The 144,179-nt window shown below is 39.2% G+C and overlaps 1 long non-coding RNA gene across 1 annotated transcript; it reads right to left on the bottom strand.

The window, feature by feature from the left end:
- Nucleotides 1-30,489: 30,489 nt before the first annotated feature.
- Nucleotides 30,490-104,459, bottom strand: LOC309635688. The gene is made up of 2 exons (XR_014248967.1): nucleotides 67,325-104,459; nucleotides 30,490-66,997 (listed from the first exon to the last, which is right to left on the bottom strand). It is a non-coding gene; the product is annotated as an uncharacterized lncRNA (long non-coding RNA).
- Nucleotides 104,460-144,179: the final 39,720 nt, after the last annotated feature.

Here is a 144,179-nt window from a genome sequence, read left to right as displayed (position 1 = left end):
TCCTGGGAAAAAAGTAGCTCCCTTGTTCCAATCCCTTTCCTGTTGGTGGTTGTTTCAGCATAAGACCATACAATAAAAATGAAAGAAAACACTCCTTTAACAACCCATATTCTTTATTTTAAGCAGACTCAGAGCAGGCCAAGGACCCTAAAGAGATCAAAGCACTGCCATGGCTGGGCTAGGGGGCACAAGGGTGGGTTAGTGTAGGGTGGGTAATCTGTAAACTAATTTTGCACTCAAAACGTTTGTTTAATTTCTTTACACAGCAGCTCCCCAGAGTCACATTACATTAGATATGAATGGAGGGGGCAGTGCCTTGTGCAGGTAGAACAGGCTGGCCCTAAAACATGATCCTGGCACTGAAGAATTGGCTCTTTGGGATTCAGATATCCCCCTGGATTTGGCGGATTTACAGTACTAAGCCACAGACTCCTCTGATGCAAACAGCAACCTGGGTTGCTGAGGAATTGAAGAGGGTCTTCAGAAAAAGGTCCACCACCAGGCAAGCAAGTTATGGATTTGGCTCACCAAGACAATCACAGAGACCAGTTTCATGGGCCTGGTGAAATACTGTTTTTTTCTTTCAGTCCAAATAAGTGGTGTTGATTTGTGTCTTTTTACCTCCTAGAGAGATTTATTGAAGAAAATTCTGAACATGACATGAGTTTAGTACACTTTCAGTGCTCCTATATGTTGCTCCTGTCTGGAATGCCCCTTTTCCCAAATCTGTTAAACAAACTCCTGTTCAAACAATCTTCCCTTCTCATGCCTTCTTCCCTGGGCCTCCCACGTTGAGTCCATTACTCTGTCCCCAAAGATCTGGCTTTTTATGGCCAAATGGACTGAGAGCTGTTTCAGAGATGCTCTTTAGGCTTCTTATATCCACAGGCTTAACACAATACCTGTTCACAGGCACTCAACAAAATTGACTCCCTCTCCATTCCTCTTAGGAATATTTTGAGGTTGCCACTTGAAAGGGTGATCTCACTAAGGAGATTTCACATAAAATCCATTCTGTCTTAGCTCTTAGGCCACAACTGGGAAGTTCTTTCCTTCACAGAAGTTCAAGTGTGGAATTTTCATCTTGGACTTTATCCTTCGAAAGCTACTTGGAGAAACAATAATTTCAAGTCATTCTTTAAAGAAAAGATAGGGGCTGGGCTGGATGATTTCTCAATGACCTCCCAACCCCTGCCTTCCCTCAGCACACTCAGCTCATGAAGAAAAACTGTGATGTATTATAAGTAAGAGGACACTTGAGTGGGATCCTGAGGCCTGAGTTCCTTTGCCCAGCTCTACCATTGACTAGCTGAGTTAATCTGGATAACTACTCCCTCCCTGGGACTCAGGTTCATCATCTATACATGAGAGGGTTGGGTTCAGTGATGTCCAAATACAACTTCTGACAATGGTCTTAAAATATTAATAGTCTGTGAAATACCAAAGTTGGCAAACCAATTAATGGCTATTCTTCTAATATTACTTTAGCAGATATGTTCCTCACCCTCCTGTTGTTCAGAAGTTCTTCATCATTAAAATAATTGAGTGGGATGTTATTTTTATTCTTTTGACCTCTCTGCTCTCCACTGCTTTAATGAAACTCTGCACTGCTATTTGGTGACAAGGCTCCTGGGGAGTTCTCTTTTGTGCTGTTGCAACTTAGACATGGAGTGGAAAGGGCCCTGGACTAGAAGTCAGATATTCTGAGGTCTAGCCTGGCTCTGCAACTAACTAGCTCTGTGGCCTTGGGCTTGTCAGGTCCCTTCTTGGGGTCTCCATTTCCTTACCTGTTAATTGAGGGGTGTGAGCTAGATGATCTTTATAGTTCTTTAACTCTTGCATTCTATGAATTCTAAGCAATGATAACTCCCTAGAGAGTGAGGGCTGAAAGGAAACTTCATGTCACACTACTCCAGATGTCAAACAATTAATTACGGAATTCCAGCAATCAACCCCCTCTCCCTGCTCCCTACCCCCTGCCTGTCTGCCTTAAGGGCAATTTCAGAGCCTTCTGTTTAGAACAACATCTCAGTCCCAGACTAATTGGCATCTTTCCATCAATATCAAAGGGAGTTAAAGGGGTCTCTTTACTTAGAACTATCCTATTTTCCTTTGTGGGGTGGGGATAGGATGTACCTTCAACTTCTACGCTCCTCTAGTATCTGAAAGCCTATCCTGGCTGTATTGTCCTTGGTTCCCGTCTCTTTAGGATGTGTGTTCATTTGAGCAATCCCACCAAACAGAATAGTTGTCTATGTCATTTGATATTCATGGAATTTACCAGGCAAACTTGTAAGCATATGCTAAAAAAGATTGAAGTTCACGAAGGAAAACAAGGACGGTACCCTTTTCTGTTAGTTCTAGTACCATGTAGGGTTAAAGGACTTGGACTCTGAGGACAACTGCCTTGGTCTGAATCTTTATTTGCCTGTGAGTCAACCATGTGGCAGAGGGAAATCTACTTTCTGTGCCTGTTTTCTTATTCGTAAAATGGGCTAGTAAATAAAAGTACCAGCCTCACAAGATTAATGAAATAATATATGTTAATTAGTATAGAGTTTAACACAGGATAGCTTTGAATATTCAAATGATGATGTTTACATTATTTTTGGCTAATCAACACTTGCAGCATGCCTATTCTGCTGGTGAAACTAGCTGTCTTTCTTAGTGTGGCAGCAGCTCCTCTCTACCCACTCCCTTGAGTCCTTGTCCCTCTGGGCTCTTTATCATGACTCCTATGAGATCTCACTGTTCTTGGATGATTATTCAGTAAAGTGCTTTTCTATTGGAGGAAGCCTCCTTCCAGCACTTCCCACCCACCCAGGGAAGCTCTAACTCCTGACCTGTGCCACTGGGCAGCTTATAACTACCCTTTGTAGGAGAGAAGATGCTTAACCACAGAGGGGTTTTAATCATTATTTTTGGTGTGCACTCAACAAGCATGAGGTCCGTAATCCACACACATTTAAAGCATCTTGTGCTGCTCAAAGAGGGGAGAAACGGCCCTCATTTATAGAACTTGCTGAATAGAGGTCTAGTCGGTGTTAATTTTTCAGTAACAGATTCCATTATTTTCTCTCCCTATTTCCCTTCCTTCAATACCAACACCTGGGACTACGCAGTGTGCAGCAAAAGGAATCAAGACTTTCTCATGGGGGTGGGGGAAGTAGGAGCAATTCATTTAATGTGTTTTATCGATAGTACAGCACATTTACTCCATGGGCTCAAGGCACCACGTGTCCGTTCTCTCAAAGGCAAGTCCAGATCACTTACAGCATCTTTACGGAAATTCAAAAGTAAATGGAAATATGACTATGAAGCCATCAGCTAAAAGGCATTGGCTCCTCATGGGGGATTTTGCTTTTTTTTCTCTCTTTCTCTCTCCCTCTTATTTGTATCATCTTTCATAGCAGTAACCTTGAAGAAATATCCCTTGGGCCTTCCCTACAGATCTTGGAAGGCCAGCTTTGGTAAGAGGCAGTAAAAATATCCAGACCATAGAACTAAACTGAGCAAGATACCTGATTTGGATAATGCATCACCATGGGTAAGCAAGCAATCATTTAAAAACCAAACTAGTCTGTATATAAATTTGGTTATATTTATTAAAATCAAAATATGTATTTAACAACACACAAATTATGTAAACGTTATGTGTCTGGTTCCCATTAATGCATACTGGATGAGTATTGTGGTGATGACTTCTATGAGGACCAGCCTAAACAGTTCTGGTGGTTATCTATGTATGGCTAGGTAGGCCAAGTATCTGGAGGAAAAATGCAAATTATAATCAAGGTGAGAAGCAAGGTAACATCTAGCAGTTTGGAACTGGATGTCAGTTCTGAGAATTACACACATGATGTCAGAAATCAGAAGTATGGCAAACAGGATGGAATGCGGCTTCAGGAGAGTTGAAGCAAGTGGCTCTGACCTAAGATCATATATTGCAATAGGATGACAAAGGTCCACATTCAAATGATCCACTTATGAGACCTGAGAACAGCCCTGACACAGACTCTGTTCTCTCTTATTCCAGAAGAATTATCGTCTGTGTATTAATGGTGACTATAGATACTTTTAAGAATTAATTTGTTATGGGTCATGGATATATGGAGAGAAACTAGAGCAAAGAGGAAAAGGAGCAGCCAATGGAGGGGGCCGTGAAAGATTACAACCTCTTAAAAACTAATGCTCTTTCCTGCCTACTCCCAACTCTTCACTGAAAGACCAAAATTTGGGTCCATGCTGCTGCAGAATTCAGGTTTCTTCATAGAAGGAAGGAAACCAAAAACAATTCATCTAATGCATTTTACTGATTATACAACTCATATACTTCCTGGGTTCAAGATAGCACCTGTCCATTCTCCTAAGAGCAAGTCCAAATCATCCTTTGGTATCTGTATAGGATCTTTCTCTTCCACAGCAGAGAGTAAGAAAAGATGAGGAGTGTTTGTGTGTGTGTTTGTGTGTGTTTGTATGGGGGTTGGGGGGGTGGAGAGACAGAGAGAGAGAGAGAAAGATAGGAAGAAACCTAGAGGAAACATACTTAAGCACTAAAAGGAATTAGTATTTTAAGGAAAAGTCAAGATCTGGAGAAGGACAGTCTGCCGATGTAATGCAGACTTTACAGAAGAGGTTCTAGAGATGTCAGGGTCTGGAGTAAGGAAGAATAATCCTTTGGAAGGTTTTGGATGCATTGTTGCCTGGTACCAAAGAAGCAGCCCACAAAAGGTCTTATTTTCCATAAGAAAAATATCGTGAGAAAAACTCTGAGGAAAGAGAGTGCGGCAAGTTTATGGGTGACTGACAGCACTAAGGAAAGAGACTTTTCAGGATGAAGGGCAGCTGGGCTGGGAAGGAGCTAAGCTTTACATGCAGAGTGAACATGAAATCTGCTGAACTTAGCCTAGCTTGGGCTCCAGAATATTTGTGCTCCAAAGGAGAAACTCCTTTTACTATAAAAGAAAGATCGAGAGGGTGATTTTGCAGATTATTCCCTTCAGCAGCGCAGGGAACACTGAGGAGGATTAAAAGAAGAAGAGATGGGCTCCGTTGGGTGTTGGCAGGCTTGGTCTGCACAGAGGACAAGGAATGTATAAGGGGGGCCCTGGTCTTGGGAGCCTGAGTGTCCCTTAAAGCCAGTGTAGAGAGCTTCATTTTCTATTCTCCATACTTCAGCTGTTGGTAATTTACAGAGGCAGCAACTTAGATCCTGACTGCCCAGAATTCTCTGGGTACCTTAAACCAATTACAACTCTTCACTCTTGCTACAGATTTAAAAACGTATCTGGGATAATGTCAAACAGCATCAGGAAAAGAGTTTGGGCCTCAAATAAAGCGGCGGTGACCTCCTTAACCTCAATTTTCCCTGGATGTCAGGACACCTCTCCACGGGGTGAAGGAGTGTATAAATTTAATCTGGTTGCACATAGCAGGGTTGAATGGAGGGACCAATCAGTGTCACTCTGGGCAGTGACAAGCTCGAGGCCTGTCAGTAATGGGCAATGAAGCACAAACTGCTATTAGATACACCCACGCCACATGAGGAGGACGAAAAGGGGTGGAGAAATCCTCCCAGGATGCCTTTGAGAGGACGGTTTTTATAGACCTTGAGAGAGAATGAGCTCCCTAAATAGCAAATGAGAGAGGTCCACTCCTGGGCCAGTCAACCGATTCCTATTCAACTATCTTTTTAGGAGATGCTGGAAACCATTTCGCAGCTATGATTCTACTCTCTCTATCTCTTCAGATCTCATAACACATATTTGTCTACAAGGGACCTCCTGAGTACTCTTTTTATTGAAAACCTGGTCCACAAATTAGCAGCCTCAGCATCACCAGGGAGCTTATTAGAAATGCAGAATCTCTGACCCCACCCCAGGTCTCTTGAATCAGTATCTGAATTTCAACAAGATTTTCAGATGATTTGTATACCTATTAATCACTGTTGTATGGAATTCTCTAAATATCCAGTTTTACTGGAAACAGTCATGTAGATGTTGCAGCTACTTCTTGGACAAGGAGCAGTGACTTCCTTTTGTTTAATATGGAATACAGTAAGTCCCCTACAACCGAATGAGTTCTATTCCAAGAGAGCGTTCATAAGTCCAATTTGTTCATAAGTCCAACAAAGTTAGCCTAGGTACCCAACTAACACAACTGGCTATTTAGTACTGTACTGTAATAGGTATAATACTCTTCACACAAATAATACATAAAAAGCAAACAAACACAAAAAGCAAAGAAAACATGTTTAATCTTACAGTACGGTACCTTGAAAAGTACAGTAGTACAGTACGACAGCTGGCATACAAGGGCTGGCATAGAGTGAACAGGCAAGAAGAGTCACTGACTGGAGGAGGGAGAGGAGGTGGGAGATGGTAGAGCTGAAGGCTGGCCAGCAATAGGAGACGGAGGGCAAGCTGCAATTTCACTCATGCCTGACGTTGATGGCACAGGTTCTGGTTCCTTGCTGGATTCAATTCTACTTACCTTCTTGAAAAACGATCCAGTGATGTCTGGGTAGTAGCTCTTTTTTTCTCGTCATAGCTGACACTGGATTACATACTGAACGGCTGTTGCAACCTTCATGTACCGTTCTACATTTGGGTCCTGTGCCTCAAAAACTAACAGTGCCTCCTCAAATAAAGAAAATCCCCTTGTCATTTCCTGTGTCGTGAATCTCTTCGGTTCTTCAGTTACTTCTTCCTCCTCTTTGTCTCTCTTCGTCCTTTCTCTGGACCTCCAATTCCATCAGGTTTTCATTATTAGTAAGCTCCTCATGTTGCACAGCAAGGAGTTGAATGTTATAAGAATGAGCAACATCTACCATCTTTTCGCCTCGCTCCACTCTCTCAATTATTTTCACTTTTGTTTCCATCGTTACTTCTTGGCGCTTCTCAGCAGTACCAGCTACATCACCGCTGATTTTATGCTTGCTTCCAGACATCCTGGGTTTGAAATAAAGATACTGTACTACTGTAGTCTGTACAGTACTTCACAGTAAAGTACACAAAGCACAATCACTTGTAGAGGATGCACGCACATGACAATGTACACCAGACACATGAACTAAGTTACGTGATTGGACATGTGAACACATGTTCGCATGTTTGAAAGTTCGCAACTTGAAGGTTTGTATGTAGGGGACTTAGTGTATAAACTTTTTCAGCCAATTAAGCTGAACTGGATCAAGTAAGAAGAGAACATCAGTTCCCTCCAGCACCCAGTTGTAGCTTCCTGTGGAAGCCCAACCCAAATCCAAGAGAAAGGAAATGCTAGGAACTATTCAATTTCTTTTTGACTTGAAACTTGATTCTTTTCACACTCAGGGTCAGTGTTATTTTCATGGCCCCACTGAGTTGTTCATCTGTCTGAGCATATGAGTGTGTGTGTGTGTGTGTGTGTGTGTGTGCTTTGCCTGCATAAACCTAAGCACTCTCCTCAGCAATCAGGTAATTTCTAGATAAGGCAACATGTTTCATCTCTTTGCAGCATCTTTCATTTCTTGAAAGAAAATCATGGTGCATTTTGCCACAGGAACACGCTCTGTGAGAAGACAGAGCAAATAATGCATTAGGGGAAATAAGTGAAACTGCTAAAATTGCCTTAACCCCTCTGTGCTCATCACCACCAATCCCTGTCTGCTCTCACCAACCCTTGCTCAGTGCATCCCTGCCCAAATCCCTGTCAGATCGCCTACTCCAAGGGAGGACTTGCAAGTGTCCAGAGGTGAAGACAAGAACACTGCCCTATCCTCTTTCTTTATCCACAGGAATATGGTGAGAGGCTGGTCTGGGAGGGAAGACATTGAGAATGCAGGGACTCACAAGCCCTGGAAAAAGTACAGAACTGGGGAGTTCATGTGGAGTTAACCTTTGTACTTCTTGTCCTTTTTTTCCTGCCCCACTGATCCCCATTCTACTTAGTAATCAAGATTCCAAATGTGGAATAGTCTCCCCACTTCATCCTCTACTCACATTCTAGCCATTATCAAAGGCCTATCTGAGATTCATTGCATTTATTCATTAAGATACTAACTGAGCTTTAATGAGGTGCTTGTTACTATTCTAGTTGTTCTAAATACATGAATAAATGAGGCAGAATCCTGACCACTTGCATCTCAGTGCAGAGTAATGAAATGAGTGTGGGCTTTGGGGCCTAAATTGACTGCACTTTGAAAATATATAGTCAAGTTGCTTAAACTCTGCAAGCCTCATTGCTTGTGCAAGCCAGTCTTCTCTTAAAAATGAGACTGTAAATATCTTAAATGTAATGACATGACACAGACTTCTTTTATCCTATTAGGCATATATTAGCTATTTAATAAATGCTAAACTAAATCAAATTTTGAATGCAATTTAAAAATCAATATATAGGAAAACCTGCAGCCCAGCTCTGCTACTGAGTAGCTGAAAGTCTTGTTTAAATCATTTAACTTCAGGGTATTTTATATGTAAAAAGAAGAAATTGGAAAATTACAAAGATGCTTTCTAGAAGTTCTTATACATGATTCTTCTCTAGGATTCCAAACTGCTGTGAAATGTTACATCTACTCTTCTATTACTAATGTCATATTCATAATTCACTAAGATTTGCATATATATATATATAGTTTATGTGTATACATATACATATATAAAATATATCTTATATCGATAATGCATATATTTATTTTTAGTTACTTTCTGTACAAGGTTGAATGTTCATAAGATATTTCAAAAGATTAAAGATACAAGATACCTTAAGGAAGCCTTTGGACTTGTTTAATACAGAATTTTCCAAACTTATCTTAATCCCTCCCTTTTTTATATAATGCCAATTAACAACTTAGTTTTCCCTAGCATATTCAACTCAAAGTTGAAGTAGACCCTCAGCTTTCTACATTTTAAAATCTCAGATTGTATTATTGGCAAATGATCTTCAAGTTCCATTTCATGTAGTGATTTTTAATTTTGCTAAGAAGTCACCAATGTGTATTATATTATAGACTAGTGAGTGAGATGGAGTTAGTTACTACAGCTAATGACCAAGTCCAGTTGACTCTCCTGCCCATCACTCCTCTCACTGTTACTACCAGCCAATATTGGCATATTGGCTAGATTGTGGATTCACAACGACCTTCTACTAGAAACCTCAAGAACATCAGGAGTTAAATGTAAATATTTCTATCTTTGGATGCAGGCTCCTGTTTTAGGCCACTGGTACCGCAACTAAAGATGGATCACCATTCTTCTCCTCAAGGCATTGGTACTCTGTTAGAGAAATGTGGCAGACAATCAACAGGCCCTTTCAATCTCATTGGTAAAATTCCAACTTTCATGAAATGTGAGACATATACCGGTGAAATATGTAGTGACTTAAAAAAATCCTGACATTTGGTCAGCAAAGTCCAACATTTTTCCTTTTAGAAATGACCTAACCACATATTCCTCTTGCCAAAACCCATCCTGGCACTTCTGTTAAGGGCAGCTTTTTGCAGTACGATAGAATTGTTTCCCAAGTGCTCCTGGTCTCAGGACTGAATCATGTAAGAGAAAATTAAAGACATTTTTTGAAAGCAGAGCTTATTTCAGAGTCTGGGGTGAGACCATCAGTTCACATCTCCAAGTGATATCTTCTCAACTCTTCCCTGTTTCTTGTCTTGAATATCGGACCCTGGGGATGGATCCTATTGATGATTATGGAGAATCACAGAAAGAAGAAGCTGTTTTTCAATTCAAATGATATGGGCCTGGTTAGAGGCAAAACTGTTTATTGGCCTGCATTGTTCAACAACTAATGAAATTAATTTTTTAAGAAGAGTTACAAGTGAAATACTGCAGTCACTCTTCAGTGTCCTGGCTTACTAGGATATTAGATGAGCCAGACTTAGGTCTATGGACTTTCCCCAAAAGACTGTTCTTAGAGAAGCCAGAGTAGATGATGCAAAGATTAAGCACTTCTCAGCAGAATGCTACAATATCATGTCTTGAGTTGTTTTATTGTTTTTGTATTAGAGCCAAGAAACATGTGGCCAGCAGTCTGCAACAAGCCCTCTTATTTTCAACATAGCAAATGATAATTCTTGCACTTGAATGCCATGTGAAATTGGGATTGAAAGACAAAATTCATTGCAAGTCAATTATTGATCTTTAAATGAAGGAAGAAAGTCATGGCTATCAGGACTCTCTAAGTCCTGTGAGCCATCCTCTAGCCCTTGAAGCTTCTTTGGTTACCAGGAAAATGATAGAGGGCTGACTAATAGTGACTTCAGTTTGCAGAGATTGTTTCATCCATCATACTGGTGATTCTGGTTTCTCTTTATAATATTACTGATGATCAGTTGGGGATATTACTTATGACTGATGAAACTGAAAAGGGCTAGCAGAGCATTCTGTGAGCACAGGTAACACAGAAATTAGAAGCTAGGTAGGTAGAAGTGTTCCAAAATCATTAGGACGCAGTTTTGTAGGATGAATAAGTCTAGAGGTGCAATGTACAGCATGCTGACAACAGTTAATAAAATGGGATTGAAACTGGAAATTTGCTAAGAGGGTATAGATTTCAGGTACACTTATCACCAAAAAAAAAAAAAAGAAAAGGTAACTATATAAGGAGAAGTTATGTTAGTTAGCTTGACTGTAATAATCACTTCACTATGTATGTGCATTTCAAATCATCATGTTGTACACTTAAAATATACAGTTTTTATTTAAAAATTAATAAATCAAGACAAAATCATTATATTTCCATACTTTTCAGATGAAAATAGAACTGAGCTAGAACTAGTCAGAGCTGGACACAGACAAGGCTTTTTAAATTTTTTAAAAATAAATTTATTTATTTATTTATTTTTGTCTGCGTTGGGTCTTCATTGCTGCATGCGGGCTTTCTCTGGTTGCGGCGAGTGGGAGCTACTCTTTGTTGCAGTGCGCGGGCTTCTCATTGCAGTGGCTTCTCTTGTTGCAGAGCATGGACTCTAGGCACGCGGGCTTCAGTAGTTGTGGCACATGGGCTTAGTTGCTCTGTGGCATGTGGGATCTTCCCGGACCAGGGATCGAACCCGTGTCCCCTGCATTGGCAGGTGGATTCTTAACCACTGTGCCACCAGGGAAGTCCAAGGCTTTTTTCTTATGTTTATTTTCTTTAGTGGGAATGAGATCACACACAACAACAACAACACAAGGAAAATCTAAAAAAGAAGATATGAAACAATGACTCTGAGACAAATTATTGGATAAGTTGGGTATTGAATGAAGAAGAATTTATCCTTGTTGGATACCCTCATTTATAATTATGCTCATTTATAATTCCTTCAGGAACAAATTATTTGAAATGAATTTTGTAGCACTTTAGGTGCAGAACTTTATTTTAGGCCATAGGTAGAATCCAAAGCAATGGAAAAGCAGAGCTTTTGATTTGAGGGGCTGTGTTTCACTCCTTCAACATTCATTCACTCAACATCTATTTATTGAGAACCTATTATGTGCTAGGTTCTCTTTTTATCTGAATATTCAGCAGTTAACAAAAAGGACAAGATGTATTTTTAAAAAAATAAAAAGAGAGCCACATTGTGGTCGGAAGAGAGACAAAAATAAGAAAATGAGAAAAATATCAGGCAAGATCATTTAAGTTAGTCATAGGTTCCAAGAAAACAATAGTTCATAGAGAGTGATGGTAGAGTCATCTACCTTAAACTGAATGGTCAAGAAAACTACTTCTTCTGGTAGGATGGAGTACTTTGCAATAGATCAATGTTCCAGCTGAGAAAAACAAACAAACAAACAAAAACCTAGCCAGACAAAAGACAAAAATCATCTGTGTAATTGCATCATGGAAATACTAGAATCCTTCAGACCAGACAGGCTAAATTTCTAGAGAGAGGAAAACTGTAGAAAGTGAGCTGACGCTCTGCATCTGCTTGGCTAAATTTAGCATAGACTAGTAACTGATATTATCCCAGGCATAAAGCCACTGCTGGGCCCCAGAAAAACCAGCAGATACTTTGGTAGTTGTACAGAGATGGGAGTGACTAAATTGGAGATTTGAGAGGCCTCAGACATATAGCCAGCATCCTGCTCAGACATTTCTCAAATTTTGAAGCCAGGCAAGGCTTTATGCTAAAAAAGCTACACTGAAACCCCCTGACAAGCAGGGCAGAGGAGACAAAGATTAGAGTCCAGCGCCCTCCAGGAGAAGAAGTCCTGATAGCTCACTGAGAGTCATCTTTAAAGATCCCTGCCTCCCAATACTTACGTTCTTCCCACATACAAATCCACTCATCTACCTTTCTAATACCCTCAAAGGCATCAGGCTTGGGCTTGAGGTTCAGAATCTTACCCTCTAAATTAGGCCCAGGTGTTGATGAGGTTGCAGCTTCCTTCAGTAAATTTCTCTCAGTCTGATGACCTATAGACTAAAGAGACCAGTTACCTTCCCTCTACCTCCACCCCACATCCAATGGTGAGACAAGGATTAGATAACCACAAGAGACACTCCCTATCAAAAAGTGGGGAGAGGTGGGAAGCACTCTGTAGTTCCTGATCCACAACGGGACACACACGCTAGTTCCTTGATTAGAGTCCAGTCCTGCTCTATGGGAGTTGTTCCATGGCACTTGGCTCTGCATTCTACTGGCTACTGTGAAGCAAAGGGCCAGCCTTCATTCAGTGCGCAGGGGACTACACAGCGGCTTGGATATCAGGGGTGTGGTTCATTGGGGCATCTTTTGAGAAAAACTACCACAGTGACATAAAACATCTTTCATACCATACTCAGAGATTTGTCTATTGGTATTTTAAAAAGAATGAGAGGGGATGTAATGTACAGCCTGTTGACTATAGTTAATAATACTGTATTGTACATTTGACGGTTGCCAAAAAAGTAGACCTTAAAAGTTCTTATCACAAGTAAAAAATGTAACTCAGTGTGGTGCTAGATGTTAACTAGACTTATTGCAGTGATCACTTTGTAATATATACAAATGCTAAATCATTATGTTATATACTTGAAAATAATATAATGTTATATGTCAGTAAGGTCTCAATATTTTAAAAGGAAAAACAAAAGTGTGAGAGAGAAAAAAGTCTCTATTTTTCTATGTGGATTTGATGCTACACTGGCCTATAAACTTCAATCTGTTATTAAGGGTAGTTGCCCAATCTTGAAAAGTAATAAGAGCTGAGCTTGTCTTATAATTCTACTACTTTTAAAAGTGTGACCTTGGATAAGTCACTTAATCCCTGGAAGTGTTACTATCTCAACTAAAAAAAAAAACAATGATATAAACTATAGAGCTCATATGGTTATTGTGAGTATTAAATGAGATAATGTGTGTTAAATACTCTGTCCAATAATGCGCATTTTGTAGATGGTCTACAAATGACAGCTTAAAAGTATTGTTTACAGGACATATGCTGAGACAGAAGGATTTTAGGAATGACCTGAAGTTCTATGTTCACAAAATTCAACCTTGCATGGACAGTTGATATAAAATAGAAGGTAAATGACTTAGATTTTGAGAAATTCACTGTTTTGGGATCACTGTGTTCTTGAGCAAGCACACAGTGTTCTATCAATATTTCTGTGGATGATGATTGGAATTCTCCTAAAGATAAAGCAGGCTATCATCTTAGGACAAGGGCAATCCTATTAGCAGGCGAAGAAGGAAGATCTTTGCCAGGTGGATGCATTCAAGAACTTGGGCAACCTGTAAGGATAGCATGCATCCCTGGGCAAAGTTAGCAAAAATTTGGTTAAGTTATAACAGTTTGGTTAGTAACCGAAATGTAACCTAACTTTATACTCAAAAAATGATAAAGCTGGTACATACCACTTGCCCATGGCTGCAGTCATTATGGACATATATCAAAGGGGTAAAGTCAGGTTGAACATAGCACCAGAAAATACTGGGCAATGAAAAGGGTTAATTAAACAGGAATTAAACACTTTATGAAGAGTGGACCAGAGGTTCCATAGTATTTATGCACATGACTATGATTTCCAAGAGTCACTGTGTGTGTGTGTGTGTGACTGTGTGTGTGCATATGTACACTTATGGACAATTCTACCGAAATTCCTAGTTTTACTGAATAGAGTAGGCAGAAAGCAATTTAAACTTTTCTTGATGAGAGAGGGTCATAAACACACACACACCAGTTAATGTACTATATCTTAGTATAGGGATCTCTTAGAATTGTTTTAGTGATAGAGGGTGTAGTTTATCTTCTGCTTTAATTACCCCCACATTCACCTGTACGTCCAAACCTTGGTGATTCTTCCAGAGCCTCCCTTGTTCTTTTTTTTTTTTTTTAATAGATCTTTATTGGAGTATAATTGCTTCACAATACTGTGTTAGTTTCTGTTGTAAACCAAAGTGAATCAGCCACATGCATACATATGTCCTCATATCCCCTCCCTCTTGAACCTCCCTCCCATCCTCCCTATCCCACCCCTCTAGGTCATCACAAAGCACCGAACTGATCTCCCTGTGCTATGCGGCTGCTTCCCATTAGCTATCTATTTTACATTCGGTAGTGTATATATGTTGATGTTACTCTCACCTCACCCCAGCTTCCCTCTCCCACCCCATGTCTTCAAGTCCATTCTCTATGTCTATGTGTTTATTTCTGCCCTGCAACTAGGTTCATCAATACCACTTTTTAAAATTCCATATATATGCTTTAGCATACGGTATTTGATTTTCTCTTTCTGACTTACTTCACTCTGTATGACAGACTCTAGGTCCATCCACCTCACTACAAATAACTCAATTTCACTTCTTTTTATGGCTGAGTAATAGTCCATTGTATATATGTGTCACATCTTCTTTATCCATTCATCTGTTGATGGACATTTAGGTTGGTTCCATGTTCTGGCTATTGTATATAGTGCTGCAATGAACATTGTGGTACATGTCTCTTTTTGAATTATGTTTTCCTCTTGTGCTTTTCAGATGTCATTTCATAAAGTATTGGTTTCTAGGAGTTTTCTATTCTCCATACCTAACTACTTTACCTCTGTTGTAGACAATAACTTCAAAGGAATTAAATATTGTTGGAGGAAATTAAATTGTAAAAGCTTGTTACATTATTTTTAAGTTCATCCTCTGAAGGTGGCCCAATGTCTCTTCTGTAAAGTAAAGTGTATGGTCTTTATGAAAGTTTCCTGTGTGTTTTCTGTTATGTCCAGCTTAACAGCTATATTCTGGATAATTTTGATTCATAGAAGGCTGACCATTGGGTTAATAGGGCATTTTTGTACTTCATGAATAAGCTTTGATTGTAAAACAATGTATAGGGCATCAGAACAGTTAAGCAGAGTGTTAAGGACTGTCATACCAGGTTGTCTATTTCACACATTAATACAGTCAGTGGATTCCCAGAGCCACTTTGAGAGACATACTGAACTTTATTGTAAGCCAGTATTTCCTGAATCACAGGTATGAACCTACATGTTGAACTACCCTTGCTTCTGACCCCCTGCACATGACAGCAGAGAAACAGAAATGAGCCAGCACTACAATGAGGGAAACACACATCTTGACAAAACTTCTGCCAGTTTAACCTGACCCCCCCTTTTTGCACCTTTATTGGCACATGCTTGCAGGGATGTGTTAAAGCTTGTGTTACAAAAATCCCTAGAGCTGCATCCAAGTTTAGACTCTTCTGAAGAAGAAACATGATCAAAAAACATTTAGGGGGTGCTGGGTAGCCCTTGTGCCTTGATATGGCCTGGAGGCTAGTGAGTTAGGAGGGAGGTGGACTTTAGGAAGCTCTGGAACCAGGATTGGCTTTCCAGCCAAAATGCGAGAGATTTTCTTTGATTTGCTTCCATTTTTCACTTCATTTCTCTTATACTCATTCCAGGGTCCCTGGCCAACACACTTCTCCCCAGGGTTCCCAGAATATCATCCATTTCTTTTTTTTTTCTGCCCATTTCTTTAAGACTCTGTCCTCAGCATTTCAGGGACAGCACTGTGTGGCAGTACCTAACAACCCCTTAAGGTGGGGTGCTTCCCATTGGCAGTGCCATTTTTATAGGAGCCCCTTCAAGGTGGAAAACATTTCAGTATTTAAAGGGATGACTCTAACGGCCCATTTTCTGGTTAGAGAGCACACAGAAGCCCCCCTTCAACCCACTATTTATAATTACCTGCATCCTCACTCCCAGCTCCAAGTGCTGCTTCTTGTGTCCTGCTGAGTGAATAATGGAGTTGGCTTTCTAACCTCCAGCAACAACCAGAGTAAGGTGAATTATAGTTTGGGGAAAAGATAATAGGAGAGGGAGGTAAGAATTTGGATTTAATTGGAGTGGAGGTCACCAGCTTTGTAGATAACTGTCTTTTATTCTGAATCTATTCAATGATTACAGCCCATACTCATCCACAAAAAAATAGTGCACTTGAGTTCAGGAAGGGGAGTACTAGGAATATTTTTCAGCCCATTTGATCTAGATCCCCTCCTCACCCTTCTTGGCTTCTGCAGGCAGATGTTGAACATGCCTTGAGCAAAGGGCTAGGGGGATTCTGCCAAGCAGTTCCAGAGGCATCTACAAACCACAGTCATTGAAGACATTTCCCAGAAGGCTTTCGGAGTACAAATCTCTTTAATTAAAATGGGAAAAGCCAGAGCGAGGGAGATGAGAGGAGCTTGGCTGAGAGCGGAAGGAGGAGGGGGATGAAGAGAAAAAAGGAAGGGGGAAAGTAATAAATATTTTACAAGTGTTTTCAAACACTGCCCGTCTAACACCCAGTGGAAAATGCCACTTGATGGATTGTATTTTGGGTTGGAAAGTGAGGCTAATTCAATGTAATGAGGGGTGAATGGGACTTCAGGCCCTTATCCAACCACAAGAGACCCCTTACAAAAGAGTCTGCTCTTTCAGTCATTAATTTTTTATGAAGTTTAATAGGCCTGAGCCTAGAGACCTTCTGTGGGGTTGATTAGCTTCATATTTCTCTCATTAATGTAGAATCTGATTAGCTCTTATGAAAATCAATTCATCTCAGGCTCCAGCGTGGCAACCACATTGTTCTGATATTAGGAATTGCAAGTTTGATTCACCTGAGAAAAGAAACATCTGCAGGGACAAAGTCCCTGGCCTCATGCTGTCACAGAATGAGAGGACTGCGGAGACCGGCTGTCTCTTACATTTTACTGGCTGCAATAAAGAACCCACAATATTTGGACCAGGATACCCTTATTGGAGGCCAGCAGTGTTGGTCCACTGCAAAGGGAGCTGACTTGAAAGAATAGACAACAGCCAATGTATCAGTCAGGGTTTAAAAAAAAGAGCAAAACTGCCAAGTGATATAGAGGAAGGGGACTATTAATAGGAATGAGACTTTATGCTATCATAGGAGCCGGCAGAGAGGTCTGCTGCCCTGAATCTGCTGTTGGGCCTGAAGTGGCTATAGGTCAGCTAGACTAGGAGTCAGGAAGGAAAGCTTGACATGGATATGAGGAGGGACACACTGAAACCCACAAGGACAAGTTGGAACCCCCAAGGACAAACTGTACTCTTTCTCTATTTCTTACAAGTTCCAGCCTTGAAGTCCAAGCCGACCAAGTGGAGATGCCTGTGCTCTTCACCATGGAGATGTGTACACACTTGGCTCAAGACTTAGAGAAACTAATGAAGGAAATCCTTCAGTTCTGGAAAGGTTCTGGAGAAGCTGCAGGTCCAGGAGCAGCCCCATATCCAGAAGAGTGGCCAGCTGATCAGCAACAATATACAAGAGCTGCCGCAATGCCTGACACACTACATTTACCCTCGGAAAAACAATGATCACTCCTCCATTTCTACCTTCTAAGTCTCATGATTCTCTATGGCTAACACTAACCAAAACCCATACAGGGAAGAGAATTCTGGGAAATGTTGTTCCAGGATAGCTAATTTGACCCAGTACAAAGCCTCCACAGCCAGTCCTAACTAATACACATTAAATAGGATGACCCGATCCTGTGGTGAGCTCTAATGTGCTAAGAGGACCAGTAAGAGGTGGTACTCAATGAAGACCTGACTTTGAGAAACACAGAGAATTTAGGCTGAAGAAATCTTGCTGGAATATCCAAACCTCAATCCTTGGCTTCTCTTTTCTGTTGACACACTTCCTTTCATGATACCATCCAGTATGACGACTGTAAATAACATCTCTACACTGACAGTTCCCAAATTTACATATCTTCTTCTGCCTAGAACTTTAGACTAGAATATCCAAATGCCTACTTCCCATCTTCAATTGGGTATCTAACTGAATCTCAAGTTTAACAGATCCCAAACCAAAATCTGATTTTCCCCCTAAATCGGTTCCACTCATGGCTTTTGCTGCCTCTGTTAATATCTCCATGTTGCTCAAGACAAGTCTTGGAGTCACTGGCTTCTCTATTTTTCTCTTATTCCTCATTCAATCTCTAAGCAAATCTTATTGACACCACCTTCAGAAAGTATCCATAATCCGACTACTTCCTGCTTCTGTTCTGCTAACGCCTGGATCCAGATCACAGGCATGTCTCACCTCAATACTGCAGTACTCTTCATGGTGGGCTCTTCACTTTTGTTGCTTCTCTATAACCCCCACACAGGCCACTCTCAGGAGAGAGCCAGACTGTCTTTAACAATAAAAATACATGCATTTTATTTCTTTGCTCAGAACTTATCAATGTCTTCACATTTTGCCAGAGTAAAAGCCAAAGTTCTACAATGGTTTAAAAGGACCCACATGACCTGACTCTCCAGTTTGCTCTTGACTCTATGCCTTATGACAGCTCTTCCCCTCCCTCCTTTATCTTTGACTGTACAGGCCTCCTGGACAGTTTTTGAATAGGCCAGACACATTCCTATCTCAGGACTTTTGTTCCTGGTTGTTCCCTCTGCCAGAAATATTCCTCTTCTAGTTGTACACATGGTCCACTTCCTTACCTTCTTTCAAGCTTTTGACCAAATGTCATCATCTCAATGAGGCCTTTCCACACAACTGTATTTATTTGTACTTCCCAGTTCTCCCAAATTCTGCAACCCTCATCTATTGTTTCTATAGAATCCATCACTTTCTCTTTTTTTTTAAACATGTTTATTGGAGTATAATTGCTTTACAATAGTATGTTAGTTTCTACTTTACAACAAAGTGAATCAGCTATACATATATATATATTCCCATATCTCCTCCCTCTTGCGTTTCCCTCCCATTCTCCCTATCCCACCACTCTAGGTGGTCACAAAGCACCGAGCTGATCTCCCTGTGCCATGCAGCTGCTTCCCACTAGCTATCTATTTTACATTTGGTAGTGTGTATATGTCCATGTCACTCTCTCACTTCGTCCCAACTTATCCTTCCCCCTCCCTGTGTCCTCAAGTCCATTCTCTACGTTTGTGTCTTTTTCCTGTCTTGCCCCTAGGTTCTTCAGAAGCTTTTTTTTTTTTTTTTTTAGATTCCATATATATGTGTTTGCATACTGTATTTATTTTTCTCTTTGTGCCTTACTACATTCTGTACGACAGACTCTAGGTCCATCCACCTTACTACAAAGAACTCAATTTTGTTTCTTTTTAAGGCTGAGTAATATTCCATTGTATATATGTGCCACATCTTCTTTATCCATTCATCTGTCAATAGACACTTAGGTTGCTTCCATGTCCTGGCTATTGTAAATAAAGCTGCAATGAACATTCTGGTACATGACTCTTTTTGAATTATGGTTTTCTCAGGGTATATGCCCAGTAGTGGGATGACTGGGTCGTAAGGTAATTCTATTTTCAGTTTTTGAAGGAACCTCCATACTTTTCTCCATAGTGGCTGTATCAATTTACATTCCCAACAACACTGCAAGAGGGTTCCCTTTTCTCCACACCCTCTCCAGCATGTATTGTTTGTAGATTTTTTGATGATGGCCATTCTGACTGGTGTGAGGTGATACCTCATTGTAGTTTTGATTTGAATTTCTCTAATGATTAGTGATGTTGAGCATCCTTTCATGTGTCTGTTGGCAATCTGTATATCTTCTTTGGAGAAGTGTCTATTTAGGTCTTCTGCCCATTTTTGGATTCAGTTGTTTGTTTTTTGATATTGAGCTGCATGAGCTGTTTCTAAATTTTGGAGATTAATCCTTTGTCAGTTGCTTAATTTGCAAATATTTTCTCCCATTCTGAGGGTTGTCTTTTGGTCTTGTTTAAGGTTTCCTTTGTTGTGCAAAAGCTTTTAAGTTTCATTAGGTCCCATTTGTTTATTTATGTTTTTATTTCCATTTCTCTAGGAGGTGGGTCAAAAAGCATTTTGCTGTGATTTATGTCATAGAGTGTTCTGCCTATGTTTCCTCTAAGAGTTTGATAGTGTCTGGCCTTACACTTAGGTCTTTAATCCATTTTGAGTTTATTTTTGTGTATGGTGCTAGGGAGTGTTCTAATTTCATTCTTTTACATGTAGCTGTCCAGTTTTCCCGACACTACTTATTGAAGAGACTGTCTTTTCTCTATTGTATATTCCTGCCTCCTTTGTCAAAGATAAGGTGACCATATGTACGTGGGTTTATCTCTGGGCTTTCTATCCTGTTCCATTGATTGATATTTCTGTTTTTGTGCCAGTACCATACTTTCTTGATTACTGTAGCTTTGTAGTATAGTATGAAGTCAGGGAGCCTGATTCCTCCAGCTCCATTTTTCTTTCTAAAGTTTGCTTTGGCTATTTGGGGTCTTTTGTGTTTCCATACAAATCGTAAACTTTTTTGTTCTAGTTCTGTGAAAAATGCCATTGGTAGTTTGATAAGGATTGCGTTGAATCTGTAGATTGCTTTGGGTAGTAGAGTCATTTTCACAATGTTGATTCTTCCAATCCAAGCACATAGTATATCTCTCCATCTGTTTGTGTCATCTTTAATTTCTTTCATCAGTGTTTATAGTTTTCTGCATAAAGGCCTTTTGCCTCCTTACGTAGGTTTATTCTTAGGTATTCTATTCTTTTTATTGCAATGGTAAATGGGAGTGTTTCCTTAATTTCTCTTTCAGATATTTCATCATTAGTGTATAGGAATGCAAGAGATTTCTGTGCATTAATTTTGTATCCTGCTACTTTACCAAAATCATTGATTAGGTCTAGTAGTTTCCTGGTAGAGTCTTTAGGATTCTCTGTGTATAGTATCATGTCATCTGCAAACAGTGACAGCTTTACATCTTCTTTTCCGATTTGGATTCCTTTTATTTCTTTTTCTTCTCTGATTGATGTGGATAAAACTTCCAAAACTATGATGAATAATAGTGGTAAGGGTGGACAACCTTGTCTTGTTCCTGATCTTAGAGGAAATGGTTTCAGTTTTTCACCATTGAGGATGATGTTGGCTGTGGGTTTGTCATATATGGCCTTTATTATGTTCAGTTAGGTTCCCTCTATGCTTACTTTCTGGAGGGTTTTTATCATAAATGGGTGTTGAATTTTGTCAAAAGCTTTTTCTGCATCTATTGATATGATCATATGGTTTTTATCCTTCAATTTGTTAATATGGTTTATCACATTAATTGATTTGCCTGTATTGAAGAATCCTTGCATTCCTGGGATAAACCCCACTTGATCATGGTGTATAATGCTTTTAATGTGCTGTTGGATTCTGTTTGCTAGTATTTTGTTGAGGATTTTTGCATCTATATTCATCAGTGATATTGGCCTGTAGTTTTCTTTCTCTGTGACATCTTTGTCTGGTTTTGGTATCAGGGTGATGGTGGTCTCATAGAATGAGTTTGGGAGTGTTCTTCCCTCTGCTATATTTTGGAAGAGTTTGCGAAGGATAGGTGTAAGCTCTTCTCTAAATATTTGATAGAATTCGCCTATGAAGCCATCTGGTCCTGGGCTTTTGTTTGTTGGAAGATTTTTAATCACAGTCTCAATTTCAGTGCTTGTGATTGGTCTGTTTATATTTTCTATTTCTTCCTTGTTCAGTCTTGGAAAATTGTGCTTTTCTAAGAATTTGTCCATTTCTTCCAGGTTGTCCATTTTATTGCATTATAGTTGCTTGTAGTAATCTTTCATGATGCTTTGTATTTCTGCAGTGTCAGTTGTTACTTCTCCTTTTTCATTTATAATTCTATTGATTTGAATCTTCTCCCTTTTTTTCTTGATGAGTCTGGCTAATGGTTTATCAATTTTGTTTATCTTCTCAAAGAGCCAGCTTTTACATTTATTGATCTTTGTTATCGCTTCCTTCATTTCTTTTTCATTTATTTCTGATCTGATCTTTATGATTTCTTTCCTTCTGCTAACTTTGGTTTTTTCTTTGTTCTTTCTCTAATTGCTTTAGGTGTAAGGTTAGGTTGTTTATTTGAGATGTTTCTTGTTTCTTGAGGTAGGATTGTATTGCTATAAACTTCCCTCTTAGAACTGCTTTTACTGCATCCCATAGGTTTTGAGTCATCGTGCTTTCATTGTCATTTGTTTCTAGGTATTTTTTTATTTCTTCTTTCCTTTCCTCTTTCCCCATTTCTTCAGTGATCTCTTTGTTACTTAGTAATGTATTGTTTAGCTTCATATGGTTGTATTTTTTACAGATTTTTTTCCTGTAATTGATATCTAGTCTGATAGCATTAGGGTCAGAAAAGATACTTGTTAAGATTTCAATTTTCTTAAATTTACCAAGGCTTGATTTCTGACCCAAGATATGATCTATCCTGGAGAATGTTCCATGATAACTTGAGAAGAAAGTGTATTCTGTTGTTTTTGGATGGGTTGTCCTATAAATATCAATTAAGTTCATCTTGTTAATGTTTCATTTAAAGCTTGTGTTTCCTTATTTATTTTCATTTTGGATGGTCTGTCCATTGGTGAAAGTGGGGTGTTAAAGTCCCCTACTATGATTGTGTTTCTGTCGATTTCCCCTTTTATGGCTCTTAGCATTTGCCTTATGTACTGAGGTGCTCCTATGTTGGGTGCATAAATATTTACAATTGTTATATCTTCTTCTTGGATTGATCCCTTGATCATTATGTGATGTCCTTCTTTTTCTCTTGAAATAGTCTTTATTTTTAAGTCTATTTTGTCTGATATGAGAATTGCTACTCCAGCTTTCTTTTGATTTCCATTTGCATAGAATATCTTTTTCCATGCCCTCACTTTCATTCTGTATGTGTCCCTAGGTCTGAACTGGGTCTCTCATAGACAGCATATATACGGGTCTTGTTTTTATATCCATTCAGCCAGTCTATGTCTTTTGGTTGGAGCATTTAATCCATTTACATTTAAGGTAGTTATCAATATGTATATTCCTATTACCATTTAATTAATTGATTTGGGTTTGTTATTATAGGTCTTTTCCTTCTCTTGTGTTTCCTGCCTAGAGAAGTTCCTTTAGCATTTGTTGTAAGGCTGGTTTGGTGGTGCTGCATTCTCTTAGCTTTTGCTTGTCTGTAAAGGTTTTAATTTCTCCATTGAATCTGAATGAGATCCTTGCTGGGTAGAATAATCTTGGTTGTAGGTTCTTCCTTTTCATCACTTTAAATATGTCCTGCCACTCCTTTCTGGCTTGCAGAGTTTCTGCTGAAGATCAGCTGTTAACCTTATTGGGATTCCCTTGTATATTATTTGTTGTTTTTCCCTTGCCTCTTTTAATATATTTTCTTTGTTTTTAATTTTTACGAGTTTGATTAATATGTGTCTTGCTGTGTTTCTCCATGGATTTATCCTGTATGGGCCTCTCTGTGCTTCCTGGACTTGATTGAATATTTCCTTTCCCATATTAGGGAAGTTTTCAACTATAATCTCTTCAAATATTTTCTCAGTCCCTTTCTTTTTCTCTTCTTCTTCTGGGGTCCGTATAATTTGAATGTTGGTACATTTAAACTTGTCCCACAGGTCTCTGAGACTGTCTTCAATTCTTTTCATTCTTTTTTCTTTTTTCTGCTCTGTGGTAGTTATTTCCACTATTTTGTCTTCCAGGTCACTTATCCATTCTTCTGCCTCAGTTATTCTGCTATTGATTCCTTCTAGATAATTTTTAATTTCCTTTATTGTGTTGTTCATCATTGTTTGTTTGCTCTTTAGTTCTTCTAGGTCCTTGTTAAATGTTTCTTGTTTTTTCTCTATTCTATTTCCAAGATGTTGGATCATCTTTATTATCATGACTCTGAATTCTTTTATAGGTGGACTGCCTATTTACTCTTTATTTGTTTGGTCTGGTGGGTTTTTACCTTGCTCCTTCATCTGCTGTGTATTTCTCTGTCTTCTCATTTTGCTTATCTTACTGTGTTTGAGGTCTCCTTTTCACAGGCTGCAGGTTCGTAGTTCCCATTGTTTTTGGTGTCTGCCTCCACTGGCTAAGGTTGGTTCAGTGGGTTGTGCAGGCTTCCTGGTGGAGTGGACTGGTGCCTGTGTTCTGGTGGATGAGGCTGGATCTTGTATTTCTGGTGGGCAGGACCAAGTCCAGTGGCGTGTTTTGGGGTGTCTGTGAGCTTATTATGATTTTAGGCAGCCTCTCTGCTAATGGGTGGTGTCATGTTCCTGTCTTGCTAGTTGTTTTGCATATGGTGTCCAGCACTGTAGCTTGCTGGTCATTGAGTGGAGCTGGGTCTTAGCCTTGAGATGGAGATCTCTGGGAGAGCTTTCTCGTTTGATATTATGTGGAGCCAGGAAGTCTCTGGTGGACCAATGTCCTGAACTTGGCTCTCCCACCTCAGAGGCACAGGCCTGACACCTGGCTAGAGCACCAAGACCTTGTCAGCCCCATGGTTCAGAAGACAAGGGAGAAAAAAAGAAAGAAAGAAATAAAAAATGAAATAAAATAAAATAAAGTTATTAAAATAAAAAATGAAAAATTATTAAAAACAAAAAATGAAAAATTAGTAAAAAAAGAAAGAAAGAAGAGAGCAAGTAAACCAAAAAACAAATCCACCAATGATAACAAGTGCTAAAAACTATACTAAAAAAAACAACAACAAGCACAACGACAACAATGGACAGACAGACCCTAGGACAAATGGTAAGAGCAAAACTATACAGGCAAAATCACACAAAGAAGCATACACATACACACTCACAAAAAGAGAAAAAGGAAAAAAATATATATATCTATGTATAAAAAAAAAAAGGAAGACAGTGACCAAATCAATGAACGAATCTACCAATGATAATAAACTCTAAATACTAAACTAAGATAAACATAAAACCAGAAACAAATTAGATGCAGAAAGCAAACCCCAAGTCTACAGTTGTTCACAAAGTCCACCGCCTCAATTTTAGGATGATTCATTGTCTTTTCCAGTACTCCAGAGATGCAGGGTACATCAAGTTGATTGTGGAGATTTAATCCACTGTTCCTGAGGCTGCTGGGAGAAATTTCCCTTTCTCTTCTTTGTTCTCACAGCTCCTGGGGTTCAGTTTTGGATTTGGCCCCTCCTCTGCATGTAGGTCTCCTAAGGGCGCCTGTTCTTCACTCAGACAGGATGGGGTTAAAGTAGTAGCTTATTAGGGGGCTCTGGCTCACTCAGGCAGGGGGAGGGAGGGGTATGGACTGGGGGGGAGCCTGTGGCGGCAGAGGCCAGCATGACATTGCAACAGCCTGAGGCACGCCGTGTGTTCTCCCTGGGAAGTTGTCCCTGGATCACGGGACCTTGGCAGTGGCAGGCTGCACAGCCTCCCCAGAGGGGAGGTGTGGGTAGTAACCTGTGCTTGTGCACAGGCTTCTTGGTGGCTGCAGCAGCAGCCTTAGCGTCTCATGCCCATCTCTGGTGTCTGCACTGATAGCCGCGGCTTGCGCCTATCTCTGGAGCTCGTTTAGGCGGTGCTCTGAATCCCCTCTCCTCGCGAACCCCAAAACTATGGTCTCTTGCCCTTAGGTATGTCCAGAGTTTTTTCCCAGACTCCCTCCCAGCTAGCTGTGGTGCACTAGCCCCCTTCAGGCTGTGTTCATGCAGCCAACCCCAATCCTCTCCCTGGGATCTGATCTCTGAAGTCCAAGCCTCAGCTCCCAGTCCCCGCCCACCTCGGCAGGTGAGTGCTGGTTGGCACCGATCCCCTGTGCGGTAGTCTCTCCACTTTGCCCTCTGCACCCTGTTGCTGCACTCTCCTCTGTGGCTCCAAAGCTTCCCCCCACCACCCGTGGTCTCTGCCCATGAAGGGGCTTCCTCGTGTGTAGAAACTTTTCCTTCTTCACAGCTCCCTCGCAGAGGTGCAGGTCCCATCCCTATTCTTTTGTCTCTGTTTTTTCTTTTTTCCTTTGCCCTACCCAGGTACATGGGGAGTTTGTTGCCTTTTGGGAAGTCTGAGGTCTTCTGCCAGCGTTCAGTAGGTGTCCTGTAGGAGCTATTCCATGTGTAGATGTATTTCTGATGTATTTGTGGGGAGGAAGTTGATCTCTATGTCTTACTCCTCCATCATTTTGAAGGTCTCCCTCCAATCCATCACTTTCTATTACAATATATTTTTTCCTTAATTTATTATGTTCAGGGTTTGATGTCTGTCTCTCCACAATAAAAAATAACTTCTATAAGGGTGGGGATTGCTGTCTGTTTTGTTCACTGATATATCCCTAACATGCTGTACAACACCATAATCAGAATTCAAATTGCTATTATGAATAGTAATTCATAACAAGTACATATTAGTTAATGAAATACTATATGAAGCATCTTGCTTACTTCAAATTTCCATCTTCTCCCAACCTCCTTCTGATTAGAAATTTCTCTAAGAAATAGAAAAAATATAGACTTTATCTCAGATTTCCAAAAACTGAAGGAAATAATAGATTTTAATCACTTATATAGATGTTTTTACTAACCAATGTTTTGGGTTCTCTAATGATTTGATCTATGATCTCTCAGCTTACTCTTTGTGCAAGGCAAGCACACATTTAATGAGTGTGGTACCCATGTGCATTAAATGAAGATGTGTCTAAAAACGATAAATTAGACATTATGATTGGATAGTGAGTTTTCTTCAAGAAGTCATACTAACATATAATTAATGAAAAATATTGTTAGTGAACTTTAATTGCTAGTTACCTTTATTTTTATATGACTTGTCTTCCCATTGTGAACATAAACTACTTATATTTTAATGTATTACTTGACATTTTTTTACCAAGCCCATCATAGATTTTGTACATAATAGACTCTGAATCAACAGAGAAAATATATTCATTGACTTGTGACAAGGACGCTGAATTCTGTGTAAGGACAGGACAGATGAAACCATGTGTCCAATAAATGAAAGACATATACAGAAGGAACTTAGTATGCCACCTGGTTTTGCTATAACTACTCAACTCAGTAACAATTATGCTTATATTTCAAGTCCTTCAGAGATGTTTTCATCATCTCCCACTCCTTGCTTATGTCTAAATTTAATCTTTAATCTGTCTCCCCTTGCTCTGTTTCAGTTCAGATAAAGTCACTTTAACTGAAAGACTACCTATGTCCTACCCAGCCCTGCCCTAATAGTGATTCAAAGCCCTATCTACAATTTATGGTTAAAGGGGGAATCTGAGAACCTGAAAATAGGGAGTTAGGATGTCAGCCCACTTCGGGATTTAATTTCAAATCTAAGGGCTTGTTTTTTTCTTTATTGTTTTGTTAAACCATATATTTACAAGGCCAACTAAAACTAGGGAAATGAGAGTCATCTCCAACTTTTTGAAGTAAGAACTCGCATAGTCACTGCTGTAAGGAGAGGAAAACACAAGGTTTTTCTGTTCATTTTTCATCCTTTAGCTCTAAGGAAAAGAAGGGGCTGAGGATCTGAATGAGGTTCTTGATGCATGGCTATTTAATCTATTCCTGATTCTGCATTTACTTTGCTCTGTCTGGAAAGGATGCAAAATTTACCATAATGAATGACCCAAGCAATTTCAGCTAATGGCCAGAATTGAAACCTTTGATAATCCCAGGTGAATAATGTTGTCTCAACAGACTGAAGGAGTCTTTTACCTGTCTGACACAATGATAGATGTAATTAGTTAACAGGGATAGTCAGAGGTTTTAGTGGAGGCATTAGCAGAGATTGCTCAGGTCATTCTTAATTATGCAAATTCTTAGTCTTCTTTAGACAGAATACAAAAAATAAAAAAAGTAAGAGTAAACACAGCTGGATGAAAAGATTTCAGGGAAACCAGAAGCTAGGAAACTCATCAGAGATGTGATTATGCATCCCTCAGGCTAGGTGGGAGGGGAAGAAATAGACACAGACAATGGCTCGAACTGTGGGCAGTCCCCACTTTTAGCCAAGCCAAAGCAGCTGGGATGCCTGCTAGGAATGCTTGTCTTAAGACATATGTCACCTTGAGCAGGCATGACTGAAGAAAGGAACATTCCTATTGGTTTTAAGCCATTTCTAAGAAGCAAGCTTGATGTCTGGGGAGGACAAACAAGTAAATGACTTTGAGTATTCAAAAGCGGGAGCCAGAGAATGATGAGTTGGGTTCTGTAGGGTTCCATTCCTCAGGACTGAAGGAAGATGAGGGACGTAGAAAGAAGGAAGGTTCTCCTCCAGCTCTAAATTTGCAGCCAACTTTGAATCAGCTGTTGTGTGCCCTTCTCTGACATTCCAGTTTGAGACCCTACAAGCCTCCACTCAGCCTCCTAGCAAACAGTCACAGCCAGTGTCAGATCTAAGAGAAGGTGAATAATTCAACCTGGCATCAAAAACAAAGGACTCTGTATCAGACGTGTTTATTTTTCTTGTAAGGCTTTGACACATCAATGGTTGTCACCCGTGGTTGAGTGAAATCTTGGCATGAAATCAATTTGATGTCCAACGTCAAGCAGCCTTGTTTAATGTCTCTAGATAAGGCAAGAGGGGCCTTGCATCCTTGAAGAGAGGCAAATGAATGACCTGGGGTCAATCACTCAGGCTTGACAAGGATCCAGCTGGTCCTCAAAAGCAGTCAAGAGAAGTGAACATTTAGCAGGACCTGTTGCCAGTTGGTTTGCAAAAGCTTCGGAAGACAACCCTGGGAATTACTGATTACCTTCTCTCCTTGCCTGGGACATGGGGGTGGCTAATTCTAGGGCATGACTTTTCAGCCTCTCTCCTCTGGTTTTCTTCTCTTTCTGTTGCTTGAAGGTGGCAAACCTACGAAATGTTTTAGATTTTAGGGAACTCACAGCCAAGAATTTGTACAGCATGAAAATATAAATTTAAAAGGCAAAAATGTATGTATGATAGATCCCTATAGGTGCAGTAGGGAATGTAAGAGAGTGAAAAGAACATTTGTATTGAAGTTATACTGCCCTGGATTTAACCCCTGTCTCTATTCTTCTTTGCTAGCTGTGTCACCTGGCAGAAGTCACTTAAATCCGTTGAGACTAGGCTTCCTCATCTGTAAAATGGAGATTATAGTGCCTATTTGAGGATTAAATGAGTTAGAGTTTAGTACACATAAATCTTAAGGCATAACTTTATGGTGAGAAAAAATTTTGAGGTAACATCAGAGAAAAGGCAAATCTTTCATACCCCTTATTGGTTCTTTAAGAGAAAGAACACAGAGCTCAATATATTTTATACTGAAACTAATGTACCATTGATTATATTCCTATTCATCAAAATCAATTTTTGGGCTCCACTTTTCTGTTAAGTCTTAAATGGAGACTAGCCATTAAGAATTTGTCTATGTGGTTAAAAAAAAGGAATCATCCAAGAAAAGTGGACAATTTGGAATAGTCACCCCATTTTCACATCTATCTAATTCCCAAATAGACATTCTTATGAAAAAATTATCCAAATTGGACTCCAGGGATTAACTTAACAAATCCTTATATGGTGCTTACTGTGTGTCAGGCATCTGTAAGCATCTGTTCATATAGTGCTTTACAAATATTAAGTCATTTAATAATCATAACAAGCCTCAACTGTAGGTAGGTAGGTATTATTATTATTTCCATTTGGCAGATGAGAGATCTGAGGAGCTAATGGGTTAAGAAAGTTGAAAAGATAACATAACAAGTAAGTGGCAGAGCCAGGTTTAATACACAGGGAGACTGGCTCCAGAGTCCATAATTTTATCCAGTTAGCTCTGCTATTTTCTTCACATCAGCACTTTTCTGTGATACTGAATTTGCTTCTTAGGTCTGCAAGAGTCTAAATGTGCTGTTTCTATGATTCCTTTCTAGGTATTCATCTATACATGAGACACTGGGTTAACATGTTACATTAGAAGTTCCATTCACCAGGATCCAGATAAAAGCATGATTTAGAGTTTCATCCTGTACATATGAGGGAGGTCATAAATTGCCTAAAGTAATGAAGAGTACAACAATGCTGATTCCCATCACTTGAAGAATTCCTGAGATAAACACATGGTATGTGCTAGTCTATGGTATTGTAGCATAAGTATAATCTTAAAATCTCAATCTTTTTATTGATCTATTTACTCAGGATTAGAAGGGATTTTAGCAGGTAAGATTCTGGATTTTATTCTCTTTAACATCCATCCCAAGGGATCTCCAATTAGGTTTCGGCTACTCCAATAACTGCAAGTTTACTGGAAATGCCAGTCCATTAGCAATCGCAAGTTGGTTCATGCATTCTATTTTTTAAAAAAAAATTAACAATAGCTTTATTGATATATACTCTTAAAGTATACAATTCAGTGGTTTTTCATTTATCCACAGTTACACAACCATCATGACTATCAAATTTCAGGGCATTTTCACCACTCCAAATTAAACCCATTAGCTGTCTCTCTCTAATCCTCACTCTCCCCAGACCCTGACAACCACTAATCTGTTTTCTGTCTCTCTGGATTTGCCTATTTTAGATATTTCATACAATATGTGTCCTCTTGTGACTGACTCATTTCACTTAGCATAATGTTTTCAAGGTTCTTCTATGTTGTACCGTGTATCAGTACTTCATTCCTTTTCAAGATTGAATAATATTCCATCATAAGGATATTCCACCTTTTGTTTATCCATTCATCAATTGATCTCCTTCTGGATGTTCTTTCCTTTTCTATGTTTTGGAAGCATGTGTGGAGGATTCGTATTAACTCTATACACATCTGGTAGAATTCACCATGAAGCAAGGCTCATCTACTCTTTAGAACATTGATGCTGGAGGAATGGATCAGCAGCATCTGCCATCATCTAAGAGATTGTTATAAATACAAACTATTAAGCTCCACCCCAGATCTATTGAATGATAATCTCAGGAAGTGGGTCAGGCTGTATTTTAACAAGCTCTACAGGTGATTGTAGTGGATACTAAAGTTTGACAAGCACTACTTTAGACAACTTTGAATGTTTTTTTTTTCTATCAAACTGTAAGTGTTGGTAGCTTCTCCCTCCCTGATTCCTTTAGGTCAAGTACCTTTTTTTTTTTTTTTTTTAAGTCTGTTTAGCTTTCAAGTGTGTGAAAACAACTATTCTAATATACCTGAATACTGTGTTCTTGATAAACATCACCCATTTCTTTGGCAAAGTATAGGGACGGGTAATATGATATAGAACAGGGCAGAAATCTTTGTCTGTTTTGTTCCATGATGCATCTCAAACTCAAATAGTAACTGGCACATAATATCTACTCAGTAAATATTTATCAGATGAGCAAGTAAATATCATTGGCAAATTAGATTACTATGGTTCACTGTACTAGTTAACACTTCTGGTTGAGAATAGCAGAAACCCACTAAACTAGCTTAAACAAAAATATTAAATTTATCATGTGGATACACAGATGTCTAATGGAACCAAGAGACTTTATTCAGAGAATGAAGCACTGAGTAGAAACTGCAGTTTCTCTCTCTGGCTCTCATTTCTTCCCTTTTTCCAGCATTTGTGAGTCTTTCTTCTCTAGTTTCCACAGAACTGACCAGCTTACATATCTTCAGAGCATAACAATGAACAATGTTCTCAATAATATCAAGAGTACCTGATATTACAACCATCATTGAAGAGTTAAGTCATTAACTAGACCAGCTTAGTCTCAATTCCAAATTCCTGAAGGTAAAGATTCTGGTTTGCACAGCTTAGATTAGTACCTTCCTCCAAATCATCTTTGGATTTGGTCAAGGGTTTGGGGTTTCAGTGTTTGAACATGACTGCCCTACCTGTTGTAACCATGTAAATAGGGAAAAATGGTATTGAATTAGAAGGTTTTGAATAAAAAATGGGGAGGTATATATGGGATGAGTAGATAAAATGATAGATGTCTCATATTTTTGTTTATCGGTCAATATCTTGATTAATCAAACTTTTTTGAGAAACCTTCTCCACTCAATGGTCTGTGCTATATGTTTCAGGTAATGTGAAACAATACGATTTAACCTTTGCACTAAGGAGAGGTAGAGTTTAGATAGAAGGTCAAGACATGGGCACAGGAAAACTTAATCTACAATCTAAGTAGTGCATGTTAAGGGTCAGTGAGTGAAATAAACAGTAGGTGTTTTAAGACCTGTATCATCAACACTAAAAGCAACAGCCATAAGGCATTTATTATTACACTTCCCCTTGGGATGTCAAGGGTAAAGACCTTACCTGCGCTATCACCAGGTGCCAGGTCCCTTTAGTAGAAACCTCAGCATACCTTTATTTCAGGTCTTGGTATCAGGAACCACTCTGCAGCTTCTGGGTAATGAGTGTTTGTATTTTATGAATATTGTGATTCTTAATTCAACTGAACAATCAAACTTTTAAAACACCTTTGGCAATTCCACAGAACCTCCTTGTTTGTATTATGCATGCTAATTCTATTTCTGATTTTATTTTATTTTATTTTTGTTTGTTACTTCACTGAATTTCCATAGTTATTTATGTTTTTACACTGTAGTACTGGTGTGTATATTTTCATATACTATATAACATATTTCCATAAGTTTCCCCAAGTCCTTTTTTAAAACAGGATATAACCAACCAGAAAAAACTACACTCTGTCTTGTGGAGTTCATAAGAGAGATGATTCACTGTAGGAAGGCAGGGCCAGAGAAAACCTTATACCACATTTTGCCTTGGTCCGCTTTGGATCTTTGTCGTCTGTATTTGGGCAGCATGGGAAACGACAAATTAATTGGGATTAAGTTACTGGAAAACCCTTTGCTAATGTAATTCTATTTTTTTCCAACTGAAAAATATTCCTTATGCTATTCTATGTAAATAGTACTTAATAATCTGGGTAGTTGTCCAAATATCTAGGTTCTTTACATGTCATAGATACAAAAGTTTTTGAGGACAACCATTCAGCAAAAATGTTTAAGAAGTTTGCCTAGGAAATAATAGAATTTGAAAACTGTGAGGAATGCTTTTTTGTTTTGGCATTTTCTATAGAGAGTTAGCTCAGCGGTACAGAGCATCTGCTTCTGGTTAGCTCAGTTAATTAGAGCATGGTGCTGACGATACCAAGGTCATGGGCTTAATCCCTTAGTGGACTCTTTGACTTTGTTTCTGTGCTTTGGCTGGAGACTCTGCACCTAGAAGCCTGCCTTAAACATGTGTGCCCTTCAGTCTATGAGAACCATTGGAGATACTCTGTAAGGGCTGGTGCTCAGTAGCATCTCTGGGCCGAAATCTTCCAAAGAATACCTGTTTGGAGTGTACAGGAAGCCAGTTATCACATATTTACCTTCTGTGGGCCAGTTCGGCCAGTTCATCTCTCTCTCTCTCTCTCTCCCCAATCCTATTGTGGAGAAGGAACTCGAAGCACAGAATGTCTTTGCAATGGGTCAGTTAAACCAGTTTGCCTTCTTAGCATGCAGAAAGGACAGTGCTTTCATTAAAGTGAGATACCCAGAATGTAGCTGGTTCTTCACTTGCATACATGTACTCTGGGATCATCAATCAATTCTCATTTGATTCCACAAAGCCCCTTTACTGAAAAACATCCAGATCTCTTCAACCAATATGACTCATGGGACACTTCTGATTAATACCAATCAGGTTAATGGCTTAGTTATAGATAATGGTGCCTGCTCTGTAGCTGCAACAGCAAGGATTAATAACAAATCCCCCACTCGTTTTGCAAATCAAAGGAAAGATGCTAAGGGCCTGAGAAGCTCTAACCTTTATGATTTAATGGAATAGTGTTAGAGCACAGAGACTGTAGAGATTGGGAAAATGAAAAAAAAAATTCTCTGTCACATCCCTGGCTTTAAAGATCTGAGCTCTTTCTAATACTCTGTCAACAGCTCACTGTCACTGGGGCTTTACAGGACAGGACAGCCCTGGTGACAAACCGTCTAGAAAAAAAGATATAAGAGCAAGTGCTTCATTAGTGCAGATAACACACAGGAGGCTTAATCTCTATAGAAGGGGACAAAAAATTTAATAGGCAACTTATCATAATGAGCTGGAAAGTGTGTCTTAAAGCCATGAAGGATGATTCATTTTGTCTCTGCTGGTGACCTTTACCGATTCAATGTCACAGACACTCCAAGTGCTGAAGTATTTAACGTTGGACAGTCCCTAGGATAAGGCACTGGGAATTTTGTAGCCAACTGCAAAGTGTACCAAAGTACCAAATGTCAAGCATTAGCATGACTTGAAGTGAGCTCTCAGAATCCCTGAAATACTTAGCACTGGGGTTTGTCGAGTCAAGCAGGTTTGCTGCAGAGGGAGGTTAGGATTGAGGTGGTAAGTGCTGGTGGGAGGAAGAGGAAGCCCTTCCTGGAGAAGGAACCAATTCTAAGCTAGGGTTTGGTATTCAGTGCATGGGCAATGATGGAGAATGGAAATCAGGGAGGAGACTGGCAAAGTCAGGCTTTATTTTAGCTGCTGCCAAAATCTACATTCTTGGGATCCTCCCAGTGAGAATGGCCAGGACATGGGGGAACATTAAGTCAACGTATGGTAACACGGTGGCTTGGTTTGGAGAAAAACCCCAGCTTTCAGCTGGAAGGAGAAGAAACAAATGTGAACAAGGACTAAGTAGTCAGATGTAAGATGGCTGGTCAAAGAATTTGGGATTCTTATAAGAAACTAGAGTACTGAAATTCATTTTTATGGAAGAAGCCAATACAACTGGGGTTGGGCGAACACCAGCATGGAGAGCTGTTTCCAGAGCAGATACCAGGAACCCCGGATGCAGGATCTATGGCAATAAGATTCATCCTAGACCCAACCTCGGGTAGAATTTCCTAAGGAGGTCTCTGCTTTTGTAAATGATGGTATGGTCAGAACCTATGGGGACAGAAACCAAGGGCGAAAAATCTAGACACAGAACTAAAGAAGGCAGTAGCGGATGGTATTTGCAAAAGCTGCCTTGCATGCTCTCTGGGTTTATTTTATTTATTTTCCTAAATGTAGGTGTTTAGTCCTTTAACGTAGAATATAACCTTAACTTATTTCAGTACGTACCACACTACAGTGAACATCACTGTGAGAATGAAGTGCATACTCAGTTAAATCTCTTTGTTGTCTTTACAACCTTACTTTAATTCTGAACTATTTTTTCTTGGGCTCTGGAAATGACAGGCTCAGAGTTAAATGGTTGTTGATGTGTCTCAAGAGACCATTAAAAAAAGGATTTTGAAGGATTGGACCTGTGCAAGGAATCCTCTTACAAAGAGTAGAAGTTTAAGGATCAGTAGGCAGTTTAGGGTTGTTTTAACCACCACTTCAACAGGAATTTCCTCTATGCCTGTTTCTCAAGTGACAACTGGCACGCACAACCTGGACAGCCAGCCTTAAGACAGAGATTGATATACCATGTCCGAATGGAACCTAGCCAGTGCCCTTGATAAGCAGTTATAAATGGAGGTCTGGCGTATTATCCATGTGGCTAAATGGATACATCAAATATGTCTCCACCGTTCCTCCACTTTCCACAATCCAGTTACATAACAGCAGTGGTTTAAGTAACTCCACTAATTCCAGAAGAGAGTAGGTAGATTAAAATCATCTTCTGTTACCTATTTTGACACTCAGAAATCCATGTCTCTAATACAACAGATTACTATTAGTAGACCCACAGACATAGAAAACAAACTCATGATTACAAAAGGGGAAGGGTGGGGGAGGAATAAATTAGGAGTTTGGGATTAACATATACACACTGCTATATATAAAATAGATAACCAACAAGGACCTAATGTATAGGACAGGGAACTATACTCAATATTTTATAATAACCTATAAGGGAAAATAATCTGAAAAAATTAGATACATATGTATACATATAACTGAATCACTTTGCTGTACACCTGAAACTAACACAACATTGTAAATCAACTCTATCTTAATTTAAAAAATTTAAAAAAATATTAATAACAACAGATTCCCAATATGACCACTACTAGCTCATATAGCTATTTACATTTAAAATTAATTTCCATTAAATACTAAGAATTTAGTTCTTCTGCCACACTAACCACATTTCAGATGCTCAGTAGCCACAATGGCTTATAGTTACCATATTGGACAGAGGCAAACTAGTACAAGTCCATTACCATAGAATATGCCATTGGACAGAATTGGATTAAACTGTCATTCTTCTGTGTACTCCAGTACCTAGCACCCAGTGAGAGTTTGTTGACTTCCTAATACAGGCTGGCTTAGCTAGAACAGAGACTGACCTCAATTACTTTTTGCCTGCCTCTCCCACCACCCTCTCTGTAATGCAACCTTCCTTCCCAGCTTATCTCTGTTCCCAACTCCTTCTAGACAAACGAGAGACATGCCTGTTTGTGATCTCTGTCTCTGTCTGTCTCTGTCTCTCTCTCTTCTTTGAAGGTTTGTTTGGCCTGGAACAGGGTGTCATTGAACTGTCACTGAGCTCTCAAGAGAGTACTTGAGAATGTGATTGTTCTGTCTAATATTTAGTGAGAACAAACTCAGGAGGGCTGAAGTCATGAGATAACTGGGGTGCTTCGGATGTCTAATTTTGTCACCCAGAGGGGAAAGGGAGGGAAGTGGGAAGACACTGGGTAGTTGTACAAAGGGTTAACTCACTTGGCTCTCCTTAGCCAACAAATAGTGGAGAGAACTGTGGAGGAAACTGACATTTATTAACCCCCCACAATGATCTAGGTCTCCCCCAGCAAACACATGAGGTATATTTTATTTTCCACACTTAGAGAAAATTATACAAAAATTTAGGGAATTAAGATTTAGGAAGGTTAAGTGATTTGTTCAATGTCACACAGCTAGTAAGAAGCAGAGCTGATATAACCAGTCTTTTTCTCTTTAAGTACATAAGCTCTCTCTGTTACTGAAGGGGACCTTGCAAAAACTGGATGGGCTGGAGATTTAAGCTATATATTGAGGGAATGGTCTTAAACAGAGAGTCATCACAAATTCATCACTCCTTATCTATGCCCTGTGAGAAGGAAACCTGAGCACTCATATTAAGTGTGAAGGGAGTTCACGGGCCTAGGCTCTGCTAACTCATGGAGTGCTCCAGCAGTTGGTATTGGGGAAAAAAGAGAGAGGAGGTTATCCTTTACCTGTTATGAGATATAGTCTGTTGATTTTGTAAAATGCATTTTGTGTTACTTTGTTGCTACCTACACTGCAGGCTAATCTAGGACAAGGTCTTAGGGGCCTGATTGGTGCAGAATCCATTCAAGGCAGGATACTACCTTCGTTCTTATTGGTTCATCTATGATTTAGGACATGGATATTGCCATAGCAAGTTCTCTGACGGAATTAATTTTCTAAGTTTCTGGTTGTGGGCTATCCCCACTACATGCAAATCAAAATTTCTTCATGCCGCAGATATTTCTGATATTGTACTTATATTTGTCGGCAGATTAGTAAATTTTTAAATCTTTCGCATGCATTTCACATGGTTCTTACTAACATCCTGTGAGTTGATATAATCGTTCCCTTTCTTCAGGTGTGCAAAATAAGGCACGGGGTAGTTAAGGGAATGATGCAAAATCAAAGTGAATTAACCCAAACTTCTGATTCCCGAATCTTTTCTCATTTTTTCCATGAACAATAGAAAATATAGAAAAAGATAAACTCAAAATCCAGACCCTTCTGTGTCCATAACCTTGGTCCTTTTTCCTTCTTCCCTATATCTTACTCTTAGTTTGGAAATCTCTAGCTTCCAAGCTGTGGAAGTTATTGGGCAAGGATTGACGGTCTTGTGATAATAAAAACTCTTCTGGGTCACCAATGTCAGGATAAACGGAAGGTATAGAACATGGAAGCCAATGTCCTGCCCCAAAGCGTAAAGGCTTTGGACACAGTCCTTCACAAATGTTAAGTGTAACAAGCCAATCAATCAACTCACTAATTCATCTGCAGAAAGGCAAACTAGTGGCTTAACTGATTTTTTTCCCCCACCAGATTCAAAGGTCATCACGGTATCTAAACTGCTCAGATTAAGAAGGGAGCAAAGGTGCAACATTATCTGGTAAATTGTTAAAAAAATATATTTTACATGAAACCATCCAGTAAAAGCCAGTTCTCTTCCACAGCTGAGTAAATAAACTAAGGCCCATTTGGGGACTAGAAGTTAGCCTTCATATCTCTGTTCATTAACTCACCCAGCCAAGAGATGAGAGCACATATGGTATTCAGGTGGAAACCAGAATTATTAAGGACTATTAATATTAATTGATATTTTGAATAAAAGATTCATCCATCCAGCAAATATTTAATTTAATTCCTATTTTGTGCCTTATGCCCTCTGCATGGTTGCCTTACTGATTCATGAAAATAGAGCCATGCAAAATAATCTAAACCCCCAAATGAAGATTTCCTTCTTCCTCAGTGTGGATTATCCAGATAATTGCTTCAATACTCCACTTCATGGCATTCTGCTGATAAAGCTTTAAATCTTTTAAGGCTACAGGCATAAGGAAATGCAAACCAAAGCTATATTCTCCCTAGATGTTTCCCAGGAGAGAAAGCCCCACACACTTGAAAGGAATGAAGAATCATCCCACATAAAGAAATTTGCCTTGAGAGGAGCAGGGCTGGTGAGAAGTCTTTTTACAACATTTTCCAGGACAGCATTAGATCCATTAATTACCTAATCCTCTGTGCCTTATTAGCCTTCTTTGAACCCTTTAGATGCCTCTAATTCCCTTATCCTAAAGGCCTCAGAACTGGGGCTACTAGTCCTTTGGTCCCAATTAGGTCCACGTGAGGCATATTGTGCTGCAAATCTCTGCAGCGTATTTACACTAATTATGAACATTCATTATAGGGCAGCCCTGGGAGCTTAATGCCCATTCCAAAGTCATGCCTGGAGCCAGGCAGTTTGCAATCTTAGAAGCACACAAGGCAAGCCCCGATTATATGGAGTCAAAAAAGGAAATGAGAAACAGACATAGAAACAATCAGAGAGGCAAGAATTTCTAAGAAAAAGGGAGTTTTGTGTGCCAGAAAAAAAAAAAAAAAAGGCAGATGCCCACTTAGTTTGCATAAACGGTGCACAGGGTCTGGGATAAACATCCAGGCAAATGTCTCTGGAATCCTTCTTCTCTAAGGTCAGAATTGATCTCAGGAGACCAGCATGAGCTGAGTCTGCAGGTGACAGTTAAATAGCCTTAGCTGTAGGAAGAGCAGAGTTCAAAACTGGGATCAAGAGAGGGCTATGTAGAAAACAAGTCAACTATAAGGATATTTTAAAATAATATGAATTCATTCATTCACAGAATGTATACAGTGTGCTGTTCTGTAACTTAAATTTATTGTGTAACTAACATTTATTGTGCATTTGTAACATGTCAGACACCATTTTAAGCACTTTACATGCATTCAGACTTTGATTGTTACAACAGGTGGGTAATATTATTATCCACATTTTATAGATGAGGAAACCGAGGCATAGAAAATTTCATGTATAGCTTCTCAAGAACACAGCTAACAAGCAACTGACTCAGGTTCCAAATCCAGGCAGAGTCCAAAGCCCACACTAATGAACACTGTGCTATTCTGCTTGGCCTAGGTAGGAAAAGGTAAATGGAGCATGATCCCAGGCATAAAGGAATTCTTAGCCTGGGAAATTTAGACATAAAAATAATTATACAACATGGGAATAGTACAGAGGCTTGGATGACACTGGATCCTATTCCTTTATGTGTAAGCAAGGGCATTGTTCCTTTGGTCTTCTGCATGATTAAGTTTTCTTTCTCTACTATTATTCTCATTATCATATAAATATACTGTAAAATCTCTCAATATTAAAAAAAAAAAACAAATTTCAATCTCCTGTCCCTTTCTAGCCACGGCCCTTATTTTCCTGCTTAAAAATAAAACAACAACAAAACAAAATCAAACAAACAAGTAAAAATCAACACACCAAGCATGGAGGAGTTTTATTTACTATCTCACTTCCCAGCCACGTGGCTTGTGGGATCCTAGTTCCCCAACTAGGGATCAAACCCTGATCCCCCTGCAGTGGAAGTGCAGAGTGCTAACCACTGGACCTCCAGAGAATTCCCCCATTCCCTCTTAATCCTATTTCAATCAGGTTATTCTCTCCACCATGCCTAAGAAATGGTATTCATTCATGTTGCCAAAGATTCATGTTCATTCATGTTCCCAATGCCAGTGAGCAATTCTCAGTCCTCTTCTGCATTTTCTCTGCAGGATTTGACATTGCAGATCACTCCCTCCTTCTTGCAACCTTCTCTTCCTTGACTTGCCAGAAACCACATTCTACTTATTTTCCTCCTACCTCATTGGTTGCTCCATTTTAGTCTTCTCTGCCAGACTCAGACCTCAGACCTCACCTCTACTCTTTCAAAACTTTTACTATGTGATCTCAATTTTTCCCATGGTGGAAATACTTGCCACATTTTATCAAATCTAAGACACAAATTGTTTCACCTTTTACATATCTGGAACAAGACGCATCCGCAAATGGTTGTCATCACCCAGGCAGCAGTCTTGACTTAGTCTTCCTTGCCTGCACTGTGAGCACTTGGTCATTACTGTTAACACTATCTTAATTCAATAAAAATTTGTGGATTAATGGTACTAGACATATTGGATTTAACGTTATTTAAAATGAACTTAAAAATTAATACTGTGATTTGACATTAAAAGAAAATTATTATTATGTATGCAGAAAACCATGGAAATAGAGCAATTTGAAAGAATATGTACTGACAAAACTTTAATTTCTTTTTTCAAAGTAACAACCAAGAGCTTTATAAATCTTTGGAGTATAAGATACCTTTAAGAAAATCTCTTTTATATTTTTTTACTGAGATATCTGCAAAAGAATTACTTATCACATACTTATTAAAGTAAGTGGAGAGAGGAGAATTTGTCAAATACTTTGGAAAAAATAAAGCAACTTATAGGTGTGGCCAATTCATGCGTCATATGGGACTATTAAGGCATTATGTCATAGTTTAATTGGTAGGTTTATTTTTCCTCAGGGGTACAGCTTATAATCAATGGTGACTTAGATTTGAAGAAATATGGAACATACCGATGATTCCCATATTTCAAATTTCCAAAATCACAGTTCACTTGTGTTGACATTTTACCAGAACTAATTTTATCCTAGACATTTTATCCTAGAACTAATAATGGGTTCAACAAAGTTGTAGGACACAAGGTTGTAGGATACATTAAAGATGTCAATTCTTCCCAAACTGACATGCAGGTTTAACACAATTCCTATCAAAATTTCAGCAGAGTGTTTTGTACATATAGACAAGATTATTTTAAAATTTATATGAAAAGTAAAAAAAAAAAAAAAAAAAACTGTGCTAACTAAAACAATTTTGAAAATGGAGAACAAAGTGGAAGGAAGCAGTCCACCTGATGTCAGGTTAAGGTCATCAAGAGGTTGTAGTGGAGGGATAGACACATAGATCAATGAAACAGAATATAAAACTCCAAAAATAGACAAATATGGCCAAACGATATTCGACAAAGTACAAAAGCAATTCAATAGAGGAAAGATAGCACTTTCAACAAATTGTGCTGGAGAAACTGGACATAGGAAACAAACAAATAAATAAATAAATAGAATCTTGACCTAAACGTCACATCTTAAACAAAAATTATGTCAAAATATATTACAGATGTAAAAGTCAAACATAAAATTATAAAACTTTTAGAAACACTTATAAGAGAAAATATTTGGAATGTAGAGCTGGGTAAATTCTTAGACTTAACAACAAAAGCCTGATCCATAAAATTTTTAAAAATGACAAATTGTCCTTCTCCAAAATTATAAACTTTTGCTCTACAAAAGGCCTTGTCAGGAGGATGAAAAGACAAGCTATACACTGGGAGAAAATATTTCCAAACCATCTACCTATCAGAGAACTAGTGTTCAGAATATGGAAAAAAAAAACAATCTGAAAACTCAAGAGAAAAAAAAGCCCAATAGAAAATGGGAAAAATATATGAAAAGACATTTCACTAAAAATAATACATGGATGACAAATAAGCACATAAAAAGGTGTTCACTGTCATTAGATATTAGGGAAATGCATATTACAGCCCCAATGAGATATCACAACATACCTATCAAAATGGAAAAGCTAAAAAATAATGACAACACCAAGAGATGGTGAGGATGCAAAGAAACTGGATCACTCATATATTGCTGGTGGAACTGAAAAATGGTATAGCCACTCTGGAAAACAATTTGGCAGTTTCTTTAGAAACTAAACATGCAACTTCCATATGTCCAGCAATTGCACTCTTGGGCATTGTTCCAGAGAAATGAAGGTTTATATTCCTATAAGCACTTGTACATAAATGTTTTATACTAGCTTTATTCATAAATTCTTAAGACCTAGGCACAGAAATCAGCCAAGAAAAAGAAATAAAAGGAATCCATACTGGAAAGGAAGAAGTAAAACTGTCACTGTATGCAAATGACATAATACTATACATACAAAATTCTAAACACACCACCAGAAAACTACTAGAGCTCATCAATGAATTCAGTGAAGTTTCAGGATACAAAATTATTATACAGAAATCTGCTGCCTTTCTATACATTAAAAATGAACTAGCAGAAAGAGAAATTAAGAAGGCAATCCCATTTATAATCACATCAAAAAAGAATAAAATACCTAGGAATAAGTCTAACTCAGGAGGCAAAAGACCTGTACTTGGAAAACTATAAGACACTCATGAAAGAAATTGAAGACAACATAAACAGATGGAAGGATATACTGTGTTTGTGGATTGGAAGAATTAATGTTGTTAAAATACGACCAAAGGCAATCACAGACTCACTGCAATCCCTATCAAAAGACCAATGGAATTTTTCACAGAACTAGAACAAATAATTCTAAAATTTGTAGGGAGACACAAAAGACCCTGAATAGGCAAAACAATCTTGAGAAGGAAGATCAAAGCTGGAGGTATCATGTGCTTGGATTTAAAATTATACTACAAGCTAGAGTAGTCAGAACAGTATGGTATAGCACAAAAACAAACACATAGGTCAATGGGACAGAATAGAGAACACAGAAATTAACCCACATTTATATGGACAATTAATCTATGACAAAGGAGGCAAGAGTATACAACTGGAAAAAGACAGCCTCTTTAATAAATGGTGTTGTGAAAACTGTACAGCTATATGTAAAAGAATAAAACTGGACTACTCTCTCTCACCATGCACAACAATAAATTGAAAATGGATTAAACACTTAAATGTAAGACCTGAAACCACAAAACTTCTAGAAGAAAACATAGGTGGTAAGCTCTTTAACATCAGTCTTAGCAATATTTTTTGGATATGCCTCCTCAGGCAAGAGAAACAAGAGCAAAAATAAACAAATAAGACTACATCAAACTAAAAAGCTTTTGTACAGTGAAAGAATGACCAATAAACTGAAAAGTTCACCTACTGAATGGGAGAAGATATTTGCAAAGATTTTTCCAATAAGGAGTTCCAAAATATACAAGAACTCATACAACTCAACATCAAGGAAAACAAACAACTCAATTAAAAAATGGACAGAGGATCTGAATAGACACTTTTCCAAAGAGATACATCAACAGGAACATGAAAAAAATGCTCAACATTAGTAGCATTAGGGAAATGCAAATCAAAACCACAGTGAGATATTTCCTCACACCTGTCAGAATGGATATTGTCAAAAAGACACCAAATAACAAGTGTTGGCAAGGATGTGGAGAAAGAGAACCCTCATGCACTGTTGATGGCAATGTAAATTGGTGTGACCACTATGGAAAACATATAGAGATTCCTCATAAAATTAAAAATAGAACTACCATATGACCCAACAATTTCACTTCTGGGTAGTTATCCAAAGAAAACAAAAACATTAATTAGAAAACATATATGCATGTACAGCTGAAACTAGCACAACACTGTAAATCAATGATACTTCAATTAAAAGATTTTTAAAAAAATTATATGTAGTCCTATGTTCATTGCAACATTATTTGCAGTAGCCAAGATTTGGAGAAACAACCTACATGCCCATCAATAGATGAAAAGATAAAGAAAATGTGATACATACACACACACACGTGTACACACACACACACACACACACACACACACACACACACACACACAGTGGAATATTACTCAGCCATAAAAAATGAAATCTTGCCATTTGTGATAACATGGATAGACCTAGAGGGTTTTATACTAAGTGAAATAAGTCAGACACAGAAAGACAAATACTGAATGATTTCACTTACGTGTGGAATCAAAAAACAAAAATGAATAAGCATAACCCAGAAACAGAGTCATAGATACAGAGAACAAACAGGTGGTTGCCAGAGGGGTGTGGGATGGGGGGGGGGAGGATAGAAATAGATAAAGGAGATTAAGAGGTACAAACTTACAGTTGCAAAATAAGTGAGTCATGGGTATGAAATTAAGAGTGTGAGGAATATAGTCAATATCTATGTCATATCTTTGAATGGTGACAGACAGTAACTAAGAATTTTCATGGTGATCATTTTGAAATATGTAGAAATATCAAATCACTATGTTGTGAAATAGGACCTAACATAGTGTTCTAGGTCAATTATACTTCAAAAAAATAAACAAACAAACTCATAAAAAAGAGATCAGATTTGTGGTTACAAGAGGCAGGAGGTGGGGGGAGGCAGAATTGGATGAAAACAGTCAAAAGTACAACTTTCCAGTTATAAGTTAAATAAGTGCTAGAAATGTAATGTCCAACATGATAAATATAATTAACACCACAGTATGTTATATATGAAAGTTACTAAGAGAGTAAATCTTGAGTTCTCATCTAAAGGAAAATGTTTTTTTCTATTTCTTTAATTTGGTATCTATGTGAGATAATGGATGTTCACTGACCTTAACTGTAGTAATTATTTCATCATGTATGTAAGCCAAATCATTGCGCTGTACATTTTAAATTTATAACTGCTGCATGCAAATTTTATCTCAGTAAAACTAGAAGAAAAATATAAAATCAATGACTTATTTCCACTTTAAAATGCCAGAAAAAGAAGAGTGAATTAAACCTAAAGTAAATAGAATAAAATAATAATAAAGATCAGAGCAGAAACAAATTATAAAATGAAAATCATAGAGAATCTATGAAACCAAATGCAGTATTTTAGAAAATAATAAAATTAATAAACTGCTAATAGATTGATAAAAAAAAGAGATAATACAAATTACCAATATCAGGAACTGAAGAGGAGACATCACTACAGATCCTATAGAATTAAGAAAATATCATGAACAACTTTATGCCAATAAATTAAACAAAATATATCAGAAATATAGAATTCTTTTTTCAAATTTTTTCAAATTTATTATTATTATTATTATTATTATTATTTTGGCTGTGTTGGGTCTTCATTGCTGCACATGGGCTCTCTCTAGTTGCAGCAAGTGGGGGTTACTCTTCATTGTGGTGCACAGGCTTCTCATTGTGGTGGCTTCTCTTGTTGTGAACACGGGCTCTAGGCGCATGGGCTTCAGTAGTTGCAGCACATGGAACCAGTAGTTGCGGCACACAGGCCCTAGAGCATGCAGGTTTCAGTAGTTGTGGCACAAGGGCTCTAGAGCACAGGCTCAGTAGTTGTGGTGCACAGGCTTCATTGCTCCACGGCGTGTGGGATCTTCCCAGACCAGGGGTCAAACCCGTGTCCCCTGCATTGGCAGGCAGATTCTTAACCATTGTGCCACTAGGGAAGTCTGAAAGTATAAAATTCTTGAAGACAGAAATTGCTAAGATTGATTCAAGAGGAAATAGAACATCAGATTTTATGTATATATATATATATATATATATATATTGTAATTGACATTTCAATTTTAAAAATTCCACAAAGGAAACTACTATCCTAGATGGATTTACTTGTGAATTATATGAAATATTTAAAGGAACAATGACCAGTAATAAACCTGCTCTTTACAAAGTTAACAAAGAAACACTTTTCAACTCATTTTATGAGGCCCACATTACTCCATTAAATAAACAAAACATTGCATGAAAGAAATTAGACAGATACCTCTCATAGATATAGATACAAAAATTCTTAAAGACATTTATCAAATTGAGTCTAACAACACATACATAGGATAATGCCTTGTACCAATTAATTTAATCCCAAGGATGCTAGGATTTTTAACATTCAAAAAGCAATAAATATAATCAATCTTATTAACAGAATAAAGGAGAAAAATCATACAATTATCTCAATACATTCAGAACAGGTATTTGTCACCATCCCATATGCATTCATCATAAAAACTTTCACTAAACTAAGAATAGATGGGAACTAATAAAATAGCTACTCCATAAGCTAATAAAGTCCATAAACTAATAAAAGTCATTACAAAAAACTTACAGCTAACTTCATACTTAATGGTGAAATAATTGCATGATTCCCTCCCTAAGATTAGGAACAAGGTAAGACTGTTTGCTCTCACCACTTCTTCACCTTTTTTATCTTTGAAGTGGAGCAATAAGAGAAGAAAACATTAATAAATGGCATACTGATTGGAATTAAAAATAACAATTTGCTTATTATTGAACTATATACATACATGATTTACTTTATATGAAACTCTAGAAAAGATAAACTCTAATGGTGACAGAATGACAGATTTACTGGAGCTGGAGTAGGGGAGATTGACTAGGAAGATGAAAATGTTTTATATGTTGAATGTCATCAGTTTTACTTGGGAATATACATTCGTCAAAACTCATTGAACTACACATTTGAAATTGAATTATATCTCAGTTAATTAGAAAACATTTTAAAATTGTATTCTTAAATACCATCAAAATACAAATAGAAGGTGAAAATGGTAAAAGATACTCTTTACCATAACAGCCAAACAATAAGTAATATAACAATAAATCTTTCAAAATATATGCAATATATCAAGATATGTAATGGGGAAAAATAATATTTGAATAACCTAAAAATAGAAATAAATGAGGAGATATGCTATAGTTGTGAATGGAAATAGTTATATGAAGATAAAAATTCTCCAAATGAAAAAAATTTTTGAAGGCAATTCTATAAATATTATAACAGTGGTTTTCATAAAAGTTGATTAATGCTAAAACTGATAGGGCAGAGCAAAGGTCAAGAACATCTCAGGAGATTAAAATATGAGGACTCGCTGTACAGGTTTATGAATGCTTATCAAAAAATGTATGAATTAAGATAGTGAGGCACTGGTGTAAGAATAGTCAAAAAGACCCATAGAATACACTTAGAATACACTTAGAAAAAAACTCTTGCCTGTATAAATAAAGCATACTACAGAGTGATATTTTAAATTAGGTAGAGCAAGCATAGTCTAATGAAGACATAATATTATAATCTTTAAAAATATATAATGTATGTGTATATGTATATACAGATACACACAAATAATAACATGATATCTCTGTTCCACACCATTCACAAAAAATCAATTCCATATATATTTGAACCCTAAATGTAAAAAGCAAAATTTTATTTTTAGCAGAGAACATATAAAATATCTTTACAAACTTGCAGTAAAAGAGGGATTTCCTAAACAAGACACACACATACACATACGATAAACCGTAAAGAAAAAAACTGACACCCTTGACCATGTTAAAATTAAAATCTTCCGCACAACTAAAAATATCATAAAGGAAATGAAAAGGTAAATATTTGTAACACATATAGAAATTAGTAACTGGAATAGTAAGCACTTTTTAAAGAGTAAGATAAAGATTATCCAATAAAAAAATGGAAAAAAAAATTTGGACAGAAACACTCATAATGCAGAAATATGAATGCTCAGGAAGCATATGAAAAGTTCAACCTCATTTGTAATAAAGGAAATATAAATTAGAACCAGAAGGTGTAAATTAAAACCACAATGTGAGGATATGTGAACTATTATTCAGTGCTTGTGAGTATAAAAATTGGCACTTTGGAAGACAATTTGACACAATCTAATATAATCAAGGAGAGGATTACTTTATAACCCAGTGACTCTACTCCCAGAGAATTTCTTGCATTACATGCTCATGTAGATATATAAGAATGCTTATTGTAGCTTTTTATTTTCACATCTTTATGGGAGTATAAATACAATGTTGTGCTAGTTTCTGCTGTACAACATAGTGAATCAGCTATATGTATACATATATCCCCATATCCCCTCCCTCTTGAGGCTCCCTCTCACCCTCCCTATCCCATCCCTCTAAGTCATCACAAAGCATTGAGCTGATCTCCCTGTGCTAGGCAGCAGCTTGCCACTAGCCATCCAATTTACATTTGGTAGTGTATATACGTCGAAGCTACTCTCTCACTTCATCCCAGCTTCCCCTCCCCAACCCCCCGTGTCCTCAAGTCTGCTCTCTATGTCTGCATCTTTATTCCTTCCCCACCACTAGGTTCATCAATACTGCTTTTTAAAATTCCATATATACGCGTTAACATACGGTGTTTGTTTTTCTCTTTCTGACTTACTTGACTCTGTATGACAGATTCTAGGCCCATCCATCTCACTACAAATAACTCAATTTTGTTCTTTTTGTGGATGAGTAATATTCCATTGTATATATGTGCCACATCTTCTCTATCCAATCATCTATTGATGGACATTTACATTGGTTCCATGTCCTGGCTATTGTAAATAATGCTGCAATGAATATTGTGGTACAAGTATTTTTTGAATTATAGTTTTCTCACGGTAGGTGCCCAGTAGTGGGATTGCTGGGTCATATGGTAGTTCTATTTCTAGTTTTTTAAGGAACCTCCATACTGTTCTCCATAGTGGCTGTATCAATTTACATTCCCACCAACAGTGCAGGAGGGTTCCCTTTTCTCCACACCCTCTCCAGCATTTATTGTTTGTAGATTTTTTGATGATGGCCATTCTGACTGGTGTGAGGTGATACCTCACTGTGGTTTTGATTTGCATTTCTCTAATGATTAGTGATGTTGAGCATCTTTTCATGCATTTGTTGGCCATCTGTATGTCTTCTTTGGAGAAATGTCTATTTAGGTCTTCCACCCATTTTTGGACTGGGTTGTTTGTTTTTGTGATATTGAGCTGCATGAGCTGCTTGTATGTTCTGGAGATGAATCCTTTGCCAGTTGCTTCATTTGCAAATATTTTCTCCCCTTCTGAGGGTTGTCTTTTTGTCTTGTTTACAGTTTCATTTGCTGTGCAAAAGCTTTTAAGTTTCATTAGGTCCCATTTGTTTATTTTTGTTTTTATTTCCATTTCTCTAGGAGATGGGTCAAAAAGGATCTTGCTGTGATTTATGACATAGAGTGTTCTGCCTATGTTTTCCTCTAAGAGTTTTATGGTGTCTGGTCTTGCATTTAGGTCTTTGATCCATTTTGAGTTTATTTTTGTGTATGGTGTTAGGGTGTGTTATAATTTCATTCTTTTACATGTATCAGTCCAGTTTTCCCGGAACCACTTATTGAAGAAGCTGTCTTTTCTCCATTGTATATTCTTGCCTCCTTTGTCAAAGATAAGGTGAACATATGTGCGTGGGTTTACCTCTGGGCTTTCTGTCTTTTTCCTTTGATCTATATTTCTGTTTTTGTACCATACTGTCTTGATTACTGTAGCTTTGTAGTATAGTCTGAAGTCAAGAAGCCTGATTACCCCAGCTCCATTTTTCTTTCTCAAGATTGCTTTGGCTATTAGGGGTCTTTTGTGTTTCCATATAAATTGTAAAATTTCTTGTTCTAGTTCTGTGAAAAATGCCATTGGTCATTTGATAGGGATTGCATTGAACCTGTAGATCGCTTTGGGTAATGTAGTCATTTTCACAATATTGATTCTTCCAATCCAGGAGCATGACATATCTCTCCATCTGTTTATGTTATCTTCGATTTCTTTCATCAGTGTTTTACAGTTTTCTGCATACAGGTCTTTTGCCTCCTTAGGTAGGCTTATTCCTAGGTAATTTATTCTTGTTGTTGTGATGGTAAATGGGATTGTTTCCTTAACTTCTCTTTATGATCTTTTGTTGTTAGTGTACAGCAATGCAAGAGATTTCTGTGCATTAATTTTGTATCTTGCAACCTTAACCAAATTCATTGATTAGTTCTAGTAGTTTTCTGGTGGCAGCTTTAGGATTTTCTACATATAGTATCATGTCATCTGCAAACAGTGACAGTTTTACTTCTTTTCCAATTTGTATTCCTTTTATTTCTTTTTCTTCTCTGATTGCTGTGGCTAGGACTTCTGATACTATGTTGAATAATAGTGACGAGAGTGGACATCCTTGTCTTGTTCCTGATCTTAGAGGAAATGTAGCATTGTTTTTCAACAGAGAAAAATTAAAAACAAATATTATCAACAAATTAGGGATAAACTGTAGTGTATTCATAAAATGAAATGCCATTCAGATAATAAAATAAAATCAGTGTATCTATACTGAGAAGAATTAATTTAAAAATACATTAAATGAAAAAAAGCAAGTTGCTTACAAATACATACAGTTTATATACAAACTGTACTTATAAATACAATTTATATGTATTTAAAATTACACAAAGCAATAATACATATGATTGTAGGTACATTAACATGTAGTAAAATTGTGAAAACCATACTAATGATACACCATCAACTCCAGAATAGCGATTGCCCACAGTGAGAAGGAAGGTGTCTGAGATGCATGAAGGTCAGCCTTTCGTTACATTTTAACCTTAAACATCTTTGAAAATAAAAAAGATGTGGAGCAAATACGTTAATGTGTTAACATTTGATAAATTTAGATGTTGAACTTATTGGGTTTCTTATATTATTTTCAGTTTCCTTTGTTCATTCCAATATTTTCTTACATAAAATAACAAAATTCCAAATTGAAGAGGTCCTTCAAATACCCACACAGCCTGCTTTGGGTGGGATTCTGCTTAGAGGTTAAGGAAGTGTTTTATGGTTTTCAGGGAGCTGAGGGTTGGAGTTTTGCCCTAGAATTAGGTATTAGTGGTCACGCTGCTCCTGCTTGTTTCTGAATTCCTTACATCTGCACTTGGTTCTTCAGCTTGCCCTCACCTCTGTATACAGTCCCTGCTTTAATTATCTTTGGATAAACCATCTGAGTGCACTTTTGTGTTCCCGCTGTGACCCCACCTGTTTTCTCTGTGAGGATGATGGGCAATGAAGCCCTATATTTTAATATATTTATAGAACACAGGGTAGTGTAGTATTTATAGAACACAGAACTTCCTGCCGAGGAAGGCCAGACATCTCCTCCTACCCTGCTTCCCTGACCGTGGAGAGAGTCCTTCCTTACATTTATATGAAGCCAGAAGAGAGAAGCAAGTCAGAGCTGACATTTCAGCCAGCTTCCCTGGGATGGAATCCAACCCTGCAGCTTATTAGCTGTGAGGTCTTGGGGATATTACCTAACCTCTCTGTTCTCCTCTAGATAATGGGCTTATTAGCACTTACCTCACAGGGCTGTTGTGAAGATGAAATGAAACAATGCATGTGCAACGTGCTCGGAGTCACGAAGTATAAACACTTCACTAAACACTCTCCAGTCTGAGTCCAACGGTTGCTAACAGCAGATAGGTCCTGTGGCTGGCAGTGTGTCTCCTCCCTCTCCTCTAACTAGCTTACTTTGTCTCTGATCATCTTGATTGTCTGCTTCCTTTGCACTGAGCCTGAAGGAGCCACAGTTGTAATAATAACAACAAACAAGTTAAAGAATTGCCCTCCCATCTCTCTTGTAAATGTCGACAGGTTCCATCCTTACATTACAATCCCAATTAAAGGGAAATTCCCCTCCAAGCCATAAACCTAAACTGAAAAAGATCCTATAAGGGTGAATAAGCCTTTTCCATGAACAAACCTGCTATTTATGCTTTTTTTTTGTCACTGCTTATGTGCTCTCAAATCCCCACTGAACCAATCCTGCAAGCTGATGAAGAAGTAAAGCATCCATCGGTGGGTCTGTCAAGATGTTACTTGTAACGAGTCTCCCATGGATTTGATTATTATTGGGTATTAATTATTAATGGTATTTCCTGCAGGAGGCCAGCGTAGGCTTCCCTTCTCCCAACCAGTATTTTCAAGTGGAATTAAAAAATAACCAAAAATCTCCCTCTGAGGAGCAGGAGGAGAAAAAGGAAGGAATCAAGGGTATCCCTTCCTAGTCTTTCACCACTAGCACCACTTGATATTCTGGGGCTGTTCTTATAATTAAGTGTAGAGGAAGCAGACCTGCACATAGCCTCCTAGACCTCCTGCAGCTGCAACCCCTCTCAAAGCCACAAAGGAGGAACAAAGCGCCCTTCTGCCTTCACCCCTTTCCCCCTAGCCTCACTACCCTGCTCTAACTTTGTCTTTTTGGCAGTTAATTTCCTCTGATGGTTATGTTAATTTTTATGGCTTCCTAATGATCAGAAATATTTGGCAGATTAACATCCTTTAACTTTCCCCTTCCTGTGGAGGTGAGGAGTGTGCAAGGAGACTGGGAGGGGGCTAAATGGTGAGAAACAGCTGGAAAATGCAAGGATGAAACTCAAAATTCTGTGCCAAGCATGTCAAGAAGACAGTGAAAGATGGACACAGTGAAAGCCTAGAGAAATTAAAACCAAATTAAAAAATAATAATAAGGCTGAAAGATCAGAAGCAGAGCCCCTCCCTCCCCCCTGCATGGTTTTGTACTTTACTCACTGCTGACAATCCATATGTTGCTTCCTAGCAATGCTTTAAAGATGGCTACACCTGTCAGGGTGTCTGGGAGGCAAAGACAGAGCAGATGTTGAGATTTGTGTCATGGAAAGGAGAAATTCATCTTGTCTAGCAAAAAATGACATGCTCATGAGTGTCCTGAAGGGGTCTCTCCTCTATTGCCACACTCCCCTTTTCCATAAGGCAGTGGTCCCTTCCTGGTGCCGCAGATGGGAAGATGGAATTGAATTTTACTGGCGTTCAATCAAAACAGAATAATGTGTTTAATATCCCTGCAGTGTAAGTGAAAGGGAGAGATTCATGAACTCATGGGAGGTGAGGGATTCCAAGCAGTGCTTCGATATCCTCTAGTATACATAAACGTAGAAATCACAGTGGAAAATATGGATAAATCCAGGTTAAGATCTCGGCCTGCTCCCCCATGTTGCTACTTAAGTTCAAGCCTTTCTGACAAAGGTATGGCACTCACCAAAAGAACAACTTAATTAATACAAAGGTAGTCAGGCGCCCTGAGCTTAATCCCAGAGGAGGGTGATTTGGTGGCAGTGTCAAGGGGGGAGATAAATGCTCCTGATTGGCAGAGGTAATAAGTAGGGGAGAGCCTTACAAAAGAAGTCACTAAGACTTCCACTTTAAGTTTCATTTAAAATCCAGTAGGTAGTAGTCGCGGGGTTTTAAATCTGCTTACAAATAGCAACACTCCATGTACATCGGGGAAAAATTTGGAAGTCAATAAACCACAATGCTACAGGTAGTTGGGTTAGGAGAGTAAAATTATGGGTAATCATTGTCTTTTATAATTACTCTAATTTTTTTCTAATGCGATTATGTAATATTTATAATGATGGATGTGTGCATGTGTGTGTATATGTGTGTTTCTCTACCTTTGGTGTGCATCTAGGGAGCTTGTAAAAAATGTGAATGCCTGGGACACACTTTTAACCTCCTGAAATAAGTAAGGAAATAAAACCAAATATAATAAAATGCAAAAATTGAGTCCTACCCTAAACTAATCTAGCTTTCTCAGATCTGTCTAGGTGGTGTGGAGTTGTCTAGCAAGCTTTCCTACATGGTCTGCATTGTATTCATTTTGGCCACCTCAAGCTTATTCCAAAAGAACACTGCTTTCTATGTAATTTTCCCAGAAAATATTTTGCAGTTATGCATATATCTAATTCTTTTCATAAAAAAATCTTTAAACTCTGCACTTTTCTCTCGTAGATGTGCTTTTCTATATCCAAATAATAAAGCCCAGTGTCTCCAGAATCCCCGTTTGTTCCTGTCCATTTCTCATACATATATGCACACTTCTACCTCACAGCAGTGGTGAGTCTACACACACAGACGTGATTCCTTTACTATTATATAAATTTAGTTAATTTAGTAAAAAAAAAAAATCAGTGTTAATCACATTTGTGGTTGATTGAGTGAAGCATTTGGGAGGATTAAGAAAAAAAAATCTTTGTTCAGTGCGTATCACTGTTAGTCAAGAGAGTTGACTCAGTTAATACTGAGGATGTAGGTGTGCAGGTGCAAAGAGGCATTCTTCTTATTTTAGCTCTCTGGTGACAGAGCATAGTCATATAATATAGTTTTCTCATCTTAATTTCCATGAGTCCAGTTAATAATGGTAATTGTATCAAATAAAAAAAAAACCCTCATGGTTACAATGCTACCTCATGCACAGTTGATTGTACACACACGAACACACACACACACACATGCACAGAATACACATCAATTAGAGCTCTGGAGATTGCCACCACATTTGCATAAGGGTGTGGTGATCCATGAGTGTTTTTTTTAAAGACGTTGTCAATGGGATTGAATAGGTGCTCTCCCCTCCCCCAGTTAACTGCACAGCACTGCAAGAAAAATGCCAGGACACTTCATTTTGTTTTTGCCTAAGCAGGAGCTATTGATGCAAAGGAAACTCATTTCCCCCACCATCAGTCTGTGCCACCAAATGGCTGTTATTACATAGAGTCAGCTGGCTCCTCTGCCGGAGCTGACAGCTGTCCATTCTCTGGACCTGGATTGGATCCCAGAGCTGGGGCACAGGGTTCCACAGCTAATGAGATGTCAGCTTCTTCAAGGAGGGACCACCCATTTGTTTAGCTATTTGTAAGACAAGATCTTTGAACTTGCGTGCTGCCCATTTTTCCCAGACCGAGCATTTCTAGATAGATAGCACTTATTAATAATGATAACACACTACTTGATTAGTCTTTTCCACTTCCCAGAGCATTTGCACATCCATTATCTCATTTAATCTATTACTGTGTCTTGCAATGAACATTAGTCTTTGCGACTCACGTATAATTCTCTGACAAGCTAGTGACCTGGCCTTGGATTACTCATAACTTCTCATAGACCCAAACTCAAGATCTTCAGTGACTGAAAATGTTTCCTTTTATCTACCTGATATCCAGCTGAAATAAATTTCTGTTCAGTCTAGCCTGAAGGCAGTGTCAGCCTATTGTTTCTTCAAGTTTGTCTGGCTTTCTGACCTTGTGATTCTCCCATCTTCAGAGCAGGGTCCCTATAACCCCACCTTTAGTTTCAGTCTTATGAGAAACTCTGAGAAAACTCTTGTCCCCGGGGAATGGGAAATGTTGCACGTAAAGTTTATGCATTCACTCGCCATTACTGAGCACTTAAAATGCTCTTAACTCCTATTGTTTCATTTAATATGTGCAACATCTCTTCAGTGGGTGCATCTGCTCCATTTTAGAGGAATGGGAACTGAGGTTTAAGACCACATACCTGTAAGCAGAGAAACAACATTCAGACCTAGTTCTACATGAATCTGAAACCACTGGTCTTTTTCTCGAATTCCTTGCTGTCTTTGCACTAGGAGCAGCCCTTGCAGGCAGTGTTAGCTGTTTCTCTCTGGAGAGTCAGCAGAGTTCCTTTAGTCCTTTGACTAATGGTAGCCATATTCTACCTGGTGTTCCCCCAGGCCCAAACACCATGTGTTATCATAGAAGGTGTATCTTTCTCTCTCCTCTCACATTGTACAATCTTTATGGGTAGTCACAATTTCTTACTTATTCTTATAGTGCCAGCCTCTAGTAGAGTTCCTGGAACATAGTAACTACTCAATAAATGTTTATTGAACAGATGACCAAATGAGTAAATATATCCACACTAGGCCTGTGAAGGATGAAATTTTGAGATTCTGCCTTGAAAAGCAGATGCTCACTTCTTTAGGGCCATCTGGGTCCTATATGCTCCAAGTTTGGCAGCATTCAACATCACTAACCATGCCTTCTCAGCCTCCCTAGTCTTGCAATCATTTTAGCACTCCATACAGAGACTCAGAACTGGCAATTTCTGAAAATGATGGGAAAGTGTTCCTTTTTTCCTCCTTTGTGTGGCTTCTGAAGCATGTCTCCCCTGGAGCACACTTAGCCAGCCTCTGACAGCTGCCTCCACCATCCCAAGTTTCTAAAGCCTGTGACAGCTTTCTCTGACCCATTGAAGCTCAGTCTTATGATAAATCCTCAATGCTCCTCCAACTATCTCTGGTGAAACAAAAAACTGTTTTTTTCCCAATTTGTTATAATCATTAAACATCACACACTTGGATGTCATTGCTCTACCTAATTGATATAAAAGTTTCTAGAGCCTTCCTCTCAAGTTCTGCACCTATCTCCTCACTGACTAGGAATGGCATATGTGTTGATGCCATAGACAGCACTTGAAGAGGACCCCAACATGGATCACCAAATTCTGATTTTACCTGTGGAGAAGAGGGTCCAACAGAAATAGAATCCAAGTCACAGAGTAATTTAAATTTTTCTAGTAGCTGCATTAATAAACATAAAGAGAAACAGGTGAGATTAATCTTAATACTGTATTTTATTTAACCCAACATCTCCAAAATATTAGCATTCTAAAATGCAATCAATATAAAATAATTAAGATATATTCTTTTTTTGTGTTAAGCCTTTGAAATCTGGTGTATATTGCATACTTACAGCACATCTCTATCTGGACTAGACACATTGCAAGTGCTCAATGACATGATGCTAGTGACTGTTGGATTGGACAGTGCAATTCTAGAGCCCTCACCGCTATCACGCTTACTGGCTCCCCAGGCCCAAGAGCCCCTTAGGGATTTCACTGTTGCTCTACAGAAGGTCCCTCAGTTATCTTCAACCTTCAGAAACTTCCCCACTCATCATGACTCTTGCATTCAACTTCAGGCAGTCCTCTAGAATGAAACATTTAGTTCTAGTCAAAGTAGTAACAGAAAAGATAAAGGCAGCAACTGGTAAGAAGAAAGATACTCTCACACACAGGAGATACAGATTGTGATTCAGCAAACCATTTTGAGCCTCTGTAAGGTGTTAGGCATGGCTGCTATGTGGACAATCGGCCAGAATCTGTGCACTGTGTCTCTTTATTTTGTGTAGTTGGAACGAGCCCATTCTTAGATTCTAAAGAACCTAGGATTCATTCTAGCACAGGAAGAGAAAAGATCCCGAGATCAATAGGCTGCCTTCAGTTCAACCCTGAGTCAATTTCGCTCCTGGTCTTACCTTGAATTCCTAGGTCTGCACTGACTAGATTCCAGGTCTTTCCACAGTGATATCATATCTGCCTGGGTTGTTGCTCTTGAACCTGTCTTCTTTTGGTACTTGCTACCAAACTATTTAGATGCTGATCTTTTATCTTTATGGAACCTCCATCTTTTACTGTCCTTGTTTCTGCTTAAGAACCATTCTGAGTCACTGTAGACTGACTGAGGATACTTGTGATCCATTCATCCTCTGCCTTGCAGAATAGTTTTCAAGTTTTATTTCAACTATTGCACTTAACTCCTGTTATCCATTCCTTAATCTTCATTTGACCTTGCATCTTTGCCTTATATGTGCTATATATACATAGACTGACCTAGCATTCCATGGTTTAATCCCTAGTCTTGACAGTTATTTTTATTAAGAAATATCTATACTCCCCCAAAGCTAACATAGGTAAAATGACTTATGTTTTAGTGACAGGTATTTAGAGTCAAAGACCATGTTATTAAAATAATCAGCTATAGAAAGATACCTTCTCTCCAAGTTTCTTTCCAATTTGCAGCATAGAAGCAGTGGCTGGTTAGCATCTGGGTATCCTCGAGACATACTGAGCATTCCATTCATCATACATGACATTTGCATATTGCAAATATCATACTTTATGCACATGCCTTCCAGGCTAGTCTAGAGAGTATGACTGCTGCCTAATCCTCACATAAATCAATGCACCAGGGAGTGCCACTTCTAAACAGGGGGAAAATCAAGGGTTTCTCTGCCCTAGACTCTTCCTGGGACCATCTCATTCTCTTCACATCCCAAGTAGATTCAGTGCTTTCATTTTCTCTTCTTTCTTGAAGCTATTCAAATTCTATTAGCCATTTGTGAATATTATTTTACACCATCTGCATTTTCTCTAAGTTGTGATAATGACAGCTGCAATCATTTGTATGCATCTTCTGTGCAGGATTTTTTTTGTGTGTGTGGAAGAACAAAACCTTTCCTTTGTGTGACCATGTATCCAAATAGAAAGATGGTTTGTTTGTAAATCTGTTTCTCCTCCAAACAATATTTTATTTGCTGAGGAGACAGAAAGAGAAGATATTGAAAGAGGGAAGGCAAAAATATTTGATCTGAAATGACAATGTAGATTTGCTTTTTCTCATTCCTTGGTTTGCTGCCTCTTAATCAAAGTTGACCTCATAACTACCATTAGATTCTGTTTTCTGCTTGATGGCCTTCAGGGTATTTTCCCCATGCCACTACCACTGTAAAGTCTCCCTCCTTCTCTTTGTGTCTCAGCAGAATAATGCATGTAGTCAAGCTTCTCCTTTCTTTCTTACCCAAGAATGACTCTTGTTCTTCTTTGGGAAAGGTGTAAGCTAGGTTGGGAAGCCAGAGAAACCAGCCATAATCTATCTCATTGGGAAGTCATCTGTCTGTCATTGTTTCAGAAGGGTGGGTATGATGACCTGGGAGCAGAACCTGCCCCTTTATGAGATCACCTGATACATCATCCAAAAATTAAAAACATGCTGGACTCCAATTAGGATTTAAGTTGACCTATTCATGGAAGGTTTAAGTAAGTGTTTCAAGGAAGTTAAGTCAGAGGAATGTCATTTGCAGCTTGATTCAGCTAACCAATTTCCTCCTGCCACGCAAGGAGCCACTTGGCTACGTCATAGTGCAGGTCTTTGGGCACTGCCCCAGTTGCATAAGGCTTTTTTTCCTAACTGCCAATCTCACCCAGTCCTTCTTCTAATAGACCCTTCTGGAAGGCTTTACTAATATTCAATGGCTGAAGGCTTCATCGGGATATTAATAGTAGGAGTTGGGATAGCTTTCTTCCAGGGCTCTCCCTGATGTCAAAAAAAGAATTGAGTGGGCTTTGCTCTGATAGGATATGTGAAGAAGATAGTGTCTCTTTCAACCCAAGTTTGGTCCGCCAGCAGAAATAGCTATGGTTACATGTCTCCAGCATAACTTAATTGCAGACACTCTCAGCACGAGGAGTGTAAATATTCTTCTATAATTTCCTCTAGGCCTAATCTCACGTAAGATATACATATTTCTTCTATTGAAATGTTTTTGCTTTCTGTAAAATTATAAACCCCATCAGTATTTTGCTAAAGTACTATACTGCCTCCTTATTAGACTTATTTCCATTTCATATGGTCCCTTGGTTAGCTAAGAATACCTCTGTTGTCAAAGCCACCTGTGATGGATATGCCATTCCAAATAGTTGTTCTCTGATCTCCAAATTTCTCCCCTGATTTAGGCTAAGAGTGGAGGATATGTTTTCAGTTAATCATATCACCTTCTTGTTGACAATGATTATAAAAGAGGGAAGTGGAGGATGGGAAGAAAGAAAGGAGAAAACGGAAATTTAAAAAAAGAAGTAATAATTTTACAGTAATAATTTTTCTTAATCTTTAAGGCAGATTAAGAAAATAGAGTCAAATCACATCAAAACCTTGAGCCTGTGCTCTTGTCTGGTAGAAAACAGGAATCTGTCTATAACTGAAGAGATACTGCAACCAGGTCATAGTGCTGATGGGTCCTCATATACCCTGACATAGAGCTATCTTCTGAGGAATTAAAGCCATATATATTTCTGTACACTGGGAAGAGAGAAGAGGTAAAGAATAACCCTGGCATGAATGGAGAAGCTAGCTTCACTAAGCTAAACTAGGTAACATAAGTCACCCAAAGCATTCTTTACAGAAATAAACAACATAGTTGATGACTTCTAATCTGTGACTGCAATTGGGAGTCAAGGACTAATGGCTATCATTAGTGGTTTATCCTTTGGCTTAAGCAAAAAACAACAAACAAACAAAACAAAACACAACACACAAACACACACAAAATCTAGCTCTACTTCACACAGGCCTGGGACTAGGCTAGGAAAAGTGGGGCGCTGAGGGTGCATAATTTAAGGAGATTGTACAAAAGTGAGTGAGTGTTTCCCAAAAATTTGCTCTCAAGTGCTTCACTTACTTCACCTTCGTCCCAACCCTGCTTTCAAATATGGAAAAGAACTTCCCTAGGGGTCAGGGAGGCCTGCTAGCACAGATATAATTGAATGGCTAAAACTCAGCCTGTATATGTTTCATGTAGTCAACCCCTGGACTTGACAATTAAGTTTCAGATCTGTCTTTTTAACTATGGATTGCTGATTTCATATGTTGATATTCATGATGTAATACTTTAAGGCAGTAAAGTTGATTATGTACTTTCTTCTTTGTAAAGGGACAATCAGGCCCTTGAGAAGAGGGTAACAGGAGGAAACGAACATTTATTGAACACCTACTGAGACAAGTGACATTATTTGACCAACCTAGTATCATGTCCTACTCCTTTTGTCCTTTGCCAACTATGAAGAATGAAAGCATCAAATACTTTCCCAGCCTCCTTTGCAGTACTGATTACAGAGTCACAGAGACTGGCCAATGAGGCTGCAGTGACAATCTGCTGAGTTCCTGGCATAAGGATGCCAGATTTAGCAGATAAAGTACAGGATGCCCAGTTAAATTTGAATTTCAGACAAACCACAGATATTTAGTATAAGTATGTCTCAAATATTGTTTCGGAAATACTTATACTAAAAATGTATTCATTGTTTATCTGAAACTCAAATTTAACTGGGGATCCTGTATTTTACCTGGCAACCTTATCCAGGCATATATTTTCACTTTGTGTAGGGCTCAGAGTGTCCCCGCTCCTTTCTTCTTGTCTTAAACAAGGACTAAACCAGTCAAAGTAATCGCAGAGATGCTGACTCAGAGCTCAGACATCCTGAAGTCTCTGACTAAATGTGTAAAACATCCAAACTCTGGACTATTTGCTTTGTGACAAAAATAAACTCTCTTTAGATTTAAGTCATTATTAATAGGGTTTTCTGTTGCTGAGACACAAAAGCATTTGAAATTAACACACCTATTCTGTGCCAAACATGATGTCGTGTCTCTATACCTTATCTTATCTTATTTAAATATTTATAATTACTCTATGAAATGAGTGCTATTGTGCCTATTTTCAGATGAGAAAACAGAAATAAAAAGAGCTTAAGTATTCAATACCTTGCTCAATGCCTCATAATAATAATGATTAATGCTGATTGTGTACTTAGTAGGTTCAGACACAGATCTAAGTGTCTACATGTATGCACTCATTTAATCCTCCCAGCAACTGTTGAGAAAAACATTATAATTATTGTCCATTTTATAGATGAGAAAACTGAAGCAAAGAACGATTAAGGAACTTACCCAGTGCAACAGAACTGGCTTCAAGTCCACACAATGGGGTTTCAGATCCTACACTCCTAACTTGTATACATACTGGCCTGAGATAGAGCTGATATTCACACTAAGCCTTACAATACTAAAATCAGTGTTCTTTTCACTGAGTCTGCCTGGTAAACTAAGGAGTACTGTGCTGGCCTGCTGGATTTCCCAAAGCTTCTCTCTCTAACCCTGATAACTGTACCTTACTTATCCTCCCCTGCAGGTTCAACCTTGTACAAATAGGTTTAATCTGACACAAATTCTGGCTTTAAGCAGGTGGCATGAAGCACCCTCCCTCCGTTGCTCATGGGGTTGGCATCAGTGATTTCTGGTGTTCCAAGAACCCAGTCACTGCATTCCCCTTATTCCCAAGAAAGTAGGTTCATGCTCTGTACCACCAAGTTGCATAATGAGCCTGGTCCCCCAAAGGCAGTTTCTTGCCTTTCCCAATATCCTCTTACTCATCCCAGTGCATATTTCCAGCCTACTAGAAGCTTAATGATTTGTTCCCTTCATCCTTACTGAGAGAAATACCCTGGTGTTTTCTCCCTACTTATTTTCTTTTTCTATGCCTCAAATAAATCACCTCTTTGAGGAATCTACTCTCTAGACTCCTATTTCTGTCTGACTTGCCAAAGATAACAGATCCTTGACTGTGTTCTCATAGTTGCCTCTAGCCTACCATGACCTTCTGGGACTACTTGGACTCCTTCCTGGTCCCAGATAACTTCACTTGGCCTATCCTGCCTGTGATCAAATTCCTCTCATGACAAGCAGGTATTTACTTCCCAGTTTTGCCTGGAGCTTGTCCTAATCTTGGAAAGAGCTTAGGGTTTGCCTTAATGCCCTCTGACAGCACAAGAATAAACACATTTTATTTTAGGGGTGTATTGACAGGTTGTTTTTTCTAAACAATCCCCAAAGGCAAGGAGGTGTGGGCTGGGCATTCACATACTAAATGAGAGAGTGTTTTTTCAACCTTGTTTCTTGGGTCACCAATCATTGAAATAACAGTGAACTCAGTGTCTTGAAATAGAAAGAATCACTGTTTGCTTGTACAATGATATTTAATTTGCCATTTCTAAGAGGAAAGACATGTTCAGAGTGACAGGAACTCAAGTTCCTTAATCTCTTCTTTTAAAATCATATCAAACCATTTACATATTCAGGCTCTGTTCAATTTCCATCTGAGGTCATCTCTCTGGATCATTTTCTATGCCCTCTGTAGATTCAAGTTTAGTCTTCTTTTTCATAATCAGGTGTGTGGCACGCAAGTATGGACAGAGGAGCCTGGGGATAGGAAACCATTATCTCCTTTGTTCTTGAATTGCTCTCTCCGTGTGTCCCTGTTTGTAAATATAGAGAACCAAGCAATGAACAAGTCAAATTGAAGGACTTTAGAAAAAGCTTTCTTGATTTCACCTCAATTCCCAGCAAAGCAATTGGTGGTAACATTTTAGAAGTAAATGAGGTTTGATTGCAGAGGGATTTTCCTTTGGAACATCTCTACCCAGACACTTTATTCCTTACTAGAATGTTTAAAGGTTGACTACCCGAGATTCAAGATGGCAGAGGAGTAGGTGGAGGTGGAGTTCATCTCTCTTCACAGACGCAGCAAGAATACATCTATAGATGCAACAATTCTCACAGAACACTGGCTGAAAACTAGCAGAAGACCTTGAACACCTGAAGGGACTATAAAGATCCTTGCATAACTGGGTAGGACAGAAAAAAAAAGGGAGAAGAGGAGGAGAGGAAGCAGGAAGGGACCTGCACCCTGGGGCAGGAGAGCTGAAACAGAGGAGAGATTCCCGAATTCGGGGAAACCCCCCCTCCAACAGGGAAATAGATTGGGACAGAAGGGAAGCATTTGAGGCTGTCAGAAGAGGGTGAAGCAGCCAATAAGTGGCAGATGGGACAGAGTGAGAACTACACAGACGGTCCATACCGTGGACCTATGTGCTTCGGACTGGGATATGTATTCACAGGGGTGCAAGGGGGCTGGAAGCTGGTACATGGGGATTGGAGAAGGGGCCCAGAGCAAGAACTGCTGTTGGCTGTGGGGAGACGGACTGAGGGGACGGGAGGGATGAAATCTGCAGCAGGGAATGCCTATGGAGGAAGACTGGACTGCCATGGAAGCAGGGCACTACTGCTGAGTCACATGCAGGGGGAGGAGCCACTATTATAGCCTCTCTCTCCCCACACACTGGCACCTGCCGACAACAATAAAAAATTCCCGCTCAGGGCTGGTCCTCATGCATCTACTGCAGGGTGCCAGAAAAAACCTGGCCAGGGCTGGCCCTCACGTGCCTTACACTGGGCACCAGAAAAGGCCCTCACTAGGGTCATATCTCCTGTGCCCGTGGCCACTGGCTTCCCTGTGCATTCAGCACCACTGGGGCTCCCGTAATCCAAGCAGTCATACCACCTCTGTGCCCGGTCCTCACAGGGGCAGACCCAAGAGCTCCAAGGCAGCCTCAGGACTGCATGCAGAGGTGGGGATAAAACCAAAGCTGAACCCAGGGAGGGGGTGACTAAGGAAGAAGATCAAAAATCTTTCCATCAGCTGTACAAGTTGCAGATTAAATCCCTGTGATCAGCTAGGTAGACCCTGCATTATGGAATATCTGAGTAGACAATGAGTGTTCCCACAAATGAAAACGGTCTACCTCTGGCAGCTGTGGAATTTGGGGGCAAGCACATGCAGGAATTGGGTCAGATCAGAGTCTGGGTGGTCCCCATAGGGCCCACAGCAGGTCCAGAGACCAGCCCAGAGGAGAGGAGGACCTCTTGGGGAGGTGGAGGTGGGCTGTAGCTCACAGTGTGTGCAAGGACACTTACAGCTGAGACCCCAGGGAAACAATTATTACTATTAATTTTATTATGGTTTGATTCATTCTGTTGATAGTTCTAGCTTTTTTTTTTCTTTTTCGGTTTTTCTTTTTTTGTTTGTTTTTTGTTGTTTTTTAATTTAGTCTTTTGAAATCTCCATGTTTTATAACATATTTTTTTATACATTTCTATTTTTACTTTGCTTTTCTGTTGTCCTGTGTTTTTTTCCCTTTTTATTTTATTTTATTATTTTTCTAATCATTTTTATTGGTTTGTTCTGTTTCCTTGCTTTATTCCTCAGTTGGCAAACTGCTTTGGTTTTGTTTTTAGGTTATGTGTTTTTGTTAGTTTTAATCCAAATTGTCTGATTTCATTTTTGAGTTCTTCTATTTGTCTGGTTGTTCTCTTGCTTCTTGTTTTATTTGGCTCTTTTTTTGTTTCATTTACAGGTATGTGTGTTTCCTAGTTTCTGTCTTTGTTTGTTTGATTTTGTTTTTACCATATCTCTGGTGTTTTGTTTGTCTTTTTTTTAAAATATATTTTCTATTTTTTTTTAATATTTCTGTTTCTATGTTGCTTTTCTGTCTCTCTATCTTCTTTCCCCTTTCCCTTTTTTTTTTTTTTAAATCTTTTTTGTCAGTTCATTTTGTTTCTTTGCTTCATTCTTCAGTTGGCACTCTGCTTTGGTTTTGTTTTTTGGTTTTGTGTTTTTGTCAGCTTTCTTCTTAATTGTTTGATTTCGTTCTTGGTTTCTTTTGTTTGTCTGGTTGTTCTCTTGCTTTTTAATTTATTTGGTTCTGTTTTTGTTTCTTTTGTGTGTGTGCATGTTTCCTTGTTTCTGTTTCTGTTTGATTTTAATTTTTATCATTTGTCTGGGATTTTGTTAGTCTTTTTCGTGCCCCCCCCACCCTTTATTGCTGGGAAGAGTGACTTGCAGGGTCTTGGTCCCTCAACCAGAAGTCGAGCCTAAGGCTCTGGGGTGGGAGCACCGAGTCCAGGATGCTGGACCAGTAGCGAATTCCCAGCCCCAGGGAAGATTAACTGCTGAGAGCTCTCACAGAGGCCTCTATCTGAATCCAACACCCAACTCCACCCAACTGCCAACAGCTTCCAGGACTGGACACCTCACAGCAAACAACAAACAAGACAGGAACACAAACCCACCCATCAGCATACAGACTACCTAAAGTCATACTGAGTTCACAGACACCCCAAAACACACAACCTCACACAGCCCTACTCATTGGAAGGAAAAGACTCAGCTCCACCCACCAGAATGCAGGCACCAGTCCCTCCCAGGAGGAAGCCTACACAAGACACTGGACCAACTCCACCACTGGGGGCAGAGAACAGAAGCAAGAGGAACTATGACCCTGCAGCCTAGGGAAAGGAGGCCACAAATACTGTAAATTAGACAAAATGAGAAGACAGAGAAATATCTTACAGGCAAAGGAGCAAGATAAAAACCCACAAGATGAAATAAATGAAGAGGAAATAGGCAAACTACCTGAAAAAGAATTCAGAGTAATGATAGTAAAGATGATCCAAAATCTTGGAAATAGAATAGAGAAAATACAAGAAATGTTTAACAAGGACCTAGAAGAACTAAAGAGGAAACAAACAGTAATGAACAACACAATAACTGAAATTAAAAATACTCTAGAAGGAATCAATAGCAGAGTAACTGAGGCAGAAGAACGGATAAGTGAACTGGAAGATAGAATGGTGGAAATAACTGCCACAGAGCAGAATAAAGAAAAAAGAATGAAAAGAATGGAGGACAGTCTCAGAGACCTCTGGGACAACATTAAGCACACCAACATTCAAATTATAGGCATCCCAGAAGAAGAAGAAAAAAAGAAGGGGTTTAAGAAAATATCTGAAGAGATTATAGTTAAAGAATTTCCCAACATGGGAAAGGAAATAGTCAATCAGGTCCAGGAAGTGCAGAGAGTCCAATACAGGATAAACTGAAGGAGAAACATGTTGAGACACATATGAATCAAACTAACAAAAATTAAACACAAAGAAAAATATTAAAAGCAACAAAGGAAAAGCAGCAAATAACATACAAGGTGATCCCCATAAGGATAACAGCTGATCTTCCAGCAGAAACTAAACAGGCCAAAAGGGAGTGTCAAAATATAATTAAAGTGATGAAAGGGAAAAAAATACAAACAAGAGTACTCTAGCCAGCAAGGATCTCATTCAGATTCAATGGAGAAATCAAAAGCTTTACAGACAAGCAAAAGTTAATAGGATTCAGCACCACTAAACCAGTTTTACAACACATGCTAAAGGAAATTCTCTAGGCAGGAAACACAAGAGAAGGAAAAGACTTACAAAAACAAACGCAAAACAATTAGGAAAATGGTAATAGGAACAAACATATCAATAATTACCTTAGGGGGCTTCCCTGGTGGCGCAGTGGTTGAGAATCTGCCTGCCAATGCAGGGCACACGGGTTCGAGTCCTGGTCTGGGAAGATCCCCCATGCCGCGGAGCAACTAGGCCCGTGAGCCACAACTACTGAGCCCGCGCGTCTGGAGCCTGTGCTCCGCAAAAAGAGAGGCCACGATAATGAGAGGCCGGCGCACTGCGATGAAGAGTGGCCCCCGTTTGCCACAACTAGAGAAAGCCCTCGCACAGAAACGAAGACCCAACACAGCCAAAAATAAATAAATAAATAATAAAAATAAAGGAATTCCTTTAAAAAAAATAATAATTACCTTAAATGTAAATGGATTAAATGCTCCAACCAAAAGACATAGACTGGCTGAATGGATATAAAAACAAGACCTGTATATATGCTGTCTACAAGAGACCCACTTCAGACCTAGGGACACATACAGACTGAAAGTGAGGGGATGGAAAAAGATATTCCATGCAAATGGAAATCAAAAGAAAGCTGGAGTAACAATACTCATATCAGACAAAATAGACTTAAAAGTAAAGACTATTACAAAAGACAAGGAAGGACACTATATAATGATCAAGGGATCAATTCAAGATGAAGATATAACAATTGTAAATATCTATGCACCAAACATAGGAGCACCTCAGTACATAGGTAAATGCTAACAGCCATAAAAGGGGAAATCAACAGTAACACAAGCATAGTAGGGGGCTTTAACACTCCACTTACACCAATGGACAGATCATCCAAAATGAAAATAAATAAGGAAACACAAGCTTTAAATGACACATGAGACCAGATGTACTTAGCTAATATTTATAGGACATTCCATCCAAAAACAACAGAATACACTTTCTTCTCAAGTGCACACGGAATATTCTCCATGATAGATCATATCTTGGGTCACAAATCAAGCCTTGGTAAATTTAGGAAAATTGAAATTGTATCAAGCATCTTTTCCAACCACAACACTATGAGACTAGATATCAGTTACAGGAAAAAAAAAACTGTAAAAAATACACATATGGAAGCTAAACAGTATGCTATTAAACAACAAAGAGATCAATGAGGAAATCAAAGAGGAAATGAAAAAATACATAGAAACAAATGACAATGAAAACAGGATGACCCAAAACCTCTGGTATGCAAAAGCAGTTTTAAGAGGGAAGTTTAGCAATACAATCCTACCTCAAGAAACAAGAAAAATCTCAAATAAACAACCTAACCTTACACTGAAAGTAATGAGAGAAAGAAGAACAAAAAACCTAAAGTTTGCAGAAGGAAAGAAATCATAAAGATCAGATCAGAAATAAATGAAAAAGCAATGAAGGAAACAATGGTGAGGATCAATAAAACTAAAAGCTGGTTCTTTGAGAAGATAAACAAAATTGTTAAACCATTAGCCATACACATCAGGAAAAAAAGTGAGAAGACTCAAATCAACAGAATTAGAAATGAAAAAGGAGAAGTAACCACTGACACTGCAGAAATACAAAAGATCATGAGCGACTACTACAAGCAACCATATGTAAATAAAATGGACAACCTGGAAGAAATGGACAAATTCTTAGTAAAGTACAACCTTCCAAGACTGAACCAGGAAGAAAAAGAAAATATGAACAGACCAATCACAAGCACTGAAATTGAAACTGTGATTAAAAATCTTCCAACAAACAACAACCCAGGGCCAGATGGCTTCACAGGTGAATTCTGTCAAACATTTAGAGAAGAGTTAACACCTATCCTTCTCAAACTCTTCCAAAATATTGCAGAGGGAGGAACACTCCCAAACTCATTCTATGAGGTCACCATCACCCTGATACCAAAACCAGACAATGATGTCACAAAAAAGGAAAATTACAGGCCAATATCACTGATGAACATAGACACAAAAATCCTCAACAAAATACTAGCAAACAGAATCCAACGGCACATTAAAAGGATCATACACCATGATCAAGTGGGGTTTATCCCAGGAATGCAAGGATTCTTCAATATATGCAAATCAATCAATGTGACACACCATATTAACAAACTGAACGATAAAAACCATATGATCATCTCAATAGATGCAGAAAAAGCTTTTGACAAAATTCAACACCCATTTATGATAAAACCTCTCCAGAAAGTGGGCATAGAGTGAACCTACCTCAATATAATAAAGGCCATATATGACAAAGCCACAGCCAACATCATTCTCAATGGTGAAAAACTGAAAGCGTTTCCTCTAAGATCAGGAGCAAGACAAGGGTGCCCACTCTCACTACTATTATTCAACATAGATTTGGAAGTCCTAGTGATGGCAATCAGAGAAGAAAAAGAAATTAAAGGAATACAAATTGCAAAGGAAGAAGTAAAACTGTCACTGTTTGCAGATGACATGAAGATCCTAAAGATGCCACCAGAAAACTACTAGAGCTAATCAGTGAACTTGGTAAAGTGGCAGGATACAAAATGAATGCACAGAAATCTCTTGCATTCCTATACACTAACAATGAAAAATCAGAAAGAGAAATTAAGAAAACACTCTCATTTACCATTGCAACAAAAAACATAAAATACCTAGAAATAAACCTACCTAAGAGGCAAAAGATCTGTATGCAGAAAACTATAAGACAATGGTGAAAGAAATTAAACATGATACAAACAGATGGAGAGATATACCATGTTCTTGGATTGGAAGAATCAACATTGTGAAAATGACTATACTACCCAAAGCAATCTACAGATTCAATGCAATCCCTATCAAATTACCAATGGCATTTTTCACAGAACTAGAACAAGAAATTTTACAATTTATATGGAAACACAAAAGACCCCAAATAGCCAAAGCAACCTTGAGAAAGAAAAATGGAGCTGGAGGAATCAGTCTCCCTGACTTCAGACTATACTACAAAGCTACAGTAATCAAGACAGTATGGTACTGGCACAAAAACAGAAATATCAATCAATGGAACAGGATAGAAAGCCCAGAGATAAAGCCATGAACATATGGTCACCTTATCTTTGACAAAGGAGGCAAGAATATACAGTGGAGAAAAGACAGCCTCTTCAATAAGTGGATCTGGGAAAACTGGACTGCTACAAGTAAAAGAATGAAATTATAACACTTCCTAACAGCATACACAAAAATAAACTCAAAATGGATTAAAGACATAAATGCAAGGCCAGACACTATAAAACTCTTAGAGGAAAACAGGCAAACACTCTTTGACATGAATCACAGCAAGATCTTTTTTGATCCACCTCTTAGAATCATGGAAATAAAATAAAAAATAAACAAATGCGACCTAATGAAACTTAAAAGCTTTGGCACAGCAAAGGAAACCAAAGACAAGATGAAAAGACAACCCTCAGAATGGGAGAAAATATTTCCAAACAAAGTAACTGACAAAGGATTAATCTCCAAAATATACAAGCCGCTCATGCAGCTCAATATCAAAAAACAAACAACCCAATCCAAAAATGGATGGAAGACCTAAATAGACATTTCTCCAAAGAAGACATGCAGATGGCCAACAAACGCATGAAAAGATGCTCAGCATCAATAATCATCAGAGAAATGCAAATCAAAAGCACAATGAGGTATCATATCACATCCAGAATGTCCATCATCAAAAAAAATCTGCAAACAATAAATGCTGGAGAGGGTGTGGAGAAAAGGGAACCCTCTTGCACAGTTGATGGGAATGTAAATTGATACAGCCACTATGCAGAAGAGTAGGGAGGTTCCTTAAAAAACTAAAAATAGAGCTGCCATATGACCCAGCAGTCCCACTACTGGTCATATACCCTGAGAAAACCATAATTCCAAAAGATACATGTACCACAATATTCATTGAAGCACTATTTACAACAGCCAGGACATGGAAGCAACATAAATATCCATCAACAGATGAATGGATAAAGAAGATGTTACACATATATACAATGGAATATTACTCAGCCATGAAAAGGAACAAAATTCAGTTATTTGTAATGAGGTGGGTGGACCTAGAGTCTGTCATACAGAGTGAAGTAAGTAAGAAAAATAAAAACAAATACCATATGCTAATGCACATATATGGAATCTAAAAAATGGTACTGATGAACCTAGTGGCAAGGCAGGAATAAAGACACAGATGTAGAGAATGGACTTGAGGACATGGGGGCGTGGGGAGGGGAAGCTGGGACGAAGTGAGAGAGTAACACTGACATATATACATTACCAAATATAAAATGGATGACTAGTGGGAAGCTTCTGTATAGCACAGGGAGATCAGCTCCATACTTTGTGATGACTTAAAGGGGTGGGATAGGGAGCTTGGGAGGGAGGCTCAAGAGCGAGGGGATATGGGGTTATATCACAAAGCTGATTCACTTTGTGTACAGCAGAAACTAACACAACCTTGTAAAGAAATTATACTCCCATAAAGATATTTTTTAAAAAAGGTTGACTTCCCCTGTCGTCACTAAACCCCTTCATCCAATCATAAACTTTTTTTATTCCATGTGCTATCCCTGTGGATTTAAGTTTAAGCATGGGGAACCTAAGATGCGTGTATACTTTCTGAAATGCGTTGCTTTCACAGAGAATGACAATTCGTCTTCTAGGAGCACAGAGTTTTCAAATTTTCCCTCTCTTATAAAGCCCCCAAATAATATTTTTATTCTAAAGAAAATCATTATACTTTTATATTGTTACCAATAAAGGAGTAAAGCTTACTAATTTTTAATTTCCTTAGTGTTTTCTCTCTAAATGAGGAACAGATTATGGAAGGGAAAATTCAAAAATCATAGTTGGTTGCTAGCTGCTTTTTTAGCACAATCTATTTCTGAGATTTTATGAGATCTGGCTTACAATGCATTCGTTGATAAATGACTCAATATTTAACCATGATTTACCTGTGCCATGTGGAAGAAAATTATGCTGATGGAGCTGAGATCACCGGAACAGAGATTTTTACATCCCATAAAATACATCAACATAGTGTTGAGTGTGAATCACTCACTTGGGGCATAAAATATTCCTCTTTTTTATGACCCAGGATTATATCTCAATATAAATGGTTGATGGAAGTCAACAAAACGAGCCCAGTGCACTGCCTGGTGACATGTGGTAATAAGGATCAATAATGAAGGATGGAAGGTCTCCCCTGCCATCTCTAGGTGTCACAGTAGTTTTTAAATTCTTTAGGTGGTATGAGCCTGGAAATAGAGAAACATTCAGATCATATGGAAACAGATACAGATTCGTTGAAAGAAAGATGAGAAGCAGCCTTGCCTCTTTAAGGGAATGACTCACCAAGGGAGCATGATACATGGGTTCCTACCTGAAGCTTCACTACCTATGTATTTATTTGAAAATTTACTTCATCTAAATTGATGAGATCCAATGTTACAATCTAGGAGATTTTGGTTGGAGACTATACTTGTACAGACATTGGAAAGGCAATACCAATTCATGTTGACTCCAATTAGCACACGGAGTCAATAGACTAATACAATATTTATATATTATACCCATATGCTAAAGAAGGCGCAAGTAAAAATGGTCAAAGTTTTATATTCAGGATAGGAAGGGTAGTAGATAGCTTATCTTCTGGGGAATCTGGAAGTTTTATTTTGCTAGACAGTAAACTTTACATGTGTAGGATCACCTATGTTTTGATCATTAGTATATATCTTATCCCTTCTGTCACTGTTGGCCCAAAGTAAATTTTAAATAATTTTATTTTAGTCTGGCTTCTTGGAGACCAGGAAATTTCAGAAGCAGTATAAATTATGGAAGAGAGGTATTTTGAGGGTAAAAACGGGAAAATGGGAAATGGCTGATCTTGTTGTAGGAGAAGCTAGGAAGAAGACCCAGGGGTCCAAATTCTACTCTCATTATATTAATCCTTAAACCCTGGAAAGTTTTCTTGGGGTGCTATTCTTACTTAAGGCCAGGCTACTATCCTGTGTCTTATTAGCCTGATGCATCCATAGCCAAAAGCACATCTGGCTTTGCTTCATCCCTTTTTCTATAAATTCCCATCAAGTTAACCAGATCTGCAGTCATGGCCAATAAATACACCATAACTTGGCCTTTCTCAAGGCCCAAGGCATTTTAGCTGGTGTCCAGGCCAAGAATCAAAATGAGATTTCAAGTCCCTTAAACTGATTCTGGGTCTTGCATTTAGGCTGACAAATGACATTATTCTTGTAGAATCCAGTAAGTGCCAAAGCCCTTATCCTCAAAATATGGTGGCTTTGGATGTAGATAAAGGGCTGATTTGCCTAAAGGTGATATGACTTATACCTCCCAAAATGTTTGGCTGCCATTGTCTCAGGCTTACTTGAGGCAATTTAAAAAAAGAAAAATTTGAGGTGGCAGACAGCTTGAAAATCATGGTGCTCTTTGCATAATACTATGAAATATGTATGTATTTAATTCTAGCATTTGAACTAGGAACAATTTTCCTAGCAGAAAATGACTATATTATAGGTATGCAACATAAAATCACAACACACGTGCATGCAAACAACAAGCTCTTGAGGGAGGCATCATCTGTTGTTTCAGACTTTTGCCATTAATATTCATTGGCTGCTTGTTCATTTGTTTTGTTGTCTGCCTCACAGACAAGCAGTAGAAACCACCAAAGGTTTAAGAAAAATTTATGGAAGGAAAATTTAAAGTTGAAAACATTCTATCCATTAAGTTATTACTTCTTCTAAATTGACACGGCTGCCATTATTCAATTTCAGCAGTGAAAAATCTTGGATCAGCATGTGGAACATCGAGGCTCTTTGGGAATGCAGTTTGAAAATTACAGATGGAAATCAGTATAATGTAGGTTAACAATTTGAAACTCAGGATCAGACACACCCAGATTTGGGTCCATACTCTGTCAGTCTTACTAGCTGTGGGATTCTGGGCATGTCATTGAATCTTTCTGTGCCAAACTTTTCTCCACTGTGAAATGGTCACAACCATAATATCTTAGAATTGTGTGTTAAGTGAGGTAGTATATCCTTAAGGACTCTTTGATTTTGAGCAAAGGAAATCAGCTTTGGGTAAATTAAGCAAAGTAGTTTATTGGAAGGATATTGGTGCTTGACAATATCCATGAGAACCTGAAGAATCAGGCATGGAAATGGGGTCGAACCAAAACAGTTCTGGAGGCTCAGAAGCAGAAAAGATAGCAGTAATTTTATAACAGCAACTCTAGTCCTGCCATGCTCAATCAAATGGGATAGAACTTCTTTGACTCTCTGATGGTGTTCGAAATATCACAGAAGAAACATCTAATTGGCCTAGGTTGGGTCAAAGGCCACTTCTTGTTCAGTAGTAAGGAGCACATTTGATTACAGTTTCTTGTCAAGACTGTCTTCAGTGAAGTATTCTTTTTTTTTTTTTTTTTGGATTATGGTCATTTGGTTATGTGTTTAATTTTGAATCAGCAAGTTTGAAACCATAAGTCCATAATCAACACAGGGTGAGGGCCAGCCTCTGAGTATCAGCTTATATCAGCTTACAGAGTTCTTTGGGATCCTTGTTAGAACAGTGAGGTTTTGAACAGGGAACCAGAAAGGCAGGCATCTGTTTCTTGTGGCCACTCCATTAGATAATATGTACCTCATGCCCTGGAATCCTATCGCATAGGTCCACGTGTATTACAGTTCTTTTTTTTGTTTTTGTTTTTTTTTTAATTTTTATTTTATATTGGAACGTCATTGATTAACAATGCTGTTAACTGTTAATTTCAGGTGTACAGCAAAGTGATTCAGTTATATACATGTATCTATTCTTTTTCAAATTCTTTTCCCATTTGGGTTATTACAGAATATTGAGCAGAGTTCCCTGTGCTATACAGTAGGTCCTTGTTGGTTATCTATTTTAAATATAGCAGTGTGTACCTGAGGTATTCTAATACCTTTTCAGTGGAAGCAGTATTCTAATGAAGAAAAATGGGATACAATTGGAAGGGGAAATGAATACAGGTGTTCTAAAACAAAAATGTCTTCATTTTTTCAGCTTTTTTGAGGTATAATTGACAAACTGTAATAAATTTAACGGGTACAATATGATGATGTGATATTTGTGTACATGGTGAAATAATTCCCATAACTGAGTTAATTAGCATCCATCACCTTACATGTTTACTTTGTGTGTGTGTGTGTGTGTGTGTGTGTGTGTGAGAACACTTAAATTCTACTCTCTTCACAAATTTCATTTGTCCAAACAGTATCATCAACTATAGTCACCATTAAACAAAAATGTCTTCTCTAGATGGAGTATGCAGGGTGCCTGATACCTACTAGGTACTCAGTATATGGTATTTAACCTCACCTTCCTACTTCATTTAAGGCAATCAGATGACGCACAGTAAGTGGAGTTGACTTGGGATACTGGGTATTACTCTGTAATATTTTGACATTAGTCCAGTAATTTTTAAGAGTGCCAGAAGCCCAGTATTGGTGGTTTTCCATCTCCCTGGAATGAGCCCCTTCACTCACAAAGGGGCTTTGGAGGCCAATCCTTCAAGAGGAGTCAAAGGATTTCTAAAGATGCAGTTTCTCAAACCTGGGGCCCACAGAGGTAGCTTAGATAGCGTAACTCTGTCCAATGAATTATTATAGTGACCTCCAGGGATGTGTGGCTACTTACATCATTGTTTCCAAGGATACTGAAGATCTTGAAGATCTACATTTGGGATCACTAGAAAAGAAAATTCTATGGGAAATTTTCTATTCTCCAAAGTGTGTATCTTTTGATAGATATTTTCAGAATAAGCATGGCCAAAAAAAAAAAAAAAATACTCCTTTTTATCTCTGCTGACTAAAAACTGAATCTACAAATATCCCAGAGAGTTTAGCAAATCTTAGCCATCACAATATGATAATTTCACTATTTCTCCTGGAGTGACTGGGAAAATTCACTTTGTGGGCATATTTTCATTGCCAACTGGACTCTAACATTTTCCTTTTATCCCTCTCTCACTTCTTGTTTACCCTAATTATTTTATTTGCTAAACCACAGTCCAATTTTATTCTTATACACATTTGTACTTTAAGGAGAACTTTCTAACTATGATATTTTGAAACTCCAACAACCTGTATTCTGATGTCAACATTTTAAAATAGAGTAATCCTACATTCTGCCCCCAGTCGTAATTCAGAAAACAATGGCGGGGAACAGTCCCTGTAGTGGACTGTATCTCTTCCCCATTTCAACTTTGTGAACAAATTCACCACATCACCTCTGAGTTCTTCATTAAATTATCAGGACTCTACTGCATTTAGGATTGATTTGATAGGGGACTCAGAGGCCATCAGAGCTACAAGGTCTGTATCTCCAGCTTTCTTTTTCCTTTTTCCTTCTTAAATCAAAAAAAAGACTTTGGTTTGTCACAGCCTGACCCATCTATTCAGAAGTTTGTTCCATTAACTCTTTTAATAGTCTTTTCTCCAGGGCTCTGATGAAATTAAAGTCATTTCCACCCTAGAGGCTGGAGGGCTTCTGCCTTTCACCATAATTCACTGGCTCCAGCTAATGGGTGGGGGAGGGGTGGAGTGGAGGTTATTGCAAGGCTAGGCCATGCTTTGCAGACTGTGTGGTGATGGAAGACGTGAAATGGTAGGCGCTTTTTGTTTCTTCTTAAATCTTTGTTAGAATGCTTATTTTGTCCCTCCTATCCTAGCTCTGGTGGGATGTAGGTAGAGTGGCCTCCATCATAGTCTATACAAGGTATGCTAGGAGAGATCTAATCTTTCCATATTCTTTTCCACCTCTTTGACAGAGGACTGAATTCCCACTATTAGTAATTCATTCTTTCAATTTAAGGTTTTAGATTTTCTAAAATTTTTAGAATAGCATATTGAGTTTTATGAGTCATTAGCATCTCATAAAAATTTTATTTTACATTTACTAGATAACACATTTTGAACCAGAAAGATGAGAAGAGTCAGAGACTACTGGGTCCCTGTGTTAGTGGGTAGAGGTGTGTCAGAAAAGCCAAGAAGCTGACAGCAACTAAGGCAGCTTTTGCCGAACTTTATGGTATTTAACACAGAGCTGGCCAGTCTCTATTCCCTACACTGAAATATTGTTCTGGATTCCTAAAAGTGTGGTTACTATTTTCTATTTCTTGGAATTAAAGTTTATCAATCACTCTAGTCAAAGTGTATCCTAATTTTTTTTTTTTTTTTTGGACGTAATTGTATACCCTATTTAACCTCTTTTTCTGGCAGGACTGGGGAGGAAATTTCAGAAAAGATTTCCACAAGAGAAGTCATAGACACTGCCAGTCAACAAATAACATCAGAAATGTGAACAAATTAAAATCCAAGTGAAGTAACTTTTGTTTCCAACCATGATACAGTCACTAGTCCAGGACTTGCCCTCCTGGCGTAAAAGGATAGAAAACTCAAAAAATATATGAAACAACTGTAAAAAGCAGTAGAGAACTATGCGGGAAGGGAAACAAACTAGGTGAGCTCTACAATTGCCTTGACTTTCTGCTTGGGGGCAATTTTTACTGATAAGAACAGATACTACACTTGATCTTAGCCAAGAGGCTGAGAAGCAATTGGGGGCAATTTTTAGAACACAATGCAGAGATAGGAACAGGTGCAGAGTACAACCGTCTTGCTAAGTTGAAGGTACAGCAATCAGGGTTTTGTGAGGATAAGGTTTAATCCAGAGTACCAGAGAGTGGAAGGAATTACACAGATTAAGAACTCTAGAAACCAGTATGAAAGTTCTTTTGAACAGGTTGCTGAATATTAAGTATGCACTTGTTGGATAAGGTAAGGCTGAGCGCTGTACAAATGTCATGGGGGAAAAAAAATTGTGTAATGGGGGGCTACAAGCTGAATAATTCCCAGAGAGAATAGGATATGCTCAAGTTCTAACCAGCCAGATTAGAGAGAATTTAGAAAGTTCACATTTTAATAGTAGGAATAAAATAGATATAGATTGAAAGCTATTCTAGACACACCTTAACAAAATTTATAGGTTTAAGAGGATTTCACATAATTTAACTGCCTGCCTAAACTAAACTCAACATTCTTTAAAAGAAAGCAACAAAATTCAGTATTCAAAAATGTAACATTTACAATGTCAAGCATCTAGTAAAAAACAAAGAAATAAACAAACAAACAAACAAAAAACAGGGAATATATGTGACCTATAATAAAGAGAAAAATCAATCAATAGAAGCAGTTCTGGAAATGACAGAAAGGGCAGACTTAAATATAAATACTAAAACTATAAAATTTATAGGAAAAATGCATAGAAAAACATTTGTATTTTGGGATAGGCAAATTTTTTTTAGACAAGGCACAAAAAAGTTGAAACATAAAAATTATAATTTGGACTTCATCAAAATTTTAAATTTCTGCTCTTTGAAAGACACCACTAAGAAAATTCAAAGACAAGCCTTACAATGGGAAAATATAGCACATGGGCAAGGGACTTAGATCCAGGATATATATTAAAAAAAAACTCTCACAGCTCAGTAATAATTTAAAAAGCCCAAAGTTTTACAATAGGAAAAATACATGAATAAATATTTCACAAAGAAAGATATAATAATGGCCAATAGAAACATGAAGAGATGCTCAACATCATTTGACTTCAGGCAAATACAAGTTTAAACCACAATGTTACCACTGTATACCTACTAAAGTTGAAAAGACTGACAATACCAAGTTTTGACAAAATTTAGAATCACTGAACGCCTACACATTATTCTGGGAGTATAAAATAGTTGAACCACTTTGAAAAGTACTTAACAATCTCTTATAAAGCTAAATATATAACTCACCAACTACACCACGAGGCGTTTATTTGTCCACACAAGGTCTTATAAAATAATGTTCATGGCAGCTTTATTTATAATAGCCAAACACTGAAAATTAACAGGTGAATAGATTACAGATTATGGTATATTTATTCAATGGAATATAGATCAATAACAAAAAGGAATGAGCTATTGTACATGGAACAACATGGACAAATTTTAAAAGCATTATGCTGAACGAGACATGCTATATACAAAAGAATAAATACCATGTGATTCAATTTAGATGAAATTCTTGAACAGGCAAAATGCATCTATAGTGACAGAAAGTAAATCAGCAGTTTTCTGGATCATGAGTGAGGGACAATTGACAACAAAAGGGAACGAATGAAATTTTAGAGGCTATGGAAATATGATATATCTTGATTGGCATGATGATTACACAAGTCTGTGTATTTGTCAAAACTCACTGAATTGTACACTTTAAACTGATACACTTAATTTTTGGTAAATTATATATCACTAATGTTGATTTTTAAATTAACAAGAAAAAGTGAGGAGTGTGAGTGCTTTAAAAAGACAGTTTATTCTCAAGTTTAAGCTTGTCCCTAATTTGTGGGACTTGTGAATAGAGTAGAAACAGAGGTTCCTATATGCTTAAAGACTTATGAAGTATAAAATCTAGATACTAAAGTCTACAAAAAGTATGTTCTTAACCCACTACCTTCACTCAAATACACTTATTATGACCTGGAAGCCAGATCTGAGTTAGTATTCTTGGACCCCTCAGAACCTGGAACGTTATTGTATAGACTCCTAGCCAATTCTCTTTCTACCTACTTATGCTTCACATACTACATATGGGAGTCTCAACTTTCATGTCCAAGTTCTGTCCACATGGCTCACAGATGCCTTTTTGGGCACTTTTATGGGGGTGCACACTGAGAGTGGAAAGATAAACCCAGGAACAAGGCACATGGAAGCCCTGGATATAGGTCTGGTGCCGTTTGGTTAAATTACAAGGTCTTAGAATATGATCTAGAGGGGGGCATGAGATTCAGTTAAGCTCATATCCTGGTCCCAGGGATGACTTGTCTGATGAGGAGACTGTGATTGGATGACAGACAGGACCTCAAATGCAGGGTTCCAGCCTGGTCTGAGAGCAGCATTGATCAAGAGCAGGCATCGCAAATAATTTTGCCAGGAAACTATCACTAGACTTCCCCCTCCTCATTCTCAAAACAAGGGAAAGGAGAAGTACAGGTAGAAGAAATAAGCCTTATTTAAGCCCTGTATAACTGAAGCTTAAAATATCAAACTGGAGGAGGTAGCAAGTTCAGCCAAGGAAAGAATAGGTAAATATATTTACAGCAAGAGGCTGTTCCAGTTATTTGTGAAGGGCAGCATGTAGATATTTCAACTACTAAAACTTTAGATGTTTTAGTTCAGCATCTAAAACTGTGTGGATGCTAAAGCAACTATATGAAGGATTAAGAATTTAGGAATCTCAGTACATGAAAAAGAATTCTTCTTTCCAATTTTCCTTTTATCTTCCATCATCCCTTCCTTCCTCCCTTCCTTCCTCCCTTCCTTCCTTCCTTCCTTCCTTCCTTCTTTAAGCATGATTTGAACCTGTAAATGTCACAAGTCTTTATAGTTTTGCAAAGCAATGTAACCCTTGATGGTACCTGTTCTTCAAGGAATTTACAAAACGGTGAAATAAGGTGAAAACATGTGAAAAATAAAACAATGAGGCATATTACGATGCAATATGTTATTGGCTATAAGTTCCTGGGAGAGAGAGATTAGTGTGAGTTTGCATAGTTAGAACATACTTTGATATATAAGTTGATCAGTAAATTGAGTTGGGAAAGTTGAGCAAGGATTAGGGAGTTGGGAGCAAGAGATACTCCCAGGAGGAAACGGCTTCAGCAAAAATGTGATTATGGGAATAAACATGGCAGGTTTTAGGTAAGTAGAATGGATCAGGCAGTTCAGCAATAGATGAATATGCAAGTAAAAGAAAGAGCCTAGGTTTTGAAGCTAGAAATTTGAACAGAAGTTTAGAAAGCCAGGTTGGGGACAGATTATAGAAAATGTGTCCCTATATTAAGTATACAGTCGCTAACAATTAAAACATCTTGTAGCACTTGAAAGTTTACAAAAGCTTGTTCCCATACATTATTTAAGCTGGACTTCATGAACTTTAGAGGACAATTTGTAAATGAGAAAAAAAAAGTCTCAAAGAAGAAAATAACTTGCATAGCTTTACAGAGTTAGGTATGGTGGAGTTAGGACTCAAGCCAGGGTCTCTTGGCTTTATGACTTAAATTCTTATATTGTTAAACACTACCTTCTAAATAAAGTATCCCCCAGTTACTCTCACTTATACCAATTTCATCTTTTATAGGGCACTTTACCTGTGTATTCGTCTTGTTTCTTTCACTGGGTTATAACTCTCCTGTAGTTAAGAACTGTACCTTCCACTTTTCTGTCTTCCATAGGGCATAGCATAGTGCTGGACTCCTAGAGGATATTATTACATTAATTATTAATGAATGAATGAATGAGTGCATCAAGTAATGAGCTGAGATATGAGGAGGAACTGGATCAAACTGCACATTAGAATCACCTGGTGACATACTTAAATATCCCAATGCCTATGATCCAGAGATTTTTATTTAATTGTTCTAGAGTAGGGCTGAGGCACTGGTATCTTTTGTTTGTTCTTGGATTACTCTACACATGGCAGAGTTTAGCATCTAGGCTTCCCTTACATGTGTTTGAGAGGGGGCTGGGAGCCTTCTTCAAATGGAGATATGGGCAACTCAATTCTTTCAGGACAGAAGTAGAGTATATATAATTTCAGTATACAAAACAAAAGTGAACAAGGTTTCTGTAGCTATAGGTCTCAGGTCGTGGGCTGAGTGTGCTTGTGACAGGCCTGGAAAATATAAGAGGGAGGACTTTTTTTTCCCCTCTTGTCTTTGTAATATTTCCAATAATATGCCATTAAACTCCTTAAATGACATTAAACATTGTTTAACAGAGAGCACTAATGACCAATGGGGTGAGAGGCTCCTGTGTGGCAGGTGTGCATACCAAGCAGGCACACTGATGTTCATTCCAGGCTCTCTGCGTGGTACACACAGGACAGAAACCAGGAGAGCAAGAGACTGAGACAAGGGGAAAGGGGTGGTGTCCATTTCTAGGTAACAATGTGGGTGAGCTATTTTTCCTTAAACTCATCCAACTTCATTCCCAGAATATTCCTACCCTTGTATGGTTCTTAAAGCTTTGGAAACATAGTGCAAAGGCCTGACAGTAACAGCTGTTAAAGCCTCCCTGAAGATGGAAATGAAAGCCAAACTAACATGCACATGTGAAGGGGATTATCAAGCAAATATGTTGACTTCATCCCTGGATTTTTGCAGCAAAAAAAAATGTATGTTTCCGGAATAATAATGATGTCTCCCACTTCTATCATGTCCTTCTGTACAGGACTCCAAGACAGTCTATTTTGTCATTTGTCCACTTAATGGGAAGGATGGGGGAAACAGTATAAATATTTCATAGTGTGACCAGCCATCTCAGTTTGCCTGGGACATATTGGTCACCAATTTTTTTCTCCCAGTGTTACTGTTGTATTTAACTTATATGACACAAATTATTCATACTTGTTAAAAAACTAGAAAGCATACACACACACACTAAAAAAAAAAACTCAAGAAAACAAAAAACAACATCATCCTATTATCCAGATATAAACAATTTATATTGTCTAGGAATAAATATATATGTCATATTTATATAATATATATTATATAATTATATATTTATATTTTACTAAACATTTATATGCATTTTATATAAAATATATATTTATATATATATGAATTTGTGGAATTTTCTGTATACATATATACATGCACACATACACACATACCAACAAACACACATACACACACACACTACTTTGTTACCTGATTTTCATTCTTCATGAAATTTAGCATGAGTGTATTTTCAGGACTATACTGTACCGATAACTATAATTATTCTTAAAAGCTGCATGGTGTTTCATTGTAAAACTATTCTCTGCTATAGTCAACCAATTTCCATTGGTTGTCTCCAGGTACACACACACAAACCAGATTTTTGCTCTTAAAAATAGAGCTGCAAATAATACCATTAACATATATAACAGAGGACTATCTAATTATTCATTGCTGACTTTAATGTCCACATAGCTTATCCTTCCCAAACCCCAGCTGTCTTAAATTGGGTTTCCCCAAAACAGATCCTGAGACGAGGATTTGGGTGTAGGTGGTTTATTTGGGATGTAATTCCAGGAAGCCCAGTAGGAAGTGAGACAAAGGAAGGAAAGTCAGTAACAGATGGATTACTGAGTGAGTTTCATGTGTGGGAACTGGGGCTCAATACAACTAAAGACCTTCAGAAAGATTGTAGAACATACTTTAAAACTGTATGTCAAAGGGCAGTAAATTTGGGAATTTATCCACTAATTCCTTTCCCTCATTGATTAAGAGTCACATTAACTCCCCACCCCATGAAGGCCAAGGACATGCTTGTGTCCAGAGAACACCCTCAGGCAGAGAGATGCAGGAAAACATCAACATTTCTGAGAACTGTCTAGGGTAGACTCTGGGGTGGACCAAGGAGACATAGGAGAGCCCACAGCATCTGTTCCATGGCCCTCTCAGTCCTTGCCTTCTTCTTCTCTGCTGGTGGTGTGTTTCCCCTACCAGGGCACCTTTTGTCAGCAGTATCTACACCGCCTCCATAATATCATACCCTCCAACTCCCTCCTGTCTTTCTCATTCCCTCTGGTACCCATCAACATGACAATTCTTTTATCACACTGGAACCTGTAATACATTGATACAACCACCTTTTCCCTGTCAGCCATCCCCTTCAAGTCATCATTTCTATTCTTAGTCATCATTATAATCACTCTCTTGCATATTTCCTCAACTCTTTTGCCTATCTCTTTATGAACTGAACTAGCCTAGCAAAACTCCTTTCCTTAGTTAAATCCAAATGTCTGTCTCCTCTGTGCATGTACTCAAACTGTCTTCTAGACATGCCATCTTCTTCATACCACCTTCTCTCTTCTGAAACTTCTGATATCCACCCCATCCTCACACTCAGCTGATTATCATGTTCTACTTCTTTAAGAAAATGAATCACTCAGAAGAGAACTTTCCAAGCTCCCACCACAATCATCTCCCATCTACATTGGTGTCCTTCTGTTACTGTTAGTCTGGATAAACAGGTTAGTGTCCTGTCTCAAGGACTGAGTTTTGTCCTAGATCTTATCCCCTCTTACTTTCTTGAGAACATAATCAATTCTTTGTTCATTCCCCTGCATCATCAACTTTTACCCCTCTCTTTTCGATCATTTTTATCAGGTCATAAGCATGGTAAGTATTTCTGCCATCTTAAAAATACCATCTTGAGACCACATGCCCCTTTAACTTCTGCCTCTTTTCTTTGGCCCCGTTTTAGTAAAACTCTTCAAAACAGCCACACTTACTGCCTGCAATTTTTTCTCCTTATCTCAAATCCCTACCAACTAAGCTTCCATTGCCACCACTCCATCAACACTTCTCTTATAAATGGCAACAATGGCATGCATCTTACTAAATCCAATGGTTAATTCTCACCCTTATTTGACTCTTAGCTGTAGTTGAGTCAGTTGATCACTTTCTTTTCCTTGAGATATGTTTCTCACTCGGCTTCAGGGACAATATGATTTTCTGGTTATCATCTTATCTCATTGATCTCTCCTTCTCAGTCTCCCTCCTTATCTCCACAAAGTCTAAGGTTAGAAATGCTGGAACCATCATTATTTTCTATTTACACTCAATTCCAACATCTACTCTTTATCTACACTAATGTCTTTAATCAGGCTCATGGCTTTAAGTACCATATGTTTGCTAGCAAGCCCAAATTTATATATTTAATCTAACCCTCTCCCAGATCTCTAGAATCATATACCCAACTCCAGCTTTAATAGCTCTATTTGGATATCCAAAAGGCATAGCAAATCTCTGACATCCAAACCCAAATACCTGATCTTCTCATCCAAACCTGCTTTTTTCTCAGTCTTTGCATCTCAGTAAACAGCAACACCATTCTTCCAGTTGTTCAATCCAAAAACCGTACAGCCATCTGTATGCCTATCTTTTTCTCACATTTTATAACAAATCAGCAAATCTTATAAGCTCCAACACTCAAACTATATACAGATGTCAACAACCAGGCTGGTCCAAGCTGCTATTATTTCTTGCTTGGATTACTGTCATAGACTCCTAAGTGGTCTTCTGCTTCTGGTCTTTCCTCTGTGATGTTTAATTTTGACACCAGAGCTAAAATGATGAGTCAGATCAGTTATTCTTTGTTTGAAACCCACTAATAATTTTAGCACTTATTCAGTAAAAGCTTACAGGGCTTGGCATGATCAGACCCCACATTATCTCCATGATCTCATCATCTCCTCTTCCTCTCCCCATTTCCCACTTCATTCCAACCACACCGACCTCCCCATTATTCTTCAGTTGGGCCAGACAGACACCCATGTCAACATTCTTGCCCTTGCTGATATCTATGTAGCTCCTTTCCTCAGCTACTAAAGCAGGTAACTCAAATTTCACTTTCACAGGTCTTCCCTGACCACCTTATTTAAAATTGTAGCCACCATTTCCCCACATCCTCCCATTCCTTATGCCCTCCCAAACTTAATTTTTACCATAGCACTTACCAACACATGACATAATGTTTTATAAATGCATTCATTTATTTTATATCTCCTTCTTCTAGAATGTAAGCTTCATAAGAGCAAGGATTTTGTCTATTTGGTTCTCTGTGCATAGAAATGTGCCTGGCATGTAACAGGTGTTCAATAAATATTTGTTGAATAAATGATTAAATGAGAACACAGTTTGGTTTCATAAATAGGTGTTAGCTGTGTGACCTTGGGCAAGTGTTTGGAACATTCCAACTGTATTTCCTTACCCATTCAATCATATGGCAAAATCCAATTTATTGTACTGTTTTGAGGATTAATGTATGCAGAAGAACCTATTGTATCACTTCACATGAAATATACATTCAATAAACATCCACTGAATCTATTTTTCCTAAATGGAGACTACCCAAATTTCTTGCAAATTGCAAACTTTATTTCTTCCATGGTTCCCATCCTACTGCCTGCTCTTGGGTATTTTCACCTCTACTTTATATTTTCTACTCATTTTGCTAAGCCAACAGTAATCATTTACCTCCAGCTGCTCAACTGATCGAGAATGGATTAGTGCTTTGTGTCAAATAACCAGTTCCTTCCTTCCACTCTTCCACCCTTCTCTTTATTGTCCACCTAAAGACCACATGTAGGTAATGTATAAGACTTAACAAACTTCAAAGAAACTTTCCCTGGTGCTTAAAATTTAATTTTAAAGCTAAAATGTACATCATTGAAGGAAAATGACTGAGCTTTAGTGTTAGATGAATGCAGAAATGTGTTAGATGGTTATATATTTAAAGAAAGATGTCTTGAGAGAGGTAATACTTGATTTTAACCCAAAGGATGGATAGGTACATTGATCAGAGTAATTAATGTTAACTGCAGCAACAAGTAAACCCCAAATAATATGGGCTTAACACAATAAATGTTTATTTATTGTTTATGGCACAGTTTGATGTGAATTGAGGGGCTGTTCCTGGTCACACCTCCCCCAGGTGATGATGCCCATGACCTTTTCAATATGCCATCTGCAATATCTGGCCCCCAAGATCACCAAGCATATCCTTTATCTGTGCTGGTCCTAGAATAATGCAGCTTATAGGCTTAATACAGAGTCTTGATTCAATGTGACTTGACTCAGGGAGCACCACTCTGATCCCTAGGAGGGCATGGGGCTGCCACAAATGGCTGTACATTTCAGAAACATTTGAAAACAACAGAGCATTATGGCCAGCACCCCAGAGAGACTGTTGTGGGTCTCACAGTGTGGAATTGGAGAACAATGGTGCACCATTCTCAACCTATTACCTTAAGACAGTAAGATATTCCTGATACTGGCATGGAAATTTATGGGTCTGTTGAAGAGACAGAAACATCTATAAATTAGGTAAACAGGTGTGCACGGGATTACAGGTTTATTAATGAAGTGATGGGCCTTTGAGAGAGAAAGATTGCATTTTAGCAATTGTCATAAGAGGTTTGTTTATGATGAGGACTGTGACCTTGGAGGCCAGCACAATGGCACTCTGCATCTTTTGAGAAGATTATAGTGTAATTATAACTCTAATGGGCTTCAGGCAAAGACTCTTAAGTAACCAGAAAGTTCCTGTTTTCTCTCTCAGTAAGGCATGTGCAGGTGATATATTGGGACTAGCTCACAGGTATGGTACTGCTTAAAAACATGTCAGCAATTAAAAGAGAAGACAAATGAATTTCCAGAAATAAATCCCTTACATTTAGAAGGGGAGCTTCAAACATAAGCAGTAGCTACTTTCCTTCGGTGTGTCTCTTTATCTTTCCCTCTTCCTAACTCTACTTTTACCTCTGATTTCATTTCTTTGTCTCTGTATTATTTTTGGTCTTTCTATCTGTGTTGTTCCTCTGTAAACCTGCCTTATCTCTAGTATCTGGCCTGTGTCTCTGTCCTAAAGGAGGATCAACTCTGTCTCACGGACCATATAATCCTTTACACTCTAATGAAATAATACTTTAGTGTCTATTTTTCAAGAGACTATGCCAGGCAAAAGGAAAAGAAACCCAAACCAAAGCTCTTAATTCCATTGTCTCAATGAATATAAGCAGGAAGTGTCATATAAACTAACATTCCGGAATGTTATATTCCAGTGGATATAACAGATGATCTGTAATCAGCTTATAATTTCTGTCTAACAGTCTATACTAGACCAGCCAGACCTAGATTTTACTCTTAGCTACTTCTGGCTATGCAACAGAATTCTCTGATGTCTTTCTGATGATCTACTTGAAGGCACTTTTATAGCAGCTGAGAATTTACCTCAATCTGGAAAGGACTTTGAGAGGCAGTATCATCCATCCTCTTGCTCTTCATAAGAAAGATATGCATAGAAATAAAGAGAGAGAAGAAGAGAGAGGTGGGATTCCCTTCTTATTTTTAAGGCTTTGTCCTGGAGCAAAAGAGAAATTTCTATGAAAAGAATCTAATGGTATTTAAGATTCATTAAACACCTAAGGTATGCCAAAGACTGTGCTAAGCATTTTGCATACATCAACTCAGTTAACATGTACAACAATCCTGAGAAGTAGGTGTTATTATCAGGAAACTGAACCTTGGTATTGTGTGTCTACTGTGGGCTGGTTCTTCACACACACTAACCTCATTCAACTGCTGAGCAGTTCTTCATAGTAGGCATTATTTATCTCTATTTTATGGGTCAGCAAACTGAAGTTTAAGAAGTTTAATATTTGATTAAGCTAATATAGATGGTAAATGGTAATTTTGAATCTATATTCAGGCTCATAGAGTACTCCACATCTTAGAGTACTCCCTTTCCCTCCCATCATCCTTCCTCCTGAGCTCATTCTAGTCAAGATTTTATGTTCTTATGTCTAACCTAGATCCCCATAGTAGAGTTTATCTTTTTTCCCTCAGTATCAATCACTAAATCAAAAATATTTATTATGATTTTTCAGTATCTACTCTGTGCAAAGTCTAGTGCTCAGAAGGTAAAGAGATAGAAAACTAAATAGGAACTGGTCCCTGCCCTCAAGGAGTGATGATCTTAATTGGGAAGAGAAAGAGAAGCTCCTGATGAAGTTAAATGGCTTTTCCAGACAACAATGGAAAACATGTCATGAAGCAGGATATGATGAATGACTGAAAGAATGTCACAGACAATATGTGCTGGAGACTTTCAGATGAGGGAGCAATGGGGAGCAGATGGTCACTGTTCTCTGCATAATACACCTTCATATATGTAAAGCTCATCATTAGGCCCTTCAGGAATCCTTTGTTTAGGATAAATCTTCTCATCTTTCCTTGAGAATATTATTCCCCACTCCTTTTATCCTTTCCCTGCTTCTGCGCAAAGCATGGCTGTACATGTTGAATGCATTGATGTTTCTTAGACAAGGTGGCATCTAAAAAACAATTCAACAATATGAATCCAGAGAATCTTTCCTTTGAGTTCCTGTGTGAGTGGAGCCTTTTCTTCAGGTCATTGGACCACTCCCAGGCAATAATGAAAAACCAGTGCTGTCCCAATGTACTCTTCGTTCTGATATCCCTGAGGAGATGAAAACATACCCACAGGTATTTTCACATTACTCTTGGGACTGGAGTGCATGACCATTCCTACACCTCAGCCCATGTGGTAGACTTCAGGATGAGTGGGAGGTGGCGGAGGAAGCATGGGAAAATTTCCCAGCACTCTCTTAGCACCAAGATGTATCCTTCCCACCCAGGTAGTGGGGGCACCTTTATAGATACATTCTTAGGTGACCTCTTTAAAATATAAATACTCTTGACTCCTGGTTATACAATCTCTTACTTAAAAAGGCCTAGGGGTGTATTTATGGGGCCGGATGAGGAAGGGTGGGTGATGCAAAGTAAGATAACTGCTGTTTGGGCTGAAAACAGAGTAGTTGGGAAAGAAATGCAAAAGACTTGAAGGACCGAATCCACAAAATGCAGATGGAGAGCCCTGAAGTAAATCATACCTACTTCACCATCCTGCCAGGGACTCAAACCTGGTGAAAAGTTCACGGCTATGGAAATATATGCACCGATTTTTTGGTTTTTTTACCCTTCAGTCAAATGTCAAACACAGATCCTAGGAGACCAAAAAGTTAGGCCATCATAAATGCCCTCTATCTCGAATCAAAGATGACAGAGAGAGGGAAAACCAACATGATGACCTGGAGAGATTTTATCTCCTAGACAGTTTTCAGGATACATGTTTCACAAAGAGTTGTTCAAAGTCACTTTTGTGTCCCTTCCTGTTGTCACCTGATAAGTTCAAGGCATCTAGTTTGCCAGAAGACAAGTCCCTGCAAAGAAACTGCCAACAATCTTTGATTCATGTTCTCTGTTACAGTATGTTAGAAACTTTCTCAAGAGCCTTTAATTCCCCTCTTAGGGTGAATTGAGTTCTGTGACAAGGAACACAATCACCAACCCAGGCTGCTCCTGAGGGGCCCTTATGCAGCCCAGCCCATGACTAACTCATCCAGCTAGAGACCAGCAGGCAGCAGGGAGCCCTACAGGCACACAGAGTCGTGGGAAGAGGACTCCAGTGCTGAACTCTGAGGCAGAAGACTCAGAGCTTTAGCTGGAGATGTGCCATTGTCATCTAAGCTTCTTCACCTTCAGATTCATTATCTTTAAATGGTGCTAATTATATTACAATATATACCCATGGGTGTTGGGATATTTAAGATATTCTGTGTCACAGCATATCAGGAAATAGTTGTTTAATCTACGTATCCCATTGTCCAAGGAGAAAGGAGCTTGTAGGGAAGAAGTGGGTCAAAGAAAATAAAGACAGAACAGAGTGATGGCTTCAGGACAGTTACCTAAACCCTGTACAGTAGTCTCTTTATTTTGGTGGCTGAGGATATTAAATTTGAACTTCCATGAAGCACATTGTCTCGAACTCAACTTCATATTGTTCACTGTTGCATTCTGTGCATGTAACTGTTGCTCACTAAAGGTTACATGGGAGATAAATGGATGGATGAATGATGGACTCCCTTAAGGAGTCACTCGATATTTTCCTCAAAGTGATGGCCTAATCAACCATAGCAGGTTATGTCTCAGAGACTATGGGGGTGACCCCTTCCAAGCGTGACAGTAGCAAACTACCTGGAAGGACATCAGCCTGGAAATCATTTCCATCTGAAACTCTTCAAAGCACATGAGAATCTCACTCTCGCTGTGCTGGCAGCACACTTTACAGCCCGAGTCCTTTCCGATTTCTGCTCAAGCCCATCTGCACATGGGTTCGGTATGTAATCTTGCCTGCTATAGGATTACTGATGACTGACAGCCATTCCCTGAGAACATCGAGTCTGCCTGTAGCCTGGCTGTGCATGGATGCTTCATGGTGACAGGATTAAGTGCTGAAGCTTCTCCAGGGATAGCCCACGCTCAGGATGTGTGTCTGAGATATTGTCAAACATGGCAGCCAGGGGATGGCTACTAGGCAATGTGCATGAAGAGCATCACAGAAACAAAGCACCAAGGCCCACTTGTAGGCTAATTTCCCTGAGCACCTTACATTTGTCTGTCTGGCCAGGAAGATGTTGGTGGAAAGCAAAGGACCCCATCTGCCTTACCTCCTTTATTTTGATAGGTTTTTTCCCAGTAATTAAATATGTTATAACCTCAAAACCCAGCTGGATGCCTTGTAGACATACAACACACTCTCATCTAAGTCCAGGGATTAAACTTCCTGAACCAAATGTTTGACAGGACATATGAGGAAGAAGGAAGTAGGAAGATAAACAAGTGATTGCAGTTTCTGGAACCGTCAGAACACACTGGCGTTTGGCCACTGACAGGGAAGAATCAGCCCGCTGAATTCATAGGTAGGATTAATACGTGTGTTTTTTTTTTTACTACTCAACAAGTTAGATTCAGAAGAACGTTTTATTCTCAGGAACACTTGACTTTCAATTGTTAACTCTTAGCTCGTGATGAATATTAAGGCTTCAATGAAAAATATAGGTCTTGCTCATATAATCTAGCTCACAAATGGAGCTAGATTGGGGGAAAAGACCTCCCACATCCTTTGTGGATCCCACTACTTTTTTTTTTAATCAGCCCAGTAAGCTGAAGTTAAGAACATGCCCCAGGTTTGGGATGAGAACAGGTCTTAATTCCTGTTATTTGCATCCCCCTCTCCTATCCCACCACCTCTTCCAACCCCCCATGGCCTTGCAGCCCGGGGTCACTGCCCAAATAAGTATTCCCTCTCCATTTGCCAACTGGGCTCAAAATTCTTCAGGAGGAGAAGTGGTACCATCTAAAGGAAAACTCTTATCACTATTGTTAAAACTAATAGTAGGAAATGACAGACCTGGGGGACTGAGGTATTTGGTCTTGTTCAGATGGACACTGATCACAGTAATTTAGGTCTTTGGGGAAGCCTGTCCCCATGTGCTCTATCACCTTGCTGGGCAGGCAGAAGGTGACTTTCTTACTTTCCTTGAGTGATGATATGGATCGCTTCTGAGAGAAGCTGAGATATGAAACCAGCACATCCTTTCCTCACTTGTTCTCTTCTTATCCCTGTCATTTGACTATGCAGCATTGCTCTGCTTGCTGTTGGTTATTAATGATCCTCTCCTTATTTTGGCCAGTTTCTTGAAATCTTTAGCCACCACTGGGGCTGACTCTTCCAGAAATACTAACATTAATATAGGCTTGTTGCCGATGACTCCTGTGGACATAAGGTCATTTAGAATTATGTAATGATAGAGATCATTCGCTTCTACATCCTAGTTTATAGAATGGGACACAGAGGCCAGAGAGTTGTAATGGATTACCCAAGTTCAAATGGATTATTGTGGCTGAACAGGAATGAGAATCCAGGTGTTCTAACTCCAAGCTCACTGATCATCCTGGCCATTGAGTTCCTTACCAGCTCTTCTCAATGATTCTACTCCATACTCCATGATTAAACTTCTCTTGTTTTCCTATATTCATTTGCTTGAGAATTTTGCATCTCACTTTTTATCCACCTTGTTCTCTATAATCTCTGTGCCTTCTACCATGTTTCCTCCTTCTGCACCCCCAACCCACCCTAACTATTGCTCTCTGTTGTTCAGTCACCTTTAGGAAGACACACAGAATGGAGTGAATAGAAAATAAATTCTGTTATTACTTGTCAGTGAAGCCTGAGGGAAGTTATTAAGAAGCAACTCTTCCTAGAGATGTTTCTAATGTCCCTGTTATAATTGTGGCTGAAATTTCAATATCAAAGTTTAAAGTATTATGGTTTCCCTTTCACTTTCTTTTATTTGCAGTTACCCTGGGAGGAGAACATATCCAAGGAGGAATGCTCAATGCAGTACTTCCCAACCCAGGTCTCACTGCAGGATGAAGAACCATCTAAACGTGCTATCTTGGACTCCAGGAGTACAAAATAGATGGAGATGGGTATAGGGAAAGGGGTGGACAGAGAAGATGCCAGAGGAGGAACAATCTGGGTGGGGGGGGGTGGACCACACCAGTTGGAGGAAAGGATTTTCCAGCTTTGGTTTGGTATTCTAGTACAGACGGAAAATAAGGCAGGTGAGTAAGTTTTGTTTCAAGAAAAGGAATAGAACTGGATTAGAAGAATGTGGTAGTGATTAGGCCCCCTAGGAACCAAGGTAAATACAAGAGCTCTAATGCTACTGTGGTGGTTTGGAGAGTCAGAGAGAGACTTAAAGAAAGAGGGGATGGAACACTGCAGGACTGGACATTAGGAGATGTGGTTTTACTGTCAAATTTCTTATGTGACTTTGAACATGCGATTTCTCCTTTCCAGGCCTCAGTCTCTTTAACTGTAAAATGAGTCAGTTGGACTTGATTATCCCAAGGTCTTGATTTCTTCCAATTCCACTGATGCCCAAATTCCCTAACGTTGCAGTTCTGCTTGACCAACCTGTGCAGGTGTAACTTTCTCTTGGCTTCTCCACAAAGAAGCTGAGTCATATCCTTTCTCTTCTCTTTCATGCCTCTCCTCCAAAAGGCAAACTCTTTTTGAGTCTTTTATATCAAACAAATCCAAGCATCTTTTTGAAGCCTTGTTTTACTGAAGGCACAAAGTCCTGGGGGCACAATTCCTGGTGAACTCCCTCCCCACCTTACCCCTGCCTTTCTTTTTCCCAAACTCATCCTCTATACCTAGCAGGTCGAACTCATTTAAAGTGTAAATGATAGCAAATCAGGAACCTCCTGCTGCTTATAATGATAACACTTCCCATAATTTGCATGATAAAATTCAACTGATTTCAGACAGCATTGCTTAGGACAGATAGGTGACACTGGGGCTCTATGAGGGGAATAAATTACCACCTCAGGTTCTATGCCATCACAGCTCTGGATACGTATTGGTTGACATTCAGCCTCAAACAAAAGCACAAAGCCTTGTCTAATGGAGCAATGAAAAAGCATATCTAGGAAATATGAGCAAGTTCTGCATGGTAATTTATGCAAATACATGCCATAACCTAGCTGAAGAGGTTCAGCTAACACCTATAGAAGGGAGCTGCACTAGCCAGGGATTTTATGCAACTGATACCATCTCATTACATCTCAGAAGCTGTGGGTTTCCATACAAATTAGCACTGGAGAAGGCAAAGGTGGCAATTAGTCCTCAGACCACCTGCATCAGAATTACCTTGGGGTGCCTATTAAATGCAGTTTCTTATGGCAGACCCATTAAAATCAGAAGCCCTTCGAGTGGGCCTGAGAACCTGCATTTTAATACGCTCCCCTCCCCCCCACCCCAGGCAGTTTAGACCATCTTTCTGAACTTGGCCTCCCATAGTCAGTACTGTCTACATCTAGGTTATTCACACAATGTCCTACTCTCTTACTCAACGAATTGGCTAAGTCACTTCACTATTCTCACCCTCAAGTTCCTCATCTATAAAATAAGAGGTGGACCCAATGACCTCTTAAGTGTTTCAAGCTGAGATTCTTTTTTAAGTCCAAACACGGGCCAATTCTGCAGGCCAAACAAAACATACATGCAGGTGGCCAGTTGGCAGACTGTCCGGATGGACTGTGTAGCCACGTATCTCTGCAGTTCTGCGGCCTCCCAGGACCCAGGAAGACTGCACAGCCTCCCCATCCATCTCTGCCTCTCTGATTTCTTGCCCACATGGTCTCTTTTTAGTCTGGAAGCCGTGCTTACCCCACTGCTTCTGCCAGAGCTCTGTCTAGACCCCAATCTTTTCTCCTATTCGTGACTTAGGCTTTTTTTTAAATTTAAGTATAGTTAATTTACAATGTCATGTTAGTTTCAGGTATACAGCAAAGTGATTCAGATATATACATACATATATATATATATATATATATATATATGTATATATATTCTTTTCAGACTCTTTTCCCTTATAGGTTATTACAAAATATTGAGTATAGTTCCCTGTGCTATACAGAGGTCCTTGCTGGTTACCTATTTTATATGTAGTAGGGTGTATGTGTTCATCCAAACCTTCTAATTTATCCCTCCGCCACTCCTTTCCCCTTTGGTAACCATAAGTTTGTTTTCTATGTCCTTGAATCTCTTTCTGTTTTGTAGATAAGTTCATTTGCATCTTTTTTTTTTTTTTTTAGATTTCACATATAAGTGATATCATAGGATATTTGTCTTTCTCTGTCTGGCTTACTTCACTTAGTATGATAATCTCTAGGCATATATCCAGAGAAAACTATAATTCAAAAAGATACATGCACCCCAGTGTTCACTGCAGCACTATTTACAGTAGCCAAGACATGGAAGCAAACTAAATGTCCATCAACAAATGAATGGATAAAGAAGATGTGGTGTATATATATATATATATATATATATATATATATATATATATATACTATGGAATATTATTCAGCCATAAAAAACAATGAAATAATGTCATTTGCAGCAACATGGATGGACCTAGAGATTATCATACTAAGTGAAATAAGCCAGACAGAGAAATATTTAGGTTTTTGAAGGTAAAAGCCATTATGTTCTTTATTTCTTTGTTTTGCTTTTGAAGCCTGGTTATATTTTCCACTGGTTATATTTTCCATTCTTTAGTGTCTCTCCTCTAGGGAAATAATACTTTGTATATTTTATATGCTACAATATTGCTAACACCTTCTAGGCACCTGTTATAGAGTAGGCTCTTAGTAAATATTCATTGACTGAAGGAACTCAAGGAAAATTACCTGCTGGGATAGGGAATGGGAAAGAGGGAACTAGAAAGCTATATACCTGGCAGGGGTATATTTTAATAGCTCAATATATTAGTACATAAAACTAACAATTATTTACAACCAAATATGCTCAAGTTTTTCTACACATAGTATCACATTTATTCCTTATACATCTATGAGGCAGCTATTAATATATGCATTTTACCTGAGGAAAATGGCCTCAGATAGGTTAAAATACTTATCCAAGCCTTCACATTTGTAAGTTGCTGAGGATGGATTCAGTGCCAGGTTTGTCTGACAATAAAACGTAAGTATTTCCATCTCAGCTCTGTGTCTCCCAAGGGAAGGTCCAGCAAAAAAAGTGTTAATTCACTGTTTCATCTAAGTCAGTTTTTCCCCTACTTATTGTTAATTCTTTCTTTTCTGAAACTAGTTTGTCTGCCTTGTTAAGAGATTAAAAGCAAGACTGGAGTTTGTTTAGGTTGGAGCTCAGCTGTTTCTGCAACCAAGACAGCCAACTACTGATTCCTGGCATAGCTGGGTTGAAGTGAAACTCAGAGGACCAAACCACACTGCCACTGCGCAGGGACTGGGGACATTTCTCAGAGCTCATGTCTCCAGGTTACACACTGCCTTCTCTTTAATCTTCCACACTTTTCCAGGCACCCGTTATTCCATGAGTGTTCCCTAGGTGTTCCCGTCTGCACTCCTCATGATTTCTCAGGTTACATAAGCTCTGGGAATGATGGAATGTGGCCAGATAAAACAAGGGTAATCCAGGCAGAGGGATCAGCATGGGCAAAGACTCTGTGTAGCTCTAACAGTCCAACAGAAGTTTTAATCCTACATTGTCTTCATTATTAGAGGTATTCAGAGGTCTTTTTTCTTATTTCTTTTTTTCCTTTTTTCCTCTCTTTATCTCTGCATGGCTCACATACAAACTCCCTGAGAAAGAATCTCACTGTTCAATGGGTCCTTATCTTCCTGCTGAGCAGAGCGCTTGAGCCAGGCCATCTGACAGCTTGATGGCCAAACAGAGACCAGTGGTCCATTTGCAGGGTCAGGTTTCCTCATGAGGAGAGTGGGCGTGGCAGGCCCTTGGTGCTTAATAGTTTCCTCTGCAATAGCCTCTCCTCCTGCTCAGCTGAATGCCTGGCCATTCAGCACACACAAGTGCAGACACACGGGCAACAGTTATTGCTGGGCAAAATGGTACCCAGGTAGACATAGCTGTGTGTGTGTGGATGGGGGTGGTGTGGAAGACGTAGTTAGCAGCAGTGGAAAGATCATGATAATGAACAAAGAACAAGTATTATAAGATGGCCCACTGTTGGTGATCTGCCACTTTCTGTATTTAGAGTTGTGCAAAGGACGATCCTCTGTGGACTCAGTTTCCGAAACACAAAATCTAGCCTCTGTCTCCTTAGTCTCTTCCCCCTTCCTTTTTACTGGAAGGCATCAGGCCATGGAAAACTGTCAGTCCACCACGTGGCCTGCAGACACAGCTCCTGATTCTTCTTAGGGAAGAATGTGTATGTCACTGGTAGAAGCACAGCTGGGACACATGCAAACTGGGAGGCAATGCCTATGGTTTTTCCTAAATTCAAAGCACAGCCTGTATTCTGGCCCCACTGGGCTCCATGTCATCTCTCTCTCTCTGTTTTGGTTCTGAGCGTGCCTTCCTTTGGTTGCAATGAGGTCTGGTTTCATCCCTTTCTTCCTCAAGTCTTTTCTGTAACTGTTCTCTCTGTTCCCAAAGGCCCACCGCATGGGGCTGTCTTTGTTTTTCTCACAAATGGAGTTGTCAGCATTGAAAGCTCTTTTCAGAGAGGCAGGGGGGAGGCTCTTGGTTTTCTGAGTCACAATCAGATGCGTTATTTGAGCTTCTATCTGCTTTCAGGCATGCGGCATAAACATAATGTCATAGAGAGATCCAGTATTCGTGGGCTTAGGATGGAGTGAATGTGTGTGTGTTGGGATAGGGCATGACGCAATTCATAAGAGAAGAAAAATGAGACAGAATACAAAGGGGAAGAAACAGGAAGAGAGGAGGAGCTTGTCACAGGAAACTCATTGGTAATGGTGCCACAGCCCCCAGGCTTCAGTATCCTCCCACCAGGGGAGCGTTTTTAATGTCAGATCTTTTCAAGGCTCCCTTCAGCTCAGGGATTTAGTGGGCGTTTGGGCATCATCCAGTGTGACATCCAGAGTGACATCTATCAAGTGCCCCTTTGGGATCTTCTTTGGGCTGATGAAATTAGAGTTGTCACTGTGGAGACAGGCAGCTCCACAGTGGCCGTGACCAGGAACACCAGCCCGAGGAAGGAAAGCCACAGTGCATGTTTTATTCTGGGCAGTCTCCCTGGGTGCCAGGCTCTGTGCCCCAAGGGCAGTGCTTCAGCCTTCACTTTTCATTTGTCACCCCTGTTTTATGTCTGTCCTCCCTAAAGGTGGTCTAGAGCTGAGGAATGAGCAAGACGGCCCTCCTCTACAGGCTGGAGGCCAAGTTCATGCATCACCAGAAGGACCCCAGTTTGGCTTTGCCGACTTTTTCACACCCTGCACAGCTCTGCAAAATGCCCTTTCATGAGCTGATTCTGATGGATGAGAGCTCTACTCGGGGACTGGCTGTTGGTCCCTGTGTGATCCTGGCTTCATGACCACACTCTCAAGGGCTGCTGTTGGGGACGTCAATGAAATAACGCCAGCCACTGCTTTTCTTCCCCATGGCTCTCAGCACTGCTAGGGAAAGGTGCTTTGCAGTTTATCAACAACAACAATTAATGGAGGGTTAACTGACTGTGAAAGGAGGCCAGTTAGGGTGGCAGGGACTATCTAACCTTACATTCCTGGGGCCAGGACCTCCCAAGGGAGCAGACTACCTCCTGAACAAGCAGTCACTGAGCTGTGGAGGAGACACATCTTGAGCTCCATGGGGCCAAAATATAGGAAATGCTGGCCTGGTGCTGGAGTGAACATAAAATTGCAATGCCTGACAAAGTCTCTTTGTTAGATTAAGCTTCTGATTCTGAAGGGAGAGTCATTTCCTTAATGTGCAAAGCCACAGGTTCACAGGCTGGCCATTAGAGCTGGAAATGACATCCATTGTGTGATCTGGGGCCACTCCTGTAAATTCCTGCAGAAGATAATTTGCCTGGACTCAGTGATAATATCTAGTCATTTCCCAGAATTCAGTGATAGTATCTAGTAATTCATGGTTGGAGATCCAGTTATGTAAGATATTAATTCCTGCTAAAATGCAAACACCTCATGGAAAGGATAACGCACTGAGCATTGAAAGTCAATAATGTGATTAGGGTAATAGCAATAACAACCACCATCTGTCAAGATGTTATCATCATCACCAGGATCGTCATCATCATCATCCTCACCGTCATCATCAAGCCATTAACGTGTACTGTACTGAGATATATTTGTTACAGGAACCATTTTAGGCACTTTCAGTGCATTACTCCTTTGATCTTCATTACAACACTATAAGGTCAGCGTCACTATTATCCTCTTTTTTGTAGACAGGGAAAGTGGAACAGAGTATTTAAGTAAGTTGGCCCAGGCTACCAAACATAGGTGTTGTACAAGCAAGCAAACATAGGTGCCAGAGTTCTAAACTACGAGCTCTTCTAAGTTATCTGGGGTCTTTGCCATTAACTACCATGTAGCCGGGGTAGAGCAAACAGATGGGTCTTTATGTCAATCCTAGGGCTGTGTGACTATGGGCCTCTCAATGGCTGATTCCGTATCTCTGACATGAGAATACAAGTGCAAATCGAGTCAAGAGGTCCAGAATTAGGTGGAGGAAAGGGAGATGCCTGGGTACAAGATTGAAGGAGGTGCTCCCCTCAGGGTAGTGCATGAGGCAGCCCTGCACTCTGACCCTGGAAGTCAGTGCCTCCTTATGTTCTGTGGCCCAAGCAAGTGGACACCTCACTAACCTCATCCTCGTCTTGGCCCTAGGAGCAGAGGTTAAATGAGATCCTTTATTCCGGTTTCTGGCATATAATAGGTTCTTAAATATGCATTTCCTTCTTTTTCTTGAGACTAATATTATTAGATCTTTCCTAGGGAACACAACTGATTACAAGACAAGGAAGAGAGGGCAGAGACCTACCGTCCTTGGGTTGGGGCATGAGGGACAAGAAAGGGAACCAGGAGGGCTCTGACAAACTCATAGTTGCTTAGGCTCTGCTTGGTTCACTGGAGGCCACCAGTGGCTTTTCCTCCTCACGTGTTGAAGATCTCACTTTAAAGGAGCAGGGAACCAATGCATCTGCGGTCCCCGAGAGCCTCCTGTTTCCGGGCTCCTCAGACACTTACTCTGTGTCGTGTTCAAGGTGTTTGTGTTCCCCCAGCCCTTCTGCAGTCATGCCTGCTCTCCACAGGGCACCCACATGCACCTCTCAGCAAAGAGGCCCCTGCCAGGGGAGGGGATCACTTTGTATATGTAAAATGACCCTTTGGAATAGCAAGATATTATGACTTGAGGGGACCTTCCAGACCATTTAATCAAACCTTCTCATTTTAAAGATGTTGCACCTAAGGCCCAGGGAAGAGGAGTGACTTATCCTCTGTCCATAGGTTAGGGTACACTGGGTCTTCTGTTCTGGTTTTACATAGCTTTCTGCACTGTGCATGCAGTGTGCCACCAACGAGGTTAGCAGTGGACGTTGCAGGTCAGGAAGCTTGCTCTGAACAGCCTAGCCTTTCCCCTTTTGGAGAAAACTGCTTTTAGAAAGCTTGAGGATGATCCACCCTTTCCAGTCCAGAAATTCCAAATTATGTATCAGTAACTTTCATGAAAGAAGAAACTGTATTACATACCCCTCCTCTCTGGGTAGGGGGGATAGAATAAGTGAACTCTGTGTGTGTGTGTGTGTGTGTGTGTGTGTGTAGGTGATGGAGAATTTGGAGCTTATAGTAGGTAACAAAACAGTTTCTCTTCCTGTGAAAGCTAATTGCAGCATTTTCCATTCCCAGGGTTTAGCACAGGGCTTGGCACAATACAGGCGCAGTTTCTGAGCATCTCCCTTCCCCCCCCTGCCATCTTGTATTCCCAGCCCTACGTTCCTAGAGGAAGAGCTGAGTTAATCTCGACCATATGGATGTTGCCACCACAGCATGGCATTTATGCTTTAGGGGACTACTGCTTTATGCATCTTTCTCCTCCTTCCCTATCTTCCTAATGATGACAAAGTCACAAGGCCAGTTCTGTTCTCTTTTCCCTCAAGTCACAAAGTGGCTCCTTCTAGGAGTCTGATTGCTTGTTAATTACTGATGAAATCTGTTCTAATGGAGCCCCCAGCCTTATGGATGCTCTGATTCCCTGAGACCTGGGAGCTGAGTATTTAGATGGGTATTTAAGGTAATGTCTCCCTCAGCCTTGGGGAAAGTAATGAAGTCAACATCGACCCCAAGTACCAAATGCTTCTGAGAGAAATGCTTGCCATGTACTATTGTCCCTCCCAGATGATTTCTCTCTGGTCACAATGATTCATATAATCCAGCCAGAAATAATTTTGAGGCAATTTGGAATAGCCAAATAAATATGATATCTGCTTGTAGGTTTGTAGTCCTGAATTATCTCAGAAACTGGAAAAATTGCCTCTGCATCATTCATTCCTGTATATTCAGTGCTTGTGTGCATGTGTGTTGATGTAAATATTTATTTAGACTAATTGGCTTTGATAGTATAAAAATAATTCCATCAACATAATTTTATTAAAACTTTGCAATAACCCTGTATGGTTATTTCTATTATCTACATTTTTCATTAAAAAAAAGACATGGGACTTCCGCAGTGGTCCAATGGTAAAGAATCCACCTTCCAATGCAGGGGAACTCTGGTTCAATCTCTGGTTGGGGAACTAAGATCTCACATGCCATGGGGCAACTAAGCCCGAATGCCACAGCTAAGATCTGAGGCAGCCAAAAAAAAAAGACTTGTCTGAAGTCATCTAGCCAATAAGAAGCAGAGATGGAACTTAAAACCAGGTGTATTGATTTCACATTTAGTGATTGTTCAGTGACACCAGAGTTACTTTCAGAAACATTCCCAACATGTATTGGTGCCCTGCTTCTCGAAGTACGGTCCACAGACCAGTGGCATGGGCATCTCCTGGGAGCGGGGTAGAAATGCAGCATTTCAGGTCTCACCCCAAACATACTGAATCAGAATCTGCATTTTGACAAGATCCCCAGGCAATTCCTCTGCACACTGAAGTTGGAGAATCAATGCTTTAGGGCAGCGCTACTCAATAAATATATGGTATGTATTACATATGTACTTTGAGTTTTCTTATAGTCACTAAAAGGTAAAAAGGAACAAGTGAAATTAGTTTTACTTTTATTAATACATTTAGCCTCAAATATTGAACATATTATCATATTAATATGTGTCAATATAAAAATGATTAGTGAGACATTTTATATTCTTTGTTTTTCGGACTAAGTCTTTTGCAATCTGGTGTGTATTTTACACTTGCACATCTCAGTTTGGGCTGGACATATTTCATGGATTCAAATGCGCTCGTGGTTAGTGATGGCCCTACTGGATTGTGTAGATGTAGAGTGGTGATGGAGTAGGCTTCTCAAACTTCAGCACAGATCAGAATCACTGGGAGGGCGTGTGAACACACATGGCCGAGGCTCCACCTACAGAGTTACTGATTCAGTCCATCTGGGTTGGGACCCAAGTATTTACATTTCTAACCAATTCCCGGATGATGCTGCTGCAGCTGCCCCCAGGACCACGCTTTGAGAATCGCTGCTCTACAGCTTCCTTGGCCCCTTAGAAATCATAAGTTTCTGTATTTAAATGAGAAAAACAAAGAGGACCCAGGAATGCAGGGGGACAAATCTCAGCCAGAAGAAAGAAAATCAGCTTCTCTGCCTGCCAGGAGGAGTGAGTAGGATGGTCGCTGGGTCCTGGACCTAGCTGTTCACAGTAAGACAAATCAGAATGCAGATTTCTACCTGCCTTACAAAGGATGCGTATCTGAGTCTAGATGCACTGACTGCAGTGTTCATTGTTACACTAAAGGTTAGTTTCAGAGGGTGTATCTAGACATCCATGGGCTTTCTTGACACTTTCCTCCCCTTGGACCCAACACAGAATCTCTTATCACGTTGTATCCTCTTCCTCGAAAACTACCTTGGATCTTCTCATTCCTTATGTCTCCATCCCACCTCCCTGCTGTCCTACCTGGAAGCCCCCTGGTAGTTATCCCTGCTTCTAGGCTTCTCCCACCCCCCAATTCATCCTGCACACTGCAGCCAGAGACCATTTTTAAAAGGTAAATCTGTTCGTGTCTCTTCTCCAATTTAAACAACCCCAAAATCTTCCCCTGAACCTCAGCATAAGGTTCCACCTGATTCGCTGACCTTTGATGCACTTCATGGCAGTCTTCGCCCACTCTCCAGGCACACAAGGCGTTGCTCTCCCTTCAGCATCATGCTCCGAGACACTGACCTTCTTCCTTTTTGAACAAGAAATGGAAAGCTTTTTTCTGACTCTGGGCCTTCACACACACGGTCCCTCTGCTTGGAATTCTCTTTCTCCTCTGATTTGTTGGGCCCGCTGTGCTTCCTTCAGGTCTCAGCAAATGCCACTTCCTCCGAGAAGGCTGATTGGACCACACTATGGAAAGTAGCTTCCCATCCTCCAGGTTTATTAGAGCACCTGATCATTTTTTTCATGCCATTTAACACGATTTGTTATTACTTGTTTACTTGTGCATTTACTGCTTCATATTGGCCTCCCTCAATAGTCTACAAACAACCAGAAGAAAGGTAGCACATATCTGGTTCACGTCTATAAAAAATTTAACCCAGCACCATGACCAGCACAGTAGTAGAACCTTATATATCTGCTGGATGAATGGATAATTCTGTCATGTTAATAAATTAAATGACATAAATGACAGAAAAGATGATCTTGAGTATGTTTTCAATTGCTCAAGGCCACTGGGTAATAGTAGCAGAGGAAGTATTGTTTTAGTCAACAATATTAACGTTAATATAAGCATATATGTTCTGAATGTTCAGAAATGGTCCAAGAAAACAAAAATGGACCAGGCCAGGTTAGCTGGGTTGTGAAGGTCAATGTCAAGAAGAAAACGTATCAGTTATTCACAGCAAAATATTTGTCGGGAGAGGCAGCCTAGTGCCATAGAAGACAACGATTATTTTCTTTATTTGGACAACAGATAGATAGAACCTAATAGCTCCTTTGCCATTTTAAGTTAAATTGAATCCAGCATGGTTGCTTACTGTAGAATTTTATTTTTAGGCTTTAGTTACAATCTCTAAGATGTATCCCGTTTCCTTTTGTATCCAGACCACAGCTATTAATTTCCAGTATCTTTGTTGCTTCCCCGCCTGGGTGCAGACAATATGCAATCTCAGGAAGAAGGGATTGCCTGCCCCTCAAAGGGGTGCAGCCCGAGAAATCCCAGAGGCGGCTTGGCCGCAGTCTCGCGTTTCATGGCTGCTGGTCCAGGCTGGTCTGCAGAGCACTGGGGCTGGGGGGGGTAGGGGCGCTTCATTGCCTGCTGCAGAGGTTCTAATAAATCAGGCAGAATCCCACAGAGGGGCCCCACCATTTCCGGCATTTAGGCGAGAGGCGAGCAGAAACAGCGCTAACCCATTCTTCATCCTGCCTGGCGCTGCCTTTCTCCCGGAGGTGCCTTTTGTTGTGCCCTGACTAAAACGGAGTTTGGAGCCTGTGCTATTGAGAGCCTCTGAGCTGGCGCCCAGTGTATGTTTGGAGGTGGGGTGGGGTGGGGGGGTGGGGGAGGTGGGGGGGGGGTGGGGGCGCACACCTCATATGCCTTTCCTCCCTCTTTTCCCCTTTTTATTATCATTAATAATGCAATATTGAGATCAGGCTGCTAATGAGCCTAAACTCCCTCCTGTTCGTTTATTTTTCGCCTTCAGACTGTCACTTCAGAGTAAATTACTTTTCTCTGCATCTTGTTCCAGTCATATTACACCAGCATGACCCTCCCCGTCCCACCCCGTTCTAATTTCAGGATTATTCTGCTTCCCTCTCTACAATTTACTAAGCAAGGGAGGACGCCCCATCTATCATAGTTAAACCTGCACCACACGGCCCCTCCTGCAATTGAGACATCACTCTTGTTGCGCTGGATCCAGTTGGGTTTTAAATACTTACACAATACACATAGATATAACCTATAAATAAGTAAGTAAATAAATAATGTATAGCCATCTCTGGATGTTATTTCTGGAGCTCTGTGGAGGAAGATTTAGAGGCGAGGAGGCAGAGTGGGACCTGTTTCGGAGGGAGGGAGCCGAACACAGACAAGCTGTAGCCCTCGCCATCCGCTGCCACTGCCGTCTGCTCAGTTCTGGCTCCTGTTCATTTCATGGCATGCTAAGCATTTCCTTGTCAATTGGGAGATGTCAGGATGTGAAAACAACCAACATTAAGTAGATATTTTGTGCCAGCACGACAGCAAGTGTCTCAAATATGCTGTTGTCTCCTGTTCAAAGATGCTAAACTGGTCTCCATCAAACAGCCACCATTTCCGTGTGCTTCCTTTGCTATTTGGGACCACAAAGGACTGAAAACTCAGCACTGCTTTCTCTCCCTTTAAATTCCTCCCTGCTTCCTTTCTCTCTTCCTTGTCTTCATATAAGGACTCTCAAGCCTTAGTCGAAATCCTAGCTCTGTCATTCGCTACGTGATCTTGGACAACGAATTTAACCTATCTGTGTCTGTGTCCTTGTCTATGAAGCAGTGATAATAATAGTATTTACTTCATACTGTTTTGAGGACTAAATGAATTAATACATGTAATGTGTTTAATACGACACTTCACACTTTAAAACACTCCATAGATCTTTTTTTCTTATTCTTCCTTTCCTACTCCTCCTGTCTCTTTTTCAATCTCTCTCTTGCCTTTCTTTTTTACCACTGAGAATTCTGACCTCAGAGGATTAACTTTTACTAATCACCCACCCGTCTATTCTACACAGAACTGAACGTGTTTCCACTGTTTGATTGATAGTTGCAGACAGTGCTCTGTAGAACCATCGGAGCCTGAAGCAAAAACTCAGTAATACTGATCCTGTATTTGTTTAAAAATTTGATCTTTTGTTCATCATGGATCTTTTTGCTTTAATTTTGATTTTTTTTAAAGTAGTGCATTAAAATGTCATTTATCTTGATCACTGAGCTTTTTGACAACACTTTACTTTGTGCCCAAGGCAAGTGCACTGTGGACCTTGCTTGTGTTACTTTAGCCCCAGCCCTGGCTGTCACAGAAATCAATTTTCTTCTAGTCACCCTATCTTTTCCTTTTAGTCTGTGTGTGGACCCTTGTAAAGGACATATCTTCTCTACAAATGGCCACCTACCTGGTATTGATCATTGCAGAGGAAAGGAAGTGAGACTCAATTTCATCCAGAAGCAAAAATTTCTTTGGACTGAACATGAAATGAAAGGCAAGCAGGGAAACACATTTGAGATCTACGTGACCTAAAGGTTAGGCCCTCAAATCTTCCCAGCTGATCCATGAAATCTCGTCTTGCCAGTCTTGATAGAACATGAATTAGGGCCAGCCAGGAGGACGGGTTATTTATGAACCTGACACTCTGGGCGCAAGTTGGTGCTGATGGAAGGGTCAGACAGAAAAATTCAAATGGCATAGCTTTTCCTTTCCCATTTCTATCCAAGTGAGTAAGAATCTGCCCTGGGATTAAGCATTTTTATGGGGGTCTTCTGCTGTGCCCCATGATAAAGTAGGGGCTGCACAGCATTTATCCCTTACAGTTCTTTTGATTTAAGACTAAAAGAGTGCAGCTTTTGGTCAAACAAGAGGCTGACTGTACAGACTTCTAGACTCTCTTGCTTATAGAACCACCTATCACGGTGCTGAACCCACTTCCCCTCAGTGCTCAGGACACTGCTGGAAAATTATGCAAAGCTTTCTAAGCTTTGAGGTTCTTGGGGGGAGTCTCAGCTCCTTTAAATATGCCCTAGAAAGAGCTACTCTCTAGTAAATGTTGAAGCTATTCTATCTCTTCCAACTCCACACAATCCTCTAGATAACACTACCCTAATGGCCAAGACAGGCAGCGTACATGCTTGGGATCACACAAGTCACTGAGAAAACCTGATGCATGTTAACCTGGTGCAAGTTTTTTTTTTGTTTTTTTTTTCAAGTTGATTCTGGTTTGAAGGAAAGTGTCAGTATTGCCTTTGTTCCAATTTGTTTTTCCAATGTTTTCAAATATGCCTGAAGAAAATACCAAAATGTCAGAATTAGGAGCTTTGAGGCTCTTACCTATGTGAAAAAGTTTCAAGATCTATCTTGGTACTGAAATCTTCAAAACAATGATTCTCAAATTTCAGCATGTATCAGAACCACCAGGAGGATTTATTAAAATTGTTGGGCTCCTCTTTTGGAGTTTCTGATTCAGGAGGTCTGGGGTAGGATCCAAGAATTTGCATTTATAATATGTTCCCAGGTAATGTTGTTGCTGCTCCTTTGGAGATCATGCTTCGAGGAACACGAGCGTAGACTCTAGGTGTTCATTGGGTCACAGCTTCAAGTCAGTGCTTTTCCTGATCAGTTGAACTACCTTACAAATTTGGTAGAGAGAAAATGTCTTTCCCTTTTCATCGGTCAGGGTAGGTTATATTCTTACTAACATAAATTCCTTTGCGGTGTCCTATCTTGTGTTATCTCTGTCCTTCTCCATGTCCTTGTAGTCTTTTCCTGTCAGCTGGTGGGTAGGAAAAGAGAGTAAGGGGAAAGCACACCCACTTCTTAACCAATTTGGCACATATCCGGTGTGGCACATATCACTGGAAGGATGGAGGAGAATGGAGTACGGCAGTGAGCCTAAGAGGGAAAAGAAATATGTGTTGGTGAACTTATAGTCCTCTCTGCTACACCTCTCAAGAATATTTGGGAGTTCCCTCTTGTTTTGCATAAACTCTTCCATCAATGGTCTCATTTTTCCACTTTACATCAACTGTATCAAACACTGGTAGTTATATCCTATATTCCTTCCCTAGTTATTTGGTAACTTGACATAATCCATCACTCCTTCCTAAAGAGAAAACATTCCCTCTCTGTGTAATTGGGATTTGAGGAAACATATCATCAGGTAGGTGAAGATGCTGGTTCTTCTTTAGAGACTTGTGATTCCCTTCTATAAGAACTTCCGAGACAATAAAAAGCAATTTGACAAAGCCCTTTCTATTTTAGATGCCCCTTATTTCCTATACTCTTTTGTTAATGGGAAGAGAACAGGAGTGGGTAAGGAGTGGAAGGGAAAAAGGGTAACTTTTCATGTTCTTTTTTACCCACCTGACTGCTTCTATATTTCAATTACGTATGGTCTGTGTGAGAACATGAGAATGAACATCTGCCCAGACATCAATTTTTGTTGCAATCAGGATTCTGACAAATTGTATGATGTATAACTATGTATGTAGGCAGAGATACTTAAAGTAGTCTGGAAATCATCACTTGCATGCAGGCATATTGCTGCATATGACGAAATAATGTCATTGTGTGTCGAGGAAGGTTAAAAGGAAGACACTGAAATCAGTTTCTCTCCCACCCTCCTGTAGTTTACAGGGAGAGAATGAACTACTATAAAATCTATTCTGGCTACTGGCAACTCTGACCATATACTTATTCATACACTTCTCCTTGTCCTTTCCAGGGTGTCTATTTTCTATCTAGGAAGTCATTGAAAGCAGCTCCTCTATAGAGCTTTCATATCCCCTAGAAATCGTTAAGACAAGGAACTGCTGTACTAAAATCATTTCGAAAAACAACAAACTATTAAATGTATGTAATTCCTTATACTTTTCGCAATAACCTTGCATACATTTTCTCCTTTCTCCTTCTTCCTAAAATAATTTCGAAAAACAACAGACTATTAAATGTATGTAATTCCTAATACTTTTCACAATAATGTTGCATACATTTCCTCCTTTGGTGTTATTTATAATCTTGCAAAAATATATATGTATAGGGTGGATACTATCTGTTCACAGTTTGCAGATGGAAAAAATGACATACAAAGTATCAGAGTCACTTGCCTAAGGTTACCAAATGAAGATGGAACTAGGTCTAGAATTGAGATATGTATGCTTAATAGAATATTGGGCTCAGACACATGTGAATATTACCCCAACCCTAATGTTAGGGACCACTTTCCACTTCCTTCCCTCAACCAGTCCAATGGTTTGTGACGTTTATGAAGTTATTACTTACATAACTATAATAAAACTTAGGCCAAACAAATTCTTTTGAGGATATAAATTTTTAATATGTTCAGCCATTAGCTCCAGGGAATTCTAACACATACACATTTTAGACATCAAATTATTTATCTACAGCGAAAGTGGCAATGTCAAAATATCATAGGCATAGCTTAAGCAAGCAAATGATCAAATACGTTCCATCAGCCTCTCTGTATTCTGAAGAGAGAAAAATACAGCTCCAAACACTCGTGTATGTTTCTGTCTTCTCCTTATCCAACTTATTTTCCAGGAAACAAGGATGCAAGTAAGCCCAACTCAGATCTATCATAGAAGCTTATAATGACAACAGTGACCTAGCACTTCAGTAACATTTTCCTTTTTCAAAAATACCTTATCCCTATTATTGACAGGACCCATTCTACCATTTCAACTTTCAAGTTCCAACTATTGTTCCTATGCATAGTGCTCTACATTATCAAATGTCTCGCTGTCTCTAAGTGTGATGTCATCATGCAAAATGAGTACGCATTCTACAGAAAAGTCTTATTTACATATCTTAATACCTATCAGATGAGGCACATGTAAAATGACATAAAAGAAAAAAAAAAAGGAAAACAAAGAACTTCTTTATTCCTTTCCTTTTTTCCCCCCAGGATGTGCTCCTTTTCTTACAAAACTCTTCCTCAAATTGTTTTTGTATCATAACCTAATGGTAGAGTATCAGATAAGAGGCATCAGGGAACGTGTCCTGGCATTTCCTGTGAATTCCCTTTTCTCCAGCTGAGCTTTAAATGCCCTCACAATTTGGTCTTCATCCAGAGCACTGAGCCCTGCCGGCATTATGATTACATTTTTTGCATAGTCGACATTGCTACATTAAACTCCAGATGCTTTCTCACAAGTCACTAAATTAACATCACATTCATTTTGGGCTCGTTAACATTACACTAAGACCACAATAGGATTATCACCCAGAAAGGTGATCCTTTGCTTATCTTCTACTCTCTTTATCTCTTCCCTTTTTACTTTTATAAAATTAGGTCTGGGAAAAGGAGGGTAGAACCCTAAAGAAGACCCATGCCTAAGACGTCATCAAAAAAACTGTGTCCCCATCTATCCATCTACCTGCATATTCCTGTCCATACATTCTGCCTTCTTTCTTTCACAACACGTGAGCCATTCAACAAAGGCCAACCCTTCCTTCTATGTGTTAGACTTCATCTCCTCTCACCTGCTTCGCCCCCCCACTAGAGGACATTTTTTTTTCCCATGGGGGACAGGTCTATTTTTTTCACTGCTGAGTCCTCAGTGCTGAGAATAGTATCTGGCACATAATAGGCAACCAAATAAATATTTCTTGAATAAATTTAAAAAAAAACAAAAAACAAAAAAAACTGTGTCCCTATCAAGAGAAAACAATCACCATCCTATGTCTGTCAGTAGGTTAACATGTTTTATGAAGTGCAAGTGACAGCCTTTAATGTAAGTACTAATGAAATTACTGTTGGAGGGCTTTTTATTTTTATTTATTTATTTATTTATTTTAACATCTTTATTGGAGTATAATTGCTTTACAGTGGTGTGTTAGTTTCTGCTTTACAACAAAGTGAATCAGCTATACATATACATATAGACCCATATCTCCTCCTTCTTGTGTCTCCCTCCCATCCTCCCTATCCCACCCCTCTAGGTGGTCACAAAGCATGGTGCTGATCTCCCTGTGCTATGCGGTTGCTTCCCACTAGCTATCTAGTTTACATTTGATAGTGTATATATGTCCATGTCACTCTCTCACTTCATCCCAGCTTACCCTTTTACCCTTTCCCCTCCCCATGCCCTCAAGTCCATCCTTTTTTTTTTTTTTTTTTAAGATTCCATATATATGTGTTAGCATATGGTATTTGTTTTTTCTCTTTCTGACTTACTTCATTCTGTATGACAGACTCTAGGTCCATCCACCTCACTACAAACAACTCAGTTTCATTTCTTTTATGGCTGAGTAATATTCCATTGTATATATGTGTCACATCTTCTTTATCCATTCATCTGTCAATGAACACTTAGGTTGCTTCCATGTCCTGGCTACTGTAAATAGAGCTGTAATGAACATTATACATGACTCTTTTTGAATTATGGTTTTCTCAGGGTATATGTCCAGTAGTAGGACTGCTGGGTCGTATGGTAGTTCTATTTTTAGTTTTTTAAGGAACCTCCATACTGTTCTCCATAGTGGCTGTATCAATTTACATTCCCACCAACAGTGCAAGAGGGTTCTTAGAGGGCTTTTTAGAAAACGAATATACTTTATAACATGAAATATATTAAGACGTCAGGGTTTTAACCAATGTTTATAAAAATATATCACAGCCATTTATTAAGTTTGTAAAGCACATTATGGACTAACAAGATAAAAGATGTTTTGCAAATAAAGTTGTTATTATTTAGAACGTGCATTTGCTGTCCTAGTATACCGAGTGTAGAGACGTGGCACATTTGACCTCTTTTAAACAGAATATGTTTTCCAAATGCTTTATTTTGGAAGATAAATAAATTGGTCTCCACCATAGTTAGCACTCATTTAAGTAAACTTCTTCGTACTTCTGCACAAGTACTTTTGTGCAAAGTCCTGTACACCTTGAAATATTTAGTAACTATCTGAGAAATTGGTTCACAAATCCAGCACTGCAATTGCCTGTCCCACAGCAATTGCCCATGTACTTGACTGTAGACCCTCATTAGACCCTCAGCTTCATGAATCAGGAGGAATGCATTGTTTTCCATTGTGTGCCCAATGCCTGGCTCAGGGCAGGACACATAGTAGGTAATCAATAACTGTTTGTTGAGTAGATAAATTAAGTAATGAATGAACGAAGCATAACCTGAGTCCATTGACCTATCCTGTAATCACAAATTTGAATGGGTAGAGATAGTGTGTCTATTTCAAAGAATGGCTTTTCTAGTTGTGTTGGCCTGAAAAAAATCAGACTTTTTAAAATAACAATTATTAACTGGAGAGGTGCAGTTTCAGATGTTTTAAGCTTATTAGCAAACGGCATCTCTTCTGAGATAAGAGCCCTGAATTCAGGCTGTGACCCTGGATTTTCTCTTTTCGGGGAGAAGAAATTACTGAGTGAATGAACCTTCATGTTGTACAACTCAGGGGTGAACATCCATGTGGTTAATTGGTCTTCATATGTCAATAGCTTTCCACTAAAAATTCTCAATATTCCTTTATGTAAAACTGTCACTGAAGGAGGAAAATACTGGGTGAAAGTCGTATCGTTTTGTCTTTTAAAACACCTGTTCAATTTCACACAACACCAGGCTATTGTCCTTTGCCCTGTCTTCTTGGCTTCTTCAAACTTCTGGGAACCACAGTCCATGGTACCCCAATGCTGAGAGGGGTGACACATGGTTTAGGCACAGAAGCTGTTTTATTTTACTGAGCACATTCAATTCAGGAAGGGGTTGGAAATTGGCTTTCAAAGAGCCAGAGACACAAGCTGCCATATGTGAGGTGCTAAAACTAAACTCAGACTTAATGTAGCTGCTGTGTTTTCCACTGTTCAGAATGAAGTTCATCTGAAAACACATTCACATTGTAGAAAATCTGAAAATTAGAGAAAATCATAAAGAGAGGGGATAATGCCACGACATAATCCCACCTGAGATGTAGCCACTGTTTATATAATAGATACACATATATTCATATACCTTTGCAAGTAAATATATTTTATAGATAATCCCAAGGCCATGTATATCGTTCTGTATCCTACTTTTTTCACCTGGATTATGACAAAGGCTGGGATGAGGATAAAACAAATTTATCCAGTGATAGAAATGTTGCCATTGACAATTTAGAGTGAGATATTAATAAAATGCCACAGACTGAAGTAGTTTAGAAATTATTTACTAAACCTCGCTTCTCTTTCCCACTCCATAGATCAGGAAAACAAACTGTTTGCTAACATCACATGGGCCTCTCCTTGCTTGCATGGTGCTCCTTTATGCACAATACGACAGGAGTGCAGGGCAGGACAGCACAGGTTCTGGACTCACTGCCTCTGTTCAAATCCTGACTCTGAAACTTCCTAGCTTTGCAATTTTGAGTGACATATTCACATTCCGTACATTACCATTTCCTCTTCAGTAAAACAGATAAAATGATATTGACTATCTCAGATGATTGTTATGGAAATTAAATGAGTAAATACACAAAAAGCACTCAGAACGGAGCCCGGGAGTTAATATGTTGTCAGTAAATGTTAGCTATTATTATTATCAATGCACATGCTATTTTATGTCTAGGAGAAAATGCATTTACAAGTCCATGGTCATGGTGAATTCCATTTAGACACTCTCTCAAAGACTGAACGCAAGATCCACAGGGTGAGTTTTCAACCAATCAGTTGAGCAGGAAAAAAAAAGTGTAATCAAATATATTAATGGACTAAGCCTTATGGGGTTATGAAAGAAATATACAATATAGCTTACAAATTTCGCTGTATAAACAAAACATAAAAATGAAGCAATCTTGATAAATGTTTACAGTATCTAACCATGCCTAAAATTGTGCATTATTAATTTTCATTCTTAGAGACCATCCATTCTAATGCCCCCATTTTACAGAAGCAGAAACTGAAACCTGGAGAAGTTACAGATTTGATTAAGGAGCCAGAGCTCATTAATACAAAGGGACCAGAACCAGGGACTCTGATTCCCAGCCTGACACTTTTTCCAGTGCACGACAGCTACATGTTTTAGAACAAGGTTCAGAGAAAAGAGAGAAAGGTATTGAATGATTCAGGAATGGTTCCATGGAAAAGGTGGCATTTCAATCAGGCTTTAAGGAAAAGATTTGGAAATGAAGCCAGAAGGAAGAAGAACTATCTAAGTACAGAGAAACAAAAGAAAGGACTCCACAGAGGAACAGGCAGAGTGTGTTCAGACGGTGGGTCCAGAAGGCAGTGAGGAGCCTAGTCAGCCTTAAAACGCTTCACCTTACATGGAGAGGTCTTTTTGCTCATACACCAAGCTTTTCCACTGAGATCCTTGGCATATGGCCTAGAGCTTTTGTCCTGAAGTAAAAGAAAAGGCAGTGGTGTCCACTCTGCTCAGAGCTAATAGTGGACAGTTCAGGGCTGAGTAACACTCTTCTTTCCCCATCTACAGATACAGGGACCCAGAAGTTCTGGGAAACAATGGATAGAGGAAGCATGTTTGAGTATCAGCTCTGTCACTTACTACCAGTAGAGTGTAAGTAAATCTCTTAATCCCTCATTTGTTCATCTATCTGATAGTCATAAGAATACTATCTTGTTGCTGGATTATCATGCAAGCAAATAAGAAAATACATGTAATCATGCTTTGGAAAGTGTAAAGGCTAAAATTTTGGTTCATCAAATTTCCCCAGCTTTCCCTTCACCATCAGTGGCCGGTCAACCCAGCTAACTCTTAGCAATTCACTTTGTTCTCCCAGGATTGCCAGTGCAGCTGGCGCCTAACCATGGAACAGCTGCACCAAGCAATCGAGAACATTTCTTAGAAACCACAGCACAGTTCATGGGCTGCACATGCATTGCAGTGACTGATTAAAAAATACAAGATGAAATATTGCAGCTATCAATAACTTCTGCACATGGCTGACTTCTGATGAAAAGGTAAAGTTTCTGAGGGAGAGAGAAGAAATGAAGGAAAGGATTTTTATCAATTTCAGAGGAACACTTGATATAATCCTGAAAATTTTTCTTGGTGAAATATTTTCTTTTACTACCTTCCATCATACAGTGTTTGTTTAATTTTCCCTTTTCAACAGGTATATATTTCAGTTTTTAATTTAAAAAACATCATTACCCCTCATTGCTTTCCTCACATCATTTCATTTCCTATTTGCTCACTTTTCCTTGGAATTTTTTGCTGCTAATGATGAGGAATTTCTTCTGATATTTTATTCTCCAAAACTTTTGTATGAAAAGGAGGATATAACCACAAGCGATTTGATTTTGCTAGACTTCATTTCCATATCTGCCCCCAAAGCAATACGTAACTTCTGTTTCTACCTAACATTTAGAAGTTCAATATTACCTCCGTCAATATGGCCCTCTGAAATATTTTAGTGAAAATATTATGAAAAATGATCTGTTGTGTAATTAATGGGTGTCTTACCACATGGGTATGGAGAGCTTTATGAGGCTGTGAGAAGCTGAAAGCTCTCTAGCTGGTTGATGGATTTGGCCACATAAGGATCACTCAGTGCAAGGTCCCAAACATCTTTCTTCTCATCCTCTTGTCTTTTCCTTTCTGTCATCTATTCCATCTTCCCATGTTACTTGTCTTCCTAGTCCTTCCACACAATCAGGGCTTGGTGAGTTCCTGTGCTACCTGGGCCTTGGGTAAGGGAAAAAAAAAAAAAAACAGCAAAGAGACAAGAGCATTTTTTTCTTTAGCTCTCTCCCACCAGATTCAAGTGTAGGGCCACCTCCACTATGAATCTAAGGAATGACCTTCATCACAGTCCTCAAAATAACAACTTTTGAATAAGTTTTGTAAGTCTGGCTGAGTTCTGGGCACCCAGATATGTAGGGGTACCCAGGAAATAGCAAACTCTGAAGTTAAGTGGACAGTCCTGTAGACTGCCAAGTTTACCCCAAATTTCTGACAGCAGCTACAAGTTTGGGAGTTTCCCCAAACCACCCTGTCTAGGAAATCACTCACCATTTCCTCTACTCTCACACATTCAATGCTTCTGATACCAGATATGTAGATTTTTTTCCCCCCACACTAACCAAGTCTCTGATACCAGCTGGGTGTCCTACAGTTCAGTTCAATCCTAACCCCATAGGTTAAGGGTTTAGTCTTATAAGACTGCTCCCCATTTTAGATGTCAATCACAAGTAGTAACTCCCCAGGTTACCCACAACTTCCATCTGACTTGGCTGCAAATCAGAGGTTCCCGTTGCCCCCTTCTTGAGTTCAATAATTTGCTACAGCAGCTCTCAGAACCCAGGAAAACAGTTCCCTTACTCTTGCCAATTTATTACGAAGAATATTTTGAAGGATACAAGTGAAATATCAGATAAACAGATACATTGAGAAAGGACTAGAAAGGTCTGGGAAGGTCCTGAGTACAGGAGCTTCTGTCTCTGTGGAGTTTGGGTAAGCTACCCTCCTGGCACAGAGAAGTATTCGTCAACCCAGAAACTCTCTGAAGTCTGTAGTTCAGGGATTTTTATGGGGGCATCATCATATAGCCATGATTGATTATTAACTTATGTTCCAGCCCCATTCCCTTCTCTAGAGGATGGAAAGTAGGGCTGGAAGTCCCAAGCTTCTAAGCATAGTTTGGCCTTTCTAGTGAAAAGCCCTCATCCAGGAGCCCACCAAGAGTTGGCTCATTAGAACAAAAGATGGTCCTGTCACCCAGGAAATTCCAAGGGATTTAGGAACTCTGTGTCATAAACTGGGATCAAAGACCAAGTATTAGCAAGAACTAGGGGCAGATAAACATATATAAATATAATTATTTTACATACTCTTAATTTCAGTAACTCACTAGAAAGACTCAGGGAATTCACTGAAAACTATTGTACTCATGCATCCATGTTTATTATAGGTAAAGGATCAGTCAAAGGAAAAGACTCATAGGATGGGGCCTAAGAAGGTTCTAAACCCAATTTTCCATCATCCTGAGGATGCATTACCCATGAAGCCCCCTCAAGTTTGGTGTGCAGAGTTTTTATTGAGGCTTCCTTACACAGTCATGATTGATTGATTGCCCATGTGGTTGAACTCAGTCTCTAGTTTAACTAATACCTCAAGACCAAAAGCCTCCACCCTCTAATGATACTGTTTGTCTTTCTGGCATAGCCAGTCCCACCTTAAGACTATTAGGGGTGTCCAGCCCCACCCTGAGTTATTTTGTGAGATAAACTATCAGGTGTGTGTTTGGGGGACACCATAAATAACAAACACTCTTGTTAGGAGCCAAGGACAAAGGCCAGACCTCTATTTAGATATGGCCAAATTCCTCACAACTCCAGGGGTAAGAAACAAAGCAGAAAAGCCACGGCAGCCACCCAAGTGCACCTGTTTCACTGAGTAACTCTCAGCCCCTTGCCTCACTCCTTGCAATCCTTAAAGGGTCAAGTGTATTCCAAACAGAGTATTGATACAGAACTGTTGCTTTTACCTCGTATGTATTTTAAAACAATATTAAAATCCTTATGAAGTCCCATAACTGATGTGTTCTGGCACATCAGATACTATTTTAGCTAATATTTAATGGTGCTTTTCATATCATAAGGCTTCTCCTTAACATTCTGAATGGAATTCACGTTTATTTAAAATATTTCTACATTTGAGATAGTGTTTGCACCTACAAAGTGAATCACTGGAGGCTCTGTTTGTTGACTGGGAGTTGGCTGGTCTAGATACAACACATGTGTTTTCCAAACAAAACATTTTAGTGAATATCATTTCCTTTCTATATCATTTCATGTGACTTGAACATAGAAGAAATTGCTACAAGCTTTGTAACTGTAATTTTTTATTTGGTTCTGTCTTACCAGTGTTTTCAGCGTCATAAGAGGGGTCTAAAAGAGATTTAAAACATTTCTATCCATTAAGGGCAACAGGAGGGAATTCCTTTGTGAATAGACATGCAAGTCCAAATGTTTTGTCTGTAACACAGTACTTGTCTCGAAAATGGTTAAAATGAGGTTGCAATGTGCATCCAGGCACAACCATCTGCATCTTCAGGATATGTCAATTGCTTGCATATTCACAGGTGGTGATTGACTGATTCGTACCTATCGGGGCAATTTGGTGTGTTCCGCCGCGTGCTTGCTGATGTGGGTGTATTTCACAGAAGCAGGTTGGGCAATAAATTTTGAAACTTTATCCTTATCTTTGGATAGAGTAATAAAAGTTTGTAAGCTTAAGAAAGCAATATTTCCTGGAACTGCAATATATGGGAATGATGAAACTGAACTAAAATGTACAGTAATCTCTAAGGCCTACCCAAGCTAGAGAGGTGCAAAGTGAGAGCTATAAAGCCAAATTTAACACCCGCCACACTAAAAGTCATTTTTGGCCTCTGACCAGTTTCACACAGAATTGGGAAATATGACTAATATCAAGGCCAGATTCCCTGGAGGGGCTTAAGAAGGAGCATGTCAGGAAGAAAAGTGATGGTCTATTGTTAGTGGAACCAGTGAGAGGTCAGTGCTGATATAAGAATGGCTCACAGTCTCCCCAGCAGCAGCTTGTCTTCCCTTTTCTTAAATTCCATCTGCTGTGCAAAACAACATTTGCAGCCATCCTTGGGGATTTGGGACCTCTGTAGGTTAAAAGGTCTCCATGGCAGAGACCAAGGATCTTCCTTTCCATGGGGTATAGTTTAGGGTATGAGAGTCAACTCTTTCCCATGATGAGATGTTTGCAATGTGCAATTTACTGGCACTAAGGATGTCCCCATGCAAAAAAAAATTAATCAAACATGCATAACTATCCAAAGGATCTGATCAACACATCCAGCCAACCTAAAGCACTTATGCCCACAGTTCCCCAAACCTCCTTAACCCAAGGCTAGAAATGGTATTCTATTTCTTTTCTGACTTGGATGATTATGTTGGATTCTGGTACTTGGGTTCCTCTTTTAAGATTTTTTTCTTTTTATTATCCAAATACTATAAGGCTCTATATAGTGAACTTGTCCTGTGTCCAGACTGACCATCTCTTTCTGTCCCTGAACCAATAATTAGCCCCATCTTTGATGATAGTGGACACAGCTTCACATGACTATCAGCTCTGGTTAATGTCCCTGATTGCAGGATCTCTGCCACGACAGGAGCATGTCAGCAGTGGGTGATTTCCACTGAACAGTGACTCCTAGACGGTGGCTTTGCAAGCAGAGCGAGGAGGAAAGATGAGCAATTATGCGGTGGATGTGATCCATGTTGACAGCCAATCTGGATAATTCAAATAGAAACAACTTCTTTTGCCTCACTGGCAGGTTTGGGACTTGATTTAGTGAGATCATTGTTTAACTTTCTTTGCCTGTGGAAAGGCAGTACATGTGTTTGCTGGTTAAGTGAGGGTTTGGGGGTTATAATCACACCATCTGTTAATTTAACATTCAAGTTTCACTCTGGTTTGGAAGCCCTTGTGCCTAAAATTTTAAAGCAGCAATACATACCTATCTTCCAGATGTCTGGGAACTCAGACTGCATATGCTTCTTGGTTTTCTAATCTGCCCAGAGAAATAAAACCATCACCTGAGCCAAAGAGTAGTTTGCTTAACTGGATTCTTTTTTTCATTTCAGAGATACACAAAGTCTATTCTAATGTTGCAGTTGTCTGAGTGACATTGTGAGCTGAGCCAGACCATTTACCTAGAGTTGAAGACTTACATTTTGATGATGTTTTTCAAGTGCTGTTTTTACCTGGAGGAAAAAAGAAATAATTTCAGGAACTCCAGAGTTCCTTGCACATCTGCAGGAAGTCTTTCCTTCTGCCCTGGGCAGTGCAGAGTAATGTCTAGATCGTAGGTTTTCAAGTCAATTTGACCTGGTTCAAATACCAGTTCTAAAACTCTTTAGGTATATTCTCTTGAGCAAGATACCTAATCTTTTCAAACATCAGTTGCTTTATTTATAAAATGGGGGGGGGGTGACCATCATTCTGATAACTTCAAGACTGCTATGAGGATTAAAGATGATTTATTCAATAAACATTTACTGAGTGCCTACCATGTGTCAGGTACTGTTTTAGGCACTGGGAAAACAGCAGTGACTAACAGAGATGAAATCACTACCTTTGTGGAGCTGTTAAAGTACTGAGTGGGACAGACAAAAACAAGATTAATAAGGAAAATAAATAGCAGGTGAGATGGTGGTAAGAACTCTGGGAGAAACATAAAACACAGAAGAAGGACAGGAAATGACAGTGGGAAAGTGAGGTGGAATTTGTGATGAGGTGTCAGAGAAGGTTTCAGTAACACGAAGTGATAAATAAAGAGGTGAACGCGCAAGACATGGGGATATTTGGGAGAAGAGTATTATGCGTTGAATTGCATGCCTCCCCCTAAAGATAGACTGTGACCTTATTTGGAAATAAGATCTTTGTAGAGGTAATCAAGTTAAAAGGAGGTCTTAGGATGGGTCTTAATCTAATATGATGGGGTCCTTACATAGAGAGGAAATTTGGGTACAGAGACAGATGTTCACAGAGAGAAGATGATGTGAAGAACCACAGGGAGAAAATGGTCCTGTGACTGCAATGATGCATCTACAAGTCAAAGAGAGCCAAGGAGTGCTAGCAAACACCAGAAGCCAGAAGAGACCAGACAGGATGCTCCCCTAGAGCCCTCAGAGCGTGGCCCCACTGACGCCTTGATTTCAGACTTCCTGCCTCTGCAACTGTGAGGTAATACATTTCTGTTGTTTGAAGCCATCCAGTCATGGGCACTTTGTTACAGCAGCCCCGGGAAACTAATACAAAGAACATCTGGGCTGAGAGAACAGCAGGTGTAAAGGCCCTGGGGCTAGGAGTGTGCCAGAACATTGGAGGAACAGCAAAGAAGGCAGTGTGCCAGGAGAGGTACAAGTCAGGGGAACAAGGAGTAAAAGATGAAGAGAGAGAGGCCGGGGGTGCAGACCAGGCCACCCTCAGGTCTGTGCCTTTACTCTTCAATATAGAAAAAGCCATCAGAGGGCTTTGAATTGAGGGGGGCTGTTATCTGACTCACATTATCAAATTATGTATGTGAAGTGCCGCCTGACTGGAAATAATTATTTTTACTCCTCTAGCCCACTTCACTTCTGATAAATTCTAGTTGAGGGGTGGGAAGGCAGTGTTTTAATATTCATTATTTATGCAGCTCTTCCTGCTCTGTGTGCTGTTGAGAACTTACACTCACACTGATTGCCATCCTTCGAAGTTTACAGTGACAGAAAGCTTCTCTCTCTGCACGACCCAAATGCCATTTATTCAGGTCTCACACACTAGAGGATGATTTATTTAGATGTCTCTCTTCATTTAGTTTTGATTCTGCTTTGCCTATGCATTTCATTGGCTTGGCTGGAGAAAGATAAGCTCTCACAGAGCTAGTTGACCAGTTCTGGAGAGGTAAACAAAAGTTTCACCAGGCAAGATAAAAGGACAGTCTTGGAAGTAGCTTCAGTTGCTGGAGATACCCGGGTTATTGGTGAGTGAGTGATAGGAACAGAAGAGCTGAAGGAAAGGAGGAGATGCCAATCTTAGGACATGAAATAGCATGGCAGTGTTAATTACAGTGGATTGGGCAGAACAATGAGTGCTGGGACATCACTTCATTCATTCTACCTGTGTTTATTGAGCATGACCTGCATGGCAATCCTTGGGTTAAACACCAGATACTAAAAAGTTAACAAGATCTGGCCCCATCTATAAGCAATTCCCAGTGTGTGTGAACAAAAAAGAAACAACACAGAAGAAGGAGATTCATTCATTCTGCTCTGGGATTGGAGAAAACATGAGGCAGGAGGAACATGGGACCCGGAGAACATATGGTGAGGCCCAGGTATTAAGCAGCTCAGTATGGCAGCTGGCAAGAGGTCTGTCAGGAAGATGAAAGTTGAAAGTTGAAATGGGGCAGGTGACAGGTGAACAAAGCATGCCGGAGGGAATTCTAGAAGTGCTGGAAGATCCAGAAAAACAGGCAGGACATCTGGAAAGTGTTTTCACTGTAGCAGAGCCCAGACATAGTGTTGGGATTCAGGGGAAAGACTCCATTCCATGGGGATGGTAGGGACGAGTGATAGGCAAGAACAATAAGGCATGGTCCTGAGGGTGATATATATCCTGCTTATTATCAGACAAGGATTTTGGATTTTTACACAGGGGGATAGGATGGATAGTTAGTTAAAAAAATACTTGAGCATAATATGGCTTCAGGGTTTGGAAACAAAGCAGCTCCCCAATTATTATAATGTGGGGAAAAGGTTAGCCAAATTCAGAGTATGGGATGCTGAGGTCAAGCTCCGCAAACCCCTCACATCGCCCCAAAGCTGGGGTGTGGCTGAGTTTGCCCCCAGTGCCCCTCTTGGTGAGCTGTAGGGAGAGAAAGCCTATGAAGAGAACTCAAGGGGCAGTGAATCAGCATGAGCTTTCTTGCATGACCTGGGAATTACTGAAATGCAGGCTAAACCACATGATCTACAGAACGGAGAAAAGAAAATTGCCCATCTCCATGGACCAGGCCTATCACCAGGCACCCTGGCTCCTGCCACACCACAGGCCACCTACATTGGCCAAAAATTAGTTGCTTCATGCAAAGCAGCTTATCTTCCTAGTGAAACAAAGGAGAGGATGAACTTATAGGGTCTAAGATGGGTGGGATGTTAGACCCCATGTATTCCTGCTTCTTCCTTTTACAGAGGAGGGATCTGAGATCCCGAGGTGTTACTTGGTTTACAAAAAATTGAAAAAGAAAAGAAAAAAGACAGCTGCAGTTCTCTGCTGGTCTGTATCTTGATTTAGATTTTCTCTTTTTCTCAAATGGCTGGAGACGAGAAAGAGAGCCTTTTAGACATAACCACTATAATTTAAACAAGTTCTTCTTGGTTTTCTTTCTGGTATAAGGAGCAATTCTGGAAAGTAGAGTCACATGTATGCTCACTGTTAGGAATAAACATCTCAAGAGAATGAACTAGAAATATCTTTCTCTCTTAGATGCCACTGGAAATACCTGTGTATCTGCATTTTACTTCGTTTCTTCTGTGTGGCCACAGTTATCTTTATCTTAAACAGGGACCTGGAAAAGACTTTCTCTTCCTGTCCTCTCACCCAGAATGTTTAAGAATGTTTAAGCCTGTAATGAGTGCTCTGAGGTCAGAGTAACTGTGTTGAGTCCTGGCTCTACCTCTTACTAGTAATGTTACCTTGGACAGGTGACTTTACCTCCTTGTGTCTCAGTTCTCTCATCTGTGAAATGGGGATGTTACAGTAACTATGTTATAGTGTTAGGATGAAACAAGTTAATACTTGTAAATTTCTAGAACAATGGTTGGCACATAGTAAACACAAAATAATTCTTTGCTATTAATGTTAATGTTATTACTTTTATATGTGGCCTTACCCGGGTGACCTTGGGCAAGTCACCAAAGCCATCTGGGAATCATTTTTAAAAATGAATGGAGTGGGAAAATGAATCTCTAAAACCTTTCTGATGCTAAGTTTCTAAGGTTTTGTCCTACGATGTTGCCATAAAAGTAAAATCAATAGTTACATTTTCACATTGACTGCAACATTTCTGGAAAACTGTGCTTTGGGGGTTTAAAGATGAATGTCACTGATAATTGGAAAACTTTCTCATTTTCATGAATGATCTTCTCCATTTGCTCCTTATTGCTCATAAATTGAAAAAGTTGTCTTGAACTTCAGTTTTACCAAATGCAAGCATTAGTGAAGGAATGCAGATTTGAAGGATGAAGACCATTAGTGCTCCTTTGCCTTTCCTGGCTTCATTGTGTGGGTGTTTACATTTTGCTGGCAAGGAGACTCCAGCTCCCTCCGACCCTGACCTTTACATAATATTTATTGGATTAGAAAAAGAAACAATTCACAGAGTAATAAAGATTTCTGTGTGCACATTTATTATACAGAGAACTGTGCTTCATTTTGGAAAATCTGTCCCAAACCGACTCAGGCAAATCAGCCATTACAAGGTCACTGCAGACTTAGCAGAATGTCCTACAGATATCTTTTGTTTTAGCTGGGATGGCAGTAATGGGATGAAGAGAAAGAAAGAGAAGAGAGACGTTTGTGTGGAGGGAGGGACCCTTCACCGACTCTGTGCAGATAAAATAAAAGCATCCAAGGTGATCTTGGGATGGCTGATTGGCTATAGAGGAGCCATTAGCATTTAAGGGAGACTCACTTTCATTCCCAGGGGCTGGGTTCCCTCCCCTGCCCTTCCTCCCCCTTCCCCCATCTCCACTATTGCCTTTCTTTCTCCTTCCTGAAAAATCTCACAGATTCAAACTTTCTTCTCTGTTCCCAATGACACCACCCCAGGCCAGGATCTCTGTACCTCACATCTCAATTCCTACAACCATCTCTGAGCACGTCTTTTTGCCACTCCTTGGCTCTAACAAATCTGTCCTACATGAAGCTTCCAAAAATATTTATCTTACATTCTACTTTCCTTTGGTTACTTAAATGATAAAGCTCAGAGATATGTTCTTACTTATCACTTCAAATCAATACTTCTTACACCAACACCCTTAGCTCTCTATCAGTTAGTCTCTAAATATCTATCCAGTTTATTTCTGGGAGATCTGATATCTGATATCTAAGTCCTGGTCCACTTTTAGAAGTTAGTAGTAATGATAATTGAAATCTAGAGGGTTTAAAAATTTCTCCTTTTCTTTAATTATTCTTCACATCCCTCTCTGGAAAGATTCCAAAGAGAGGCTGTGAAACCTGAGCAGCTGGGCTGAGGCTGCGTGACGCAGAGCGGTAGTTCTCAAAGTGTGGACCCTGGGCCAGCAGCACCGGCATTGCCTACTGACTCGTCAGAAATGCAAATCTTTAGGTCCCATCCAAAAACTACTGACTGCAAAACTCTGGAGGTGGGGCCTTGTATTATTCTCCTAGGTTTTCTGTAACAAATTACCACAAACTTAAGAGCTTAAAACAAAAGAAATTTATTTTCTCATAATTCTGGAGGCCAGAAGTCTGAAATCACGGTGTTGACAGGGCCATGCTGCTTCTGAAGGCTCTAGGGGAGAATCCTTGCTTGTCTCTTCCAGCTTCTGGTGGGTCCAAATGTTCTTGGCTTGTGGGGGTGTAAATCCAATATCTGCTGCTATCTTCACATGGTCTTCTCCCTTGTGTCTCTTTGTCTCAAATCTTCCTCTGCCTTTTTCTTATAAAGACACCTGTCATTGGACTAAGAGCCCACCCTAAATCCAGGATGATCTTATTGCAATATCCTTAACTTAATTACATCAGCAAAGACCTATTTTCCAAATAAGGTCACATTCATAAGTTCTGGGACATATCATTGGACATATCATTTTAAAGGCTATGGTTTAACCCACGACAAGCATAGTAACCTACTTTAAGATGGGAGAGTGTAGTGGGTCTCAACCCTGGCTGGACACTAAAATCACCTATAGAGCTTATAAAATCACTGCAAATTAAATTAGAATTTTTGAGAATGGAACTCAAAGTTCACCAGATGATCACAATATCAGCCAAATTTGAAAATCCATGGTACAGAGAAAAGAATATGAACTGAGGAGTTAGACAAACCTGGGTTCCAATGTTGCCTCTTTATCATATCAGAAACGCTTACTCTTCTATAAATGGAGATAATCATAGCTACTTCATATTATTACATTATTATTGTGAAGCTTAAATAAAATTCTATATGTAAAGCACTTGTATTTTTAGCCATATGCTAAATATCTTTAGATCTTCATTCATACATTAGCTTGTTTATTTTATTTATTTATTTTTTAAAATGAACTTTATTTATTTATTTTGGCTGCACCACGCAGCACGCTGGATCTTAGTTCCCCAAACAGGGATAGAACCCACGCCCCCTGCAGTGGAAATGCAGAGTCTTAACCACTGGACCACCAGGGAAGTCCCTCATTAGCTTGTTTATTGAAGCATCTGAAATGACTTTCTGTTGAGAATTTTCATTCTGTCTACAGTCCTCCCTCAGCTCACCTCTAAAGGCAGGTAGAAGGATCTCCTTTGTAACATTCTCCTTGTATCCAGCTCAGCTTTCAGAAAGGAATGTATTCCTGCCTGCCCCACTTCAAGATCTCTTATGTCATTGGGTTTATATTTAATTGGACACACAGAATATCTGGGTTCTAGGCATTTTCCAGGAAGTACGATCTTGAGCTCATTTCTGCTCACTACTTATCAAACATTCTGTTGAGCAGAATACTTTTCCAGGAAGATTGCATAAAAGACTGAAAACATGCTAAATTCCAGATATTTTATGCTTCTCTTTTTTTTAGAAAAAAAGAAAAGGAAATTACTATCAAACATCTAAATGTCAAGGACCAGAGATATTGTGATGATTTGATTCATCCTATAGCTTGGAGTCTAGTCAGGAGAAAAAACAATCAAATCATACCACAAACAAATGTAAAATTGCAACTGTGGCAAATGCTGTGAAGGAGGCTTGTTTAGTAAGACATTGCAAACCTATAACAAGATTGGACAGAGTCAGAAAGGCCAGGGAAGGCTCTCCTGAGGAGAGACCCTTATGCTGAGATGTCAACTATGACTAGGAATTAACCCTGTGAAGGAGGGAGGGAAAACATTCCAGACAGAAGGAATAGCAGGCAAAAAGGCTGTGAGGCAAGAGTGAATTTTCCCCTCCCCACCCTTTTCTTTGCTTCCTGTTTTTTCTTCCGCTTCCTTATCACCTCATGGTAGTAAGATGGCTACCAAAGCTCCGGACATTGAGTCCACATTGGAGTCAGAAAAAAGGAAAAGGGGGAAACACTAGCTTTGTCTGTCCCTTTTATCAGAAATTAAAGACTTTCCCAGAAGCTCTACAGCAGACTTCTCTTATATTTCATTGAGCAAATGCTTACACTTAGGTCAATCCCTGACAAAGAGGAATGGGACCAACATGACTAGTCTAAATCAAGAGAGCTCTTTCTTTTACTCCAAGGTCAAATATGAGTTTTCTGAGCAGAGAAGCTGTTGCTGCAAGAATTCTGTTGGGTAGGCAATTAAAAGTGTCTGCCACAGAGACTGCAGCAATAGTCCAAGCAGAAGATGGAAAATAGCAGGCTTTGGGTGACATTTAGGAAGTTACAACAACAGGGTTCATTGATTAATTTACCAGGAGGTTAAGAAAGTGGTATCTTCGTATAGAACAAGTAGCCATATGAGCAGGGGGTTATGTAGGTAAGGAACACGGCTCTTCTGAGAGCAGGATTTCTCAGCCTAGACACTAGTGACATTTGGGGCTGGATAATTATTTTTGTGGGTGGTTGTATTCAATTCTCCAGAGAAACAGAACCTATATATGAGGAATTAGCTCATGTGAAGGAGGCTGAGAAGTCCCGTTGAGGCAGGAGACAGATGGGCCCCAAATTAGACATTTACAGCTAGACTCCTGTTTATGCTTTGAGACAAAGATAATAACAGGAACAAGATAAGCATCTGGGCTTTGTCTCCTGTGAACACTTCAAGATAACAGGAATGGCAGGAACAGAGAGGGACTAAGCCCTGCTTAGGTAAAAGATAAGGAGGTCATACATTTTTCATTCTTAAGGTCAAGGAGAGCCCTCCCCCCCAAGTTACGTGCGCACAGAAAGGATCCTCAGGGGAGAGGGTTCTATACCATAATATGTTCTGCTAAGCTCCCAGAGACCCTCACGCTGGAATCCATCTTGGCTAAAATATGCGTGCACACGGGAGGGCCCTGAGCCAGACCAAATATGGACTGGGAGCCTAACAAAGCAAGATGATTGGCCAGAGGAAAACCAGAAAACTGCCCCCATATAAGTGACTTAAACCACCCTAAATGCGTGCGTCACTCCCTCTCTTTCTCTCTCTCTCTCTCTCTCTCTCAGATTGCCCATCCTTTCTCTGTGTGTATCTTTTCTCCTAATAAACACTTTACTTGCCTCAGTACTTTTTGTCTCTTTGCTGAATTCTTTCTTCAAAGCAGACAAGAGCCAGGGCCCTGCTCCTAACCACTAGTCTCTGGTGGTCTGGTGGCTAGGATTCAGCACTTTCTCCACCATGGACTGGGTTCAACTCCCAGTTGGGGAACTGAGATCCCACTTCAAGCTGCTGTACATCGGGGCCACCCCACAGTCACCCTAGATCACCATAATCTGCTGTCTGCCAGCTGGAGATCCAAGAGAGCCAAAGTGTAGTTCTAGCCTGAGTCTGAAGGCCTGAGAACCAGGGGAGCAAAAGGTATAAATCCCAGTCCAAGGACAGAAGAAGGTAAGATGAGATGTCCCAGCTCAACCAGTGAGGCAGGAGAGGAAGGTACAGATTCTCCCTTCTCCCACCTTTTGTTCTACCAGGCCCTCAAGGGATTGGATGATGGTGACCACCCTGGAGACAGGCATCTGCTTCACTGAGTTCACCAATTCAAATGCTAATCTCATTCAGAAACACCCTCCCAGGCACACCCAGAAGGAATGGTTAATCTGGGCAGCTATGGCCAGTTAAGTTGACATAAAATTAACCATCACAGTGGCTGCCCTGTGCACTGAAGGATGTTCAACAACAACCCTGGCCTCTACCCACTAGATGCCAGTGCCACCTGCCCAGTAGTGACAATATCTCCAAACTTTGCCAAATGTCTCCTGGGAAGAAAATTCACCCTCTATTGAGAACCATTGCCCTAGAGAATTCTTTCTACTGAATATGGCTTTGATTGCTGTGATCACAGGGACAGGACTAGAGGGAGAAGGGTGGTTTCCTAGGACACAAAATTTCAGAAGACACTTGCACAATCCTGAGAGTGAGTGCCTCCTTAAATCTGTGCCCTAAGAGCCTCGCACGCCTCTCCCTTGTTCTGACCATGTGGCATGTGGTATTAGCATATATTTTAACAAGGATAAACCCAATTCTACTTATAATTGGCTCTTCTTCAAAGATGTTGTTGAGGATATTGCTTTGTATCCAATGCAAAGTGATCTATTTATGAGAAATGCCAGGAGAATTCTTGCTTATTTTTTGTACAAAGAATAGACATGTTTTTTCCTAAGCCACTGGTTTGCTTTTATCTGATGCATATTATGAATTATACAATCATTTGGTTCCCTTTCTGCATTGGTTGTTATTAATTTTTCCCCTTTTTTGTATTGACTGCTATCAAACTTGGAAACCAAACTGGTAGCTTCTGTGGCAAGAATGTATAATAATATTTCTAGCATTATTCCTGACTATATTTGAATCTTTTGCCTCTGTTTTTCCTCTCTGTTTTGTCTCAGTTTTGTTTTGGGTAATCATACATTTTATGTATTCTTATAAAATACCTTAAAGATGTTTGGAACTATATCATAAAGTACCCAGCACAGGCCCTGGTCCCCAGAATCCATTTGGTACATAGCCATTTCCTTCCTTCAGTACTGAGATTGGAGAGCAAGATGCTGTCAGGGACAGATCTTTGTAAATGGCCAAATGCTCTGGAAGGATAAGAGCAATATTTGGGGTGAGGGTGGTTTCTGAGGGCAAAGAAACAGAGGCAGCTTATGGCAAAATATTTTAAAAATACATTTACTTCTCCAGGAAAATAAACAACTTCCAGTGGTAGACTCCTGACCTGTGTCTTTCTTGATCCAAACTCTTGGGGGTTAGAGAACTTTCATAAACCCACCGCCTACATCCAGCCCCGAAAGCACTTATTAGCCTGTGTTCAAGTGTCTGAGGTGTCATCCTCCTTCACAATGGGTGCATGTTATGACTCTGAGTTGTGTTCCATTTACCAAAGACAAGATGCAAGCAGAATGACAAAGAGGGATGAGTTAAGAAGCCCTTGGAAAACTGAAAGCTATGGTTACATTAAGTGAGAGAACAATGAGCCCTGATCAGCAAAGACAGAGCAGAGGTTGGGGTAGGGTATTCTAAATAGCCTCTGCCTCTTCCAGTGAGATTACTGCATTTTCATCATAATTATTAAATCTTGGCAAGAGGCTCAGCAGCCTGTTACCCACCTCCCTGATGTCAGGCTGCTCTCCCCACTCTGCAATTTCGAAATCTGGTTGCCAATGGCACCCTGAAGAGCAGTTCTAACAAGGCTGCAGCAAACTTCCCCCCACTTGAAATCTTCATTATAAATGTATAGACTAATGGCAATCTACACCCTACCATTTTCTCCCTCTGTCTTTTTTCTTATCGCCGTATCATTAGCTTCAACAAAATTAAGTTAGGGACATTTAGTGCTCAGAGAAACCAGGGGAATAATAGCAGATGGATTAGGGTAAAGGGGATAAGGCAGAGAAAGGACAATTTGACTTCCTTTTAGAAAAGTTTGAGCCACACAAAGAGAAAGACAGATATGCACAAAGATAACATTGAACTTCGCAGAGAAAATTTCAGCCCATGGTGAGTTGAGCTACTAGAAATCCCTGAGATATTAAATAATCACCAATCCTTGGGGGGAATGTGTGAGGCAAATTGAAGAGATAACATGTTTTGTACAGTGTAAAGCAAAGGAAAAAAATAGAAGAGATGTGATAAAGTTCTACTATTTTCCCCTAGCCTATTTAAATTCTTAGTTACATAAATAACAAAGGTTCTGGATTAAAATCAACAAATCCCTGCAAGTTAGGGACACTAGGGAATGGCATTTGAAGGACTCTGCAGAAATATGGCATCTGAGCTTTGTTAGAACCCAATAAAAATCAGATCTCAACAGGCACCCTTAGAAGGGCTTATTTAACCTTATCCATATATTGTTAGCATTAATTAGCCTCAAAAGTCAAGTCTGGCTCTACTGCACTGGCAAAAGTGTCTTGAACATAGTAGGTATTTAATATGTGTTCACTGAATTGAATTAAGGTTAGTGTACATATGTTTCTAAAGCAAAATAGGTAAATACGAGAGAATGTCATTTGGAAACATTTCTCTAAAGTAAATATATTCTAAGATTTCACAGATCTATATTCCCGATGAGGAATGAAAATCAGAGTTTTATAGGATGGATGTAGATTTTCAGAGTTTAAAAAGAAACTCTGTTTTGTTTCTCTTATGTAATTTTTCACAACATTCCTGTGGGAAAGGTTTTGTTTTCCAAATGAGGTAGATAATACTAGTGCCCTTCTTATCCATGAAAGAGCTCCCTGCTGTTGGGCCAGGCTAGGAAATGAGTTCTGACCTATTGGCTGCTAGAGAAAGTGACATGGGTTCATTCTAGAGGAGGTGATGAGATGACCATGGGTCATTTTCTAGTCTCTTTTCCCAAATTCATTGATCAATGAGGCTACATATTCTACATGATGAAGCTACAGGATGAATTCTTTACCAGCCTGGACTTTAAAGTCATCACACAGAGGAAAATTGCCCTAAAAAGTCATCTAGACTCACATGGATATTTGTGGATACAAATGAACCTTTGTTGTGTTAAACTACTTAGATCTCGGCTAGTTACAGAGCATTATAAGATCTATCCTTATTAATATGCCAAGCTTTATAAATGACAAAACTGAAGCTCAGAGAATTATTTTAAATTGCTTCAGATCACATTGCCGGTATGGGACAAACTGGTATATGAACCCAGATCTTGCTGAAAATATACCAATACAAAGAAAAACCCAGCTCTTCTGCAGAACAGGAGGGAAAACCATACTTGTGTTTTGTTTTTGTTTTTTGTTTTTTCTGGTTATAGAGATTGGCAGCAGTATCTACTTTGGGCAGCAGGGTCAAACAAAGAACAGAAATGATACTCTTATTCTGAAACACAGACTAGCAGAGAAGCAGGGGAAATAGGTACTTACATGCTTTTTGCACTGTCTGAAGAGCTCCTCCCACAGTGTACTATTAAATAACTTTTGTTTCTATGAAAGAAAGGCCCACACCTCAGTGGGCTGACACACAAAAATATTTATTTCTAACTTATATAAAGTCTAATCAGTGGAGCTTGGGAGCTTAGCTTCACACAGTTATTCAGGAACTCAGGTTGATGGATTCTACCATATGCAACACGTGGTTTCCAAGGTTGCCCTGGGCATTGGCACAAAGCCAGCAGACAGAGGAAAATCAAGTGTAGGGAATTGAGCTGGTCTTTATGGACCAAGCTTGGCAGTGGCTTATATCGCTTTGTTCTCATTCTACTGGCTAGGAGGTAGTCATGTGGTTCTACTTGCCAGTAAGGGAGCCTGGGAAATAATCTAGCTGGGGGCCTAGGAAGAAAAGGAAAAAATTTGTAAACATATAGCAGACTATACTGCAGTCAATCCTTCCAGTCACCAAATAATCATTCCACTCTTTTTCCCAAGAATAAAACACAGTCACTCACCCCAACTCCACCATCCATCCATCCAAGGGAGGCAACCCAAAGCCCTGTATGATCCCTCATCCAACTCAAAGTCCAAGATCTTCAGGTGATATTCAGTCCCCTCCATCAGGTGCCACTTTATTTCCAGAAATTAGAACTAAGAAGATAAGTAAACTGCCTTCACAAATAATGGTGACGCAAGGACAGAAAACTGCAAAAGTTCTCCCATTTAGGAAAGAAAAGAACGGAAAACATATAGCAATCACTGGTTCCCTGCAGTTATGGACTCCTGGGGGGCAGGCCTTATGGAGGCTCCTAGCCTGAAGTTGTGCAAATTTCCTTGATTAGTTTCTAACTGTTCTCTTTCTGAGGAGTTACCTTGCCCATATTCTCTGCGGCCCCTGGTGATACCCTCTGAGGGACCCTTCTTTGCCTATTGTTCTCTAAATCCAAAGGTTCTTGAGGGCTGCCTAGATTGTACAGCCTGCTTTTTTTTTTTTTTTTTTGCTAGTGATGTTTACGGGCTTAATAGTTGTTTTTAGTTTCACACAGTTGAAGAATTTTTAGTCTGGACTCATGGTACCTTTGGTCCAATACATTTACCCCCAAATCTTAGGAGGCTTCTGATCCTTTTTGCTTCCAATCAGCTCCTTGTGCCAGAAACCCAACCCAAATTTATTTTCTAGACAAAGTTCTCAATCTGTTTTATTTCTTTACCTTCTTACCTTATGTCTCTCTTTCTTAACTTAGTATTGGTTTACCTTTAGACGTCTGGAAAAATACGTGGAAAGGTGACATCCTTAATCTCATCTTTGCCACAGGGAAGAGTCATTTTGTTCAACCGATGTTTTATAAAGCCTTTGCTACTAAGCATATTTTTCAGATTATGTCTTCTTAAGGTTTGAGTTTACATGCACAGGACTTTTCCAACCTTTTGAAGCTCCCGAATATTTGGTCTCCTTTATTTCTTTTCATTCTAATTGAAAATCAGCCAATTGTGTCCTGAGATGATCTCTTTCTTACAATAGCTTTTCAATGATGGACAGTCATAACTATTTCTTTCTGATTCTTTCAGCCATTTTTCTTAGAATCACTGGCTCAGCAGGCATGTAATCTTATTTCCATGTTTTATCAAATATTTTGATAAAAATTTTGCTTCTAAACAGCAGGTTCACTTGTGCAGCCTCCAATATCAGTTTCTTGGTTCCATCTCCCCAACTGCCAAGTCAGTACCACCTATTTTAGGTTTTTCATCCAATCATACCCCAATTCTGATAATAATTTTTCTATTTGTTAAGTAACTCTAGCTTCTATAACAGGCAAACCTGAAATCTCAATGAGACCTAATGGATGTTTATTTTCTTTTGTCATAAATTCCAAGTGGTGGTACATGGGGGGTTCCAGTCCACAGTCATTGAGGATCTCTACCATCTTGCTTCCAACAGTGCCGTGGTCATTGACATCCAGCTTGCAAATATAGAGAGCGTGAATAAAAAGGGTTTTACTAGATATTTTTAAGTGCCAGGCTTAAAAGTGGCATATCTCATTTCTGAGCACATTTCATCTGAGGCTAGGATTTTAGAGAGTGAGTGAGGCAGAAGAACAGGAACCTCTGAGAGCAAAGGTTAGAGTGAGGAAGTGGTTAGGGTGATGGAGCTTATTCAGGCAGTAAAAGGATTAAAGTCAGGAAGGTGTTTATGAGTGGGCAGAAATGTGGGTTTGAAGAACTGGTGGTCTTGGTCTAATAGCACAAATATAAATAAGAAAATGAGAAAAATGAAAATACAGGAATGATGATCAGAGAGGAAGATGTTGGAACTGATGTTTTCACAGGTGGGATAGGTCCACATGAAAGGAAGATTCCTGGTTAGAGAGGTGGGTTGCTGAAGCCTGGCTAAGGTGTCTTTGTTCTAATGTTTCAGTCCTTTGTGAGTCCAGCTCAGAGGCAGTGCCATGGTGCAGAGGTTAAGCTAGCAAGTTCTAGAATCAGAATGCCTTGGTTTGAATCTTGGCTCCATCACTTATACACCTATGTCTGTGCCTTGTTATGTTAACCTCTCTCAACTACTCATCTGTAACAGGACAATAAGAATCACTTCTCCTTCATAATCAGGGAGTTTATATGTATAAAGTGTTCCATATACTCAAGCCCATTGTAAACAGTCATTTATAATCTACATTCTGTCTATGTCATTCCTGACTAGTTCTTCTGTTCTCAACATTCCCCATCTCCACCTCTACCCCCGTTCCTACTCTAGTTCAATGGAACTATACAGTATCCAAAATACACTGAATGATGTGCTATAACTTCAACCTTCTCTCCAAATTTATCACACAACTTATAAATGGGAATTTTTCTTATATCACATTAAATATCCAATTTCAGAGGTAGTGGCTTAGTCTAAAGTGGTTCCATTTCACTAAATTTCTCTTGAGAAGAAGAACCAGAGAAGTTGTTTTTGTCTTGTTTTTGTTTTTTGTAATAGAAAGTTTTGTCCAAAGGTATGGCAGATGATCCAATATTGCATTCCCATCATAACCATTACCATCACAACCAGGAAGGTGTCATTTCTAATGGCAGTCCTCATGCCTCTCCCCTTGCCTGGCCAGAAATCTCCCATAGCCTCCACAGCCTTATTACTCAAAATGTGGTCCATAGACCAGCAGGATCAGTGTCACCTGGGATGTTAAAAATACAGAATTGCAAGCCCCATCCAGACCTACTGAATCCAGTTCTGCATTTTAACAAGATACCAAGAGATTCTAATACATTATAGAGTTTGCAAAGCACTGGTTTACAACAAAGAGATGACTTTCCATCCCTTTGTCTGAAGGAAGGGCTGCATCTTAAAATAATGTATTCTGTCAGACATTAGGTAGAGCCCACTTGGGATTCATCCTTCCTATCTAGAGATATGAAACTTAAGTTCTATTGTTGTCTAATGCTCTTAACTTGCGATTCAGAAATGAGGGAGGGAATGATAAGTGGTAGCTGGTTTCTCAAAGGAATTTCTGGCTCTGAACAACAAGATTTGGGGAGTGGCTTTAAAATCTTTCTTTTAGGTTGCCTGAGGAAATTTGCCAGTTTCCCAGATATTATCTTCCCCCTACTTCAGAAGGGGAAAAACAAACAAAAAGACTGAAAGAAAATGCAATAGAAGTTGTGTGTGTGTGTGTGTGTGTGTGTGTGTGTGTGTGTGTAAAATCCTCAAGAGTCTGTTCCATCTGGAGAGAAGTCTAGTAATAGAAATCAGTTTGACTGGGGAAGTGGTAGTCTCTTGTATGTAGATATAGCAAGGGGCTAAGAGCCAGCTGCTTAGAGAGAAGTGGGCAGTTGCCTCAAGGAATGTGTCTTGAAGTTGTGTTAGTATAGCAGGCACACCACTTTTAATCAGACTACATGCTTATTAGGAGGGGGATGGTCATCATTGATAGAGATTATGGTGGAAGCTAAAGCCCACCCAAAAATTACCAGCTTGGAAGGTAAGTTGTCTATCTGAGTGGAGTCCTATCATTCAATAGCTATTATTCTACAGAGATTAAATGCCATGATTTCAGGGTGGAAGTTTTCATCTCGATAAGCGAACAAACACAAAAAGCATAGTTTACTGGAAATTTCCCTTATCATCTCTATAGATAGTCTGGAACATTAGACCAAAAGCAGAGACTATCAATAGCTTATAAGGTTCCCTAACCTTTCTAACTGCTCCAAGTTTGTCTGAATTTCTCCCCAGCTATGTATTCTGGTGATTAGAAAAAGAAAATTACAATTTAAGTCCCTGGTGAACATCATTTTAACCAAGTGATCTGGGTTAACATCACCATCAATCAGCCATATCAATATCATCCACCCTCTGACACGATGCACTGAGAAACACACAATGTCACTTCTGCGGTATTCTGGCCAAAAATGTATGACTTCATTCTATTGGAGCTTTTCATGAGAAAACATCAAACAAACTTTAATTGAGGGACATTCTACAAAATACTTATACTCTTCAAAAATATCAAGGTTATGTACGACAAGGAAAGCCTGAGTGACTGTCTCAGATTGAAAGAGACAACTCAAAGCAATGTGGGACAATAGATTGGATCCAGTAACAGAAAAGGGGCATTAGTGAAGAAAATAGCAAAATTCTACAACCTGTAGTTTAGTTACTATTGTATCAATGCTAATTTCCTGGTTTTAATTCCTGTACTATGGTTATGTAAGATGTTAGCATTAGGGAAAGATGAGCGAAGGATATAGGGTCACTTTTTATACTATTTTTGCAAATTTTGTGTAAGCCTAAAATTGTTATTTCAAAATTAAGAAAAAAATAAACAGGAACTTAAAGCTCTTTTGTGTTTGTTTTTTGAGAAAGTTACAAAAAATGAGTCTCAATCTTCTATCAGTCTTAGGAGGAAAGCCTTAAAGGGAATGGGAAAACAGATCAAGATCCTGGGGACATAAGAATAATGACAGCCCTAAGCATTGTTCTGTGTCTGGGAAATGGCCCTGAGCTTTACTCAACTATAGCTCATGAAAATCTAAAACAGTAACACACATTAAATATATATGTGTATATATATATATATATATATATATATACATATATATATATATATATATATACACACACACATATAATATATATATCTATATTATACTATATTAGATCTGTATTATACTATACTATTATATTAATATAATATATATTCTAATATAATACTATAATATAGATCTAAATTATAATCTAAAACAATAACATCTGAGATATATAATGTATACCAATAGTCATTGCTATGGGTTGAACTGTGTACCTCTAAATTCATATGTTCAAGCTCTAGCCCCCGGTACCTCAGAAGGTGACTATATTCGGGGTTAGAGCCTTTAAGCAGGTGATTCAGTTAGAATGAGGCTGTTAGGGTGGGCCCTAATCCAATCTGGCTGGTGTCCTTATAAGAGGAAATTTGGACAGGTGCACAGAAGAAAGACCATGTGAGGACACAGCCAGAAGGAGGCGGCCTGCAAGCCAAGGACAGAGGCCTCAGGAGAAACCAAACCAGCCAATACCTTGATCTTGGATTTACAGCATCCGGAACTGTGAGATCTGGGCTGTGAGCCACCCAGCCTGTGATATTTTGTTATGGCAGCCCAGGCAAGTTAAAATAATCATGTATATTTTAAATAAATCTATATTTAAATTGGTCCCTTCTGACTTCTCTAAACAATTCATATTTCTTTTCCTGCCTTCATGGATGAACATACTATTTTCCCAGATGTAAGACTTTCGACATATGCTTTGGTTAGTCTTTAAGGCCTATCTTAAGACTTTCATCTAGAGGATGCTCCATTAAGTTTGGGGTGAATATTAGATATATATGATGTTTCTCAGATAACGCTTACAATGCTTTCTTCAATTTATGGTATTGCATTTAAAGACTTTGGCCAACTACAGTATGTTCAAAGGAAGTTAACCTGGATTAGGAGAGGTCTATAAACTGTGTTATTCTAGGAACAGTGGTAGAATCTGGATTTGCCAAGTGCAAAGAACCAAGTAAGGAAGGACATGATAGATTCCTTTAAGTGTTTATAGAGCTGCCAGTGGAATAGATTAGGTTTATTTCATTAATTTTTAGAGAGCAATCTCGGACCAGCTGGATGTTAGTCCCAGGGAACATATTTTGCACCAACATAAGAAAATACATTTGAACAATTGGTACCATCCATAATAGAATGGTCTAGCTTGAGAGGTAGTGAGTTCTCCATCACCCAAGGCATTCAACCATCTAGTTGTGTCCAGCTGCCAAGGATTATGTAGATTAGGTTCTTCCATTGGGTAGAGGGTGAGAAATGTTGAACTTTTAGAGTTTTCTAACACTAAGAGTCTAAGAGAATTCTCAGGGTAAGATGGGAGAGTGAAAGGATTCAGGATTTGGGGGGAAATACCCTGAAAAGAACTATCAAAGATATTAGCAAGGCCATGTCCCATGGAGTAAAAGATTATTCAAAAGTCATGCATCTACCTTGCCCACAGGGAGTTGGTTTAATTGGTCTGGGTTAGGCTCAGGCATGGGTATTTTAAAAAATCTCCTCAGGTAATTCTAACTTGCAGCCAGGGTTGAGATCTTTGATCTAGCTAAAGTATTTAACAACATCCTACATGATTATCTCCCAACTCCTTATAATTTCCAACAATTCTCAAAATCCTGAGATTTACGTCAGACTTCCTGACAGAGATAATGACATAAATTCTTCTGAGGAATGCTAATACCAAGCCACCAAAGAGTTATGGACCCATCACAGACTTTTTCACTGTCTATATTTGTCTGACAGCAAACATCACACTCCAAATTAATGCAAAATATGTGTATCAGAACCTGGCACTTAGTATAAAAGTTTTTTTCAACTCCCCCATTGCATGATAAATTGGAAGAAGTTGAGTAACTATTCTAGATGCTGTCCAATATTTAGTACACATCTATCATCCTGCACGGCAGCTGGTGCCTAAAAAGGGTAGTCACCTTTGTTTGGAGGGAGTATGGAAAGATACCATAGGAGTTAATAAGACATGAAAAAAAATATTGAGATTCAGCAGCTACTGAAATGCAGGAAAAGTTTTCCCTTCTTTAGGAGTTAGAATAATTATGAAAATGAAATAACAGCTAACATTTCTTGAGGAGATATTCTATGCCTGACGGTATTCTAAGTAAGCACGTTGCATCCATTGCTCCATTTAATCATCACAACAATCCTTTGAAGTAGGTGTTATTTCACCTTCCTATCCAATTACATAGATTTGGAAACTGAGGCGCAGAGAGGCTAAGTGAATTTCACCAGGTCTTAGAACTAATATGTGCCAATGCTGAGATTAAAATAAGAATATCACAGTTTAGAACCCATGCTCTTACTACACCCCCATGCATACAACTAGTATGGTGTCATCAAAAGATAGTGAAAGCAATTTGATGTCATCTAGTCCAACTCTTCATATTGCAGATACCTACAAGGGTACATGACTGACAGATCTGTCAAACAGATTGTTATAAAGGCCTGGCCACATGCAACTCAGCAGATAAGCAGATCAAGGAACCCATAACATGTTTCTTTAGTCAGGAACTAGATTATATACCATCTATGTCACTGCTTTCATTTCAACCAATTAGCTCATTTCTCATATATAAAGGGAATTAAGTTTAATTAAAATTCTAAAAAAATCATACAGTTGGGACAGACTATTCAGGTACCTCTGTGATTTGATTTTTGTCTTATGCTGCTAAGGCCTCCTTCCTAAGTTATCACTATTCTGGTTCTACATTGCTTCAAATGTAACTTTTACTAGCTGAGAATCCCTACCTACTAGCTTCCTTTTATGCTTGCTGACATTATCTTTAAAAATAAAGGAAAGAAACTAGCCCTGGGAATGTTATTTTGTTATTAATACATTTGTTTGAATTAATATATCAGATCATCTAATGGTAGTTAAACATTTTTCAACTGAGAGCTAGTCCATGTTTCTGTATAGAAAAATCCAATACAGTCAATCCTTCTCAAATTAACTTATGAAATGAATACAATTCCAATCAAACTTGTACTTTTGACTAGATAAAATGATCCTAACATTTTTCAAGAAGAGCCAACAGAATTGCAGCTAAAATAATTTTTGAAGAAGAATAAGGAAGGTTTATGCTAGCTGATATCTAAACATACCATAAAATTTAATAAGTAAACAGTACAAAAAAATGGCATGAGAAGAGAAAGAACAATGGAAGATTATTTCTGACTTTAGATTTTAACATTTTTGGATTTTCATCTGCAAGGGGATTTAACTCCTTGGAAATTTGAAAATAGGAGAAGGTTTACAATCAAATTTGGGCCATCTAAATGCTGTTGGTATTTTATTATCAGAGCCTCTTATTTGTAAAATCCTTTTATTTGTGTCTTTATGTTTTATTTAGTCTCCTGGCAGAATCTCTGATAATGTACATGGGACAATGTAGCTAGATGTAATTTAGGATGGGAAATAAAATAGAGAGTTTTCAACTTCGCGAGTGGGGGGGGTGGCTTGAAATTGTTGATTCATGTGCTGTTTTGATCCATTTCAGAGCTTTCTGGAAACAAAATCTAAACTATCTTCGGAAAAGTTACTCAAAAAGAGTAGTGATCAGTGTTGGAGATAATAGCCTAAAGAAGGTAGACACAAGAGTTCTCCTGATATATCTCCTCCCTGGGGAGGTAGCCACACCCATTACTCTTTATGGTGAAACCCAATGGATTTAGAGCAATGTGAGAGAGGAATGTATTTTTTCCACTCCCAGGATCCCTTGTGAAAGGATTTTCTCTAGCATCTCACTCATTACACCAAGGGAAAAGGGAGTAACTTAATAATTAGCAGAATTTGAAAGGATGAAACAAGCTTGCTAGACTCAGCACTGTCTGTTTTTCCTCTTGGGTACTGGCTACAGCCTCCAGTCTGTAAGTCTGAGCTGGGAAGGCAGTCCTTGGAGAGAGGAATTGCCTATGACTAAGCAACTAACCTTGAATTTTGGGGTTGAGTTAGCAGGGCCCATTTGGCTCTCCAGAGCTACATCCTACACACCTATTGCCAACAATAAAGATAATATGTTGACCCCCATCTGCCCTACTGATCCTTATTCTCAATTTATTGAGACCCCAAGGGTACTACATACATGCTGGGCCTCTTCAAACTCTCCAAGCATTTGATAAAGGTGGCTTCTTGACCTTCCAAGTTATATACTCACCATGTCTTCTATGGAGTATTAGTTCCTTTGATGCTAACAGATGGTGTTTGTACAAGGATTACATGGCTAAATGCATAATTCTAGGTAATGCAAGATAAAATAGGTATTTTTTTTTCCTGCAGGACTTTTTGAAGCCTTTAAATGGAAATATGCTATGTGAATCTTAATGAAGAACTGGATTATTCAGCATGTCTCAAATATATATGTATCTGAAAGAAATTTTTTGTCTATTTCAAAATCATGAAGTATTAGTGTTCCCTGGAACATATTTAGGGAAATCCTGAATAATTTCATAAATAATGTTGGGCCAATTGGCAGTTTGCAAAGAAAAAATAAAATAGAAAGAAATTACTACCTGTGCAGCGTACAAAACTAAATCACAGATGCATTTTTAAAAGTATAAATGAAAATATAAACTATTAGTGATTATAAAATCTCAGAACAGGAAACATTTTCCAAATACTAGAGCAAAGAAAGAACCATCACAGAATAATAAATTTAACTTAGACAACATTAAAAGTTTATGTAAATAACAACAACAAAGCATATCATAAGTAGAGGGGGAAAAGCAAGTGACAAGCTGGGAAAAAGATACTGTTAAGGATATGTGGAAATGGTTCAATATGTAATAACTCTTACAAGTGAACATTCAAAACATCAGTATCCCAGGAGTAAACTGAGAGAAGGGTGTGATTTAACAGTTCACAAAAAGAAATCCATTCAATAACTATAGGAAAAAATATCTGATCTCACTGGTAGTCAGAATTACAAGTAAAAATAATGGTGAGATATGATTTTTTTGTACTTTATTTGTTAAAAACTTTACTTATCTTTCCCGTATTGTTGGTTCTGGGTATGTAAATTATTGGTTCTGGGAATCTTTTCTGAGGAACAACTTGACAATATGTTCCAAAATCTTTAAAATGTACATAATTTTTGACTCAGCAATTCCACCTCTAGAAATTTATTCAAAAGAGATGATCATGGCTGCTTGAAAAGATTTATATTCAAGCACAGCCATTTTATCATTGCTTATAATAACCAAAATGGAAATATCCATAAAGTCCGATTGTAAATACAACAAATTCATGAGCTGGAATACTATGCAGTCATTAAAAATCATGTTGTACAAGAATATTTAAAGATGTGGGGAGATAATGATGATATAGTAAGTGAAAAAGCATGTTTTAAAGCCGTAAGTGCAACATAATCCCATTCTATTAGAAAATATGTAGAGTAAAAAGGCTATATACTAAAATGTAAATAGCACGTATATCTGGAGTTATGTGACTTTTTTTCTTCTTTGTGTTTTACTGTATTTTCCAATTTTTCTGCAATTAAAATATATTGCTTTTTGAAACCAGAAAAAAAATAAACTTCAAAAGGACTATACTAATAAAGATTGCATTTTACAAAGAAGGAATCTGTATGCATACTTTATTAAAATATCATAATTAGTGAAGCATTAGTCTACTACATTTTTAAATGATAGGATCATGACTTCACTGCATTGTGTAGAGCAAAAACCAAGATAGACACTTAAATCAATGTCATGTATAGTACAAATTCTTTCAACAGCACCCATGGATTGCATGGTCTGAATGAGTGGCCTTTTGGGTTATATATGGACCATGACAGTTACCCATCTTCAGTTTACAAGCATGCAAAACCGTAAGTCAAACTATTTTCTGATGTAAACAGGCTCTGCAAATTCAGTCTTCCCAAGTAATCCATGAAGTCCAAATTTTACACTCAATTCAACTAGAACTGCTATCAGCTCCCCCAAGCTGCATCTAAACCACCCACATTATCTGAACATCTCCACAACCATCAGATCTGTTTACTCACAACCTAGGGATAAAGAGTTAGTGGAAAAGAAAAGAAAATTGTCCCACTCAGATATCTCATATAACATTACAGAGAGGGCAAGACCCTTCATTCTTCAGAGAGCCGGAAAAACATTGTCTCAGATTCAAAATGGAAACACTTACTCTGTTTATCTGGTATTCTCCTATTATGTTCAGTGAGGCCATGCCATTTAAGGCTGTTTCTTTCTACCTCTGTCTCTTTTCAAGCACATCTGCAGAATTAAATTCTATGCACTGACAGGGATGCTTTCAAAAGCTCAGAATCAATTCGTCAATCATTCCACTTTCTTAGCTGTGATTAAAAACATGTGTCCCCTGATTAAGCTAATGAGAAATTGTTAATTGGCACAAAGCCCCCTTCTGTGCGCACTTGTTAATGTCACCATCACTTTGACAGGAGAAAAGATCAGAATCAAGGGCAGAGAGTTCTTAAGTGACTTCTACATTGGACTTAAGTACAGGAGCTCTATTTGGGAAGTGAGGGCTGCCTGTTCTAGGACTTACATGGAGGAATAAGCAATGCCATTTTTCTGCTGTTTTTTTCAGGGAAGCAGAAGGCAGAAATGCAATTGTACAACAACTGATCTGTTGATTTCTTTTTTCCTCTTCATAGAAACGATGCTATTCATTCTCTCATCTGCTTTCCAGGTAACATTGACTCTATGTGGATAAGCCACAGCTGAGCAGAAATACATCTTTCTGAAGGACTGTTATTGAGGTTATTGCCCCAGAATCATACCCCTGCCTCTCCCTCAAATAGAAACCAATTACTCTTATCCAAGTCTCAGGAGGAAGCTGCAGAGAGAAAAAAAAAAACAAGGACTGGTTAGAATCAACTAGGCCCAAGATGGTGGAAGGTTTGACTTTCAGTAGACCTTGAGCCTCATTATATGCTCATTGTGATACATTAGCATGCTAAATGATACACCCATCAGAGCCATGACAGTTGCCAATTGCCATGACAACAACCAGAAAAGCCCTTACAAAGACTGAAAAGGAGAGTTTCATCAGTTCCGGATCCAAACCACAACCCTGTTCTCGGATAACTCATGAGTATTCCCCCTACTCTTTCCAATTCCCTCCCTTTTACCTCGACTCTCCTATATATTTGGTGTCTTCACCTAAATTGGGTTGAGAAGTTGATTTGCACACTAGGTTCCCACTTCTCCATTCTTTGGCCATTGAATACAGCTTGTGCTGTTCCAGTCTCAGAATTGGTTTTGTTATTGGCTGAGGGAATTTGATCGGAACAACAACCTCCCTGGCTGAGACAGGGGGGTCTCAGCCCGGACTAGGACCCCAGCACGGGTCTGGTGGACCAACTTCATAACAGGACCATGAGGAAGGAGTCTTCCTTAGTCATTCACCTCACTGTTGGCCCATTTGTTTCCTCTTGGCCTCAAATGAACAATATCATTATTGCGAATTATCCCACACCCAAGGCACCTTGTGGATGGGAGGACTTTTCTGTGGCAGAGGAAGCGTGTGCTTTGGGGAGATTTTTCTACAATTTCCATTTTGGGAATATCAGAACTTTTTACTTGCCTAGCAGGTCCCCAGTTTTTCCTGTGTTCCTTTGCACACCAAAAGTGATTAATTCTCAAA

The sequence above is a fragment of the Balaenoptera borealis genome (genome assembly GCF_965194805.1).
Source record: "Balaenoptera borealis genome assembly, chromosome: 1".
NCBI lineage: Eukaryota > Metazoa > Chordata > Mammalia > Artiodactyla > Balaenopteridae > Balaenoptera > Balaenoptera borealis.
The sequence above is the reverse complement of the archived record's forward strand: the minus strand, read 5'-3'. Positions and strand labels throughout refer to the sequence as shown.